The 144179-nt window shown below is 40.3% G+C and overlaps 2 protein-coding genes across 2 annotated transcripts; one reads left to right on the forward strand and one right to left on the reverse strand.

Moving 5' to 3' along the window:
• Positions 1-23467: 23467 nt before the first annotated feature.
• EIF3H (eukaryotic translation initiation factor 3 subunit H) lies at positions 23468-109063 on the reverse strand. The gene is made up of 8 exons (XM_030944236.1): positions 108927-109063; positions 89783-89939; positions 40479-40646; positions 38895-38994; positions 37354-37503; positions 29154-29274; positions 25775-25907; positions 23468-23731 (listed from the first exon to the last, which is right to left on the reverse strand). Exons 1-8 carry the CDS (start codon positions 109044-109046, stop codon positions 23634-23636), a joined length of 1047 nt encoding a protein of 348 aa, XP_030800096.1. The 5' UTR covers positions 109047-109063; the 3' UTR covers positions 23468-23633.
• A 13744-nt stretch (positions 109064-122807) lies between these two features.
• UTP23 (UTP23 small subunit processome component) lies at positions 122808-127017 on the forward strand. The gene is made up of 3 exons (XM_030971530.1): positions 122808-123022; positions 125054-125228; positions 126121-127017. The coding sequence occupies exons 1-3, from the start codon at positions 122835-122837 to the stop codon at positions 126508-126510; spliced, it is 753 nt and encodes a 250-aa protein (XP_030827390.1). The 5' UTR covers positions 122808-122834; the 3' UTR covers positions 126511-127017.
• Positions 127018-144179: the final 17162 nt, after the last annotated feature.

Here is a 144179-nt window from a genome sequence, read left to right on the forward strand (position 1 = left end):
GAGGAATGCCTCATGCCAGAGGGACGGTTCCCCACCACGTAGGCTGAAAGGGATCCTCTGTTTGCTCTGAGCCACAGAGGGCCTATGGCACACAGACACGTAGTCTGGACTGGCTCCAGCAGCCAAGGATATACATGCACACAAATTCATCACACTGTTGTATGAGATTATTTCCTTATGAAAAGCTGGCTCCATTCTGGATGCAGAAATTCCCGTTCAGCTTCCAGACACTGCCACAGGGAGGTCCTGCAGCGCCAACTCAGGCACCCTGACCACCAGAATGGCTATGGGCCATGCCATGCCCAGCGTCCCCCCAGGGCAGTATGTCCATCCCCCTCATTCTCTTCTCCTGACAGCCCTAGCACAGACGACTTTTATTGGAAAAACCACATATGATCCTTGGAGACATATTTGTGTGTGTGTCCCAGTGGATGAAATCCCAGGAGTTCTACGTCTGGGTATTTGCCTCTGGAGGTTCCCCAGGGACTGAATATACATACAGGAGAGCTTAAAGAGTATTTTAATTACAGTCTTTCCTCAGGAAAAACAGTCCATTCAGTGCACAGAGATCCCCAGGGGCAACACCTGAATTGTGACTAAAAGTAGAGTAACCCTCTGGTTACCCCATTATAGCTCCATGGGATGAGCCATTTGAGATAATAGCTGGAGTAACCCACAAACTGTACATCAACCCCCCTCACACTATCCCAATTCTTTGGCTCCTGGGTAATTTAGCCAGTCACTTTCCAGATGCAATTATTCTTCCTCCTTTTAACAAGCCTCCAGGGCAGAGGATGAGAGAGAAGTTGTCACGCTCTCATTCTGCAAAGAAAGTGTACTTCCTCTGCAGAGTGTGAAATACAGTCCAGTGGGGTGAAACCATGAAGAAGCAGAGCATGCCCATGGTACCAGGTAAGAATACTGGCTTTTTTAAAAATATATTTTACTGTCAGTTTCTCCACCACAAAGCATAAATCCTTATGGGATCCCTTTTTTCAGAGTTCCCCTGTTTGCCAGCAGTAAACATCTGAGAGCTGTTTTTATTCCCACAACAGTTTATTGCCATGCAAATACCATAATTTTCAGTCTCTACAAACAGAGAGAGATCGTCATCCACCCAGTTTGTTACTATACTTGCTGGGCAGAAGGATGTAGTAAAAGTCATGATTGCTCTTGATGTCCAAACTGGAATTCCAGTTTTTAACTCTTTCCCTGCCTCTGCAAGCTTCAGGTTATTTCCTCTAATGCCAGCTAGTCAATTTGAACTCTGGTGTGACAATCTGCCCCATCTTCTCCCTGCCATGCTGACCACCTGCAGAGGAAGGAATAGGCACAGAGTTTCTAAGACACAGTGATAACTCATCAGCCTCTGGAAATTGGTACAGCTTCACTGAAGGTGCCAGGCTGAAGATATGCAGCATCAGGGCTTATGGCCTTAATTCCAAAATAATAATTAGTCCATGGCCATGACCCACAGTTGGTCATTTCACTTTTTTCTCTCCCAGGCATATACCCAAGACCCTGTATCATGCAGTGCAGGTCTGCCCAACACCTTCCAGTCTGTCTGTCTGTCTGTGCCTGGACATGAGGAGTGAGCTTGCTTGCCCCAACAAGAAAACATTGCAGGAAGGGACAAGGCCAGCTGGATTTAGGTGGCCTCTCAGGGTGTTATTGGTATAGACAGATCAGCCCCTTTCAGAGAGGACATGCAAGCAAATGTTGTAATTCTGCAACTTCCGGATAACTGATTCCTAATATGGGTGAACAGGAATCAAGAAAAGAGAGCAGGAAGCAACTAGGAGTTAAATGGAAAGAGTAGACAGTATCAGCTGAGTCTCTTTTCTCAGACACATAGCTCAGCTGAGCTCGGAACATCTTGTTTTCTGTAGAAGCAAATGGTGATATCAGAACAAGGATAAGGAATGGGATCTGTATTCATCAATAAAGAGAGGGTAAATTCTGTTGTTAAATCAGGGACACACTGAGCCCTGTCATCACAGTCACTAGGATTATGCATGAGTTTTCAGTCCCTCTACCTGATAATGCTCTTTCTTGCTTTAACAGTTCAGTGTCATGGAGGTGAAAATTGGTCCAAGTAGGATCAGTCCACTTAATTAAGGCTCCTCTAATCTTAATACAATGGTTCTTCTGATTCCTAATATATTCATCATGGAAATGACATGCCTCCAGAGACTTCCAAAATGTCAGTCCTGGCTGTATCCTTAACAAGGGGCTAGAAAGAGCTTCCCAGTCCTAGATCCAGTCATGTAACTCAGCCACAGTCTTCTCTTTCTGTGGTAAGCAAATCTGGGTGTCTTGGAAGGGGACAACCAGTGTCCCCTCTCATCTGGCTGAGGGGAAAACCACGGCTGTGAGTCACCTGCTCTTCCTGCCTAAAATCAGCTCTACAGGGAAATCAGACATTTATTAAGGAGACCCAGATCCCATTAACGAGTCCATCCATCTTTCCTGTCAGTTTGATGCGCCACTTTGTTCCCAGATGAAGGGAGGTGAACATAGCTGTTCCCTTGAAGGTCAAGCTCTGAGTTCAGTCTTGCACCTGAACAGGCAAAGGACACTCCTTGGTGTGATCCTGCAATTATACTGAGACATCTCATCTAAACACGCTTGCACACATTCTTGACATGAAACATTTTCATAAGCACGTACATTCCTTTTATCATTTAAATGCTCTATGTGGCTTGTTTGGGGTTTTTTAAAATCAAATCCTTGTGTAAGGTGTTCGCACTTTTAATCTATTTCTCATTAGAAGTTGTTGGGTTTTTTCCTAGAAGTAGCTTTGCTTTCATTTTTTGAGGGTCTGTTGAGATTTCCTTTTTTAAACTTACAATGAGGATGATATTTTTAACAAGCAGTAATTATAAAACACAATACCTGATAGCTCCACAGACAGGTGGATCACAAGAGAGTGTAACTGGGGGTGGGTAGGAAATTACACCCCTACCATTCACAGATGCCTCTGTTCCTTAGACAGACACTTCTTCTGATCCTTGAGAGCTCTTTAATCTAACAAGCACACAGGGAAGAAAATATACTCTTCTCCATTGAATGTTGTTGACTACAGCTCTGTCAATCAGCACAACATTTCAATTAGGTTTCAGACAGTGGATTTTGACAAAACACTGTCTGTTAGACCAAAGTTGCTGTTTGTACAAGTTGCTAAATGGTGTGATGCATTTTTCATTACTTACCCAGTCCTGAATCAAAGTCTCTATCTTTTTAAAATATATGCTGCAGTTTCACCATAAATTGTTATGTTGGGAGCAGTTTTCATAGTACAAAATCTACGGCTCGCACAACACTAGTCAAAACAGGAGTAAATTCAAAAGCAACTTGGGACCACAAACAGCAGCCATTTTTTGATGAATTTTAATGTTTTTAGGTACCAAAGAAGGATACAAGGCTGCTAAGTCAGTCAGGCATTTCTGAACATGCCTAAGTCTTGAGTAATCTCTAGTGTTTCTGTACCATTTCTATTTCCAGAAATAACCTGTTCAGCTCTATGATGAAAGGCTCACACCCACACAGGAGAGCACAGAGACACCAGTGGCGCCTCAGTCAGAGACAAGAAACCTTGTCCCAGCTCCTCCAAGGCTGTCCCAGGAGAGCATCAGCCCCAGGGGCTAGGAAAGACCCAGCGCCATGAGTCCAGCAGGGCAAATCTCTGGGGTGCTGCATAGGACAGGACTGACAAGAGGGCAGGATTAGGTCATTTGTGCTGTGTTTGTGTATTTCTACCTGCTTGACTCCCTGCTGCTTTCAGGCTGTGCACACAGGTGTGTGTGTGCACTCATCTGCCTACTGGGAGCACGTGCTCAGTGTCACTGCTGGCTGGGCCTGAGCCTGTGGAGCTGCAGCAGCTTCCCCTCTACTACAGAGCTGCTGGTTTTGGCAACTTGTAATATAAATCTTGTGGGTCTTTTCAGGCAAAGCTTGAAATTAAGCATCCATAATTCTAAAATGAACTGTTTCGTGTCAGATTTTAAAAAAAGCATGAGCTGCAATGGTCATTAATAGAAGAACCATGGGAAAAGTAAATAACAATATCAGATCCTCTTAATAAAGCCACAGTATCTCCATTCTCAGCTCCATCTTAAGCTCTTCTGGCAGTGAGAAAGATAGACATGATATCGAAAATGATGGAGGGAAAATCACAAAGCAGGGAAGGGCACATCCTGGGAGGTCTGCAGGCTGTCAGCTCTGTCAGGGCAGAGGACAATTAGATCAATGTAACACACATTTGTAAAAGTGTCCTGACCAAGCAGATCAGCCTTAAAGGACCTGACGCCCTCCCAAGCTGCTGAACCCACTGACCCAGAACAGGGGCAATCAGGGAGGCAGCAGCACAGCCAGCAAGCAAGAAACCTGCAAGGGAAAACACAGCCAAGGCCAGAGCAAATCAGATGATGGTGTTTCTCCTGGTGTCTCCCCTAGACCAACACCAAACACATCCAAGAAGAAGCAGTTATAAAAATATCATTCAAAAAATTAGAAGACAAGGCGGAGGAGAAGGAACAGAGGGAGTTATTGACAACATCATCAGTCCAACAGACAGACACCCACACCACTGCATCCTCCACCAGAAACTGGGTTAGGTCTGTATTTGTTGGGTTGGTTAGTTGGTTGGCTTTCTTGTTTGTCTTGATAATAATATCCTGTGGATTTCTTCTTGTTCACCTTTTGGATTTTCATCCTTGAAGTTGAAAAACTCTCAAGTTTTTCTTCAATAAACTTAGAGCATTACTTAGAAAATTTCCTTCTTCTAATACAAAAAGAAACCCAAGATTCTTCTCTGCTCACAGAAAATGATACTTAAAGAAAATACCAACATCAAGAGCCACACAAGAACATTGCTGCACCATCATTTTTTTCATTCGACTACAGGAAAGAACACATTCCTACCGGACAGGTGAGGAGGGCTCTGCTCTCATCTGCTCCTGTGACAAAAAAAAATCCCAATTGCTCATCTGTGAGGGATGATTTAGTTTTCCTTAGCTATGGAGCAGGTAAGGTACAGAGGTCTCCTCTCTGAGGAGAGTACAGAGGTCCAATGCTGTGTCCACCAACTCTGCTGAAAGTCATGCACTTGGCAGGGCAGAAAGATTTGCTCTTTGAGTAGATTTGCTGTTGCTATTATGAGGAATGGGCTGCAAAGTGCCTGAGGCAAAACAGCAGGATCCCTCTATTTTAAGGAATGTGTGTGTATACACTGAGTATATAAACCAGATCTGACAACCAAAGCAGCAGCAAAATTAAAAGAAAATGAAAAGAATGCTATTTATGACTGAAAAGAAAAATCACTTTAAGATTAGGAACAAGCAAAAGAGAGCCGGCAAACTATATAATCCTGTCACCTTGTCTCTTTTAGTGTTTTGAAACAGCAACAAAAATGGCCATGACATCAATGTTTGAAATGCAGCACATGCCCCAAATGTTTTTTACAGTGGCTGTTCACGAGCAGGGTTAAGCTCTGCTGCAGCACAGCCAGATTCATCACTCAGCCAGTTGCCCACAGAATGGGATGTATGTACTGGAGAGATCAAGTACTACAGACCATCAGCCACTCCTGAAAAAACTGGCCTGGCCAAACAGATCAAAAGCCCAGTTACTAAGTGGTAACCTGCTCACTAATTACCCTTTTAACGCACAGTGATTGATTTATCTTCTCTTTATCCTAATCCTATCATCACTCACCTTTCCTAGGTGGGTACCTTTGGCTCTGTTGCCCTGGGAACTCTGCAGGTGGATGCAGGAAGTGGGACCGTGTCACTGCTGCAGGACCAGCAGATCTCAGCCTGAAGCCAGCAGATCTCAACCTGTGCATTAAATATTGGCACATGACATCTTTTTGAGGCAAGAGCAGCTTTTTGTTAGCATTTTCCCAGACTCTAAATACAGGAATTAAGAGAGGGTAATGAAGTTATGTCAATCAGTCACTTCCCATGCTGTGCCCCAGCCCTGCACTCCCCTGTCGGACACCCAGTGCATCTGTCAGCTCCTCCTCAGGGCAGGTTGGGATTTTGAGTTTAATCTGTGACCACCAACTAACCACTGACCCCAGTGTCCATGGGCTCTCACTGATTTGACACAACAGAAAACAAACATCCCTAGAAAGACCCCACTGCTGGGGTTCAGGGCAGCAGCAGCAGCACACAGTCCTCTGCAGGGCAAAATCATGCTGGCCAGTCTCCTGACAGTTTCATCCATCCCTAGGAAGGAGCTTGGGTTCCCTGTGAAGCAGCAAGCTCAGCAAACCAAGACCACACTGAGCTGGCCTTGAAGTCCAGCTCCTGTGAAACTTTTTCTTTCACTGCCTGGAAGAGAGCATCCAACTTTCAATTTCCTGCCTGCAGCCACTTTGAAGCTGGCCCGTACAACCAAAGTGTATTTTTTAAATGTTGAATTTAAAAATTCCTATATTTAATACAGAAAAATTATTACAGATGCTGAAAGGTTTCTAACGCTTCACCTGAACTGCACACACTGGATGAAACCCTTGGACGCAATGTCTGAATTAACGTAGATCGTTGTAAAGGAATAATTGCTAAATTAAGTCTGTATGAGAAAACCAGTGAAGGTGGATAATTGCAAAACAAGGCATGTAGGACTAGATAGGAACAGAAATTCTACCTCAGCCACCTCTCAATATCAAAGTACTTCAGAGAGAAGTGATTATTTCAGGGAATATATGTAACAGCACATAAATCCTTCATCCATAGTTCCTCTGGTGCAGCCAAGTTCTAAATAGTCATCCAGCTCAGCCCTGCTCCGTGAGGCCCATGGGCAATCCACAATCCAAAAGGCACCAGAAGGTGGTCCGGGAACTGATTGCAGAAAAATAATTAAGGAACCAAACCAAAACACACACACAGCATCCCACGCAGTTGGCAGGCATTTCTGTCAGTGCCTGCCTACAGGCACCACTCACTCCCTGGCTGCTGGTGCTCAGATCAAAAACCTTGTAGGTCCTTTGATTTTAAAAGATTGAGAAACGCTTGTTTAGCTTCTGTGAAATAGGGCAGAGCTCTGACTTGGGCTCCCAAGGTCTGAGTCTTCTCCCACTGAATCAGGAATGTGCCACCTCCTCCCCACTGTTCCTGCATCACACAGAAACTACCAGCAGAATGTTCCCTGGCCAGTAACAAGCAAAGTATGCCTCTCAAATTCATTCCAAAGTCTTACCCTGGTCCCAAGCCCATGGTCCCAACCCTTTGTTAGCAGCATTACTGGGGCAGGACTGCACCCACTGTGCTGGGGTGCTGGGTGGGCAGTGCTACCACTCCAGAAGTGATGTTGTTTCATCTGCCCTTGCAGAACCACCCCACCCATGATCACCCCATCCCAGAAGCATGACAAAAAATGCCTGACCCTGAAGAGCTTACAGGGAAATGGAGTTAAACCATAACCATAGCTACAACTGAGAGATGCAGCTCATCCAGTAGCTAAATAAAAGGTGAAAGGATCCCATTATTCCTAAATTTGCCATCCTGACAAGCACCAAAACTTGAAAAATAATAACATCTAGAAATATTTCCAGGTGTGACAGACTGCAGTTTTCCAGTGAGCAGTTTGCATGACCCTGGAGGAATTATTGGGTATGCATGTTTAGCTGATTGATAGATTTTATTAGTAAAGCAGATTTCTCTGTCACAAAGTCTGCTCCAGTCTCCAACTAGGAATAAGAGAACATTGTTTCTCCCCAATAAAGAAACCAGCATCTTATAACTGCCCAAATTTAAGAAAAATGTAGTTTCAGGGATTTTATTTTTTTAATTACCCTGTATTTAAAGAATTACCAGCAAGCACTCTGTTTCTCTTGTTGGGAGCTAACATCAAAAAATTGCCTGACAATTTTTCTAAGAGCCAAGAAAGTCAGCTAGTAATCATGTGGAGTTGTGTGGCCAAAGGTACATAAACTGGCTTCACATGGGACCAGCAGTAGATCAGATTGCATTGGGAGGGATGAAATAAAAAATCCCAGAAGTCTAGTTTCTTTGGAAACGTACCAAAACTGTCTAACCATACCAACCTGGCACATCGTATGTAAAAAGTGACTATTTCCTAGTACAGTATATGGGGTGTTTTATAGAAGTCAAAAAATCAGAATGGCCTTAGTCTGACATCGTAAACACAATATACTGTAATGTCATTGAGAGACTACTTGTTACCTACTTGTCCCAAGATTAATGCTGAAATTGAGCACACAGATCTACCTACAGTTTCCCTCTGAGCACAGACATGCCTGAAAAATCTCTTTGACATGCAACTTGGAAATAGTTACAATAACTATGTAACAGTAGAAACCACTTCTGTTTAATTCACATATATTATTTACATTGGCCCAGGGAGTTTACAGCACTGGGAAGCAACACTAAGGGAATGACACCTTGTCGTGCAGCAAATCTTCTTCCTATCCGCAGCACAGCTGCCCTCCTTGCTAAGACAGCAGGACTGTGTTTGGAGATACAGGTTATTCCTTCTCCCCCAGTCTCTCCTCACCTGGGGCAGCATGGCAGGGACAGAGCCCACAGCCACCAGAGTAGGGGAGGCAGGTGTGCAGTGAGGCAGCTCTTCAGCTCGGGCTGGCTTATCTGCTGCCATCCAAGAGGTAATTTTTGTGCCCCCTTTTTCAAGACCAGGCCTGCAAAGGCAACTCTGTGTGTAAAGGCTGCAGAAGATTAACAGGTGTCTATGCAGTCAATAAGGTTTTTGTGATGATAACAAATGCAATTCTGCTGTGCTTCAGGTGCAGGTGGAGGTCTGAAAACAGGGAGGGAGTTGTCATTAAAGCCCATGAGCCCAGTCACAAGCTGCAATTCTGAAAGTGACTACATCCTTAATCTATTCATATTTAGCATTTAGATTAGATTATCTCTTTCAACAGGCTGCACTGTGTCTTGGAGTCAGTGCATCATTCTTGCTGATTTAGATATATTGTCTCCAATGTAACTTACAGATCACCAGCAGCCCGGAGGCACGAATCACTTAGATTTCAATAATAAGAAAGAATGGTAATTAAAAGATGTTGCAGAAAAAAATCTAACACGATTTTATGCAAATCAAGGTTTCTTTAAATGCAAACCAATATTTGTTAAGATTATATTCTCAAACATAGCTTGTGAACTCCTAAAGGAAAACACTATGACTTCATCTCTCATCTGAGATGCCAAGACTGCTAGAGCCACAAAATACAAAATGAAACAACAGTTAGATTTGATGGCATTTGTTCTAACTGCAGATACTAATCACTAGGTGTCCATAGGCATTCCGAAAAGACAGCAAAATGGTGAGAAAGCACTAGGAAACCAATATGATCAACCAATTTGTAAACAGCACAGGACCTAAACCTGGAAGTTTCTGCCCACAGCTCCTTCCTGCCAGCTTTCAGCACAACTGATGATTGTCCTTTCAGCACAATCTTTTGTGTAGCTGCATCTAGTGAGGGCAAATCAGTCATGCTTGTAGCAAGAGTGTCTCCCACAGTTAGTGGTTAATAGATGGGTGTGGTGATCCTTTTGGGTCCCTTCCAACCTAGAATATTCTGTGATTCTGAATCTAACAAAGGTGGCCTTCCTTGCAAAATAATGCATGCAATGAAGGGTCTAAATTCTGTTTATGACACTTGCTCCTAAAGTGCCAAGGTATTTCTGAAAATGGGAGTCAGACACAGAGATTTTCATGCTCTCCTTTTTGCCTTGTATGGTTATTAACTTGTAGCAATTAACTCGGCCACGCTCCCGCTGCTGCCTCTCTCCCCAGCGAGCATCAGTGGGTCTCACTCACAGTGTGCTCTCCTCGGTGCATTCCTCAGCTCTACCAGATGTCAGTCCCTTCCCTTCCTTCAGAAGGGCTAAAAGCTCATGCTCAGAAGGTCCACAGCCCTTTCTAGCCTCTCCCTGTCCATCTCAGAAGGTCCGCAGCCCTTTCTAGCCTCTCCATGTCCGTCTTGGTGTTTTTCTCCTTCTTTTGCCATGAAAGGACAGAGCACAGAGGAACTGAATCAAGTACAAGGTTTTTCAAGTTATCTGCTTGCTATTAGGTATCACTGTACAGCACTGAATTATTTATTCCAGCTTCCTAGGCAGGTGTGTGGCAAATTTCCATACCGCTTTAATGGGAATCAGATTGCCAACTTCAAACCCAAATTCTTCATCTGCACCACAGCATGACTGTGAAATGTTGCTGAGCAAGGGCGGGGTGAGCAGCTATGTAGGAACAGACCGCAGCCACAGCTGGGAGAAGTATGTGGGTCTCACTTAATAAAACTTGATAGAAAATATTTGTAGCTATTAAAAAATATCGACAAAGGCACGATACACTTCATGTAACCGACACGATTGTTTCACTGAGATGGACACGAGCTGGATTTCAGAGTTTGATCATCAGTGGGGACTCACTCCACTTTCAGAGCACATGGGAGCACACACACACCTGCTGGGAGACACAGGGGAGGGTGGCACAGCACAGCAAGAGCATTCCTTGCATGCAGACTTACTTGCTTTATTTCCATTTCCAGGTGCAAATTCAGGGTTTTTAGAGCATCACATGCCCAGCATGAGGAGGTAGATCTCATCTACATACAAAAGATATTGGATGAGCTGGGAAAAACGAGGTGGGACCCTCCACTGCAGTGTGATCTCAGTGGAGGTGCCAGGGGGATGTGCACTTCACTGACAGTCTGCATGCACCTGAGCAGGTACCCCTGTGCCTCCTCTGCAGTGGGCAGAGCTCAGGGCACAACCATCCCATCCAAAAGGAGGTGCCTTCATCTGGTTCCCTGGGCATCACACACTTCACAGAGAGGCACCAGAAGACAGGTCCAACACGGGCAGCAGAAGAGAGCTGAGATGAACCACTCTGGGGCAAGTGATACACAAGAGCCTTTGGCAGGTGGTAGCCTCTAGATCAAAGCCAGCTTGTGTGGTCTCATCAAAGGGCAGCAACCAGCAATCCAGGTGGCATGGCAGCCAGGATCTCAGTGGTGTTGCTGGATCTGCTCTGGAAGCAGGTAGTGGGGATGCTCCCTGGGTGGTGGCTCCCAGCAGCGCTTCCCCTGCCAAGCTGATTGCTAAATATTTATCCTACCAACCCACAATCAGGAGAGTTTCGTGAGGAACCATGGGGTGCACTTTCTGCATAGCACAGTACAGACCTAGATGACCAAAAAAAACTCTAACCAAAGAGCAAGAAACACCCTGCCCCACCCCCCAACAAAACCCCCCTCATTTCACAGGGAAACAACGGAATGCCTTTATTTGTTCCCTGACAATGTCAAACACGATTCACAGTCAGATGTTAAAATAAAATGGCCTCATTTTTACTGTCACTGATACATTGTGCTGATTTGGTCAAAAATAAGACCTCTTAAAAATTACAAAAACCTGCACAGCTTCTGGAACAAAAAAACAGATCTGAGCGGAAGAACAAAAAGTTGGTACAAACTGATACTGTCTGAATTTGTTTCTTTTAATAGATAAATGTCTGTGATTATCACAAAAGGGGTAGAGCCAGCAGTTTCACTGAAGAGTCCTTGACTGAAGGGTCCTCATGGTCTCCCTAGGCTTGCACAAATTGAAGGACTGCACTGCTGGCATAGCTGCTCTGCTGTGCCAGCAGGGCACAGAGGGACAATGGGGAAATTATGGTCTCAGTTATGGAAAGGGAGAGGGAAAGCTGTGCCTGGAGACTGGCCATGTTTGCAATGCTGTAGCTTGAAAGTGTGCCAAGGGCAAGCATGCCTTTATCACAGTGGAGCAGACAGAAGCATTCAGCACACCTGAAATTTTAGAGTTTTAATCTGACAATTCCCTAAGGGGGATTCAGTTGCCCAGAGTACCATGCAACCTTGGGTGAAGCACATACTTGGGAGCACATACTTCTATTCTAATTATTCACTTAAATAAGTGAGAAAATAAAATGGAAATGGAAATAAATGTGTAAAGGAGTTCCATTTTGGCCATTGTTTTTAGTCACAACATGGAGTTCAATACTGCTGCTGTCTCATCTGGATCCATCTCCAAATGAGATGTTTCAAATCAGGATAACTACACTTGCAAATTGACTCAGTGAGCTGAGTATTGCAAACAGCGTGCAGCAGTGAAGGGGAAGCTCTGCAATGCCAGTAAAGCTTATTCTGAAAGAGATTCACACAAACAGAAATGGCAGACACTGGACAACAGCAAGATGGTGCTGGGGGATGTGATGGGTTCGGGAACCTTGGCGAAGGCTCTGATTTGCAGACATAAGTGGTGAGGACACATTCCAGTTCTTCAGAATAAAGTGTCATCTGTGAACTAATACCTGAGAAAAAAGTTTCCTGTTCCACCAAGACCATTTTCACTTAGCATTGCCTTACACAGAAACCTACTCTCTCCAGGTCACCAGCATAGTCTCACCACTTGCAGAAGATTGCTCATCACTGGCTTCAATCTGCTCATGTTCATATTTATACCTAGTTTGAGCTGCCTCTAGGCAGAAATCTTCCCATTCAGTAATATAAAAACTCACTTTTGCATCTGCCCTTAATGTGTCCCTCACACATGGGCATTTCCTCAAGTCAGTTGATTTGTTAGGGCAGGTAAATAGCTCTGTGTCTTCCTAATTCCTAGCCTTTCTCATCCCCCACCAAGACATTCCAAAATGATTCCCCCTTTGCTTACCCTCTTAGTGATCATCTTCCTACCTGTGTTTTTGAAACACACCCTGTTTTAGGCTGTCCCAGATCCACTGCCCTCTGACATGCCAGGCTGGACCAAGAACAGGCATTCACTTCCCCCAGTCCTCCCTGTAACCTCAGTGTCCCCCTGCCAAAACCACAACTCTCATACAAATCCAAACCAAAAAACATGGACCTAACATATTCTTAATAGCCCTTACTCTTGTTATACCCCCTTTGGGGAGTTCAGACTTCAATTCATGTCTTTGGCAAACCAGTCATGCTAGGGCAGCCTGTGATGGGCACCCAGCTGGTGAACTACTAGAGGAAAATCTTGGCCTGGAGATGACAAAGCTTTTCATGACCAGTGTGAATAAAATCATTCTTGCTAAAAAAGATTTAGAAGTTCAAAGCAAAGGCTATTAGAATATAACTTATTTTTTTTTTGCTATCCACAATTTGTGATGAATCAGAAAAGACCTTGCTATTCCTGCATATGTCACCCTTCAGTGATGAGCAGGATTTGGGTTGGAAAGACCACAAGAAAGCAGAAGACCAAGGTACTTGCTTGTCAGAAGTGTCTCCTCCTGTTGGACTAGAGCAAACATCTCTGCCCAGCAGCCCACATAGCCCAAAGCATACTCCATCTGCTCACAAACCACCATGCTTTTGTAAATGGTCACACCTGAGCCTGCTTTTGCCACTTGGGGAAATCCATCTTTTTATCCCACTAGTTGTGGACACTTGTCCTTCTCTAAAGTTAGCCCTCTTCAGCTCTGCAAACCCCAGTTCTCCTGGCTTTCCCACCTTCTCTTTTCCCTCTGCCTTTACCTCAGGCCCAGATGCCAGAGCACCTCATTCCCTGATGCACACAGACCCCTTCTCCAGCACGAGCCCAGCACTGCTGCCCCTGCTTTCACTGTGCCCTGCCCTGCCCACCCGCAGGGAAGTATTGAGCAGAGCTTTGCCACCAAAAGCAATGGGAAACTGCACTGAGAAATGGCATGGCCTAGCAGCATCCCCAGCACTCATAATGAGAAACAATGCAGGAGTTGGTGAGGCCTAAAAGATTTTTTTAAATAAATTCTCTGTATCAGGGTCTCACAGGAGGTGGGTCTGGGGTTTTTTTTTGCCATGCTGAGCAATAGAGATGGAGAAAAGTGTGAGTGGTCATCTAAGGGCACAGCACAGAAGTAGTTATGATCTTGAGATGAGAAGACTTCTTTCAAAGGGACAAATAAAGCAATGAATTAAGGCATCCTGGTGGCAAAAGGGCTATTACATGTGAAATAAACAACTTTAATGAGGTTGCAACCCTGGATTTATAGTCCCATCTTCATGTGCAGGACTTCAGGTGCATAACTCCATTAGCACTAATGGGATGTGCACAATTAAAGCCCCACACAACAAGATGAGACTGCTGCTATTAAAATCAGCCATGAACAAGCTTCAAAGAAGTTCTCCCATTTAGCTCAGCAGAGTGATCCAAAAGAGAGCAGCTCGTTTGTAGCTGAGCTGATCACTTTGCAAGGTGCTCAAGTAGGAGCACTTCCTGTGAGTTCTCTGTATGGTGGATGTGAATGGGTTGGATGCTGCTCCTGCCCCTGGACATTTTACATCTCCTCTGCCAGGAACAGGCTTCTGCTCTCCATGAATGGCCAGTGGAAGTGTTGGCTTCAGTCACCATCAGCTCTTGCTTTCAAACTGGGGAGGCACTGGCACAGAGGATATCCTGAAGCCTCCCTCCCTCTCGATTCCTTGGCACATGTCATGGAATGGCAGAGGCTGGGCAGTGGCTCAGCTCACAGACACAGCTCACAGCGTCCCCTGAGGGTCCCAGCCCCAGGCTGGCTGTGCCCAGCACACAGAGAGGGCTCCAGCTAGCTGGGGTACCACAGCCCAGGGACATGACTTACCTCAGGCAGTGATTCATCCCTCTCAGCTACTCCCAAAGACAGCTCTGGGCTGGCCCATGCCCTGGCACAGCAGGTATTTAACTCTGAAAAAAAAAGCCTTAGGGGATTCAAAATCAACATGACACAGCATTGAAGATACTCTATAGATTTTCATGGGGACAAAAAAACTTGACTAACACATACAAAATACAGGACAAAATGGCTCAGTATATTAAATCTGCAAATGTCTCAACTGTTCTCAGGAGCAGAGCACATATTATACACCCCAGTGACAATATGCCACCTGAGACCCTACTTGTTTACCTGCTATTAAATAGTGCCACCAGGCAGCCATCTCCAGCTGGAAAGGGCAGCAGTTTATATTATCAGTTTCTTTAGAAAACAATGCAGATAATACACTCAGAATTGCTTTCTTGCCAGAGAGATGTAAAAGCTATTTAAATCTGAATAATTCCACAGCGTATCTGAAAGTAATGGAATAAGGTGCAGAGGCTGAAGGCAGAACTGCAATGACAAAACATTAAATACCAATATGACTTTCAATATTATATTATGCTCTCCCAAGAGTTGTAATTCTTCAGATATATGAAGCATTCAGAAAAATTGAATTGAACCCTTCATCACACTTTTTTTTTAATACAATATTAAAAATGTAATTTTACCGGAAGCCATGGGGAGCCTTATATTCTTAATACACTTAGAGATTTTTACAAGCTAATGTTAAAACTGACTGAGTTGTCATACACATTCTTGTTCACACTTAACTCTGGTCTGAAAGCTATTCTCTCTAGTTTTGCACTGTAATGCCTATAATCTTATACTCTTAATACGCACAGATTTCAACAGTACAAAGTTTTCACATCACCCCTGAAAAGTCCACGTTCACACAGAATCCAATCATTTCACCATCAGCTTTAGCGGCAGCAGGCTTAAGCCTAGAAGTCTCAAATCATTAAAGAATGAGCAAATTTCCTAGTTAATCTAATTTAGCTAGCACAAGAACATTCTCTACAAGGCCAAGGATATTACTGGCAGCACAAGTAGCCACACTTATGAGGAAGCTACTTAACATTTTCCATTGTAATACTCTGCTTCAGGATAACTTTGAACAATTCAGGCTAAACATTCCTGATGTTAGCTGTCTGACTAATAGGATCTTTTTTGGGAAGCTTTAGCTCAAGGGATTCAGCTATTTCCAAGGCTGAGGTTACAGAAAAGGGGGAAAAAAAGAAAAAGAAAAAAGAGAAGGAAAACTAGAGTTTCATATGAAAAGTTCTGGCACTTCCATAAGGGAAAATGAGAGTTTTGATCTTAAAATTCAAAGAATGACCAAGAATAAAGGCTGACAATAAGTAACATGATGATCAAATTACAGAATTAAGAAACATAAGAAATTAAAATCAGGTGCTAAGAAGAGGGGAGGCAGAACAACCTTGTCTGGCTGGTAGCATTACCAGCCCAGAAGGGTTCATCACATCTATGCAACACGGCTTTGCTGTTCAGCAGGTAGCAAAGCAGCTCATTAACACCTCTCTGCTGTCAGGTACACACAGCAGGTAATTGCAGTGTGCTGCTGCTTTCACTCTCTTGGCTCTCAGAGAGAGTAACTGCGTCTCCAACACAGCCTCAAATACAGCTGGTATGGCAGTCTACACAAATTCATACAATAATTTCTGCTTTACTTGACTTTGGAAATCTGAGCCCTCAAGAGACAGGAAAAACCTGAATTGTCAGTGCAATCTTCATCCTGTTACTCAGTACAACCTTTTAATAGCCTAATCATGTACTATTTTCTCCATAAGATGTAATAATAAGGCAATTACACTTAGATTCTCCAAATGATATCAAGGGCCTGCTGAGCATGGGCTGGATTGAGCACATGAAGTACTTTAAATGCATATGACAGATGACAGCATCTGTCTTAAGGAGCTTACACTCAGAAAATACAAAAGAGAGAATTGCTACTTGTTGTACTGGAGGAATGAAGCACTGGGATTCAAGGACCTTCTCAGGGAGGACCTTTATCTGGATCTATTGTATCCAGTTTAGATGGGATTCCTGTTGGGCTCACGTCTATGTTGCCAGGCAGATGTGAATGAAGAAGCAGCTCATATGTTTCAAATCAAGAACTGCCCTCTACATAAAGAAATTATTTACCCATGTCTATCAACAGCACTACTGACACTCTGGTGCCTAGAGTGGCACATTCACTGCTATGCCCTGGTGGCAGGCAGAGCTTTTGGCTGGTGAGCCACAAGACATGGACAAGCTTCTCTCCAGGAATGGGGGTTTCCTCCTTTGGGATTGCTCAGCCCACGGCCCAGACCCTCTTTCCCCTCCTTCAGTGAGGAATGCCCCTCTGTATTTTGTAGGAGAAAAGTAAAGTTTGGTTGTCCCAAGAGAGGAAGAAGCAGCAGCTGCCTGTGAAGGGGATGAGAAATTTCAGATAGATGCCTGATCTTATTTAAAAGAGATGAAACATACCATATATAAACAAAAGGAGTCTCTTCTAATAATGCTATGATCTAATGAAAGTTCTTATGATTTAAGAAATATTCACACCCACAAATGCTGACTTTTCTGTCAGCATACGTAATTTATAGACAAACACAAACCAGTCACTTTACAACCATAGTAGTAGTTTGGTGTTTGATGCAGAAGCCTCTCATAAATTACCTGATTTCCCTTCTACAGATACATAAAATTAAAATGTCTGGGTATCCCCCCTAAACAGAAGTTTTTCCTTGGAGTGTGGGGGTTAATTAAATGCTCACAGAAGTCTTAACAAAAAATCAATTTGCAAATGGGAGCTCTTCACTTCCCAAGAGTTTGTTTGACTGCACTCCATGTCAGACAGCCCCGGATAGATGCTGGTGGTCCCTGTGAACGCAGATCTGCACAGCCTCCCCTGCACACACTCTGTGCTGTGCACAGCTGGTGGTGTCAGCATTAATGAAGGATGATGTTGAGCTTTTCTGAGGCAGAGCTGACGCAGTCACGCCGTCTCTTAGCTCCTGTGATCCCTCCCAAGCTCCTTGGCCAAGCACAGTTAGACAGAGCAGCGGCTGAGCTGCCAAGGTCCCCAGCAGGCCCGCAGGACACACGGCCACGGGAGCTGGACCAGCACTCGCTCACAAGTGAGAAACTCCTGCAGAGAGAACTGAACATCTGATGTGGCAGTTGTGTGTAGGAGTCATTGTGAACAGCTATTTGTGGTTCAACTAAGAAGACCAAAAAGCCACAAGAAACCAAGCCCGTGATTGCTTGTGCTCACATATATAACTGTAGAAAGTGCTCTACTATGAACTGAAAGGGCTTTTCCCCCTAACAGTACTAGAACCTTAGATGTCTTAGAGCATGACTTCAGGAGTCACGTGAAAAATTAACTTCAATATGACCTTAAAGTCCATATAAAAAAGTTGTTAACATCACTGGAATTCGTAATTGCTAATCATTTTGGAAACTATTTTCTTCATAGCCAGTAACAACAGATTTGCCAGACTTCTGCACAGCAATTAATATGATCATGCCTTTTTTGTTGTTTTTTTTTTCCCCAATGAAAAAATAAATAACTATCTGTGTGGAAATCACACATTTGGTCCAAAACAGAAATTGCTCATGTGTTAAAATTCTCGCAAGACAGACTAGCCTTGATCTACTTACTTCTAAAATAAATAAATTGGTCATTATTAGTCAGTAAATTGGTCATTATTAGTCAGGACTTCCCTTTCAAGCACATTTTTTACCACATCTTGAAAAAGGCAAGTCTATTGCAACTGGGGAGTTCCAGTTATAGAATACGTTTTTCTGCCTTGGATGCAATCTGTGAGCTAATAATTAAATGTGCTAATGCTAAAGAAGCAAAGTGAAAGATTTGGGAACAAAAAAAAAAAACCAATTTAATCAGTTCTGTGACAGAGGAAACCTTATTTAAATGCTTTGTTTCCAAACATCAGGATACACAAGCAAGCAAATACTTCATGTGTTATGAGACCCCTGAAACTTTCAACCAGCTTTCAACTTTCTAACCTGAGGAATATGGCTCTCCATAAGTTTTACTGAGAGATGAGGGATGAAATCACACACTGAGTAATGAAAACATGACATATATAAAACTACATATGTATTGGTCAACTCCAGAAGGGAAAAAAAACCCTGATGTATTCTATGACATTTAAGCAACATCACCCTCAGTAATGGAGAGAGACTGAATAAATTGATCATTCAAACCAGAATGGCAATCCTTGTTACACATATTCTTTTCATCTTATGAAGTTTGGAAGGCTTCAGCTGTGTTTCTGATGGATGAATACATTGCTACTCTTCCTTGTTTATTTTACTGACACTCTAATGCCTTTTAATATCATTGTAAAATGGATCTGGCCATTCTTCCTCACATATAAATGTTTGCTTTAATTGAATAAGACATTAACTTTTCTTTTATTAAGGACTCTTTTGCTTTTCTCTCAGTAAGGAGCCTTTTGCAAAGCTGTTGTTTTTAGACATCCTCCACAGCTCTGCACAGTTCACTACTGTTAAGCACATGATGAGTTGTGTCAACAGCAATCTGTTCTGTCAATAAAAGATCAAAAATAAAACACAAGCCCAACTTTGTATAAACCTCCTTCCAGTAGTAAAGTTGACATGAAAAGCTTCTGAACAAGTCCCTCTGGACTAGTCCAAAGAGCAGCACCACCATCTCCTGAGCAGTGCCAAGCTGAAGTGCAGGGACATGAGAAAGTTGAATTTGGGATCATACCTGACACCTGAGCAACTCAAACCTCCACTATAAACGGAATGTTCAGATCACAAAATTTAAAGTGTCATTCCAATTGCAGACAAAGCTTTCCAGAAGAATTCATGGAAAAGTAAATATAATGACAGAAGGCATGGGTTTTAGAGCAGCATGCTGGTTTTGCTTAAAAATCAACAAGCTGTGGGCAAAATCTGAAGAAAATGAAAAGGCAGTATAAAATTCAAGGGGAGAAATGCACAGGCATGGAAAATCATGAGGGACGTATCTCTCACCCCAGGGCTGTCAATCCAGATGAAAAGCAGTCCTACAGACAGCAATTCAATTCCTCTTGCTGCACACACTGCACTTATTTTGACTGGGATATTATTTGCACCACCAGCTCCTAACAACATCTCAACAGAGCATTCCGAGTCCTTTGGCTGCCAAGTGAGAACCATTAAATAGTGCTTGCTTCTTAAAGATGCCTCAGATTGTCACCCATGATTTGTCATATCAGAGATTTGTCAGAAGGCAAAAAACTGAGCAATACAGACCAACAAGATGAATGCATGGGCACAGAAATTTGCAAAGTATAAAGAGCATAAACACAAAGATGTCAAATGTTCTTTACAAGCGTTATTGGTTGCCAATGCCAATCCCATTGAGCATCCTTGCTAGCACCAAAAAGGACATCTGCAACCTCACTCAGACCTTCTCTACTCTGCCCCTCTGTGCACGTGTTTACATCTGCACAAACACTACCCATTCTTGCATGGCAGCTCCTTATACCCACACTGGTCAGCTCTGCATACATGTCCAGACTTTGACAGGACACGCAGGAGTAGAAATTATGCCTCCTACATGTTTAAGTATTTGGGAGAATATCATGTGGAGCTGAAAAGAAAAAAGGACATGATAATCTGGGAAGAAGAGGGGGAGTACCCTGTGTTTCTTCTATGTGGGCAGTCAGCAGCAGAATGCTTTACAGCCTACATGGAGTCTGGTGCAACTTTGAGAAGACCAGAGAATGGAAACAGTGCATCTTATCATGATGTCAAGGCAAGGTCACATCAAGCATGTTCTGATTACAGAAAAGCTCTCCCATTTAGTTTCATTTTCCTTAAATATTAATGTTAAGGACTAGATTCTGACAACAGCTGCAGCAGTTAACTGTATCTAAAGAATTATTTACTTTTTTAGTTAAACAAATAGAAGGTCCAAAGTTTAGCACCTTTTGCTATGGCCTGTCCTGAGCATAAATGGGGTGCCAGTCCAACAAGACACGTTTCAGACTGTTAGAAATGCTGAGATTAACCTGTTCCACTTTGTCTTGAGCCGAGTAGGAGTATGCACCATCCATTGCTGTGACTACCTCAAATGACCAGAGCATGGAATTTCTGCTCCTTTATGCAATACCAAGCTGCATCCACCCCAGCCTTCACCAGCAAAGCCTTTTTGTCTACACAGGACAAGGGGTCTTGTCTACAGGGAAAGGGGCACCTGTAAGTGGCAGCCATGGCACTGGGACCTGAGCTGAAGCTGTGGTTAAGGGAGGCAGTGCTTCACATCCACATTGGCTCCAATTATCAGTACAATTAGATACTTCATAAGAAGCAGTGGAACAGAGGCAGTAAATCTCACAGCAAAATCTCACCAGCTATACTAGTGAAGATCCTAAGTATTTAACAACTAGAAGAAATGCTGTTGTTCTCCAGCATCAAAACTAAGATAATTGTCCCCTTTTTTTTCCTTTCAAATGTCACATTTGAAAGACTTGCACATGTCAGTTGAAGAGCCTGTAAGATTCACACCAATTAGAGATGGATACCATAGTAACACTTTCTCTTACAAGGATTACAGTTCTGCAGAAATAAAAAATCAATTACAAGCCAGTTATCCCAAACCTGCAGGGTTAGGAGCCTGACAGGAGATGACAGCTTGATGCAGAAGGTGTAACTGTAACCACAGGGCAGGTTTTCCCCTGCATGCACATTTGGTCCCTGTGTGTATCTGTGTTACCTGTAGATATGTAATGGAGAGGGAACCACGGGGCAGAGGCCATGCCTGCTTCTGCAATGGCTTGCTGATCAAAAAGAAGCTCTAACTTCTTCATACACATTTCTCAAAGAAACTATGTCACTACATTCACTAGTATACAGAAAAGCCTTTCACAGACAAGAAAGCAGAAAAAACAGTTAGTGCTACAATAATCCGAAATAGAAAGGACATATCTTGTGGTGAATAAGTTGCTAGCTCACTTACATTACGTAAAGAACAAGTAAAAGCAAAGCTATAGAAATACATAGATAGTGGGGAAAGTCCACACTGAATCCAGTAAGAAGACACAGCCCCATCCCTCTTAATCTCCAGTCTCTACAGATGTTGATTCTCTTTTCTTGATCAACACCTTCAAGTGACTCCACCTCTCTTGCCTCCCAAAGAAGCTTCCTCTGAATTATTTCCACCACGACAGAAGACCAAAGTGTAATTCAGAACAGAACAGTTAAATTATCTCCGAAATCTACTTACACCTCACCTACTTTTGTATCTCATTTCTCTCTCTGACACAGGTCTACGCCTTTAGAAGCTACAAATCTCTACTGAAGTCTTCCTTATTTCTTAATTGACTTTAACTGACATTTAGCACATTTTCAATCTGGCTAAAAAAAAAAAAAATCCACTGAGTGCAGAATATTACTGCCTTCTTTCTCCATTTACACCCTCAATCCTAAAGAACTAATTCAAGACACACAGGTTGTTTTTAATCTGTTCCAAGTATCTGTTTTGCTAACTTTGCAGACCTCCTAGTATGGATAATGTTACTGCTGCTTCCTTCCATACACACACAGAGTCAGTCTTCTATTCCCAGTTATCCAGGAGATCATTTTTTCTCACTCAAATATCGCATCTTAGCCTAATTATCTGCTCCTACTTCTGTTCCCCGGTGGTTATTTTCCCTGGTGCTAAAGAAACTAGAAAAATTAACACAGTTTGAATATTTTTTGTATAGGAAATTAAAATCATGTGGCACTGTAGCAGGATACTTTAGTGATTTCTGATTTCAAAGGAGTTCACTGTATGAAAGCTAACACAAAAAAAAGGTGCCCAAAGTTTCCAAAGTAAAATATCAGTCTGGCAATTTGACAGATATGCGAGGGCTGAACAAAATTTGCATGCGTATCTACATAAATATTGCAATCACTATAGTTTAGATTGGAAAAGAATAAGTACTTAGTCTAACCCCAGGTTTCACACACTTATGACTTTCCAAAATATTCACCTGAATATTCATTCAGACTGAAATATTCCATGCTAGATCCATATTTAGAGGATGTTATTTTAAAAGACTAAACCACACTTCTTCAGCCACTTTAGGCTCTTGGTATTCAAGACACAATGACACGCAAGAACTAAAGAGGAAAAAAAGATGAAATCATAACAGCAAATTGTGTCAGTTGCCATGTACTAAACCTTTAACTTTCTTCTTCAGAAGATAAGTAGAGCAAGTTCAGGAATAAAGACTCATCCACATGAACAGCTCCAGCAGATGCTGCTCTTTTACACCGCTGGCTGCTCCAGCTACTTCTGCACTTTCTGTCATGAACAATTCAGTAGCATCACTGGATTGCACAGAATTGCTTAGGTTGAAAAAGACCTTTAAGATCTCCAAATCCAACCATTAACTGGTTTTCATTCCAGCTTTTGGTTCCAGATTCTGATTTCAACCCAGCTGGTGGCAGCAAGAGGAAATGGGAACACAACAAAATATGGTGGGGACCAGTCTCCACGTCCCACTGGTTTTGTATGTTCTGAATGTAAAGTCTAAGAAACATTTGTGATACAGAAGGACCATTGCACCAGACCGTACAAACAGATTAAAATAAAAATGAGCAACTGCCCCAAGTGTCTAGCACATTGCAGTCGTAATTTCTCAACCAAAACTGGGAAATCTTAAATTTCTTCTCTAAGTCAGTTATACTGAACATTTGTAGTATTTGTTTTTATTTCTGACTCCAAGTTAAATAAAACCTGTATTATTTGCTATGACTAAACATGAATAACTGCCAAACATTTATAAAACCTGAGTGACCACAGAAAATTCCAGTTCAATTCGGCCAACAAGTAAGAAAATACTAAAACATCATTAAAATGTGCCTTTATTTTTCTATTATAAGAGAATTCTACATAAACCAAGTTGACTCTGTTTTACAAGACTTTCCTCCCAATATAATAAATTTTCAAGATGATCATGAACAGTGTAAAGCTGTAAATTACACTTCTTGTTGAGGGCTTCAGCAAAGTGTCTTCAGTTGTTGTAATCCTGGAGAGCCTGAGCCATGAAAAGCTTGCCCAGGTTCTGTGCATTGAACTCCTTAATATTCTGGCAGTAGGTATTAATTTGACCTGTCAAAAGAAAAGAGTAAACCCTTGTCAGTTTTGAAATTCAGAAAGACATCCCAGAACATAGTTTTTCAAAAGCCAAATGTGCATGAATCACTGAGGATTTATAGAGAAGCCACTAACTCTGCTCAACTACTCCACACTTAGGAATTTTATATTTTCAGGATGCCCAAATATGTTTGGGAAGAAGAAGAAACTAAATTAGGAAAACAGGTAAACTGATATGCTCAAAAAACCCCTTAATTTTCCAGCATTACAAACAATTTCTGAAAATACATATGACAATAAAAAGAATAAACAATTATTGCCGCTGGACTGAAAGCTCAATCACATTAATTCTTCAATTTAGCTGCTCTAAAAATTCTACAAGACTGAATTTCAGTTCTGTTCTTATGCTTATGTCTTCTCTATTAAAATATTTGCAAGAAGTATTTTTCAGCAACACATTGAAAATTGTGCCATTCCTCTCTGACATTCTGCTAGCCTTTTTTTCTACCTAATATTTCACTTTATTTCAAAAATCATCAGGGTATGAAGATTTGTCAGTGCTTTACAAATCAAATGTGCCCATCAAAGCATTTTTATACTCTTACAACTACAAGTTATTTCCCTTGTTAGCTACGAATAGCAAAACCTGAAGCCAGTTTAATCAAAATTAAGGCTGTTTAGAAGGCAAATAAATTCTCGATTTAAAGAGAAGTAGAGAACTCTCTATTTGAGAAGTTTTTCAATGCCTCAGAGACAAAGACCTAAGTTTTATTCTTTATCCACAAACTTTACTTCATCTAAGTTGAAGTGGATGCTTTCAATTCTTCCCCTGATTATGGTAAAAGAACAAACAAAGAAAGTGCTTTGGCTGAAAACTGTCTTTTCCTTTAAGTATAACAGCTTTCAATTCCTTCTCTCGTAAGGGGTGATTCATCCTAAGCTTTCACTTTCATAAAAAACACATCTACACATATACACTCTTCAGTTGCATTTATAAGCTCTGCTAGAGCTGAATATTTAAATACTTTAATGCTGCTAGGATTCAGGAACTGCTAGAAACTATAAAAACAATAGGGTTTTCTAAAAGACTCTGTAAGGAGTAATAAATCAAGAATATTCTTTCTTCTAAACACAGCACTTATTATCAGTGTGAAACTATTAAATATTAAAATAATAATCTCTTAGTCACTTCAAAATTCAGGTAATTCAAATCCACTTTTTTTTTAATGCCAAAGCACTCTGATGTACAGAACATTACCAGGATTTTAAATTTTCTCTCAGTACAAAACAAGGTGATAGCTATCTGATCCAGAAAGCCTGTTACAGTTAAACAATTTGCTTTCTCATGACATTTTCCAAACTTATTTTACTTAGCAGGTCCCCTAGGTTACCTGCTCTCTGTTGGCACTGTGAGGTCCCAGGTGTTTTTACCCTTTCAGGAGGCACAGAACAGGCACTGACAGTGGCTATGTCTGCAGCCCACCAGTGAACTGAAGAAACTGGGGGGTGGTATCTCTAGCTGTGCTTTATTCCAATTTATATTTTCTCTCTCCTGGCAGTGCAAGAATATGGGGATAGTTTCCCTAAATCTCTGGCCACACAAAACAAAGAAATTACCTCCATTCTATTTGAAATTAAAAACAAAACCTTCTCAGCTGCTGCAATAACCAGTTTAAACCTATAAATATTATCAATAACTTGGGGCTGCTGTCAGCTGCTCTGAATGAGAAGTTCCAGCCCAAAGAGCTTATTCCTGAGTCTTGTCTGTACAGCTCCTGAACTTCTGGAGCTGAGGGAGGGGCTGGGGCATCAGTGAAGGGGGCAGTTACACCCATTCATGGAGAAAGCCTGCCCTGTGGAGCATTTCTCCATCTCTCCTTTAAAATGTCAAATTTACAATATCAAGGATAGGATGTGGAATGCTACCAAGCTAAAATATCATACCATGATGGCAAAGGTAATGAAAACTTAAAATGCTTTCAAAGGATACAACTGTACTTTTTCCCAAGCAGACATTCTTATGTTAAAAGGCAATTTGAAAGCACTGCTAAACATTACCTGCAATAAGGAGTGACTCCATTCTTGGAGGTGGTTGTGGTGGTTTAAAAAGCTTATTGATGTCCTCCTCAGGAAGAGGGGGCTCTCCTCGGCTTTGACGCTGTATATTTTCTTGCTGACGTCTCTGCTGATACTGAAAATAAAACAACAGAATCAAAATGCAGCAGGACTTACAAAGCCGCAAAAAAAATTTCTTTTCAGATGTTTTCAAGAAACCAGCAAGTATGTTTTAAAAATTACACTTTTTAACGCAATTCAGGTTACTATAAACAATATAATGCAATTCACAATTTATTTCAATTCACTGGCAACAAGGCATTCCCCATCCCACACACTGGCACCTTAAATAAGTGAGATAATGGAGAATCATATAGTACTGAGGTAGTGGGGTTCGGTTCTAAAATTTTTCAAAGATAAACACTGTATTTGATGGAAAGAATAGAGCATGGTTGAGAAAGCCTCTATTGCCCCACACAATAGAGAAAAGCAAGGGTGGAATACGTAGGTATGAGGAGCCACCACCTCAGATAGTTGCACAAACCAAAAATTCTCCATTTTATGTAAGTTAAAGGTTAAAACAATATTAATGTGAAAGGGGAAGAGAACTTGATTAAATAAGGTATTTTAAGCCAAAAAATATTAACTCCAAACTGAGAACAAAGTGGTGGCTGAAACCAAGCACAATGGTTCATTTCTCCATTAGTATGCTAGAATAGCAGCTTGTAAAAGTTTTTCTGCTGTATATATATAAAAAAAGTTTGTTTTCCATACTTCTCTTTGCCACAGAGATTACTCAAACTTTATAAAAGTTGAGACAAACGTTTCTGCAGCTATCAGATAAACATTTGTTCTCGCAAAGCTCATAAATTCAGGAACTATGTGAGATTTCATACTGTATGTGGCAGTGAGGATTTAGTTACAAAGTTTGTCTTCAAAATCTTCACATTCAACACAAGGAAAAAATCTTTAAGAGACAAAGAGTACAGAGTGTTTTCTGTTGCTTACTTAAATGTATCTGTGATCCAATGAGTTTGAAAACAGTTCTTACTTGGTGGCACAATCAAATGAAGTAATTTTTTTCCAGTAGTAGTGACAAATACATGTTTTTGGACAATGTTAAAAATAAAATCTGAAATGCCCATATTTGTATGTGAATTGCATGCAGTTTCTTCTTTCTTTGCATTACCCCATTCACTTCTCAGCAGTCTGCCTATTATTCTTTATTGAAATGGCTTGCTCTTAATCACAATTGCTCCATTCTAGAAATGAAGTTACGACCACTAAGTATGCTGCAATGAGCCACTACTGAAGCAGCTATAGTTAGTAAAGAAATTAGTGAGACACCATGGAACCTACTTTGCTCTGCTTTTCAAAATAAATAGATCCCCTTGTTGTTAACAAAAACCTTTGAAGTAGATGCCATCATTCTATTCAAATTAGGCAGTAAGGGAAAAAAAATTCTGAAGATAACATGCATGAAGCTTTTATGTCCTTGGGAATTCCATAGCCAGGATAGACCATTGATCATGTGCTGCTTCCCTAAAATATTCCCTGTCCAAGCTACACTTATGTGGATAAAAGCAATTTTGATTTTAAAACAGTCAGTGATGAAGTCTTTTACATGAACAACAGGTGCTCTTTTTAGTAATCACTTACTGTGTGTGGCAATACCAACAATATTTTATCTTAAAAGTGATCTGGCCCATTTTCAGTTGGCCAATATTGAATCTTGTCATATCTCTGTCTGCTAGATAAAAGAGCTCAAATTTATTCATCATACAGGTATCTCTTGAGTAAGCAAGTAACTTGTTAACATTTCATATTATGTGAATTCTGTTCACCTAAATCTTCTCTCCAGGCTTTCAAATAATTCTCATGGTGATTTTTTCTAATTTACCACCATCCTCCTACAGTCAGACAGAACATTGTTTTCTCTGTGCAGCAAGAGCAAAGGAAGTAATACTGTCTTCAAATACCAGAATAGTTAAGGTTACAAGGGACCTCTGGAGGTCACCTTGTCCAACCCTTCTGCTCAAGCAGGGTCACCTAGTGTTGCTCTTCATACTCAATCTCTAATCAATGGATTTTAATTATAATTCTCCAATGTTTTGAATTTTAAAGAGGCCCTTTGGCACCAGGAATTGAAAGTCAGCATCACTCAATCAGCATCACTATTTATTGATACTAAATATGACTCAAATGTCCTTTTCAATCAGAGAACAGTCCAACTTCTTCACAGTCCACTGGACTATGCTTTATTTCTAGATGCATGACTACATGTGATTGTACTAAGACACAGTTTGGTTTGGAGCAAAACTTGTAGTTTCACCCCTTTCATTTACTGAATCTCTTATTCCTGTATCCATGGTGTATTTACAAATTATTTTGGTTTATCCTAAATCGCTAAAAACATGTAAAATAGCAAAGAAAGCTAAATCCATACGCTATGTCACTAGAAGTGAATTCATTTGGTAATTGCCCAATGACTAACCCATTTTATAAATTTTTCTTGTGGTGGGTTTGTGCGGCAAGATTTTGGTAGCAGGGGGACTACAGAGGTGGATTCTGTGAAAAGCTGCCCGAAGCTGCCCCCATGTCCAATATGGCAAACAGCAGCTGGCTCAGGACCCAGCACTGGTGAAGGCCAAGCCCAACAGTGACAGTGACAGTGACAGCACCTCTGGGATAAAACATTTCAGATGGGGGAAAAATGCCAGCCAAGAGAGAGGAATGAGAGTATGTGAGAGAAACAGCCCTGGAGACACCATGATCAGCGAGGAAGGAGATTCCTCTGCAGCCTGTGGTGCAGAACATGGTGAAACAGCTGTGCCCTTGCAGCCCATGGAGCAGGGGAGGAATGTGAGGGGACCTCTCCCTGAGGAGGAAGGAGCAGCAGAGATGTATGATGAACTGACAACAGCCTCTCATCCCTGGCCCCCTCCATTACTGAGGGGAAGAAGGAGAGAACATTGGGACTGAAGCTGAACCCAAAAAAGGGATGGGTGAAGGGAAGGTGTTTTAAGATTTGGGTTCATTTCTCATCACCCTACTCTGATTTGATTGATAATAAACTAAATTAATTATCCTAAGTCAAGCCTATTTTGCCTGAGATGGTAATTGGTGAGTGACTTCGCCCTGCCCTTAGATCAATCCATGAGACTTCTGCATTCTTTTTCTCATGCCCAGCTGAGGAGAGGAGTGATAAACTGGCTTTCTGGGGCATTTGGTACCCAGCCAGGGTCAACCCACCACACTGCTTAACAGGTGTATTTTTGAAAGATCTTGCTTAGATCCCAATTCATCTGTCTTGGATAACACAAGACAAACTATATTTTGTGGGAAAAAAAATCTCTCATTTAAGTTTCTCCATGTTACCAACCTGATGTTTCTGCTGCTGCTGCTTGCTTACGTTCCTCAGGTAGGTATTGTATTTAACAATGTCTTGGCTCATCTCATCCACTCTGTCCATCAGCAGCTGCAAGCTCTTTCCAAGGTGATTACTGAAAAAGGAGAAGCATTCATGAAAGATTATATTTACTACCAAAAAAATTTAAAATTAAAAATTCATTCTGTCTCTTGACTAGTATTTCTGCACTAATAGAACCATTTCCAAATTTTAAGTTCCTGATTATCTTTGATCATATATTTATTTGATGACACTTTACACGGCATCTCGTCCTCTAGCATCTTTGCCTCACTGCAAATACCAAGTTCAAGTGTTTTGGTCTTTCCAGGAACCTCCCACTAATGAAAAAACAATGCCTTGTGTGAATTTACAGTTATTAGAGATGCAGGTCATACATCTAAAAAAAAAAGTCTGATACTTTTGTGACATGCAACCCAAGCAACATTCCAGGAGATGTGCTCAAAATGTTTGGTTTCAAATTACTTTTTAAAATTCACTACCTGAATTTTGTTTTGCACAAATATTTAATTATCTCTCTGTTAAATATTATTCTGAGTAAGAACAGTTAAATATTCTTCAGAACTCCATCTCATTAACCGTGCCTGGAAGTTCAGCAGACATGGTTTGATCCTAGCTGTTGAGAGGGAGTCTGTGTCCTGTCCAGCCAGCTCCACATTCCATACCATAGGCAACATGGAAGCAGCAGGCTGGGCGTGTCCAGCTATGTGATCTCCTGCCTTGGCCAGACAAATGCAGTCTGTTAAACAACTTTTATTGTTACCATTTTTAGCAATGCATTCAGTATTTTGCAGGAATGTTCAACTTAAGGTATACCTTCCAAGTGAAAGTTTTGGAAGTTTTTAGATTGGTGCCCATGGAGACATCCTCCTAAATTGTGTTTACAGGGTAGAGCAGTAAAAGAAGGACACTTTCTGCTCTCTATTGATCCCTTTGATCAGAAGCTGTTTTGTTGGCTCTGTTGTCCTACTTGGCTGATGACCAACAACTCAAAACTCCATCTTTCTCTTCCTCAACTGAAATCTAATAATCATGAGAGTTTCTTTCCAATTTAAAGTTTGGTGCACTTCAATGTCAGAATCCCACCCTTCAATCACTGTTTCACCATGCTATCTGAGATCCTCTCTTCTTTCACAATGCTTTCCTATCATCCTACAGCCTATGGACTGGAAAAACTCTAACTAGAAGACAAGACATGAAGCCAAAACGGAATCACACATGTAATACTGTGCACATCCCTAAGTGTAAATTATTTCCAGAATCCATAGAACTCATAGCTGGAGACAGAAGCTGATCATGCACTTAGGAATACCTGCAGAGAACAGAGCAGGAGACACCCTTATCTCTGAGAGCAAGGACAGCTTTTTCACTCACTGGGCTGCTCACTGAACAAAGGTCTGCATCAGGAACTTCAGACCACAATTTATTTACAAGCCAGAGTTAAATCGCACTTGCGTACAGAGGCAGATGGTGTCGAGGATTTCAGCTCCACGGCAGCAAGAGAGGCGCCACTATAATAATTATTTTTAAACTTCTTGGGGTTTTTTTGGTTGAGCATTTCAAGCACATGATATTTAGAACTGTGGAATATTGCCATGGCCAGGAGTGTGTGTTTTCAGTTTTTTACAGAGTTTATATTGTATGGAGTTAGCATTAGAACTGGATATTATCAGAAATGCCTGTATAGGTACACACTAATAGCTTTGTAAGGTACATGCACAACAGAAATACAGAACTATTTTACAGGTAGTGTCCCTGAGAAATATAGCTGGTTACAAAGAATGATTTTATGTGAATCTCTTTGGGACCAGCTTAGTACAACAGAGCACAGAAACAGAGAGTTATTGTCAGAAGTTGCAGTAACACAGTGTTTGCTCTCATTGCCAGGGCAACAAAAAACAGATAACTTAAACAGATGTGAACTGAGACACGAAGTGATAAGTATGCTGCAAATACAGAACCAGCATTTCCCTCAGTTCTCATGTGGCTGATACCTTTTTTGCTCCATCTCTTAAAAAAACAGAAAGACAAATAGGAAGCAGTTTGTAAATATATATATGTATGATCTCTAAGGAAGTTTTGTTCAGCTGAAGTTTATTCTGCTGATACTTTGGAAGTTAGGTCACATTGCTCCAGCCCATAACACTTATCATACACTTAATTTGCTCAGAGGGTGCTTTAGGCACCTCCATACATTGTGCATTCCCTACAGCAGATCTCAAAGATCACACTGCCAGGTACCTAAATGCCCTCTATGCATCAATACAATAAAAAAAAAGTTTAAGTATATATCTATATCTATATATATTTTAAAAAGTGGTGCCTGTAAGTGCTGCTTGCATCCTTATCTAGACTCACTTCCCTACAGGGCTCTGTGACAGTCAAGTGTAGACAATGCAGAGCTCAGCACTTGCATTTGTTGTTGTTCTGGGGGATCAGTAATAAAGAAACTGCTATTTCAATGGCTGCATTTCAGTCAGCAGATTCAGCAAAAGAGTCAATTAAATTGAGTTTACATTTAAATTAGTGAGTAATGCAGACCAACAGGAACAGACCTATAAAGCAAAACAGCTGGTGCTGAGAAACCAATGGCCATGATACATGTGTTTGGGGGGGTTCTTATCACTGCTTCTGACATGGTCCAGTGATCTGCAAGTGGCTGAGGCACAGTAATTATCCTCCCAAAGCCTCTTTTCAGTTTAGTTTCATTTGAAACAAATCAGGTCTGAGATCACACAGTGGTGATGACCTGAAGGCACTCCTGAATTGAGCTATAAGAAAGCTCCACCTTAAGATAGCACCAGGAGACCACCACTCCTCTGGGTACAGTGAATCTTCATGGAAGAAAACTATCAGCTTTCATCACAAAGTCCCCCCTCTCACATGGGCAGTGTGTTCTTTTTTGTGAAGAAATATAGGTAAGAGGGGAAAAATTAAAAATCAGAAAAAGTACCTGCCATGTGGATTCTTACACATCTAAAGAAGAATAATCTAATGTGAGAACACTCGTTCACCACAACTGTTACCAGAATCGTGGACCTGTAAGGAGTGACCCATAGAACTTCTGGAAATTTATAATTTGAGACTTATTTGTGTAGCTTAGATAGCATAATCAAAAATTCCCCAAAATTACTAACACATACAAACTGCCAAAGGGAAATTGTCAAAGCGTCTTTACATCATAAAGCACACTAGAAACTATAGTCTGGAAAGCAGTTTCTTGAACTGTGCATTTTTTCTGTAACAGTCTTATATGTGACAGGATGTAACTGTTCACCCACAATGGCAGATACAAGACCAGGTCATTGACACATGAGATTCCTTGTTTAACAGATTCCTTGTTTAACAATTATCAAATACAAGTGTCAATTAATTCTGAGGGTGAAAAGCAGACACCTGTGAGCAGAGTAGCCTAATCTGCAGATAACACTGATGGTCTTTCCTGTCTTATTCTTCCTGCTGGTGAGCCCTGCAGTTGGCAGTGATGGAATCCAGCACCCACAGAAGGAGAAAGCAACAATGATGCATTAACCAAACTCACAGATCACTCACTGCACAAGGGCATCCTTGTAGGATACAGATCTGGCTAAGAGACCTGAATGTAAGCCTTGCTCTTCCCAAAGGAGTGAGTGCTCATACCACCAAAGCCTCCCTTTGCAGATATATTTTAAGGAGAGCAAAGGTCCAGTTCACTGTTGCCAGCAAAGGCAGTTTGAGAGGTTCCACCACCAGCATCTCCCTGCCTCTCCCTTTGCCCACAGCTTACAGCACTCTGAGCTGTATGGATTCAGCTGTTTGCGTGGGCACACTTCAAACTCCTTCAGTGAAACAGTCTACCGCAAATGCAAAAACACCCCCTGTTGGGGTTTCTATTTTTTGGGGGGAGGCAGAGGGGAAGGCTGGAAGGGAGGAGTGGCAGTCTGACTTTTTCCATCAGACTATGCCACAAAAGCTATTTGTACAGCCATATTCTGAAACAGATGAGGAAATAAAAATCTTTGAGGGTGGGAGGGATGTAGAGATGAAATGGGGGTAGTGGGGAGAAACAAGACAAACAGCTGGGACTGGAACCTCAAACTGGCTCTGCTTCTGTAGCATTCATAATGGGGAACTACACATGAAGCCCATATTTACTTCAGCATCTTTAATCAGAAAAGGACTCCAGACACACTTGCTAAAGGTCTGAAACATCCAAAATGAAGCTTCAAGTCAGACACCCAAATTTCAAAGAGAAGCAGCAATTCCCATGGCTCCCAGTGCCCGTGTGCTGCTCACTCCTTTGCCTGTGTCCAGGCACAGCTCCCAGGCTCAGCTGGCACAGCCCGTGGGCCCATGCTGCCCCACGAGCCGGCGGCCCTGCTTCTCTGAGAGCCGGGTCACGGTGCTGCACCCAGGCACCAAATTTTGGGCTATAACAATCCTGAAGCTGGAGATGTGCAAAAAAGACAGCCCCCTAAACCTGCCTACTATTGCCATAACTGGACCTCCTCACTTATTTAATTTTATTTTGCTTGTACCATGGCTAAGAAAGATGAGAGCAAGGGACAGCAAGAAGAAGCGCTGGAAAATGCTGTATCTGCTGCTCATTTTTTCCACTTTCCACCACTCCACTGAGGCGCCCTCTCAGCCACTGCTTTTTGGGAAAGGTGCCATCCTGTACAGAATTTTCCTCCTGGTGGGAACAGCTTTTGGTGGATTAGAGAAGTACTACTGGGCAAAGCACATCTTTTTGATTAAAAATGTGTAAGGTACATTCCCACCGCTTAGCAGAACTTGTTTACATCTCAGCATTTCAGCCTGAGTTCAACCTGTGTTGTTTAAGAGGATTTTGTTTGAACATAGATATGTAAGTCAAGAGTCTTGAGTTCCATTCTGTTTTCTATTCTGACTTTGATGTGTACCTTTGGGCAACACATTTACTCTCTCTGTGTCAGGTTCCCCCACCTGCAAATTAGAGATTTTCATAATTATCTTAATAATCCGTTAAGCACATTGAGAGTTTTGAATAAGCAGTGCAATGTGTAAAGGTTAATATTGTTTTTTAAAAGCCAAAGCAACCCTTATGTTACTTCTGCAAAAATACTGCATCTGATGTTTGAAAAATATAACTGCCAAGTAGATGTTAGTGCAGTAAATGTTCAGCACATGTTTGCTTCTACTGACGCACATTATTAGAAAAATTGCTTGAGACAAATTGAGATATTATAGAACAACCCTATTATGAAGTTAGACCACAAAAAAGCTTTTTTTAATTTAAACTAGATCATCAATAGAATAAGGAAGAGATGGATGAGAATGAGAAAGTTGGTTGTAATTATTTCCCTGCAGATCTGGAACATTATCTGACAGGATTTTAATTCTTGAGTCTCTATCAAAAGACTGGCAGTACTCCAAGGTCTTCAAGACATTTTGGTCCTTAAGGGTAGCAGGATAACTGTTTGAGTAAAAGGCCTTTACTTGCTATTACTTGCTAACCTTGTGCTAGTCTGCCTTCAACCTCTTTGCCTAGAGTACTTGAGTCAATTCATATTTCACAAGAGATACACAACTTTATGTCCAAAAAAGTAAATTACTATATACAATTATCACAAATATACTTCAAATGGAGAAAGATACTAAGGTGTAAGCAAAGTGCCTCAAATAGGTAGAGCTTTAAACTCAGACAAGGTGGGTGGCTGAACATGTGAAAATCTTGATGAAGCAAACTCTCCAGAAGAGAGGAACTATGGGTAAATAATTTTATTGCCAAAGCCATTGCTTCAGAGAGTACAGAAGTTCAGGGATGCTCCCAAGGAGCCAAAAAGGCCCACCAAAAGCCCAACAAATGCAAGAAATAAAGAAATAAAGAAATAAAACAACAGCAAAAACCCAAACAAAAATAAAAACAAATAAACAAACAACAATATCACAAACCCCAAACAAACAAAAACCAAAACAAAAAAACACAATTAAACAAAACAAACTAAGACAAAAAACCAAAAAACAAGGCCAAACCCAAAAAGTAGCTTTGAAGTTACTGTCAACAACAGCAAAGTTAAGTGAGGAAGATATGCACCAAAATTAAAAGTTGTTATCTGAAATGTTTTAGCCTAAACTGCTGAAAATAAGGAAATGTGCAAATAAAACTGCAAAATAGTGGAGCTTTGAACTCTCTACTTCAAGTAATATATGCTTTGACAGAGTAACCTTCATAGCTGAATTCAAGTAAAAACTAGCTAAATATTTCAGCAGGCAGTACAAGTCACCTAACCTTGAATAAACAAGCATTAAAATGCTTTAATTTGCCACCTGCATTGCCAGTTATACCAATATATGATATCACTGAATGTAACCTGCCTGGTAACTAGAAGTAGCTATCAAATATTAAACAAAGGACACATACAAAAACCTCCAAACAACTGCTGGAGTAATTCTCAAAACTTTCCTTCAAACCAAACTAAGCACCTTACGTTCCTCAATGAGACCAGGTGAACTTCAAAAATCTGACAGGAAAGTCTGGTTTTAATTTTGGGCTGGTACTTTTCTTGTTCACCTCTCATTCCCTTTACTGGTATGAAGATGAAAACAAAAGCCTGTCTTGCACCAGACATTTAACACCAGAACAGAAAGTAATTTGTACATTTCTTATCTTTTATCTTGAGTCAGGAAAGTGGCACAGAACAGTTACTACATAAGACCTAAAGCTGTGATTTGTGATCTGTTCAAATTACTTTCCATTTCCAGAATTGTATTGTGTCACTAGCAGCAGCCCTTACTAGATCCAGGGTGTCAGGTAGTCTCAGACCTTTACACAGGAGGAAACCCAAAGAATCAACTGAGGGCAATGGTGCCGGGCCACCTGGGAACCTTCTGTATCCTCAGCATGGTCATTCCTCATTTTCACCACAAAGTGATTGAGCTCACAAGGAATCAAACCATTGTCATCTCCTACATCCAGTCCTCACCCTCTCCTCAAATGGGAAAAGCTTTGTGATCTTTGACCATGGAAAGAAAATGACTTACAGAACACCTGCAGAGTAAACACACAAAGTATCTCAGCAAGAATTCTTCACTTCATTAATTCCAATGTGCAAAGTAACAACTTTACTGGACAGAATTACTGACTAAGTATTACTGGTGGCATTCGTGAATACCCCAGCAGAGTTCAACCCCATACCCATTCCCTCTTGATCACTTCTCTAAAAGCTAACAGATCCCTCTGAACATCCACATAAGCTCAAGCAAAGAAAGTGGAAAATTTCTGCTAACTTAGGCAACACAGGGACCACTAGAAATACATATCCATTAACTTCAGCCTTACATGATGGGGGAGGGAAGGGGACCAGGAGAAAAAAGGAAAAAGAAAAAAGGCCACTAGGATCAGAATCTCAATGCCAAAGTGAAGTGTTTTACCCCAACAACCTATTCATGAATACAACCTAGCTTCTACATGCAACAAGATACTGTATTATTTTGTGTATCTTGTTATTTTGGTCAGACCAATAATAATTCAACTGTATTGTGCTGTGTAAGATTTAAATACCGCCAAATTTTTGATCATACTGCTAGAAATCATGCCTACTTTATTATCAAAAGTGGATTTTCAGGGCAAAGTACTTCAAGAAGGAAAAGTTATTCCTAGACAAAGTTATGAGGTCATTTTAGAAACTCCGGAAACAATTTCCAACATCATGAATGCTGTCTGTCATGACAATCAGTGGCATTTTTGCCAGCTTATCAGAGCCTTTATTAATTTATTCTCAAATTCATCCTGCTACTGAAGCAAAAGAAATGCAATTTCTTTTTTATTAAAATAACTTATGTAATTACTAACAGAATATTTTAAACCCCCTATTTTTTTATAGATCAATTTGCCTGAAATTTCTGAGTGCCCATATTTTCTTGAAAAAACACACTCTTCTGAAACATTTATACATTTCAAGCACTGCAAGTATATGAGGATAAGAGACTGAATTTAGTCCTTGAATCTAATGCTACAGTTTTACCATGCTGTTTTTCCTTCAGCAAAAGAACATGAAGTGTAAAGTGTTAACCCCATTAAAAGTCAAGGCAAAGCTTCCATGGACTGTAATGAGACTGGGATTTCACCCAAGGTTTTAAACTGTGGTTTGGGAAAGCAAATAAAAGTACATCCATTATTGTAACAAGTACTTACCTGCTAGCCAGACTGAGCAACTCATGTCTATCGGCTACTGCGGATTTCTTTTCCAGTTCCCACAACATCACATTGATCAGGTATGAATTCTTAATTACAATAGGCACCTCTTCAAACATGTTTTCATATGCAATATTTGCTTTTTTCAAGCTGTGAAAAAAGTTACAGAATATTTACTAATATAAACAGTATTTCTCTTATTCTCTTTGTTGAATTGTTGCTCCAACAAACAACAGTTCTGTAAAAATTTTTGATTTTCATACTTCCAAAATTAAACAAGAGTCAAATTTTGTTAAGAAAGCATTTGCATGGCAAAACCTCATGTTTACAAAATCTAGGAAAAGCTGCTCTAGGAGAAATTCTCAGAAGACAAGCAGCTGCCTTGCTTGTTAATAGATTACCTACGTGAAAAAGCCTCCAGCAAGAGACTGTACTGACAGGATTAACTCTGCCCCTTCCAAAATATTTTACTGGTTTTCCTGCCATCAGCGTTTCTTGAACAGAACAGTTACTTACCACATGATGCTAAAATACCTTTAAATATCATAACTACTACCATGAAGAACAATTTTCCCAATACCTGAATAAGTAAAATTTTTACTGACCAAAACCACAGATTCACAAAATATTGTGTTTTGGAATAATTCAATTCTGTGGTGAATATTAAAACATAAATTTTTAGTGTGTATTTTTTTACAACATACACATAAAAAACTATTGCTGTTGCTTTATAATAAAGTAAATAAAATAGACAGTAATATTTTTCATAAAATATGGATATAAAAGCATGATTTAGAAGTCTCTAAGGAAATAGAGCCTTAACTTCTTTATATTCATACTGGATTTTGGAACAAAAACTTTTGCTTTTTGCCTCCACCCCCCCTTTTTTTTGACTGATCACAGATTTATTTGCTCATCATTACAGATGAAGACACCAAGCAATGAAATTAATACATTTTTCCTCAACAGAGTGATTTTAAGAAGTTGTTTGTCTGTTTGCTATTGAACACCAAGCAGTCGGAGGCAAAGGTTGCTAAGGCCTACATCTGTAACAAGTAGCTAATCTTGTGAAACAAAGTAATTATCCCACTTTACTCCAGAAGATGGTGTCCACATGGGGAGTTAATTTAGAACAAATACACTGGGACAACTCTTCCAGAATACCTGTTCTATTTTAATTATGGGGGGGAAAAACGAGCTTAAAGACAGATCAGCTATTTCCCTCCCTCCATTTATTTTTTTTTTCTGTTTTCGGCTCTGCTCCCACATACAGCTATCTACCCCATGGTCCTTACAGCACACCCTCTGACTAGCCCCAAACCCAATTTGGGTGCCCTCACTTCTGGAAATGCCCAGCCAGCCTCTCACACCTCCTCAGCCCACTGTGCCACTGCACGACTGTCACAGCCCATACAGGTCCTTTTCCCCAGCACACACTGCTACATGAGATTTTAAAATACAGCATTCCATAACCCCAGGTACCTTTCTGTGTCCAATAACTCAGCAAACCCTATGATAAAATGTTATTTGAAGTTACTTACGCTTCTGGAGAGAAGTCTTTTTCCTTGCAAACTTCCATCAATTTGGGAGTCAGCCTATATGCCTTCAGTGACAAAGACCCTTGGGCAGTCTTAATGGGATCTATTATTAAAAATGGAAGGAAGCCTATTATTACCAAACCCAGACTGCCTTTTTCTTTTTAAATATCTGAATGACACAAACAGGAGGAAATTTACTAAGTAGTCCTAGTGAAAAAAAAAAACAACAAACACAGAAAAGACACCATAGCAGAGGCAGTCCTATTGCATTGCTATGTAAAATACAACCAACAGTATAAAATGATGCCAAGTAGTAAACTTAGCTTGGAGAACTTGGGGGGAATCTTGATCCATTCTACTCGTATTATTTCCCCATTAAAGGTCCAATTCACATTTCCTTTTTTTTGTATGAATTATCCACAGAACTTATGTAAGAGTGACCTTATTTAAATAAAGATTCTTCCTTCCAGTCATTCTGCAGTAAATTAAAATATTCATTAAACAGCATTTTATATGAAAAAAAATAGTTTTAGAGTAGCAATAAGCTAATTCAGACCAAGCTGTCATGCCACTTTGTGCATGACAATGTAACTGGTACACACAAAGATTCATTTTGCCTTGAATTTAAGCGGAAATTTTCTAAACAAACTGTTACATTCCTTGGACAAAGAAGCTTAACACTTGCAGCATGATAACAGCTGAAGCATGCCAACACAAGAATAAAAGCTGTGTTAACATTCATGTTGTCTGAAACTTAACACAGTAAAACTTTTAGCAATCGGTGATAAAATGAAAACCAAAATAGACTGAAACAAGTGGAAAATTCATCAAGGTCTGATGATGCAATGTTTCCAGCCAATATAAGTATACTTTAACAACTTGTTCTTTACTGTAATCCAATTGTTAACATACTGAAACAATTTTGGGGCAGCTCATAAGATTGATCGTATTCATTAGTATTTTTTCTGACAGATACTCAGGACGTTACATTTACTTCTCAGCTGGAAACTATATGCAAGTCTGCCAGATATGGCAAACTGTGAGTGTTTGGGGAGGGGGAGGCTATAAAGCTGTTAAATTGCCTACGGTTCTGATACAGCACAGAACATCTGGTCTGGAGAGCTTGAGGAAACACCATTAAATAGGCAGAAAAGAAAAAAATCTTTGTGCTAAGAAACAGTCCAGGTTTTGTACGCTTCTGTCAGAGGTATTAAAAAAACTTGGCAATTCGTGTGATGATTGGTCAGTCACGTACAGAGCCAGACACGCTAGCAAGCGGGGTTTGTTAGACATCTGGTCGGGTTCCACTAGCCCCTTCCACGAGGGAGGGGAGATGAAGGAATAAAAATGAAGCAGCTACTCCAGCATTCCAAAACGTACACATCAGGGCTCTGATAGCAAGAAAAATAAACAGAAAGAAGGAAACCCTGTCTAGACTTAGCTGCTGCTGAGGCTGCCGTAGACACAGGGTTGGTATTTACTCGAAAAGGCCTGCCAGGCTACTCTTACAGGCAAAAGACAGAATACAAAAATAGTAGTAATAATATTAAGAGGGGAAAAGAGTAATAAAGGAAACCTCATACTAACCGTAAATGAGAACTACAGACTCCTCAATTGCATGCTGGTAACTGAACTGGGAGTCCAGGAGGGCACGGGTGACAAAAGAGCCATAGTATGTGGACTGGTACCAGCCAACGTGAAGATGATCAATGTTTACGTGGCGCAGGCTTCGCATCATTTCCATCTGGTATTGGACTGGATTAAATAAAAGGCGTGTTAAAAAAGTAAACTTGCACAATCGGTACTATTTAAAGAGAAAACTTGATATTAAATGAGTCAATTGTATTTTATTTTCATTTTTGCAACTGCCTAGAAATTTGTTTACTCACTGGACTGTCTTCATTAAAACCCAGAGTTTCCTCAGAGAATGAGAGTAAAACCAGCCTGAGTAAGCAGACTTTTTTCAGCTGCAGTTAATTGCTAAAGTGATCAACAAACTGTTACACGTCATTTACAGTGTGCATTACCTTCCACATTCATAAAAAAAAATCTGATACTGGGTTTCATTAAGCAGTAACATTTTACCATTTAGTAACAAAGACTTATTGTGATTTAAGTTGCAATACTGTCTGGATTTAGGTAACTTTTGGAATCAAAAGGAGAATTATTTAATATACGAATATATGAAATTGATTATAAACTGTGTCTTTTTCACAACATAGAACTACATTTTCAGTATGAGAGCTTGGGAAACCAGCTATAGCTGTTAGATACTTTTGATTGCATTTTATTTCCAATTTTCAACACTGTTTCTTCTCTTTAGGTGTATATAAATGCAAAGGATGCATGCATGTACATATTGTTGTTTATAATACACATAGATCTAAATACAGCAAGTTACCTTAAACAGTAAGAGAACATATTTTTTGTAAGGCTTTTTACACCAGCAGCTGTAATGTTTCCTTGTACCAACACAAAAATTCTATTTCTATTAAATGCTTCATTCAAACAATCACCTTCATGGAACAGAGTTCTGTTCAGGAATATTTAACATAATCCCATCAAACAGAACAACACGCTTTATCACTTGTCAGACCTTTTAAACAGATAGACGATGTGACTGCTGGTTAAATTTAAGGAAAGAGAAATCAGTGTGATTATCAGATGAACCAACATTCGGAGTCAACTCACAGGAAATCAAATGCAAGAACACAACACAATCCTTAAATTTTGTCTGCAGCTGCAAGAATTACAAAGATAACACACACACACACACACACCCCCATGCGTTCATTTTTGGTAATTTTTTTCAAGGCTTCTTGTACCGATGCAAATATGATATTCATTATAAAAGAGAGAAACACAAATTAATCAGCTGCAGAATGTGCTACATTTTCAGACCCTACTTCATATCCTTTCAAAAGGGGAAAAAAATTCACACATATTATTTAAAGATACGAGGAGACATTCTTCAAGACTGGACAAATATTTTTCCAACTTATCACTCATCCTTGCAGCACAAACTACATTCTGCAGTCTTCTTAAATTGCCTTTTCATTAAACTGCCATATCTGACTGACTGTTGTATTGAAGTAACCTACATACACTTACAGAAACCCTTGCAGATTTCTTCTTATCAGTACATGCTGGTGATTGCTTTCTGTACCATAGTATCTTAACAGGAATTACTTGAAATTTGTGTTTCATCCAGAGCACCATGATAATCCAGCATCCCACAACCAACACAGGAAAACCATCTGGGCTCTATTCTAACACAGCCAGTGAAGGAGAGGCCTGCTTGATGTGGGTGTCTCTAAACCAAGGCAAATCTGGAGATGCTTCTACACTCTTCAGGGCAGCCTGCACAACTGATCAAACAGCAATTTCCAAGTGAGAATGAAAACCTTTCCCCTTGCCAGACCTAAGCAAGCTCATTGTGCTATTCCCAGAAACAGAGGCCAGGCTGAACAAAGCTGCTTACCCAGAGCCCAGTGCTTTTGTATCTCAGTGTTTAGCTCAAAAGCAAAGATCTAGTTTGTCAAAGAGGTTCAGTCCTTTAACTTTAAAAGTTTTTGTGGACTTTTTTGAGGTGAAGATGGTAAGTTTCTAAATTTTATAATTAAAACAAGAACACAGACCTCCCCAAAACAAACTAAAAGACTCCTCATGTAAGCATGATTTTGAATTGAAAAAGCATATCCAGTTATTAAGTGTAGCTAGAATAAACTCTTTTGGTTAAAATAAACTTTTCAAAGGTATATCTGTATAGAAAGCAAGAATGACTTGTTTCTCATATGACTTGCTACAACATGCTAAAAAATGAAATTATATTTAGATCCTTTACAGCCAAATGAAATCATTAAGAGGAAAAATTAGGAAGGATTTTCAAAAGCAGCTGAAACAGATAAAGGATTTTGTGATTATTAAATTTAATTAAATTAAATGTGGACTTTCAAATAACTGAGCTAGACTTCTTGCAGTGGCAATTCTCTTGTAATGTTGGACACTCTCAAAGTAGAGGTTGTCATGTAATGATGGGGAAAAGATACTTAGACATAGATTCCTATGAAATCATGTGGTTGATACATCCAGACAATTTCCACCTTGAGAAGTGTAATATTCAAGAGCAGGAAAACATCCAGATCTTTTACCAACTTGAATAAAGGCATATCATGCTCTCAAAAGTGTTCCTCTGAGAGCTAACTGGTAACCAAGTTCCAGGAACAAGTTCTTTTCTTAAACACAGTACACCCAGCTACATGTAAGAGATGTAACGCGATGCAAGAGATGCTATCCAGAAGAAAAAGGACTCACTGAAAACCATCCAGATTTCATGTCAGCAATTCCTCCTCTCATGACTGTTAGCAGTTAGATGATAATGAAGGCAATAGTGGAAAAAATGTCAAAGAACCAATAAAGCATCAATAGCTAACATCTTTGCCTTGGGAAAACAACTGCAGAAATTAAAACATGATGCAGTCCCCACCAGGGAGAAATGGAAACTCTTTTAACCAAACATATATATTTTATAACATGTATTAGTAGCTAGATAGCTCCAACAAGCTGCCAACTTGCACAAATGGGTAACAGCCCCCAAGCTGCTTTTGTTGATACCGTTACCACTGTTTCTTTACATCCTTTGCCCAATCTACAGAATGTCATTTTTTTACCTAGAAACTTAGCACAGACTGGGCAAGAGTTCCCTCTCTCCTTCTATTTATTACTCAATCTGCTAGCATTTGGGTCAGCTGTGCACTTTTTCAAGGCACAGTCCCTCCCAAGCCACTCTGCAAAGCTGACACTGAAAGAGCCTCTTAGACTAAGAGCACCCAGAACTGAGGTGAGCAAAGAAAAGGGCAGGGGAGGAGCCAGACCAGGATGCTGCCTCCTTCTCTCTCACAGTTAGACAGTGTACCTACATTTTAAAACAAACTATTTGTTCAGGGGTGTCCTTACGATGAGGAAAGGCAACAGCCACGCCTGCACTTCCCAGCAGTGCTGCTTGCACTGAGAACGTGCAAACTCTGTCTCCTGAGCTGCCAACGCTCTCCTGAGCACCTTTCGGAGATTCTTAGATTTTAAAAGTTTTTTAAAAGATCCTCACTCTTCTTATTATTAAAAAACACCACCTCCTTCCTCTAAAAGGGCAATTTTTTGTTAGTTTGCAACCAAATGGGTGGGGGGAGGGAATTAAGGAAGCTAGAAAGCATTACTATAATTTGTCTAAAGCAAACAAAGTGCAAAACTATACAATATGGGGTTTTGTTTGAAAATGACTGACTTGTGTGGATTTGTATTACCAAAATGCCTTGACTGAAATACCTTGACAGTAAACCCTATTACAGTAGTTTATTTGTTTTCATAAATACTGTAAAAGATTTTTAAAAATAATGGAATAACAAAGACATTTTCCTCTTCTAGGAGGTACTGCCAATATTAGAAACTTTATCTGGGCTTTAACATATAGGAGATATATACCCCACCTTACCAACAAAAATCCCTCAAAAAAAAACCAAACCAAACAAAAAAAAACCACAACCAAAAAAAAAAAAAAATACATAATATATCAGATACAAGACGAAGAATTGAACCCTGATGCAATGGCCCATTCAACACTGGGACAATTCAGCCATGTCTTCTATACCTTAAAATATCTGGTCAGTAATTTCACTATTTGAAAACCTAATTTCAGAATAAGTCAAATCAGCTGAAGCATTAGAAAAAAGGTCCATCATTACTCTAAAATGCAAACAAATCTAAAAGCCTAGATTCAAAAACAACCAGCAAATGATGCAAGTTTACTTATTACTGAATTGTTTCTTTACCAAGAAAAATTCATTAGAATTCATCTCTCGTGGGATCACATATGCATGTTGCTGACTTAAATAATGATTGTTATCATCAGAGGAGACGCATTTCAGCCTGGCCACATTCAGACTATCAGTAGCTATTGTGACACGTGGGTGATCAATAGTGGCCTGGAGGCAGTATATTTGATGACACCTCACTGACTCAAGGCCTTAATTTCTAAAAGATAATTTAAGTTGATACACCTTAAGAAATTTAAGAGCCGAAATCCACATGCCTCCTAAAAAGCCACACCCCATTGAAATGGCAGGACTCTGTACCAGTGTTAGGTGCCATAGACTTACTGGTTTTATGCTGCTCATCACCAAGCTTGCTGAAGTTGGCCCTGTGCAAAAGAAGTAACAACCAACTCTAAGCTACAAACCACTAACATTTGTGTAGTGGTTCTGCCACTTCAGTCTGCCACTCACAATGCAGTGCTTGCCTCAACCTGCCTTTCCCAAATTTGTCCTTTAAGTGTGCTCAAAGAGCAGACGTTGCATGTGCCTTCAGGAGGGCAGGTCACTGGTTCAAGAACAAAGAGGACCTTTACTGCTCCCTCACCTTCTACAGCCTCCTCACAAAGACACTCTCAAGGAGAATGAATCTGAGCATGAATATTGTTTCCTCAAAGAATGCTGAGCACCCAGAAGGCAGATGAAGTAAAACTACCTAAAATTTACTCAAGATTATGTATACTGTCCAAGGTACACAAAAGTCCATCAGAAGAGACAGCATCCAGTTTCTGTGCCAACACTTCTCTGAATTTAACTAGCAACACGAACATAGCAAATTTTGGTTAATCTGGTCAAAATATACTGAAAAACAACCAAAATATTCCTTTTATAGCACCACTATTAATGTGGGTTGTATTTTTAATGCAATAATTTATCTGTTTTGAAGTGCTACCATGTGGTAGCATGCGTACTGAACAAGTGCTATACACTTCGCAGCACAAAAAAATTTGGGTTTTTCTATACATATTAACTTTGCCAAACCACATGTATGCTTCAGACAGTATCTTCAATGACTAAACCAAGTTAGCAGATGCTAGTTCAAGGAACCAGCGTATGCATTTGAAAAGAAGGAAAATTGATTTATTTAATTTAGCACAGAGAATTATGGAGACAACAGATTAATTCATTTCCCTCCACACACACAATCTCAATTAATTGTCTAAAAAACTATGAATCACAATAACTGCATCTATTGATAACAATTCCAATTGCGAAGATACAAAAAAAAGGAATGCTACAACCAAGTTGTTATGGTTAAAAAATACAACTAAAAAGAATGAGAAAAGAGAAACCAGAATTCAGAATTAATTCCAGCAAAGGCAATGTTTCATTTGAAAAAGCCTTTAGATTGTCAAAATATATTTCTCTGTCCAAAGTGTGCAACACATATGCATACAAATATTTACAGATTTTTATCTATATCCAACCACCTCACACATATACATTTCTCCCAAGACAAATGCACCAGCTCAGTAACTCAACAATTCCCCTATTCATGGAGAAAAAAAATTAAAAGTAAATATTGCCTTCCTCAATAATATTAATTTCCTCCTCTGAAATATCAAGTCATGGTTACAAAACAGTGCTCTATTTTATGCACTTTTGCTATACAGGGCTGGAAGCACCTGACCTCGTCTAAACTTGGAAGTTAAGCAGACCAGGGTCTGTAGGTAGCTGGATGGGGAAAAAAAATCATGTGAAAATAGGCAAAAGTCCAAGAGTCATAGTCATAAGAGCACAAAACAAAAAGCAAGTCAAAAGACTTAATTCAACCCTATTTTAATTGCTAAACTGAAGAATGAAAAAAAGGGTAGAACATATCTGGCCAAATCACAGAATCACTATCACTAGGTTGGAAGAGACCTTCAAGATCACGAAGTCCAACCCAGCCCTAACACCTCAACTAAACCCTGGCACCAAGTCCCACATCCAGTCTTTTTTTAAACACATCCAGGAATGGGGACTCCATCACCTCCCCGGCAGACCATTCCAGTACTTTATCACCCTTTCTGTAAAAAACATTTTCCTAATATCCAATCTATATTTCCCTTGGTGCAGCTTGAGACTGTGTCCTCTTGTTCTGTCAGTTGCTGCCTGGAGAAAGAGGCCAACCCCCAGCTGACCACAACCACCTTTCAGGGAGTTGTAGAGAGTGATAAGGTCACCCCTGAGTCTCCTCTTCTGCAGGCTGAACAATCCCAGCCCCCTCAGTCACAAGTCACAGGGCTGGGGTTCCAAGCCTCTCACCAGCCTTTTTTTTTTTTATCTTTGAGGAATTTTGTGTTCTAATGAGTTAGCAACAGAGGAAGAAAAACTGAACATTCACAAATCTGCATTTTCTGCAAAGGCTATGAGATAAATTGGCTACAAATCTTTAGGAATCCCCTCCATCTATACCACCAACACTACTGCTCTAGTAAAAGCCAACCTCTTCTGAGTGAATGCTTATTACAGCAACTGAGGCTTTGCTAGTACCTTCATGTTTTTCTAACACAAAAAGTCCTTGCTTTTATGAGAAAGAATGAGAGAAACAGAAGAGGAAAGACTCTTTAGTACCAATTCATTATGTACACTTAGTAAACTCATTCATTTTTAACTGCGATCACAACCCAATGTTAGTTTTATGACAGCACTGTGTGATATTAATTGTGCTCAGCAGAATAAAGTACAGGACACCCAGAGGAGATATCACAATCAGTAGGTGAACAGTGAAAAGTAACACAACGTAATAAAAATAAAACCCCACATTTGGAGTGCTTCTGTCGGGAGATACTTACCCAAGTGTAAGCATGTACCTCCAGAGTGCTATCTGTTACCAGCTTAGCCAGAAGTTGCCAGAGCACAGTCTGCAGCAGAGCTGATGACCACAGCTTCGATATTAGGGACAGGGAGAACTGTCCTGGGATCAGGGACACCCCAGCACAGCCAGCAGCGGCTGCCCGTGACTACCTTGCTACTTTACAGAGGAGGCTCCAAGCCAAAGGCCAGCACAAGGACAGCTGACAGCTCCTGACCAAGTAGGGCAAGGTAGTTAAGGGCAGCTCTGTCACCGGTGGGAATAAAGGATGAGGAGAAGTTTTGAGAGCAAATAAGTAAAACAAGGGGATGGGGAGCACGGGGACGTGCGTGACAGGACAAGGGGAAAGCAGAAAATGGAAGCACACCACTTCCTGCACATGTGCTGGCACTCACCCAGGGGTTTCTGACAGTGGGTTTGGGACTCTGGTCTAAGCACACAACCAATGAATTCGGAGGCAATCAAAGCCATCAACCTATTACAGCATTTTATTAACACATGAGCAAACACTCAGATAAGCCTTTGGACAAGCTAAATCTCACTGACCACACAATTCTCTACACAATTCAAGACAATGGAAACTTGTCCTGTTTTTAAATAAGGACATTCTCAAGACTCAAGATGACTCTAAATATCATGGGTAGGACTGTCATGGTAACTTGTGAAATTGTCTTCTAATGCATGCAACATTATTCCAAAGGATAAAAGCATTATAATACTATCTCAGAAATATTACAAGCACTGAGTTTTCAAAAAGCATTTTTAATTCAGAAATTCACTACAAACTAGCATCTTGAAATAAAGTTAAAATCAAGCAATATAATTCAACTATTTTGTTGGCAATGATTGTGAAGAAATGGTCAAAAGAAAAAGCAACATATTTGAAGGCTTTCTCCCATATCTTTGGAGTATTTTTTCACATTTATCTAGAAAGATCCATCTTCACAGCATCTTACAAACACTCGCCAATTAATCCCCCATCTCCTCTTATAGGGCAGGTAAATATTATTTTTGTCCAAGCACCCATTTGGCTTACTACACTATTATTTCTGCATTGATTGAAGACAAATTTGATATGAGATCAAAATCTTTATCCAAAAAAAAAGTTTCAGTCAGCCTACATTGTCACGACAGCAGTAAATTGTACTACTAAAAATGCCATCTGTTCAGCCTAAAGCTTGCTTTCCTTGTAAGAAGGCAGGAAGATGATATCTCATTTCCTAATAAGCATCACATGCCTAATGAAAGCATCAACTGTTTTCTATTAGGAGTGTATTCCCATGGACTTCAGCACCTTGAAGCATTTACTTACACCAATTTTGTCCAGTGTCATTCTAGCTGCTAACATGCAAAGTAGGATTAAAGGCATGAAAAGGAATTAGCATGGTCAAAAAACAACTCTGTGTTACAGTAACCTCATATCTAACAAAGCACATCCTTTAAAAAAAGTGTTTTTAAAGTTTCCTAAGATATCTTTAACTTTGTTTAACAACCATTGATTTTAGCTTGTTTATTCTAGTGAGGATACATTAACAGGTAAAAGCTCTCTCTTTAAAAAATATCAACATATTCTTTACAACATATCTACCTTAATGCTCTAAGTTACAAAGCAATTAAGCACACAATAACACAAAAATGTGTGGTGAAACTAATTCCTTTCCTACATAAATGTCAATCAGATTAATGTATTTTTTATGAAATTTTGTATTACATAAATACTCGAGGTTATTCAATTACCTGGAAAATTTTGGAAATGTTTAAAGATTAATGAATTACACAGTCACTTTTACTTTAATATAACACAGATTTTCATATTCAACAAATTTGAAAGCAGAACAGGAACAGACTGAAATGGAAACAACTCAAAAATCACTGCATTTTGAAAATCAGTAATTTCATACAGCATGCATCACAAGAAAGTCAGTCTCATTTAGTTAATAACTTTTCAGTAAGTGAAGAAAAATGCTGACTTCACATAAGGAGTTTTGGGCCTTTTAAATTCCTCATCTCCCCTGAAAACACAGAAAAAACATTTTTCTTCTTTGTAAAGCTTCAAAGTTTGGGTATTTTCTACCAATCACTGTTTGCACTGCTGAAATTCAAAGGGCAGGGGGGAGTGGAGGGACATCTTCCACAGCTTATTAAAAGTCAAAACACCTATCTTGTGTTACCAGATACAATGAAGCAAGTGGTTTTCTGATGGTTTGGTATTAAATATGCACAAGTCTGCTTTCAAGAATTTCTCACATTGTTCTTAAGTTTCAAGCTCATAAAACACGCTCTGAGCACTGAAGCACACACAGCCCCCATACAGCAATTTTCCTGAATTGTCTTTATAGCAATTCATTGCTACTGCCTATTTTTTCAGCTGAAGTTACACCAGCTGTTTTTCTGTGACCTCCATCAGCCCATCAGGTAGGGATAACACTACTAAACACTTAGCAGTGAGAATCAGTGAAGTTCCAATTTTTGGCAAAACAAAAGAACATGGTAGCCATCCCCGTAAACTCATCCTTTGAATCAAAATTACAAAGCTATTTTATTAAAAATAAAAAGATGATTGTATCCTCAGCATTGTCCTTACTGCTTCTTCTGCTGGGGGCCTATGTGCAGGACAGGATTTCCCCATGCACCAGGAAGGCCTGAAGCCGTCAGCATCTATTGCTCCTTTCAGGATGGCAGAAGGACCCCACACAACCCCCAAAATTCAACTAGCTTTACAAAGTCTACCAGTTTTGTCTAGCCCAGATGCTGTTAACTTGCTGAGCTATGAAATGCCACATTAACTTCTTTCTCTTCAGTAAGAACAGCACTGAACTATCACCCCTCATTTAACACAGCAACTAGGAGCTTTGTCTAATACCTAGATGAGCACAATGTCACAAGAACACTTCAGCACACCTCTTACAACATTCTTAGAGCCCCACTTCCATCTCCAAGGAACACATCCCATCGAGCAGTCCAGGACACAGCCTGAGACATCCCATCTGACCAGCTCAGAGAGCAATGACTAAGCTGAAAGCTCTAACAAAGGGCAGCTTCACTTGGATCTCTGCTGTAGGACCATCTACAAGTGCTCCTCGTGGCTGTCAGCCAGGTCTTCAAGCCATCAGCAACACTTTAATTCACAGGAGGTACAAGTAAGTCAGAATTCAAGCCAAGCCCTACCCAGCAGACAGATGACAGAGTATCTCTTCACTACAAGATCCAGGGTCAGACATTTGCTTTGCCAAGCATTGACTTCCAGATAAAATGAGTCAAATCCTCTTGCTTGCAATCCCTGCCACAACAGAAATCTTTGCCCTTGTTTAGCTTGCAGGCAGATTAGAGTGACAGGTTCCCTTCTGGTTTAGTTCCTGAGCTAATGATTGCCACTACACAACAGACACACATATTTAACACCACTTCTTATCACTAGGCAACTCTTCAAAAGAGAGGGAAAACTCAGCTTTTTTTATCCGAACTCTAACACAAAAAATTCTTAACATGCAGGCTTACAAAAGGGTAAGTAAACAACCCATTCACCTAAAGATTTCTCCAGATGAAGTGCCAGGTTTGCATTGCACATGTGGAGGCCACGGATCCATACAGAGATGATGCCCAGTGAGAGCCAGAACTGAGTATATCAGACAACTCCATTTTTTGAGGGGCACATCTTACACTAGTATTTTATTGTAGCATGATGGCTACCAAGAGCTGTTTGCAATTTTCTTCAGGATAGTTTTAAGTTTGTGAAATAATATGAAGGAAACTGATTTTAGATGGGCTCAAAAGTAGAAGACACTGATCAACATTTTCTAGGGAGCTTGAGGAAAAATATTCAATTTTGGAGGAAGAATAAGACTACTAGTTGCAAACCTTGTGAAAGCATTTGCCCAGAAGACTCTTAAATTACTGCAATTAGATCACAAGACATTTTCTGCTTTTTTATTAAGTCTTCCCTGCCAACCAACAGTCACAACACAGTTATTTTGGAAGCTGTTGGCTGCACCAAGAAACAACAGATTAAATCAAATCTCATAGAGGTAGTCCCTTCCTGCATGTGAAAATCACCCTTCTTTGTTCCCTAAATATTACATATAATATACTGTGTGCATTTCAACATGACAGGTGATAGCATTAGAAGGATATTGGAGATGCAAGAAGTTATACAGTGGCCATGTATGCTAGCAGGCAGCAAGAGCTTGCAGTGAGACATGACACTGACTGAAAATTCATCATCCAGAACTGATGGCATCCAAATTTTCAATGTATCTCATCCCATACAGCTAAGCAATGTTGTTAGAAAAAAGCCAGTGTTATGCCTTATTAGGTAAAACCTTGTTTTTATGCCAATTCCAAAACAGTAATGTTCAAGAACATCACTAATACATTGTACAGTTTCCTTAGATGACTACTACCACAGCATCTATCAATTAATTAGCGTGTGCAACATTTAATTAGCGAAAGAGTATTACAGTATTAAGGTTTTACAAGTGTTACAGTTTCAGGCATAGCAGCACAGACTTCTAAATAACTTCAAAATGATGCTTTAAAACAGGGTTAGCAAGTCACAGCGCAGGTGCCATGGAAAGCCAGCAGGTACAGTTTTGAAAGGCTCAGTGGCAGCTACCATGCCACTTTACCACAAGAACCACCACAGTTAGGGAGACACACACCAGATCTGGTTTAACACATAGGAATCTACTGCAGCACCTAAACAACAACGGGTCAGTTTTCAGAGGCTTTCTACGTGGATGTAAAAAAATAAAACCTGGTACACCAGAATGGCATTTCAACTGGTCAAGACAGATCCAGACCCAGTTAGCGCACAATGCATTAACTGCATTAACATTATCCAAATCCCCACACTATTTCTATACCACACTTCCAACCTTGTCCTAACAACCAGCATAGTTAGCTGCTACATGTCCCATTTTCTTCCCAAGGAAATCAGATGCATCATCATCACTTACTGCCTCCTTTATTTTCAGTCACACGTGTGCACATATGTACACATACATACACACATATGTGAGGGGGTGGAAGAAGGGGGAGAGAGGAAAGAATACATACATACACACAACATATACATATATACATCCCATATGTAAACAGATATATAAACCATTAATCAAGGTGTACTTCCCATAGTAAATGTTAAAGCACATGACCATGCTTTTAAATACACAAGAAAAAGTAAGGTAAAGGCAACTTCTCAACAACAAACAAGACACAGAAGGCTGACAGCGTTTGTTTCCAGTATTACAAAGTTCATCCCAATCCTTACCCCTACTCCAAAAAATTTCAGCTTATAATTTCTCACCACTGCCCAGATAATAACATCATGGTTAGGGAAAATCAGGCCAAGGTAACTCAGAACAGAAATCCTCATTTCACTGAGCATTACTCCTGCAGTAAGGAACTACAACACTGCACAGCATCTACTGAATGGTATGTATCATCGTTGGTAGTGCTCAGTGGAGTTTCTACAGCCCGAGCTAACACCAGTAATGCCTGCATCAGTATCACTTCTACTTCTTCAATGTATCCTCAAAGAAACAATGAATTCAGGCCAGATTCAGGAAGTCCATTCCATAGCCCAGAAAGAGGAACAATAAAACCAGGAGTGGTTAGATACCTGAGGTAAAAGATAATCATGCCTCTGCAGTAGCAGCCTTTGGCACACCGCAATTTGAGATTGTGCACTATGTTCAAATGCAAAGATACTAAATAATTTAAACAAAACTAAAACCCACAACAGTTTGAGAATATTTAATTTAGAAAATAAAGCTCATGGCTTTTAAATCAAGCTACACAAGACAGAGCCAGGATGAATTCCTCCTCTTTCTAGGGCTTGTAACATCATATGGCAGGATTTTGCAAGCCAAAGCTAATATTTCAGCAACATAGCACTTGCAACTTTTATATCTAAGTGTGGCTTGTTCTTTTAAATTAGCCAAGAACTGAATTCACACCCTGTTTGAACAGGCAGAAAAAATGCTCTCTGCCAAGAAGGAAGTTATAAACTTAAAGAAGGTTTTTTACATTGGAAACAAGCAGGGAAGCAGAGGGGCAGATTCACTGCAATCAATTCTTTAATGAGTAAGAGAAAAAGCACAGTACATCAGAGCTGGAGGCAGTAGGCTGTGGTTCCACTGCTTGCTCAGCTGAAGGACTCCCTGATGGGGGCTGGACAAGTCAATTCTTTCCACTCCCACTTTTCTCTGAAGACTACAAACCCTTGGGACAGCACTCACCATTTATTCTGAGCAAAGCCTCGAAGCAAAACAGTTTCATTTGAGGAAGAGATGAATCATCAAATCACTTGGTGGTACCTATTTTTCACTAACTGCCAAAATGCCATTGTAACAACATTGTATTTACAAACTTAAATTATAGTTGGAGGGGGGAAAACAGAATACAACAAGATTAATACTATCCAAACACACTTCAGAAAAAAGCCACAAAGATGATGAGCCATGCAGGGCTGTGAGCAGCAGCACTAAGCCCATCTGGATGCCAGTCACTCTTTGTGTGCCCAAGGGATTGATACTGGGTCCAATACTCTTCAGTCATCTTCATTAATGACCTGGATGATGGGACAGAGTGCACCCTCAGCTAGTTTGCCATGATGAAAACCAGAAGGAGGTTTGTGCTGACTTCCAGAGTGACTTAAACAAGCTGGAAAAAAGTTCAGCAAAGGCAAATGCAATGTCCTGCTCCTGGGGAGGAAGAACCCCAGGCACCAGCACATGATGGGCAGAGTAGGTGGAAAAAAACTCAGTAGAAAATGCAACTGGGGCTCCTGGATGGACATTCGCTTGAGCCATCAATGGAGACCCTTGCCATCAATGGAGCCATCAATGGACAGGCTGGGAGTTCTTGGGCATTAGGCAAAGCCTTCCCAGCAGGTTGAGGGGGGTGATCCTTCCCCTCTGCTCAGCCCTGACAAGACTCATCTGGGGTGCTGTGTCCAGTGCTGGGCTCCTGGACCTACTGCAAAGAGCTCAGGGACAGGCACAGAGATGACTGGGACTGGGGCATCTGTCATTCAAGGAGAGGCCGAGAGAGCTGCAGAAGGGAGAGGGATCTTACCCATGTGCGCGAAGATTTTGGAAATTCAACTTCAATATATGACAAAATAGCTTATTTGTTTGTTTGCTTTCAAACTCTGAAGAAGGGCAAACTTCCCAGCAGCTGTCAAGAGAAGTTGTAGAGCCTCCAGCCTTGGAGACAATTAAAACTCGTGTGTACAACCTGTTCTAGCTCTGCTGCTTTGAGCAGGAAGATTGAACCAGAGACTTCCAGACATTCCTTCCAAGCTCAGCAATTCAATGATTCTCTGACTGGAAAAGATGTTTTAGTAAGTTAGAATACAGTAAAGAAAAATAACAAAAAGAAATGTCAAACATTAATTTCAGTCACATAGAACTTTTTTTTAAGGGGCCAAAATCACAAAATTTTGCTAATTGCTAAAATAAAAGTAACACAATATAAGTAAACCAAGTTTGCCCTGAATAAAATATAGGTTTCTAGAAACAACTATAGTGTGAAATCTCATTGAAGGAGATTTTCTGTGTTTCAAAAGCATTTATTTTCATTCTGCATTCATCTTTTTGTTAGTTATTGAAAACGTTAAAAGCAATTATACAGAGGACTATATAATTCTCAAAGGATTCAGCCTAAATACTTTTTCAAATGCAAACAAGACACCAGTCACAATAGGTGCAAAATCTTTGGTTAACAGCAACAGACTATATTTATTTTAGACACTCTCACTAAATGTCAAAAATGTAACAGAAATTGTTTCAAAAAATTAACATGGGTAAGCCAGTCTGAAAATATTTTGTTACACAAACTGTGCTTAGATTTGCATCTGCAGTTCAATATGGTAAGCAAATACAAAAATACAGAACTGTCAAAGGACAAAAAGGAAACAAAGCCAAGGACTGAATAACACTGAACTGCAATGTCAAGAGGACTTGAAAATAAAGGCCTGGAGAATTCATTTTGTTCAACAGAGAAACATCGCAGAAAGAAACGCAAATTAAAAAGCATTTTAGTACATTGACAATGATGTCCTATTTTTAAAGTTGCATTTAAATTTTTTAAAAATAGTGTTGCAGCCATCAAGAGCATACTCAGTAAATTCTCTTTAATATCAATATAACCAGAATTAATCTAGATGGCCTGCTGAAGACTCCTTCTCTGCAAGATATTACAAAGAATGCTATTTCCTGAAGTATTTCACCGAAAAAACGAAAAACTTCCATTTGCCACAGTTAGTTACACATTTATACCACAAAACAGTTCAAAATAATACAAGTTTAATGAGTGGAACAGTGGCAACTTTGAGGTACCTGTTAAGGTAAGAATAACCTCTGTATTCAGTAAGAATAACCTCAATTTATGCTCACCTAATTATTTTAAATTTCTCAATGTATTTTATTTTTATGTATAACAATCACAGTATCAGGTCCCAGCAGGGAATCTGCAAACTTTGTAAGAAGTTTATTCTGCCTTAGATGAAAGATGTTTATATCATTCTCAAGAGTCTCTAAACAACTACTTAAAAACGTGCAATTTGTGTTTTAAACACCTTCTCCATATTTTATCATTTGAATATACTCAAGGGGACTGGAAAAAAAATCCTTCTTTCTGTGGGAAGACTGAGTCAGCGATGCTTATTAGAGAGCCTTAATGTATCCACACAGACACAAAGTGTGTGTATATGCACAGAGCCTTAGCCATAAAACACCAACCAAATCATGTTGATTGGTAGCATAACAGTTTTTTCACTGCCCAGTACATTCAGCTGCTGATTAGCTAAGAGTCTAACACAGTTTTTTTTACAATTAATCTTTCTTCAATTCTTACACATAAGGAGTTCAGGAGTCTTGAAACCATGTCCCACTCCATTAGCAAGTGGAAGATTCCACACAAAAAAAATGTCCTTGCCAAAGTCCTGAGAGTTAGAAACACTCAAGAAACTGGCAATTGCACCTACTGAAACTTCTCTGCAGGAGAGCTGAATTCACAATGGTTTCACAAATCCAGATCTCTACCTCAGACTCAGCATGACCCAGTCCATGGTGATCCATCCCACTTTTGCAATGGACAACCACTCCTGCAGAGAGATTTCCAGGCAACTGGCAAAATGAGCTGTATGATCACCACAACACAACTGAAACTTTGCCCTTTCCATTGTTGTCCTTTAAAGGAGAAGGAGGCCAGGGTCTCCTCCTCTCTCACCAAAAGGCCAAAGGTGAACGAGGTCTATTCTCACAGCCTCCTCTCTTAGGCATTACTTCAGAAGCATGAGGAGGATCAGGAATACTACCCTGGACTTAAAGACATGTAATTAGCTTTTAAAACAGATCTCCAAATTCCCTGATGTGTCATCACATTATTAAACATGCCTGATGAACAAAATTCACTAAACACAGATAAACATTTCACTTGCTATCCTCTACAATTTTCCCTGGCAAGACTTTCCATGACATGGGTCTGCTACACTTATTTTTTGTTCACAGACACCAGACACACATCAGCTTTTGGACAATGCTTTAACTCAAATATGGCAAGGGTGGCACATGGTTTGAGCACAGGAGTAGCTGAGGGTGGCAGAAGCTGAATTTCTGATACCCCATTCTGCACAGAGGTGAAGGCCTTTGTGCAAAGACAAAACCAGTGAGCCATACAAGTGGCCCACTTACTCAAAGATGAAATTAAAAGATTAATTTCCTTCAAGAAATATCAACTGCATCAGCCCAAGGGATCTCTCCTTGAGATTCACAATTATTACTGAAATTACTGAGGCTTCTTCATCCAAAAGACTACTTTATGCTGTGAACAATCTCTAGCAGTAAATATGTAAGATATCAAATCACGTGAACTATTAATAAATATAGAAGTAGACAATAGGCTTACATAAACATACAAAATCTGCTCTGTTTAGTGTTACATTATCTTTACAAGCAAGCTTAGTCTAAGACTGGATCATTATACAAATGGAAATTATAAAATATCTCACTGAAATACAATCTAAAAGAAAAATATATTTAATATGAGACATTACAATGGTTCTTCAAGTTATAAAAGGTTTCCTTTATCTCCAAATATTCATAACATGTTTAAAATATATTCTGAATTTTATTTCTCACAGTGTTTGATATAAAAAACAAACCAGAAGGTTGCCCTAAAGATAAATGAAACATCTGGTGGAACATGTAATAAGCTTCAGGCTCACATCTGCTACTGAAGTTAGTATTCCCGCACCATAGCTACAAGCTCTGTGCAAAGCTCTACAAGAATAACTGAGAACAGGGAGGATTATAGGGAACACATTCCTCAATCTAAATTGATATTTCCTCTTCCATCTGAATCAACATTATGCTTCCATATGTATGCATTAATGCCCAGCACCAACCCTCAGTGGAAAATAATTTCTAAAAGTAAAGTTATCTCAATTAAAACCTATCCTATTATTTTATATCATAAGTGGTTTTAAGCAGTTTTAAACATATGAAACCATTTATCTAGGCATATTTATATACATAAATATATATAGCTAAAACTGGCTATGTGCATATATATATATACTTTCACTAGTTTTAGAGTGCAAGCAAACTTACAGTTAATTCATCCATATATCATTACATTTGACAAAACTTATTGGCAAAATAACAAAGAGTAGACAGTAGACAGCATAGTTACTGCAATTATATAGAAGTGAAGCCCCAAGTATTTTCAAGCAGTAACTGATAAAACTGAATGTAAGATATTTCCTAAGGAACAAACTACGTGCAACTCACATTCCTGTTTCTATAAGGAGACTGCTCAATATTTATCTTTTTTACCCATTCACTCCTAAACTTTCAATTACTTCCATAAACAATGACAGCAAAATGTTTACATTTAATGCCAACAGAAATTGCTTTATATTTGTGACATTTTAAAAAGACCCTTTTGTGCCATGGAGAGTTTAGAAAAAGGCAGATATCTGCACAGCAGGGAAAAAACGCACTTACATTCTGCAACAGCTGTGAAAGATCAGTCCACCAGGGAAACCAAAATCAACGGCAAACTAGGAAGTGTTTAGGAAATAAAATGTTTCCATCACCTCATACTATCATTCACTTCCATTAGTACTGACGAAAGAGAGACCGGATTTTATACAGTGTTATAAATGGTAGGAACATTACAGGCAGTGGAAACAGAACTGATCACTAAACATTGTTTGGTGACCAACAAAATTGGTCACTAAACAATTCTAACATCAAACCTGGGACAAAAAAGCATAAATACCCAGTGAGCATCTGGTTAGTCAGAAGATGAAGAAGTAATATCCACATCGAAACTTATTTATCTTGGATAAAAATTTCATAGTAGAACTGAAAGTGATTAAGATGCTCAATCAGAGGAACATGGAAACTTTTTCAAAAAATACATTACATGGTAACACAAACTGTGCTGCAGAAAACTCCCTCAGTACAGGGCCCTTTTCTCACAATTAAATTTGCAAAAAGGCAATTATTATAATAATATAATAAAAAAGTTTTATATATATTTAATGCAAGACATGGCAGAAAACCATGGAAGAGATAAATGTCATGTGATCACCTAGGGAACAGAAATTAAGGACTGGCCACAGAAAACGTGATCAGGCCAGCAGTGTCATGATATAAATCATGCACAATACCACGAATCTATCATGCAGAAACAGAATTGTAACAACAAGTGCACGAAATTATTAGGTGCTACTTGTGTCCTGCTCCTTGACACCCTGTAGAAAAGGGATGAAAGGCTGCAGGAGAAGAATGGACAAAGAAGGACAGCTTCTGACACAAGGAGAACCAAGGCATGGAGGGGGCACTTGCATTTGTTCAGATTTAAGAAAAAACAAGCAAGCCCCAGCTTCTCTTCAAAATAACTGCTGCAAATAATCCACCTTGCAATGTAACTTTGGAATGCTCTGAAGACAAGGGTGATGCAAAAGCTTTTCAGAACTCAAAGCAGCTGTAGGGGCAAAACCCACCCCATATTCCCAAAAAATCCAAACCAACACAAAGAACCAAAATGTCAATCTGATGCAATCGTTATCCATTTACACTGCCTTGTACATAGAGTAAAGCAGTTTGGATGAATCTCAAGTATCGTCTAAATGCTCAAGTAACCTGTCTGTCTTTGTGAGCTCAAATTTAGTTCTTCCCTTAATAAGAGGCATGGCAGCTGCTTAGCTTTTTTACAGAATTTGACAAGTCTACAGCGGTGAAACAGGTAATACTTTGTTCAGGCTTATTTCAGAATTACTGTATCTGATATTATCTGCATATTTAGCAGAGAATAAAATAAGTCACCACAATAATTTTTACAGCTCTTGGCAATTTCATGATAAAATAAACTCTCTGCTGTGTTAACAGACAACAAAGTAAATAAGCTAGCAACAAAAATCAGACTGTTTCATGTCACACTCACTCCTTTACCCTCAACTGCTGCTGAAATGGGTGGTCCATACCCAATCCTCCTCTTCCTCCAGCTACATGAGCTTCATCAATTTGCTGGATTCAGTCTCCAGTAGATCAATAAGCTGATCTGACTCACTCTGTGGCCATGCAAGCCCTGGATCCTGCACAAGGCAGGAGGCAGGACCAGGCAGCCAAATGCACAGAGGGACAGTCGGGATGGCTCCCATCCTCAGCTGGTAGATTAAATCACATGTATTATAAAAGTTCAACTGCAGAGTACAAATCACTCCTTCTAGAATGAACAGTGCTGTAACTAGAAATACCCAATCAATTTTTCTTTCCTATTCATCATTTAAAAAAAACTGTCCTAAAAATATCAAAGAAGGGATAAATTACATGTTACAGTTAATTCACCATTCTTGAAGCCATCCAAATTAATCGATACACTGTTGCTTTCAGGCCACAATACAAATGTCTTGGGTAGGTAAGGGCTGCTTTGCCAGGGGTGCTTAAATTACAAAATTTAACAGCCAAGAACATATTTAAATTAAACTCTACCTATAAAGGTCTTCCTATAGCAATGATCATTTGCTTCAGAAACTGCAGAGCAATGAAATGGTCTGCTCCCAGCAATAAGTGCCCTAAGAAGAGCTATAACAGATTAGGAAAAACATCAGCAAGACACTTAAATAAGATTTAAATAATTTAAAGTCATCCAGAACTTACAGAATTGATCAGATAATACATATGTACTTTGTTTCTTACATTTGAGAAACTGAAAAAATATTGTAAAACTAAAAGCAAGGGCTCTGTGTCATTAACTGGAAACTTTAATTCACTGAATTTACAGTGTGAAGGATAAATACATAGTCAAAGTGCCTTACACACCAACACAAGATTTATGCAGCAAATGATTAAAAAGGAGTGTCAGAATTCCAAAACACAAATCTTCTCTTAACAAAAAAACAAAACCAACCACAGAACCCTTCACTTCTGTGTGGAAAGCTGTCTAAAGAGTTAGTGCTTGTTTTGTCATCAAAAACAGGCATTTGAGAGGGCATTGTGTATCAATACAAAAAGTATTCTAATGATTAAAGATCCAATCCAGTTTGAGACAGAAAAACATGCAGTAGAAAAGTGCATTAATAGTCAAGGTCTTCAGAGGCTGCTGGTGTTAGAATTACTGATTTGAGATTTTTACATAACATTAAGTTAGGAAATAGGTTCTGAAAATTCTATTGCCAAGCAGAGTTGCAGGACTTGAAGACGTTGATATATCTTGCTTTAAGTCATTCTGCAGTCTTCTCTCTATCCTGAAGTGTGTGCAAATCACTATCCCCATCCATACATACAGATCTCTGGTGCTATTGGCAAGTAGGAGTAAGATCAAGTTATGCAGAGGAAATAATGGTACATACTGTATTTCAATCTATGACCAATTGACTACATGAAATAAGTTAAGACAGGAACCATCAAAGAAAGTGTCTTCCTCTCTGCATAATGCTATGCAGACAAGATGAATCACAAAAAAATATTATTTAAATTTCAACTCTGAAAAAGGAAGGGGAGGAAGACAAAAAAGGAAGACAAGGAAGGGAGGGAAAGGAAAAAGGAAAACGGAAAAAGGAAAACAGAAAAAGGAAAAGGAAGAAAAAGGAAGAAAAAGAAAAATAAAGAAACCAGAAATTTCTATTCTTGGTAGACTGGGAAAATAGCAGAATACCTAAAAGGTTTGAGGCATATATTTAATTTTACAGTAAATGCAGGATCAAGTCCCGGAATTAAGTTTGATCCTTCAGGCTGGATCACAACAGCATGTTCCCACAGCACCAGTTAACACCTCCATACCCTTTACTAGGCAGTGACATTCCTGGGTATCTTTGTCTTCAATGAAAGCCACTTCACCAGCTCAGGCTTTATACAACCCACTGAATCACCTTTTACCCATTTCACAAAACCTCTCAACTTCCTCTCTGAGTAGGACAGATGATAAAAACTAGCCAGTGTATTTCCTTCTTATTATTTCCAGCTGTCTTTTTTCCTTAGCTTGAGGTTCCCCACAGCTCATTTTCTTTTCAATCCAAGCAAGCTTCAGGTTGCATAGAAAATCCCACCTTGAAACACATCTGCTCTTTTTGATGCATAAAGCTCACTAAATGTACTGCTTACAGTCAAAATGTGGGGATCCTCTCAAGTTGTCTCCTAGACACATTCTTAAAAGAAGTCAATTGCAACTTAAAACACAGCCATTCCTATGTACAGGATCCACAAAGCAACAAATAAACAATCCAGTCTCTTGGTATCTTTTTGTTTAAAAATAATTATAATTGGCCTTCCTTTAGCTTTGACCAGTATACCGATAATTTCTTCCTGTCAATTCACAAAGCTAATACAGATAGCTCTCCAATTCAACTGCTTTAATACATTAATAAAGAAGGCTGGAGGGGAAAGGAAAAGCTGTTGTTGCTACAACAAATATAAGTTTATCTCTCTACTTTTAAGCTTTTGTCTAGCTTTCCATTTTCTGCATGTAAATACTCCCTCAATACTAAAGGTTCATTTCCATTTTCCCATTCTCACACTTCCCATCACCTTTTGGCATTATTTCAGCTACATTTTTTACAAAAAGCACAAACACTGCCGACTTTGCTTATGAAGAGTTGTCCAAAACCAGCTGCAAATCATTCTCACTTTTCTTTGAGGAACCACTCCTCTGTCAGGATGCTCAAGAAAGCTTGATAAAAATCTATTATTTTATCAGGTCTATTTTATAATCCCAACACTCAACTTGCTAACACTTCCAAGCAAGGGAACATGGCAGTTGGTGCATTACACAAATGCAACATGACCACATTTGAGTTTACAGGTACCTTGACAGAAATAAGCAAATGTACAGAACCCCTCTGGGGCCACTATTCTAGAGCTGGTTTTACCTGCTACACCATCAAATGGATGCTGCAAGCAAGGAGGAGACTTTGCTAGGAACTGAAGAACCCATTTACACTTTCTGAGTCACTTAAATAAAATTTATGGGAAAAGACTGAGTTCCATGAAAAATTAGTGAGTAGCTTACAAAGTACTCTAAAAATCCTCTGAGATATGCAACTTCGAGGAACATAAAAACCCAGCAGAGAAAACATGCTTGTGTTTTAACAGAGACAGTTCATTAAAGTGAATACTTGAAAGGCTGAGGTACTGTAAAAATCAAAACACCAGAATGATTTTTAGAAAACTGTTTCAGCATATACTTAAAAACAAAACCAAAACAAAACAAACAAAACACTCAGGGATACAGGCCCCTCCATCTCACCAGAACACTGCATGCAATTACCATTTAAAATGTGCTCAAACAAAGAACTCATGAGACGTTTTGCAAAAAATCAGACTGCATCAGCTAAAGCACAGCAAAAACTTGATTAAAAGCATGACCCTTATTGTAAACGAAATGTGTTACCCTTGAAGTTTATACATTGAAAGTAGTTCTGTGTCTAGTAAAATGGAAGATATCTCACCTTATCATCTCTTTACTTGCATATTTCTGTGAGAGTGTAACAGAGTACTGCCTTATAAACTTGGAATGAAAAACTATCATCTCCTCCAGTAAATACTTTCAACATTTAACAGGTTGAAACATTTAACATATTTGGGTTTTACCATTTGTTGCTTAATTCTGATCACTGTTGTGCTTTTTTTATGGCCAGATCACAGGTACCTTCTCATGCTAGGGTGAAATGTCAATTGAGATTTCCCCTGCCACCAAATTTGCTACTCTCTGAGAGAGAGAGCGTAAATTTACAATTTTATAAACACAAAGTAAGCCTGAGAAAATTTGTTTCAATAGAATAAATCCAGCCTTTGAAATATTGTTCAGGGACATTCCCAAGTTTCTACCCCACCCTTCCTCCACCTTTGTAAACTGCTCCCTTTGTCTGCAATAGCCCCACACTTCCACAGCAACTACCAAGAAACTAAAAAAATCAGAAGAAACAAAAAAATCTGCATGTTACCCTCATGTTATTTAAAACAGCCAAAAAAGGCGTCTGAAAAATGGTAGATTCCTTGTGCCTGTAATGTTAGGTGCTAAGTGGAACTAGATGATGGTCAACTCAATTTGTCATTGTCTTTTCCCTCAACTATGTGAGACTAGTGGAATTTTCAGAACCAAGTAAGTAGCTGGCTTAATCTAAAGAAATGCTTAAAAATCCTGCTTTAATCTGCCCATTGCATGGAACAGTGAAGTTACCAGACCTCATCTTTTGTGGAATTGTATAAAAAAGTAACTGAAAATCTGTTTGGCTTGTTTGAATTTTTTTCCCATTGGTAATAATTGACTTATACAAATTAGACAGGAAAAAAATTAGGAGCCATTAATTAATTATACTTAGAAAAACAACACGTTAAAATATTTCTAAAGATTTTACTTTTTCCAGTAAGAACCACAAGATTTATTTATCTTGGAATGACTTACAATCCATTTTTGTCTAGCTGGTTATAATATTGTGCAGTCTTCTAATAGATGTGAAGTATCCTTTTTTCAATAACAAATTACACAATCTACTAGCAAGTCAGCGATTTCTCTTTCTTTTTCAACTACCATGAAGGCCATCCAGCTATAGTAATTTACTGAAATATATTTTCTTTTTACTCCTAAAGAAAACAATATACCTATGATAAGCAGCAGACAGAGCAGACCTCAAATACTGTGACTCTTGTAACTGTTCAGGTCTTCTTCCCCACTTGGTTTTACAATGACACATTTTAAAAAGCTCAAGGAAAATTTTTAGAAGGAATGTTTCTGTTGGGGAGGAAGGAGAGCACTATTTACATGCCCAGTTTTCAGATAAATTATGTTTAAAATAAAATCTAGCCTGAAACATCAGAATACTAGTAAGCATGGTGTGCCAAAAACATATACTACCATCTGACAGCACCTCAAACAGATTCCAGTCATTAACTTCATATGTGTCCTGAAGTGACAATATTCTGTATAAACAGCTCACTTTGCTTAAGAAAATAAACTTGTTTTCTTGAGTATGTTTGAAGCAAACATCTTTCCTGGTATGCAGACAGATCACCTTCCAGAATATCTACAGAGCACACTAAGTTTTTGTAATATGTCTTTTATATGTGGTTTTTGTGAAATACAGTCTACCATGATGGAATACACAATGATAAAGTAATTCTAGCAATTTTTTAAAAGCATACAAAGCATGTTCCTCTGACAAAAAGGGAGCAGAGTGATACGGTTTGGCCCTCCACATGAAGATCTACCTAAAGCTCAAGCAATTATACATTTCATATCCAGTTCCTTCATTTTTAGAAAAGGAAAGCCATAGTTTCATATGTAGAGGATTAGTCCAATGAAGCCTGGGGAAAGGAAAAGCTTCAAAATCTTCTTTGAACAGAAGACATAAACTGAAAGTAGAAATTACTATTAGAAAAGAAAACACCACATGTTCTAGAACAGATGCCCATATTTTCATTTTGTAGTGTTTTGTAGTGTTATCAGATTAGGTGGCACAAGGCAAAGATTACTATCCTCTTTTCATACCAAACACTGCTTATTACCAATTTATGGTGAAATACATTCTTTGCTGTCACATGTTCAGCAATTGTGTGCCTGAGAGTCACAGAAAAGCCTACATGAAACACATATCTGCATTTCTGGCATGACTAAAGGAACATATATTAGGTTTCCATATGGAAGTTCTCTCTTAGGTTAACAGCAGGAGTTATTTTAAAAAATTACACATTTCCCTCAGTGTCAAAAACTTGCAGGCCTCAGGGTCTCTTGTGGAGGTAAAATAATCACTTAGCACACAGTTCATCAAATTTCTCAAACGCTGGTTTTTATGCATTGAATCAAATCCTTTTATTTTTACAATGCAGAAAATAAATTTACCCATTTTAGCCTTATCTTTACAGAAAGAGACTATACTAAAAAAAACACCCTGCCTTTTAACATCTACTTCCCATCACCACTTCACTCCCAGTAACACAGAATTACAATTCCCACTACAGTAAATATACTCTTTCTTCATGTACAAATTCTCTTCTCTCTCCTTCCACTCTTAGCCAATTTAATGCCCATCTATCTTTCCACTGTCCCTGCTTCTTAAGCTTTGCCTGCTTACTCATGCAACTCTCACTGACTAAATACAAAACTAGTAAATTACCATCTTACAAAAGTGGTACACTACTATCTTCTGCATTTCTCACTGATATGTTTTTTGCCAATCCTTCTTTGCCTATTTACCTCTGGAGACTATGGCTAATTCATCTGATCTTTTTCTCAAAAAACATGATAAAGACACTTCTTTCCCCGGTTAAAACTGTAAGTAAACATTATCTTGTAGTCCATTTACTACTTAAATTTAGTAACCCACTTGGCTTGTTCAAGTCCCAGGATGTAACTGGCATATCTCTACCCTCACCAGAATGGACCTATAATACTATTTCACTGTTATGATATAAATTAATTACTACATAGTTTCCACTACACAGAATCTCATGACATCCATTACATTTGTAAAAAATACTTATTATCAACAAATATAAGGACACCTTTTACACAGCAAAGTTTCTTAAATAATGAAAATGTATTCATTTTTAAAATGTAAAATTAATAAAATGTAATCTTCAAATCAATATTGACCTGCAGTGAGATTACTAGCGTTTTACTCTTCTTGGGAGTAACGTCTAATTAACTTGCACTAAGAGTAGTCAATTCAATTTAAAAAATAAAAATAAATCTCTTCCTTCGGGGCGGAATCATTAAATGCTAAAAACTCCATTTCCAGCCCACTGTGAAGTGAAACAGTAAATAGGTGTTTCAAATAGGTCAGCTGGATTATTTTCTGTAAAGACAATAACACTGCATGTAAGAGCTATGTTTTCTTGGGCATTATTATTTTACAAACTGTTTTGTAGAAGAGGCAAACAAAATAAATGTATCTTTCAATGAAACATCAAGCTTTTAAAAGAAGTCTCTTCATATTTCTGGAGTCTTCTGCATATCTTAAAAATAATTGTGTAAAGCAACCAGGAGGCCCTACTACTTAGCAGGATGCCAATTTAAAAGAAGGAAACAACATGTTCCTTTGCCAGATTCCAAATCAACTTGATGTCCAGGCCAGGAACAAAGAACCACCATGCTCTGAGATAATAATTTAATAAAATTTGTGGCATCCGAAGTAGCAATCTTTACCTCAGCATGATATTCACAGGCATCAAATTTAATAAAATGGCCCCAATAAAAGTTAATCAAAAGTGTTTAAATGTATTGGCAATAAAATAAATTTTATGGCAGCAGAGTCAGTTCTCTTCTGTGTGTCAAATGAACTGAGCACTTAAAACGGGTGATGCATCAATACCATTTCAACAATGAAAAATGCACACATGTCCGGGAGGAGAGAAACTCCAGGCAGGAAGAGCACAGAAATTAGTAAAACACCCATAACACCATGTATTTTGTACTACACAGAAGAGAAAAACAACCAAAGGAGTTTGCTTTTCTTCAGCATGATCATAACTTTACCCAGGTTACAGCAACAGGTAATGTCTGCTCTTTCATTAAACAGGCAAATGCAGAACAAGTACCCAACACTAGAACAGTCACCATCAGAAGGTTTGCGGTTATTCTTACAAGAGATGAATTCTGCTCCACTCCCCACCACGCCAGTTTGAACACTCACCAGTATGAACCTCTGGAAGTTGTAACACACAAATTGTGACCCTAATTAACTTTCTTAGAGCTGGATGATGAATTGGAATGAGTTGGTTAATGTTACCTGTGTGCATACAATACAGCAGTTTGACAGAATCGTTTTCCACAGCAGGGGGACGAGGTGATCTTTAAGGTCCTTTCCAACCCAGGCCATTCTGTGACTCTAAAATTTTTACAAACAGCATCAGCAACTGCACTTGGCTCAAAACCTCTCAACTTGTCATTTGAACTTAAAACTGCTAAATTCTTTTCATCGGCAACAAGCAACAGGACAAGAGGAAATGGCCTCAAGCTGTGTCTCAGAAGGTTCAGGTCTGACATCAAGATGAATTTCTTCACTGAAAGGGTAGTCAGGCATTGGAAAAGGCTTCTCAGGAGAGTGGCAGAGTCACCATCACCAGAAGGGTTCAAGGATTGCCTGGACATGGCACTACAGGCTATGGTGTTCAGTAAAAGGCTGAACTCAATCATCTTGGAAGTCTTTTCCAACCTTAAAGATTTTAAGTTTTCTGCCTGGAAACCATCCATTACCCTTCTCATCACAGAAATCACCTTGTGCCACCTAAAAAGTTTCTAAGATTGTCTTCTGTAACAAAGACAAGCTTTGTACATCTGTTTGTTTCAAAATATTTTTCTTTAAGAAACTAGTTAAATAATGTTCAGCCCTAGTCACTCTTATTTTAAGGAAGAAATACTGGATGGCCTTCCTAAATGAGATGCAGATCAGAAATAAAAGACAAACCGCAGGTTTGGGGTAAAAAAAAGTAAGTAAAAAAATTTCACCTATCTTGAATACTTCACTTTATGATTTTGCCTTGCAGCATGAGATGCACGGTGGCATATTAAGAAGTAGAAAAAAATCATCCTGTGAGGCAAAGCAGCTGAAATGAAAGATTAAAACCAATTACCAGTTCTGTCAAGTCCACAGTACTTTACCAGAAAATACTGTTTACTTTTTTCTTTTTCCTCTACAAAGCTGAGGTCAAAAAATGTGTTCTACTTACTGAGCACATGATTATGATTATATTTTTCTCACTACCTTTGACTCTTCAGTGTCTTAAAACCAAAAGGAAGTCACTATTAATAACTGGTACATGTAATACAGAAATCATGTTTCATGATGTGGGGAGGTATGTAAGCTGTGTCCATTTTTATCCTTGTGTACTTTAAATCAGCATATATATTGTCATAGTTCAAAAAAAATTCTGAAGTACACCTCTACCTTAAGAATTACTACTTTGAGTCACCTTCCTGAAGATAGCTTTTCACATACACTACTACAAAGGATGCAGCCTGTAGCACTCTTTCCCCAAAACAGAAATTTCATTTTGATATGCCTCTTTAACCAATGACTTGAGGTATCCTTTCCCAGGACATACTTAACTTCCATGTACTCCTCCTAATCTGGATGGACAAGCAGGAATTTTACACTGACATGGTTAAAACAATTAAAAAAATCTCTGCTTATTTTATGCGTAACATGAAAAAAAAGATGAATAGGAAAAAACTAAGCAGAAGTTTACTCTGGGTAACAGAGAGGTGTGTCCATACACTAAAAGGGAAATGCAATTTTATTTAATGCTCATAAATTCTAACAGAGACAAAGCCATGCCTTCATGGGAGCATTGTTAGTTACTTTTTAGTTCACCCAGAATTGCCCAGCCACCACGAGGACAATACATATTTAGCTTCAAGCATGGCAACTCAGGCAGTACAGGATTACTAGCTCAAGATTTCTTTAAGTGACAAGAACAAAAGGAAACATACGAAGAATGTATTTTGACACCTGTATTTTGAGAAGAGTGGGAAGAAAGCCAAGACTCAACTATTTCCATGGTAATACTCTGCTCTTCAGCTTTTAAAAGAGACAGACAATTTGCATTGCTCTAACTTGGTTAAAAGAACTTTATTTCCCTTTTCAACAGCTGTCACCTCTAAGACCACAGTTCAAAGAACCACAGGAAAAAAAGCACAGGGAAGGAGCTCACACAACTGAAGAGCTGGAGGAACAAAAAGAGCTAGAATCAATTACTGTCTTTTGTGTAGGGAAATTAAGTGTTGTGATGCTAGACATCACAAAATTAGCATGAGATGAACTTCAAGTATTTCTGCCACAACTACCCAGGCATCCCAAGGAAGTTTTTTCAATTCTTCTATGCATCAGCTTCTTTAACCGTAAACTAGTGATAGTTTTTACCTCACAGAGAGGTTATGAGGCAATTAACTGATCATAAAGCACGCCAAGATCGTCAAATGAAAGGTGCTATGCAAGTGCAGGGTATTAATCTCACACTCCAGGTACAAATCATTCTCTTATCCCACCTTTTACCTAGTGTTGGCAGCTTTACAACCATTAAAACTCTCTACTACACACACTGGCTCGATTCCCTGCAGCAGACATCTTAGACACAGTGCACTTTTGTGGTTCAGCTACCTACACTTTCCTATATAAAACAAGGCATTTGGTTCAAGGCATCTGCAGCTTCAGGTAGACTGCCCAAACACCCAGCCTGCAAGCTGGACACAGACTGTGTTTTTGGCTGCAGTACTACAAGATCCATGAAACTTCTGTCAGCTGCATGTAATGTGTGGTGCTAGATACCATCTAATGAGCATAAAAGCTGTGAAGTAGAAGCAGCAAAAGGACCACCGGCCACCCTTGCAAATTTAACTCTTAATTGCATATTTTTCAAAACCTGCATTGGTTCTATTACCAGTTTAAATGCTTACACTTCATGCATCATAATGTTATTTAAATAATATATTAGATGGAGACTTCCTTCTAAATTAATAACACAATTTTAATTTTTGAACAGACAGTAACATAGTAACATAAACACTGGAAAATTTACACTCAGGATCACTGGTGATACAGATCCAGCAGAGGTAGCATAAAGGACAGTGCAGCAAAGAGATAGTGCTTTTATCAGCCTGGTCTGCAGGTCAGAAGATCAAGCAGAAAAAAGGTTTCCAAGCAGGAAGTGCAGGGGAAAAAGAGCAGCAGTGCAAGCAAGGGCAGTTCTGTTCTATGTTAACAGGACAAGCTGGGGGAAGGAAAGAAAAAGATCAAGGCAAGAGACAAGAGAACTATAAATCAAATGTAACCCTAATGCCATAATCTGGAAAGGGACTGGGAGAGACTTTATAAAAGGGAGACTTCCTAAAAAGAGGTGACAGTAAAAATTGATTTGTCATAGAGTGATATTCCATACAAAAAGATGGAATAAGACACCAAATGCTTCAGAAAGCTAAAGAAAATACAGCATTTGCAAGGTTCCAGATAGGACAGAAGAGCAGTTTCGGAGTCTGCACGTGTGGATGACATGATGACAACAAAGCCATTTCAAAGATAGCCTGGGACGCAATGAAGGAAATGCAAAACAAACCATAATGATGATCAAAGTTACACAGCACTGGCTAAATCCACTTTAGTCCTGCATTCACTATAGCTTCAAGTTATGATTTACTAGCATAAACAAAGTCTTTTTTTTTTCCTTCCACAGCTCAGAAGTGCTTTGGAGTTCCCCAAGCCTGAAAGCTACGTCCCTTTCCACTATTTTCTTCCAAGTCTCTTTTGAGTAATTTTCCCTTCTCACAGAGCCAACAGCAATAGCATTTTATAGATGTTCAGTGTGCTAGACACCTCTCTTCTACACAGAGACAGAAAAAAGCACACATATACCTTTACACGAGTTCTGACAAGAGAAAAGCATTTTGGGAAGAAAAATATCAACAGGACTTCTAAACAGTTAATACTTTTTAAATTAAAATTTTAAATTAAAAAACTACTGATGTAACTGATGTTTAAAAACACCTGATCAAGTATGTTCTTCGTGTCATGCGATATTAATTCTGTACCTACATTAAAAAAAAGCGGGGGGCCAGAGTGGTCTTAAGTTGTAAGAGTTTGAATGCATATATATGAAAAAAACATATTTAGCATTAGTAAATAAATTTTATGAAACTTGTAGTTATTCATCCATGTCTACAATTCTTTTATCACTTTTAGCCACAACTTGATAAAAACTGAGTTTTGGCCACACAAATTCTCTCCTTACAGAAGCAATCAGCATCTCTGTATTCCTCTCATGTGCTTCCAGTGGGCATGCACCTTCCTTTTTTACCTTATTTGCAACAGAAGATCCCTGCTCAGCCAAGCCGGCCTTCTGCCTCCCCTGCCTGACTCCCAACATTTCAGAATTGCCTGCTCCTGTGCCCTTAGGAAGTGATGTTTAAAATGTGACCAGCAGCGATGGACCCCAGCATTTGCAAAAACATTTTCCCAGGGGACTTTACTCACTAATTCCCTGAGCAGCCTGGAGTCTGCTCTCCTCATGTCCAGAGCTGGGGTCTTGCTGGCACTTTTCTTCCCGTCAACAGAGATTTTAAACTTTATCACTTTGTTGTCAATGTGGCCAAGACAGCCACCAATTTTGACTTTGCTCATGAGATCCACTCTGCTCACAAGCAACAAATCAAGGAGGGAACCTCTCCCTGCCAGCTCCCATAGGACCTTTTCCAAAGCTGTCATCCAGGTTTTTTTAGGAATCCTCTGGTGCAGGTTGTACCAGCTGTGTGATGCTCCCAGTTAATTTCTGGCAAGTTAAAGCCCTCCATAAGGACAAGGGTAGTTGACTTGGAAGTGTCTCTTAGTTCCTCAAAGAATAAATTCATCAGCATCATTGTCCTGGCTGGGAGGTCTACAGCAGACTCCTACAATGCATTATTTGTCTGCCCCTTGATTCTCCCACAGAGACTCTCAATTGTGCCATTGCCAACTGCGAGCTCCATACATTTGAACATTTCTATTACATACAATGACAACCCATAGCCTCTTCTGCCCTGCCTGTCCCTCCTGAAGAGCCTGTAAGCATGCAACAGGGCACTCCAGACACAGGACTCATTCCACCAGGTTTCACTCATACCAGTAATGTCACATTTCTGGGACTGGGACAAAGCCTGAAGCTCCTCTTGTTTGTTCCTCACGTAGAAACATTTTGAGTGTGGTAGATTGTATCCAATACCTGGTAAAGCAGATTGGGGGATTCACTAGTACGCCCTTCCTCAAGTTTTGGCACACGGTCCCATCACTCATCACTGGTGAGCCTTGTTTGTTCCTTTCTCCCTTCCAAGCTAGTTTAAAGCTCTAACAATGAGCCCCATTAGCTCCTGTCCTAGAGCTCTTTTTCCCCTTTGAGACAGATGAATCCTGTCAGGTGTTAGACTGGGTGTTGAGTATACCATCCTGCAGTCAAAAATCACAACGTTTCTCCACTGACACCAACACCAGAGCCATAACTTGACCTGATGGACCTCCTTATTCCTATTAATATTATTCCTTGTTACCAGAAGGCTCAAGGAAATCACTACCCACACTGCTGATCCTTCCACCAATCTCCCCAGGGCCCTGAAGTCTCTTTTGATTGCCCTCAGACACCTGTTATTTCATCACCACCAGCTTGAACAACCAAAGTGGACAGTAATCAGAGGGCTTTACTAAACTGGAGAGTTCTTCAGTAATGTCCCTTACCTGAGCCCCTGGGAGACAGCAGACTTCCCTGGGAGTGGGGTCCACTCTGCATATTGGGCCCTTTGTATCCCTTAGAAAGGAGTCTCCTATTGCAACTACCCCACTTCTCCAGTTAACAGAGGAGGTCGTGATACAGAGTAGAGGCGGCATTGCTTTAGGAGGCCCCACTATCCCAGAAAGACCTTCACCCACCTCATCAGCTGTCTGGCTTTCTAGTTCCAGAGCCTCACACCTTTGCAGAAGGTGCCAGTCCTACTTGTCAAATTCCAAGGAGGCACCTTCCTCCTGCTATGTGCAGTGACCTGCTTCCAGCCTTCTTTGTGAACAGACCCTTGACTAACAGTCCTTTGACTAATTAATTATCCTGCAGGGCTCTGAATCCACCTGCTTCTCCTCTGCAATGGACGTTTAAGACTCTCCAGCGTCTGAGACCGTGGTGTCTCTGAAAAGAACCGGTCAATCTCCTGCTCCTTGGCTGAAATACCATGTACCCTATCCACTTCCTCCCGTAGCTCCTTCACCTGGCGACACAGCTCTTAAACCACAGCACACCTTCTACAAAAGAACTGTTGGCTCCAGCCTCAGGGAGCGGTATCAGGCACTTCTGGGAACCTGTGACCTAGAGAGCTGCAGTAACAGTAACTATAACTGTTAGTGGTAATCTTCAAAAACACAGAGATAGGCCTTTACCTGAGCCAAAGATCTCCAATACGTTACAAGGAAATAAAACCAAAAAAGTCTACTTGAGCTGAAGGCCCAGAACATTAGCAACGCCTTTCCTAAAAATGGCCTATCCAAAAATGTGCTCTTAGAAGTGACAATGACTATTTTTATCCAAATTTACAATAAACAAAAAAATTTATCAATGTATTTCCATATTTAAAACACACATATTTGGCTGAAAGCCTTACAAGTATGTTGGAAGCAACTTAATGAGTTAATGGGGAATGGAAGAGCACATTAATATTATGCTTTAACACTTGAAAATAAAAATTGACCACTAACATTTGCTTCCTTCTGCCATTACCTTTTTAACCTTAAGAAGAGCACCACATTTGAGACCTGATCCAGACAGAAATAAACCCATTGATGAGAGATAACTGAAAGTCCCTTAAACACACAGGCTAGGTCCAGATAAGCCCAGGCAGTGACCATCTGCCCCCATTTATATGGCACTTCCCAGTTCACATCTGTACAAGCAAGGGCTCGGCTACAGGTCTGGCTGGAGCGCAGCTGGGTGAAGCAGAGCAGGACCAGGAACACACCAGCTGGGCACCAGGAGGAGTGACGGGACCTCAGCCCACCAAGGCAGTCCAGCATCTCCTGTGGACACACATTTAGAGGCTCACTTAAGCTTTGAAAGCAAGTAAAAGCATAGTGACACAAGGATGAGAACTTCTGAAGCAAGGAAAAGTGAAATAGGCAGGAAGGTTACAGAGTGCATGAGCATGGCCTGAAAATACAGACCTACTGCCATTTCAACTAAGATTGTAGCACTTCCTTGAATGCAAAAAAGTCAGCGGTAAAAGTTATTAAAAAATTTAGCTTAATCATTAAACGTTATTTGTTCTGAAAGAGAAAATGTGGACTAATGAAACAGTTACTTGCACATATTTAATGAATTTTAATATTAACACTACAGTTATAATATATCAAGAAAAAAATAGATTTTCCAATAATAAATATATATGTAACTTCAACTTTTGTATGCAATTTGAAAACAGAAAAAAGAAAAAACACCACAATAAGACACTTAAAATTGGGGAGGATTTGCCCTATTTCCCCCAAATTTGCCCTATTTCCTACTAAAATTACCTGTTCTTATTTTATAAAGTAGCAGATCTTAAAAGACATTTGGGCATTACTCCATGTTTACCATGTTCACATCAACTACTTTCCTTTATGTTAAAAAGGAAAAACCAGCAACATCTACAACTGAGTAAAATGACAAACAATTAAAAGTAAAATATTATTTCTTCTTTATACTATTCTGACAAACTTAAACTACATCAGTTGAGATGTTTTCATGCAAATGTTGGGTTTCCATTTCATAACTGTACATATTTCCAATTAAATCAAACCACCTTCACATCGGCCCCTGCACAAATGAAGACTTCCACATACAGGAGGGTGTATGGAAAATATTACTTAACTAGTTGACCAAATTACAGTAGTTGAAATGCATCAGTTTCAGTAATTTAAAAGTCTCTTTCAAATTCAGGATAAATAGGATATCAAAATCATAGGGACAGAGCTAAAAGTCATCTGATAGCCGTTTCCTCCCATTACGCACTGTTTGCAGCAAACATCTGGCTAACGTATCCCTCACAACCTCCCCAGACTTCCACCCAACCTGCCCTACTGTACCACTACTCTTAAGGGGTTTCTCCTCATGACTCACCCTAATACAAGTTGAACCTTCTGCTTCTTCTTGCAACCACCCTGGATGCAGGAAAAAATATCGGATAAACCCATTTTTCTTTAGAGAGATTTCATCAAATGTCCCTTCAGCCTCTCTACACTGAAGAAAGCAAAAGCACACAACAGAATCAATCCCAATTAAGAACTCCTGTCACCATTACTGTAAAACACTAGCTGTTACACAGCTGTAATACTAAAAAGGGGGGGAAGGCAGGGGAGAGGGCATTTTCAGCAGCAGGTAACTCGGCAAGAAAAGCAGTGTCGTTCGAGGCTCAATAATATGCTCAAGTATCCACGACCAAACCAATACCCAGACACCACCAAACAAGCAGCTCTCCTACCTCTGCCAATCAGCAAAGCCTCAAAGAGATAACCTACACAACTTCTATATGGTGATGGCTTTATTTCATAGCTGCAGAACTGTATCAAAACTTTATCAATAGAAACAATAAAAACAGATCCTTCCCCTATTCAAGTTATTAAGATGGATCAGATTTTATTAATTGGTTAGCAAGTATGAGCAGGATCAGAGGCTGGACCAAAGTGCTCCTTCTTTCATGTTAAAATGCCACTGAAATGCAAGAAGAGAAAGCAAAGGGAAATCTTAAGGAGCGTGTCTGCATTGTGCAAAGGGCTGCGCTGGGAACCCAAGGCTGGACCAGAAGTGCATTGCAGAGCTGTGCACCAGGCCTACAGTCGTGCATACCTCCTTGTGACACCAGGTCCTAAGGGACACAGCTGCACCAAACCAACACACACGTGGCCTTACTGACATCTACCCTGATCCCTCCATCCAAGATGACAGCACTCATTCCCTGTAAACTCCTCTGTCTACTGCCAGCAAGCCTGAGTTATTACCACGAAATGATGCGTCCCACATCTCCTGAAAGTCATCTACTGCTCTTTCAGATTACAAGTCTTGTTTAAACAGGTGCCTTTGTTCCGTGGTTGACACATTGAACTAGCATCTCTCCCATACCAGTTTCCCATTTGAGTACTGTCTTGATTTTTGCAATTCCTCTTTGTATTGTGTCAGATTAAAATCAAAATCACAGTGATGACAAGGAACATTGATGTTGTAAACAGACACCTCTCTAAATAAAGTTGTGATCAAAGCATCGAGTAGCCCAATAAAACCCAGGTGGCTCTAGCTTATCATATGCCATATTCATTATTTAAAGTGTCCCATTTAATAGATTTCCAGGTGTCAACAAAAGGTTTGTGCCAGTTCTTTCGTTTTTGGCTCTGTTTATATATCTGGTGCCTTTTGATTAGAAGGTCTAATATTAAAAAATAGAAAAGTTTAAAAATACCTATTTTAAAATCAGGCATTTCACCACAGTTGGCAAAACCACAGAAACCAGTGTGTCTTTGTATTATTCACCATCTACATAAAGCATAGCTAATTACAGAGGAATACCAAATGACTCATGTCTACCATAGTTTTCTGTGGGCCAATATGTTTATCCAAAAAAGTCCAAAAAATTTAAAAATTTAATGTCAACTTCACGAGATTTAATCTGGAAGTTTCATGTAAAAACACAGTCAAAATTTTTACCTACTTATGGAAGTCATAACCTTTAAAATTACTATAAGCTCTGACAGCAAGCAGATAAAGAGGAAAAAAAAGCTGATTAGACATTTATTCTTCATTTAACTTTGTGCTTTATGTGTTCGAACACATCAATTAATTTTTCACTTGAAACATCCTTACAAGAAAAATGCCTTGGAAGATTTGGTCAAGTATCATACAATGGAGCACTGTGAATAGCAGGAACCTTTTGCAAATGTCATTTTAAAATAAGTAAAACCAAGAGCTCAAATTTCTACATTTGAGGATAGAGGGGTATTTTGTTTTTAATTCTACATCATTGCATCAAAGTAGAATTTTACAAGGCACTTCCTCATCCCTCACCCTGTCATTCATCATTTCAAGTAGTGTCTTGCTTCCACTCCAAGCGCATGTTATTTTCTGACCCACTATTTCAAATTCTTTTCAAACAAAAGAGACAAAATTTTTGCATGGAAGTAAGGTTTAGAGGTCTAATCTTTCTAAATTGCTATGGTATTTCACCTTCCAAACCCCCACTTGCCTTTCAGCTATAACTGAAATTTCAGTTTCCAAATTAACCAGGTACAGATGCCAACAATATTCCACTGAAAGCCATTAAGAACTGGACACCTAAACTCCTGTACTGTTTCTAAAATGTTTGAGCAAGTATGTGTTTGTATAATGTTCAGGACACCCAGAGCCAGCTGACGCCTCTGGGCATGAGCACAGTAAAGCATAAATCAGGTCACGCTTCCTAGTTTGAGAGCTACACAGCTTTCAGGGTGGAAGCACTAACCTCATTCCAATTTACATCTAAACATTTCTTACTCCCACTCCTTATTCCATCTCCTCAGCATTCCTCATATCTTCAACACTTAGTGCCTATTGGAAACCATCACTGCCTCCAAGTCCAGTAAACTGACCAATCCCAAACCCATCCTCAACTGTCCTTTCCTCTAGTCTTCCACCAGTAATGCAACACCAAATGAATCTGACAGTGAAATGATCTAAAAAGAAAGCACATGGCAGAATGAAACTAAATATAAAAAATACATACATACATATATATGTATATATGTGTGTATATGTATTTATATATATATGCTTGCAGGCAGACATTTCATTAACATTTTTTAGTTTTGCAATTTTTTCTATTTCTGAGGAGAATCATAATATTTGGTCTAGTTCCTGAACAGTTGGTGTTGCACTCTTATCTCTCTTACACATGATGGGAGGTACGGAACTAGACAGCAACATACCAAGTCTAGAAAACCATTCTAGGTAGAACTGAAAAAAAAAAATATCCTGCCCCTGTATCTTTGGTTACTCCTGGTAGGACTGAGGACAATGTTTCTCAGCTACAAGAACCACTAGGCTCAGGGGACGAAGACCTTCAGAATTTCCTGAGTATACAAAGACCTCCATTTTTACAAGTGCCTGCTGTTCCACGGTGTGAGAAAGTCTTTCAGGCTCAGTGTGTATCAGGAGTGGCACCCAGTGTCCAAACTGCATCCTTACAACAGCGTCTCCAGTTCTCTCCTCAGTCTCTCCTTGTTCCTTTCTCCCAGGCTGCAGTTACAGAAAATCAGCAGTTCTCTGCTTAAACTGTACATATACTCTAAGCTAAGTAGTGTACACACACTTTTTGCCAAACTGTTTAAATCAACTGTGCACACATGAATGAAATTTTTAACTATTCAATGTGGACAAGAACTATTAAGTCCCGTAAAATCTTTCAATTAAGCCACAGAGATACAGATTTAAACTCTGAATGAAATCAACATTTGTGTAGACTATGGTCTTTTAACTATACTCAACAACTGACTTCACAGTCCCAGGCTGATTTATTCTCGATCATTGGCACTGCTTTAATAGTCCACACCAGTCTTCCTAAACACATTTTGTTAGAACAGAAGTAAAAATCACTAAAAGAATTAGAAAAAAACCCCAAAACAACAAAGCCCCAACAAACAATTTTCCTGTTTTGCAGCTATGCAGGATTTTATAGACCATCTACCGTGCTTGGCAAAAACAACTCAGTAAAAATGAGACTAACAAATCTAGAAAATAAAATTGTTTTGTTCTTCCCAAAACTGATCAGAGGGATAACACTTAATTTTAAACAAGATTCAACACCGAGAGTAAGTTATAAAGAAAGCTTCTCCCAAATTGCTGCAAAAGCTACAATTTCTAGCTTTTTTTTTTCTTTCATTATCACAGAGTAGCAGAAAACAGATCAAGATAAAACACTTTATTATTATAACAATTATCCTAAAGCATTAAACAGCTATTATTCTATCAGTAGGTAAGAGCACAGTATGGAACAGTGGAGCAATGCAAATTGGTAAAAATTAAAAGAAAAAAAAGTAGGAAAAGAAAAAAAAACCTATTTCCATCTACAGTCAAATTGCAAACACCCCTTTAAATAGTTTTGCCAAACTTCACCTGGTCAGTTTTCCTTTTTCACTAATATCAAAACCTAACCCCCACCATAACATCTCTCCCCTCAAACAGTGAAGCCCAGCACTCTTTGCCTCACGTGTGCAAGCTGCAAGAACATTACATGCACCTCTTCAGGAGTCAAATGCCTTGCAGCTAAGTGAAATTCTGAGTTGATTAAAACCTGAAAGATTAGATCTCAGCTCTACTGCAAATATCTCTAAAGAAGCTTTTGTTTCTCAACCAAAGACACAAAACTGGCACAATTTAACAGTTTATTGAGAACTTCAAAATCATGATGTTCACAGTCTGCAGTTCCTCCCTGACCCCTCCGATTTCTCTGCTGCATAAAAGAGCACTACAAAATCTGCAATAAAGCCCACATGGATCAGGTTTTTACATATAAATACATATACACACACAGATACTGAACAGCGTGTTCAAATCCTTGAATTACTTCCCTGGTAAGATTTATTTTGTTTCAACGAGACTTCTACTTGCAAAAACACGCACACATTGCACAGCAAATACATCTCTTGTTAGGTGCCTAATATGGCCAGGGAAACCATTTTGATTATTCTGTGCCCGCTTATGCATTGTCCTACAAAACAATAAGATAGAACAGCAAGAAACTAGCAATTAAGGGAGTCTAAATGCACATCGGGAATCACTAAAATCCACGCTAGCCAAGTCAGGAACAATATGACTGATGAATAGCCCATATTATATTAGGATTGTTAGCAAGTGTTAGAAAATTATCCTTAGCAGATGTCCCTTATGACCTATATATATCACACAAAGAATATGCCTGTCTCGTTTTCTAAAAAAGTTTCAAGAAATCTTTCCATTTTTATTTCTGAGTAGAACTCCACATGTCTGCATGCTGGCTATAAATATGTAGAGAGGATTTATCACACTAGCTTACAAAAACATGTAAGTATTTTACTGTAAACAACCTATTTTCACATATATTTTTCTACTGCATGAATTTACACTGTACTGAGGCATGTAACCCAATAAATGAAATCAAACTGTGTATTCAGCACAGTGAAACAAAAGGCAAGATACGTACTACTACTGCAACTTATCAACCCACACACCACAAACCAAAACAGAGTGAATTTCTTCAGTCAGATGGGTGAGAGCCGTATCTGCAATAAAAACATTTTGTGGATGCAGTCAACAAGGAATTATATAAATTTAAGTTACTGTACACTATTACATGTGCAACTATGCACACCCTGCTCATCTTTACTAGAGCTTTAAAGTAGTTTTTACTTTCTTAGATTTTGCTGATATTAAGATTCTATACAGTGGATTACCTTCAAACTACAGAGATAAGCAAGATATGCTCAGTTTGAGCTTTCTCAGTTTCTCCATATATTTTTGACTGCACCACTGGATTTCACAATATGTATTAATCATAAACAACTAATGCTAAAATAAAGATACAAACATAAACTTTACTAAGATTTTTCTATTTTCTATCAAAGACTAGTATTTTTAAAACATCTTAAAGTTCTATAATTTTTTATGAAAAAAATTCTTATATCTCTAACTTCGCTGCTGCAGTGGGTTTCCTGCCAGCAGAATGGATTTTGAGCCTGTTCCTCAACTACTTAATTCCAAATTCAGTCCTGAACCTTGGGCCAGCTTCTTGTCTCTGCCTTTCCATCAAAAAAATAAATGTGAACACTATGAACAAAAGAGGTGCAACTTAGCTTTCATGTGTACTGTATCTTGAGTATGGAACATTTTCTTAGAGAATAATGCCACATAATTTTTCCACATTATGCAGTTGATACGTCCATAGAATATTATTGAGCAAGAAATAAGAATGAAAATGATTTTTCATCATTTACTACTACTACTATTTATTTCAATCAGTTTCTATTACCTCTCACACAGATGTATTGATTTGAACTGCTTTGCAATAGAACTACAGGCATTTCCTTAATTTTAGCTTTCAGAAAAAAAAATAGGGGATCTGCTCATTTTGCTGTGCTTGCCTTTATTACAGCTTTCTTTGGGAAAGGAAATGGCTAAATACTTGCATTAGCAAAAAAGGAAAGGAGGGGGAATGGAAAGAGGTAATAAGAAGGTGTTGAAAGAACTCTCTCTTCCTCTTGGTCCAGTCCCACTGGGAAAAGAACAGATGAGCACAGAGTCCAAGTGTATGGCCAAGGCTGAGGGGAACCACAAGGTCCACAAATAATTGGTCCCTTAAGAAAGGACATGCTGCAGACCCAAGCAAGACATGCAAAAAGCACAGAGAGTGAGATCGAGGCAGTCCTACTGAAACAGCCATTCCTGTACCACATTGTCCAAGATCAAGGAATAATCATCAAGGATGAAGAAGCTGAAAGTTTTTAGCAGAACTGACAATGTTTTCACTACAACTGACAGTGTCTTCACTACACTGGGCTTCCTTCTGGATGAAGCTTTAGTTCCTCCAAACAGAGAGGCAGACACAACAGCTAATATTAAGTATGTGTGTGTGTATATATATATACACATACACACACATGCACTTTCATTATTTAATTGGTTATCTGCTTCTGTGCTCTTCTATGTCTTTAGTCAGTGCTGAGCTGATTACATTAGCACCAAAAAAATTAAATTCAGAATATCTCATTTGTAATATTTTACCAAAACTGAAGGTAAAAGAAACTGGGCTTTCATACTGCTAACCATATAAAAAATTAATGAGTTTCTGCAAGTCTTACAAAATTATATTAAATATCCATATAACAAATTAAATTATTGTATATCATGATTATAAATAAAAAATACAGCTAAGATAGAACACAAGCTACAAAGTAAAAACTGGCTTCAAGATGAAATCTTCCATATAACGAAATGTTTAAATAGTTGAGTTGGATACAATCTCCCAGCTCATTTTAATGCTGCTGAAAATCAGTTATATACATCTGACTACCTATCTCTTAAAACAGATGCTTTTCTAACTTCATTTTCAGGTTAAGTAAGCGAATATTCTTAAACACAATTTTAAGTAAAGTACAGCATGGAAGTTTATTAAGTATGATAATAATATCCCTGCAATTGCGAATTATGGAGAAAAAAAAATCAAGCAACCGACAACAGATTTTAGGCTAGGTTTATCTGTCTAATATTGCTCAAGGAAAAATGCCATTAAATATGTTTTCTTTAAAAAACAAAAAGCTAAGAGCTAGTAGAACATTTTGCATTTTAAATCAAATTACACTAACTTATTTTGCAGCAAAATTTCAATGGAAACTGATTTAAATAAAACTTTAATATGCGTGGTACTTTAAAGAGCAAAATAATTTCTCTATTTTGATATAAAATTAGATGTTGAACAAAAGGATTAACCTACCACTTTAGAGTATTGCCCCTACAGTAAAAATCAACTTGAAAATCCAAAAATGCAGTAAACAAAGCATTTCAGGCAGTTTGTGCAATACTGTCAGAAGAGGAATAGCTGATGTGCAATTTTTAAGTCTGCACAGTACAGTAGTGCAAATCCCTTTAGATAAACCAAGGAGCTCCATCACAATTGCTGTCTCCTCTTTCTTAGTTAGCGTGGTAGAATTGGGAAGCAAAGAAGCAATCCCGCAGAACAAGCAAGCTCCATCCTGCTTTTAGGATACACACATGGAAGTCTGGATCAAATTCTCCACATCTACACTGACCCTTAGAGCACACAGCACATTTAGGCCGATTTAAGAACCGAAAAAACACCGAGTCAGGATGGTCAATGCACTTTCTAACATATTTTCTGAATTCGTTTGTGTAACAGATTACAGACACCGTGCCCGAGAAGGCACCGTGCGCCCTGCGCTGCCGCACGCCCCGGGACACCCGGCCGGGAGGGCGGCGCGGGCTGGGCCGAGCGCTGGCCACGGGCGCCCTCTGCCGGCGGCTCCCGGCCACGGGGAGACGCACGGACATGGGGGGGACACACGGACACGGGGCGGGGACACACGGACACGGTGGGGGAACACACGGACACGGGGGGGGACACACGAGGGGCCATGGCGGGGACACCCGGACAATTCACTTGCCTCGGGCACAAGCAGTAGAAGCAGCGTTTCTTAGCACTTGTGATTACAAAAGCATCCTCCGGCATACACTGCCGCCTCTGATAGAGACAAGCACACTTCAGCCCGCGCCCTGTGAAGTGGCCTTTAACTGGGATTCCTTCTTTCTTACTTATTGAAGATAAAAACCTCCAGTCGTTACAGGTAAGTCTGCACAGTATGAAAACTTAGGCAAAACATTTAACAGGCTGCATGCCTGCTACTCCACTTAACCATCACAATTACACAAACCATGTGAATATTAGCTTCCTTCCAGGAAACAAATCAAGGAATTGCACTAGGGACAAGTAAAGTACAAAATAATTCAGGTATGATTAGCAGTTTCATTAAAGAACCTTGAAGATGTCATACATCTTATTAAATGACAATTAATTTTGTCCATCATTATATTGCAATATCAGTTCTGGCAAACCATAAAAAAATATTGAAGATCAGATGACATTATTTTGAGTGCTTAACAACTGACCATCCACCCTTTGTCATAATCCTCTGAATTCCTTATATAAATTAAACCTTATTGAGCCTATGGACTATTTCACATATTCATTATACCAAATGATAAAGAAAGAAACAAAAGCAAACAAACAAGCATAAAATTCTATATCCTTTTTTACACAGAGAACGAAGTGTAACTTCATAAATGCATGGACAAACCTGACAGGCTTTCACCAGCACTCAGTAATTGAAAAGTCAACATTTACACAGTATGGCTTTCTTCCTAAATTACAACAGGCCTTACAAAAAACACAGATGAGGAATTTACATAAACGACTACAACTGGAACCAGAACCAAGCCTGTGATTAGGGAGCTTTTGGGTTATCTGTTCCTGCCCTTAGTGAAATAAAACTCAAATATCATCATGTAACCTGATTTCTTCATTTCATAAACATTCAATTTTCTTAAAGTAAACAACAAAAGACATGAGCTACAACTGTTATATCTAAAGAGAATAAACCTATACAAACAAAAGAAAGAAGAAGAAAAAAACAGCTAGTATCTGTCTATTCAGAACATAGTTACAGTCATTGCATGTTCAAGGTCTGTCACACAATACAAGAGAAATACAAGATGATAAATACATTGATAAAACCTTTCATTTAAAATGGGAATAAAACAAGAAAAACTGACTAAATCTAACCTGGACAGAAGCCTTTACAGAAAACAGATGAACCAACACTGCTGGGAGGGCAGTGATTTAATGATACCAGGACTTCTCCAGCAATGGTAACAAAAGAAATCAACCCTCACAGAGTCCATTTGGACCCTATTGCAACAAGGCTTATGAAAGGTCTAGAAAATATGTCTTAAGAGAACAGCTGATGGAGCTGTGTTTGTTCAGTCTTGAGTAGAGGAGGCTCGGGAGGGACCTCACTGCTCTCTACAACCATCTGAAAGGAGGGTGCAATGAGGTGGAGGCCAGTCTATTCTGCTTTGCCTGCAGTGGGGACCAGAGGAAACGGCCTTAAAGTGAGACAGGGAAGATGCAGATTAGGTATTAGAATTTCTTTTTCCAGTGTTGGGGTAGTCAGGCATTGGAATAGGTTGCCCAGGGAGGTGGCAGATTCACCAGCCCTGGAACTATTTAAGGGGTATCTGGATCTGGTCCTGGGTGATGTGGTTCAGGGGTTACAGTGATAGTACTGGGCAACAGTTGAACGTGGTAATCTTCTCGTTTTCTTCCAGCCTTGATGATCCTGTGGTTCTACCTGAAGCCCTCTGCTTCTGCAAGGACCACACGTCACACGTGAGTGAACGGGCAGCACTGCAGGTAAGGCTCAGCAGCTCAAATTGCTGCTGCCCCTGGCCAAGTAAAACCCTGAATAAGCACTTTTTATGAGCTATGACAACTCTGTCCACATGAAACTGCACCCATCTGAAGCTGAAAAAATGGTGGGTTTGTGGAAATGTCATACTATGTTATTTCTAGTTGTTACTGAATGATTACACAACTAAATACAACCAAAAGCACAGAAAACCAGAGGTAATTGAATATTTAATCATCTAGCTAATTCTAACCTGAAAACAGAAATTAATCTTCCTAAGTAACAAAGCCAAAAATCATGTTGGGGGATAGGGGGAGAAGGCATCAGCTTTCCTTCTGGAGCATTTCAGAGGGAGTCTAATAAAAGAAGAAAAGGTTACAACCATATAGAACTTATTTTGATATATAATTATATAACTGTCTCAAAGTTCCAATTGGCATATTTACCACAGGACCTGGTTTATCATCTTAGCTCTGTAACTAAGTTACTAAAATACATCAGACTGAAATAAATCTGTTTCAAAGCAATGTCTCACAACATCTATAATGAGTGACAAGAGGTATGCTTCATTTTTGACTGTTGTATTTCCAAGAAGGGAATATAAATTTCCTTTAAATTGGGAGAAAAGCTACTCAGTGAAAAGGACTGAAGATAAAGTCAATAAAGTGCAAAGGATTGAACTTAACATGTTGCTTAGAAATATATAGACATGAAAAGTACCTTTATTTATCAGGAAGAACATAGAGAAAATAAGGTTTTCAGTAAACCTTAACTGAAAGACAGCAAAACTATGCTCAGACAAAGGCTCGGAAGTGCCCTAAAGTGAAAGCACTTCTCATAAAACTACCCTCAGTAAGACAAGCTGGAATACTACAACTTTTCACTGAAGTACCTAAGCCAAAAATCCTTACAGCAGAAATCTGATTTTCCCTAAACTAGAGTTGAATCTGTGGGGTGGAGGATGTGGGGAAGGGGAGACAGGGGGCACAGGAATAGGGGTTGTACGTGTAAATCACTGAAGGCATCCTTATGAAGTTTAAGATCAGTGCTTTGAAAAATAAAGCCAATGCCTATGAGGATTTAAGTGCACCAGCAATAAGGAAACACAATTATGTGAAAAGCAAATGCCAAACCAAAAGCCCAAAGTGCAGCCCTAAAATACTGAACATTCACATTGAAGCATCTTTTGCTGAGGACTCAACAACAATTCTGCAATTTTCCTCTATTAGCTCACACATCATCAACTAAACTTCACCTACAGATTTCTAACAGAGGGCTGGGTTGAACCCTCTCACCCCCACTAAAAATCTCATGCTGTAGCAGACCAGTCTAAGTGTTTAAGACTTCCCTGACAGGAAATCTTACCAAAAAAATTGCACTTTGTAAAAAGAATCATAGGAAGACAACACTTCAGGGGAAACTTTCTATGATGCAAAACACCTGCAGATTCATACATGGTGGACAGTCTGCCCACATTTGAAATAAGAATTACCTGAAAAAACCTCTCTCTGTTTTCTGTAGTTTCAGAAATAGTCCAATTCAAACTGCATTAAAAATGTTCTTGCAGTAAAAGTTCAGATATGGGGTTTTTTTAAAAAATAATTTTTGAAGTAATTCTGTAACAGCAAATAGTCAAAATTTGATATTATCTCAAGCATTAGAAGCAAGAGACAAAATGGCACCATAACAAATGCATAACTAAGCATATTTAAAGGAATGGTTGCTGTAAGCAAGTTTAAATACATCTTTATCAAACTGATTCTTAAATGTGATGCATACCTATTTCAAGTTCAATTTAAGGATATTTTCTTAGCACCCTCAAAAATGTGTTTTGTATTAGGTTTGCACAGCTTAAAAGAGGAAAACATTCACATAAATGTGTCTTGCCAATTACCCAACAGTTTATTTGCTCAAATATCACCCTCCTGTACAAAAGCTCAAATTCTCTTAGCAACAGTCACCTCGAGACCACTAAGGCCTACACTAAGGCAGCAGATGATGCAACATCATCCTGACAAAAGAGCACAACATTAAGTATTATTCTGTGTGACAGCAGCACTGAAGTGCCAAGGCCTTTGTATTTTCCCCCCATATCTGTGGGCCTGAATTTGTGCAAATATATAAAGCCAGGTAGAGTATTGAAGTAACACACAAGTCGTAGGGGGAAGGAGGTGTCTTGTTTTCTTTGGTTTTTAGCATCCTCAATTTTAGTATTCTGGCACATAAGATTTCAAGTAGATTTCTCTACTTGAATTATCTGCATCTAGAAGAAAAAGAATCTTTTGAAAATCTGGCAGGACGCTTGCATAGGGAAACACAGCTCCAGGAAAAACAAACGGGGCATTTATAAAACATTGTTTTTCACACTGGCATGACAGAAGACAACTCCGATGAGTCTAAAAAGATACCAAAGGCTCAAGCAAGCAACCCCAACAGCCATTCTGTTTAGGTTTTCATCTTCCCTAGGCTCTACTACATAGGTTAAAGAGCCCAACAGGCCCCTAGTAAAGGGAATGCAGAATGAACACGAGCACTTTGCATTTTCTAAGTGATTCAGTCATTTTAACTGCATTTCACTGAGAAGAATACAGAGGCAACATCTCTGCGATCCATGTAGTACAGGCTAGGGAAGATGGAAACCCATAGGAAATTCTCCTGAATTAGCTTACAGGGTTTAGCACAGGCAAGCTCCCCAGCCTGGCTGCAGATTCCCCACCACTGCCAGAGGCAGCATCAGCCTCACTGCCACAGGCTCACTCCCCTCTCTGGCCAGTTTGCTCTGCTTTCTGTGCCACAGCATCGGAACAGAAAGCTGAAAAGTTAAAGGGTCCAGGTGAGGGAAACTTTGCCTTTGGACCTTACTTAATGTTAGGATTATTGCCTACTTGCTAAAAAAGGAAAGACTTGCACCAAAAATCACTTTCCTGGAAGGAAGTTTCTCCCACAGAGAGTTGAACCCTGCATACCAGATCACAGGCTTACAGCTCATCATGGGAGCCATCCTATAGTGAGCTGAATCCATCTCTGACACTGAGAAATTCGTTTCAATACTTGCTCTCCTATCAGCTACATGGAAATAATTCAGCCATTTTCTACAGAAAAAAATGAAGCATGGGGTCCAATTAAGAATTTTGATTACTTCAATCCTTTGAAGAGTTCCAGAAGAGAAAGAGCCTAGAAAGAGCTAAAATATTTCTTAGGCTTTAGTAAAATATAGTTCTGACTCAAGCACCATGTATTGTAGGACAATTAAGATTCCATTTTGTTTTTGCACTCTTATTTTCTTTGACCTAACTGTATAATCCCACAAAGGAGACAATTAACAGCAACGAAACCTTACCAAGCTGCAAAGAATTCTTAAAATTATCTCTGCTATAAAAGCAGAGTCCAAGATTCTTTCAAGATAAAATATGAATTTAATAATACCTAATCTCATTATAAGCAAGAAAAAGCAGTTTATATGTACAGATTAAGTGATCTTGCTCAAACTGAGTTATCAAAACAGAAGCAACTGCAACTACTTTGACTATATTGCTTCTTTAGTTACTCTTGAAGTTAAACTGACTCTTTACGCCCCAATAAAGTTTCTCTAATATTATCCTTAAATACACACACGCATACGTATAATATCAAGATTAGAACTGTAAGCCTTTTAAGTTTGCTTTATAAATTTGATGTCATTCTGTGCCAAGCCAATCATACTAACTTACAGTGTCACTAACATCACTAGGACCAGCAAAAAACAGAGACAGACAGAAACCACCCATACTACATTCTAGCTCACTTAGAAAGCAAAATGATCATCCAGACTTCAAGTTAGCCAAAGCCTCTCAAAACTCACAAAGCTCTGCTCTCCAGATTTCCAATGAGTACTTAATGCATACAATTAAATCCACAGAGAGGCAATCTATGTGCCAAGCTACATCCAGATGTGTATGTATGCACACACGTACACACAGCCATTTCCATAAAAAGCTTTAAAGTGATTATGAATTACAGACAGGAAACTAATGTAACTTCCTGTGTGGAGTCTCATCCTAAAATAAATGTCCATATCATACAGTATTCATCCCCTATAACTTCCCTTATACAGACAAGCCTTAACTTGGATATTCAGGACAGCACTCCAATTAACCCATTGACACCTCAAGCCAGAGTAAAAAATCTGAGTACATACAAGCTTCTGCTCACTGTGAGGGAAAAAAGGCCTTTATAGCCCATAGAGATCTTATTTTCAGTCAAAGTTTTACAAAATTGTAACTATTACCTTCATCAAAGTCTGCATCATCCTCTGTATGTTGAGGGAAAGGGAAGCAATTTGTGATTTCCAGTCTGTCATCCACCACAAGACCCAGCAGCACGCCTTGGACTACTTCATTCCCCTGTCCTTCTTCTTGGTAATGTTTAATGATCTTTAACACAACCTAGAACATAAAACAATAAAATCATAACATGCAATGCATTATTTTTGTCCTCAAACCTATGTATCTGGAATTTTAAATTTGTTGCATGGTTTAGAGCTGCAAACCAAGTGAGCTTAAGCACCAGCAATTTTAATACAAGTTGAAGAGCAGACAGCCATCCTAGTATTACAGGGAAAAAACAAGACTATTAAATAAACCATCAAAATGCAGTTCTAAACCAATTTTCTGAAACACCATTCTAAAATGAAATATTGATCCTTTTTACTTTAGCTTGTTGCTTTAACTGTGAGCTTTTAAGAGTATCTTGCAGGTCCAATAAGCCCCCTCTTGGGGGACACAGTGCACAAAGAACTAACAAAACATCTTAAAAAACTATGCAGAAACTGGTAAGAGTTTTTAAAAGGTGCAGATCCCATCAAATTTCAATTGAATTAATCTTCTAAAGTACATCTCACTGAAGTTTTTATTTACTTCAGATGATAGTTCAAGTTATATAACGTGAATGGCATGTCATAGGGTATTTAAAGAAAATCAATGATAAAAGAAAAAAAAATGCACAAATTACTCGTAATATTTTTAACAACTTAATTTCCACTTCCTTCCTTAAATCTGAATTCTACAATGAATAATTCTCATGAGATGATACTGTAAATTGGAACAGTATGAACAAAACCACTCAAAAATAGTCAGTCATTTGCTAGCAACACTTCATACTTGAATAACATTTTATACTTGACAAGAACTACAGTAAGGTAAGACACTAACCACAAACCTTGACTTGAAAGAACTTATGCTTTCTCCAGCGTAAGAGGTTTATTCTACTAAACCCTAATCCATCCATTCAAAATCCAACAGAAAATGTCTGATGATTATTGTTTTCATTAAAGCAATTACTACTTTAACATCTGCTGGCAAACAAACTAGTTTAGTAGATTTCAGTCAACTGCCCTTAGAACAGGCTTTGTACAAGTACTGGCTTTTAGAGAACATTCTACAGGGCAGGGGGGGAAAAAAAGGAAGTTATGCTCATACTTACACATCAGGAACATATATTTGTCCCTAGCTTTCTGCTTTGTTGATTAGCAGATGTCACTCTTTGTAAAACACCATTAATGTACTGAAGTACCATAATACAGATTAAATGAAAGAAAAAGGAGAGCAGAATAGAAGATATTTGCAAATACACTGCCTTCTTGGGCTAAAATGGGAAAACAAGCTTCATACTTGGAGCCAGGGCAGAGACGGTAAAACCGAAAAGAAATACCCATTTCCAACTAAGTTGGATTTCAGTATCAAACTGGACTAACACCCACTGACTCCTTGTTTATTTACAGTATCACTCATTTGTGCTTCCTCTTTAATCTAGATATACTTCCATTGAAGCTTCTCAATCATCGATAGAAAACAACATTTCACTCCAATACTCATTCACATCTGTCACTCAAATCCTTTGCAGCCACACCTTTTTATGCAATTTGCTAAAACAGGTATACAGAGCAGAGACACAAAGAGATACTTTGGTTATATACATTTTATTTCATGGGAAAACAGTAAGGAAATTAGGACCAGTGGGCAGTGAAGCAGTATTTAACAGTGATGGAAACAATACACCAACCAACCACCAGTTTGAGATCACCTAGACATAGCAGATGAATGTACCAGAGTCAGCACATAAATAATATTCAGCTTGCATTTACTGTAAAGCTAAGGTTTATCATACATTTGCCATAAGCCCTGTCTTCCACAGCCATGGCATCCCTAACTACGCTGCCAGAATACAGCACAGAGTGTACTCAGTTGTCTACAACTATTCTCAGTGTCTTTACAGTTTTGGAAGCTTCACCTTTTCCAGTATTTTTCTCGTTTTCGCTTGAGCTCTCTATGCACACTGATTGTCCCTGTTAAAGGGAGTATTATTTGCCTGTTTAACTTCTTTCCAGGAGCATTTGTGATACAATGCCAATTTGCTGCAGCGTTTCTGATGATAACTGCTCAAAGAAAGCAGTCACAAATGAAACAAGCATGGGCTGCCACAGAGTATCAATGATTTTTCAGAGGAAGAAAACCAGGAGTTCAAAGCTCTTAAATGTTAACCAAATACCCCAATACACAATGAAGTTATTACACAAGCCTGCACTTTTCAATCTCCAGCCTGAAGACCAGAGCAGACATTATCCAGGGAGACACAGACCCCAGGGATTTAAGCCTACCTGCAACCTCGCTTTCCAACAGAGTCTGAGAAAGGGAGCAGAGAAGTTCATGAACTCAATACTCCAAATTTCACAACCATTAGGACACTGCAGAAGTTTGTGTTTATGACTGCACTGGAAAATACATTAGCTACCGAAATCACTTATAAAAAGATGCATCCAATGACACAGGATTTTTGTTTTCATTTTGTTCTTTGTTCTGGACAGTTTTATTTGGCATTTAAGACACCAGTCTTTTGTACAGCAGACTCTTCAGCTCAGATTGAAAAACCTGCCACCAAAACACTACCATATGACCAAGCAGGAAATGTGCTCTGAAACTTGTGTTTCAGTACTAAAAACAGACCTGCAGGTGTAAAGCAGAACTATTTCTCTAGTAATAACATCAGCTACAACACTAAAAATGTAATTTCCATTTGTTTGCTAGTCTCGATACGGCAGGAAGAGCTGACCACTATGCAAGCACCAATGCCATAACATTTCAATACTTCATACTGAATGAACCACATATACTCAAGAAAAATGAGCACTAAGTTGTATCTAGACATTTCCTAAAAGAAAAATATGTAATGTTTGTGAAGCATGGGAACAGAATCAGAGTAGTTATACTGGTCTGAAAATAAATGTAGTAAGTGTTAATATAAATAATGCAAGTAATGCAGCATATTGAAAAGTATCAGTTTTTCCAAATAACACTTTAAAAAAATCCCAAAGAAATCTAAATGAACACCAGTATAAGCATCTTTCAGTCAATGCTGATTCACCTTCCAAACACCATTTATAATTCCCATCCAATTATTCCCCTAATAGGAGATATTGCTACTTTGTACAAGCTATAACTGTTTTTAAATACCCACAGACCCTTCACTACTATGCCATAGCTACACAAAATTAACAGTATCCAAACCAAACCATTTCAACTGCTGCTGTTACTAATGTAATTCAGCTGGCCAGCGGGAAATGTTATGTTTCTAAGGAGAAAATGTATCAAATAACAAAAAAGCCCTCAGATTTCTAAACTCTAATACCCTGAACACAAGTCAATAATCATATGCAGTATGATTTAGTAAATCAGCATGTAAGAAGTATTCAGGTACATAATGACTCTTTAGAAAATATACAAGTAATTCCTAAATAAAACTCAAGAGTCCCGCAGCCTTGTAAATTTATCGTTCAAAACACCAAAGTAATTTAATCATTTGGAGTAGCCACTTGTCAGATTTTAATGACCATTAATCCTCAATTAAAAAAAAAAAACCAACTTTGCAATTCTGCAGTGCTTATAATCTCCAAATCTTCAAAGCACTGCTCAAACATGAAGAATAAAGTTAAATTTTAAAAAATGTAAAAGCCATTCTGAAACTATTAAGAACATCAAAGATACATATTTTAACTGCATACTGCCAAATTTTAAATTGGGCTACATCCCAACATCATAGTTGCTAATTTCAAAAGTTTGTACTTCACTACAGAAATACATGTAACAGGAACCCACAGCTGAAGTATCATGAGCCTTTGGGGGAAAATTCTGTGAAGACCCCACTGTAGGGTCATGAATATACCAAGATGCACATTTCTGCATTTATCTAAAGAGAAACAACAGCAAATCAAAGCACTGAGGATTCATGCACAGCAGTGTTCCAGAGAGCTGAATGTCACCACATTGAAACCAGATTGCCAGTACCTGTGCCATGCCTCGCACATGTGAAATCAAACAAGAGAGAGTTTCCGTTAGCCCAATTAATACATGATATAGCACATTGATCTACAGTCTTAAATTAAGTATTTACATCTTTTTAAATGCTTAACATTTTTCTGCCACCCAAGAAAGCTTTGTGGTCACAACCACTAGCATCAACTGTCAGCATCTGGGGAAGAGGATGGGGAGAGCGTCTAAATAACTCTGGGTGACGTAGCCGGTGTCAGCACTGACGTGGGAGTGCCACAACGCTCACATCCTCTCAGTGCTTAGCACCACTGACACTGTGACCAACAGTTAGCTTGGCAAAAGGGTCTCCAAAGCTGTGACTGCTAATAATGTGTGATACACTTTGCATACATCCATATCACACATGTAGCCTTCTCCATACAAACCCTTAAAACTCAAACCATGAACTTTTATATATCAGTGTTTTAGTATGAGCCATTTTACTTAAACTCCTAGCATAAACCAGATTCAAGAGAGAACTGATAATGCAGCTTTGTAAATGGACAGATCACAATGTTAGTGATTACTAACAGTGACTCAGGCAATGTTAACCTCAGAGTTGCCTGGAATCAACATCATCTTGATACACATAAATGGTGTGTGTATGTATGGCATATATGCCACCTCTGGATAAAGAGTTGAACTGTTTAGCAATTAATATCCACATGAAGACATACCACATTTTACTCTAATTTAGTGGCCATGTCTCCTTCTCCTGGTAGCCCTACACCAAAAGCAAATCTACAACTGCTGGTGTGCTGAAACAGCCAATTAGCTATGCAAAAATGAAATTTAATTAAACGTTCTGAAATACCCAAGTAAGCATGGAATGGCTTTGTTTTTAAACAAAGACTTGGAAAAAAATACAAAAAACCTAGATATCATGAAACATGAGCAATGTTAACATTTTAATAGCTCCAGATGAGGTTTTTACACACTACAGATAAGTGCTTATCCTACAGTTACAAAAGACAAGTTCTGAAAGCTGACCAAAAAAACTTGCCTTGAGCTGATTTGTCTCCTGGCTACAGCACCATTTGATAAGACAATAACAGAGACTCTCAACTTTCCTGCCAGGAGAAAAGGAACTCTTAAGTAAATTAAAGATATTACTGCAACGATTAACATTAAGAGAACATATGTCTGATACACATGACGCACTCTTCCAGATGATTAAGGAGACAGATGTTTATAGACACACATTGAAAATTCCACCTTAATCAGTGCAGTGCACAGAAATGGGTTCTAGAAAGCACTGTGACAGGTAATATGTCAGAACTACAGACTCAACAGGTAGATACCCTGGTCTCAGAGCTGTTACATATGAACTTTCGTGGCACACGACTCACCACCGCATAAAGTCATGGCATGAGTCCAACACCAAGCTGAGTTGCATGGCTGACAGTCCTGAAGGACAGAATGCCATCCAGAGGGACCTGGACGAGCTCAAGAAGTAGGCCAGGAGGAACTGCATGAGATTTTGTAAGAGCAAGGGCAGGGTGCTGCACCTGGGTCAGAGCAACCCACAGTAGCAGCACAGGCTGGGAGATGAACGCATGGAGAACAGCCCTGCCCAGCAGGACTTGGGGTGCCGCTGGATGTGAGGCTGGACATGAGCTGGCAATGGGCACCCCCAGGCCAAACAGGTCCTGGGCTGCATCCAAGGCAGAGTGGGCAGAAGGTCGAGCAGGTGACTCTGTCCCTTCTGCTCCAGTCTCATGAGATCCCACCTGCAGTGCTGTGTCCAGCTCTGGACTCCCCAGCGCAGGAAGGCCAAGACCTCTTGGAGTGAATCCAGAGGAAGCCCCCAAGCTGATCAGATCCTATAAGGATAGGTTCCTCCTATGAGGAAAAGCTGAGAGATTTGGGCTTGTACACCCTAAAAAAAAAAGACCTTGGGCTGACCTGACTGTGGCCTTCCAGCACCTGCAGGGAGCCTACAAGGATAATGGAGAGGATTTACAAGAGCATGCTGTGACAGGACAAGGGAGAATGACTTCAAACTTAAAGAGAGTGGTTCTAAATCAGATATTAGAAAAAATCCTTAACTGTGAGGATGGTGAGGCACTGGCACAGGTTGCCCAGACAAGCAGTGGATGCCCCATCCCTGAAGGTGTTCAAGGCCAGGTTGGATGGAGCTCTGAGCAACCTGGTCTTGTGAAAGGTTTCCCTGCCCATGACAGGGGGGCTGTGTGACAGTGGTCACAGGGGTTCTTGGATGAGGGAAGAGACGAGAATGTTGGCTCCATGTTCAGAAGGCTTGATTTATTATTTTATGATATATATATTACATTATAACTGTACTAAAAAGAAATAGAAGGAAAAGTTTCCTCAGAAGCTAGCTAAGCTAAGAATAGAAAAGAAAGAATGCTAACAAAAGCAGCTGGCTCGGATAGAGAGAGAGAGCCAGCTCTGCCGTGACTGGTCACTGAATCAAACATCCACACGAGACCAATCACGGATCCACCTGTTGCATTCCACAGCAGCAGATAACCATTGTTTACATTTTGTTTCTGAGGCCTCAGCTTCTCAGAAGGAAAAATCCTAAAGAAAAGGATTTTCACAAAAGATGTCTGCGACATGGCTGGAACTAGATGATTCTTAAGGTCCTTTCCAACCCAAACCATTGCATGAAATTAAAGATTAGAGGCGAAACTGAACTTTGCATGTTATACTAATCTCAATAAATATGACAATTTCTACTGATAAACACTGAATTCACTTAAATGCATATTCCAGCTTATTTGCAGAGATCTTTGAATTTTTCTAGATTCTCTTATTGAACAGGACTGCATTTTTGACCATTCCTGACATGATGGACGTCTAGACATATTTTCTTTTCTTATTCATACTTAACTTTAGAATAAAAGTTCTTAAAGCTCTAAGACAAATTTTATCTCAGAAGAAGAAAAAAATTTTAAAAATAATTTTCTATGAAGACCTTCAACATCTTAAAGTAATTATTTTGGCAGATATCTTCAGTTCTAACTATGTTTGGTGGCCCAAAAAAAAGCTTAATTCCCTGAGAAGTAATCAAAAGCTACTTAAGCTAAACATTCTGTTGAAAAACCTAAGGCCAAGACTGAGTGGACTTAAAAGCAAGGTAACTTCAGAAGAATGTAGTTCTGAAGAACAACTTCAGAAATAACAAGCCTTAGCCCTCACTGTTCTATCTAGTAAGTGTAGCAGTCATCCTTTGGACAGAAGGCCTCAAACGCCCCGCAATAATTTACCTTTATCTTGACTTGCTAGAGTCAAAACAGTAACATTTATGAAGTCTTTATAAATACAGTTCTTGGAATAGTAAGCTTACATTTTATGTCACTCAACACCTAATTCAAAACCAGATGTTAAAATCTTATTTCTGAACTTGACAAAAATTGGGGGTTTAAAACAATAATAGGAGCATAACAGAACGATGCATGCAATTTCATACCATCTCAATTGGGTGCAAATAACAAAATATCCTTTTGACATGAGCAGAGGTTTCTTGGAGCTGAGCCTAAATTCACCAGCAATGAAGAATGTGCACTGATCTCAGGTGGGCCTCAAGCAATATATTTTCACACTGAAATTATAAATTATAGGAGTCTGTCAACTTTGACTCATGTAGGTGCTCAGCACCAAACCATTCTGGAAATCCATGTTAAATTGAACAGAAAATTTTCCATCTTGAACCATGGGGGGATGATGCTACATGCTTCTGTACTATATTAATATTTTTGAGTATTAGGAAGCACATGAGAAGCATCCAAAGCTTTTTGTTCCCTGAGTGTCTTATGACATCACTGAGTACCATAATACTTGCTTAGCTTGTAAACCTCGAGACTTCAAATTATTTAACTGCAAGAGGGAATATCAGTAACCTTTCTGCTCCACAATATCTACATGAGGCTAAAGAAAACTACCCAAATCATAACAGATTATTGATGTAACAAGTCTTTTCTGTCACTTCTGCTTGGTTTAGGAACCATTTCCACCTGTAATTATAGGAATCTAGATGGTTTTCCAGACTACCTCTTGCTTATAGCCATCTCACTTTTCTTCAGCATTTGGTCAGGGTTTCTTTCCAACAGGACAAAGAAAGTGATGATATCCATATACAGCAATAAGCCAGATATAACATGCCTTGTCACTTTATTTCAGTAAGTGGCTGACTCAAAGCACAATTTTTAGTTAGTGACTGGCCAAGAGGCATTTTATCATTCTTCCTGAACATCAACTGCTTATGTGCACTGTTTGGAGCATGGCTGAAAAAGCTGTACCTTGCTTATCCTGAAGCTGAGTCTAGAAAAAATAGACATTCTGTTAGTTTTTCACTTTCTGAACACTCTTGCATAGATTATGTGTAGCTCAGCAGCATGAACACAAACTGCAAGCAAAGCTTCAACCACCACTGAAATACCCCACAGAAAACACTTTAAATGTACCTGCTATTTCAGTTGCTTTATTTCTCTTTTGAAGAAGAATTACTTCCAAACTTCTGTGACTCGAGAGCTCTAGAATTTCCCTAATAGCAGGAGGGAAAACCATTCTAACAAGAAGGGGGCCTCCCTACAGCAACACAGCACCCCACTTCCAGTCAGGGTGGTTGTTCCCACAGTGCAAGCCCAGATTCCTACAGACACTGCCAAGTGATTGACACACAGGATATTCACTCACTGGAAGCAAGCTCAGCTGCTGCAAACATGGGTTAGCTGTTCCCTCATTCTATTACTGGGACACTTTCAAAGTCACAAAGATTTTTTAAAAAATCATAACCTACAAATAAAGCTACTTCAAATTACAAAAATCACTGATTTCAGGTAAAACCAGACACAGAACATGAAACATTTCTCAGTACCTAGAACTAAAACTGGTTAATATCCAAAATATAAAATGGAATAGACAAACTGAGACAAGACTCCACAGGTAGGTGGAGTTCAGACTGAAGAACTGAAATAGTACAGACACCAAGCCTGTTTCTGCAAAAGTTCAACATTAGAAGGGAAGATTACTGGGTTTTGGCTAGAGGCGTGTTGGGTTTTCATAGGCTGTGGTTTTCCTTGACTCTGCCAGGAATTTACATTCATCAGCTAATGTCTTGTAGGTACTATGAACTATCTGTTTAAGTCATTTATTTACTCATGTCCAAGTGAGCTGCTTGTGCTTGCAAAAGGAAGTAGTTAAACACAAACTGCAGCACATCAAAGGAAAAACTAATTAAATAGTGGAGAAAAGCAAAGGTTATTAAAACAGAAAAATACTGAATGTTAATCAAGGTGTGTGTTACCAAATAGACCAATCTCTTCTTCATTTTTGTCCCACTACATTTGAGTTTTACAGTAGTTCAGGCTAACAACCATCTCCAGGGTTAATCACAAGCCATTAGCACACTTTAATATTGCCTGAATGAAAGTAAAAATGCAGCATTACACGTGCATTGAAACTCCCCATTGCTGTGCTCACACGCTGGTAAAACACAGTTCTCTGCAATGCAAAGTTTCATAACACATTTCACAGCACATGGATTCATGCACATTCCCATGGAAACCATCAAGGCCACGGGCACTGCACAATCATTTCCTTACAGAAACACTTCCATAGGACAGCCCCGGACCTCATGGTGCAAGGACAGGGCATTAGACGTTATTAGCACACTGACAGGAGGCAGAGATAGGGATGGGATGAGATTAGCATGCAAAATTCTGCTGGTTGCAAGAGAGATGGAGCATTTCCCCAGGACTATTTAGTATATTATTTCTTCTATTTCCCGAATCTCACTGAACGAAACACTTTTGAAAACATTCAGTATTTCAGGCAGTTTTTGCAAATTGCCAATACAATTCATACTTATTATTCTTAATGAATTCAATATCTAGCCATCATTTCAAGAATGAAAGCTAAGGAATTTACTCCTTCAGAGCACAGCATATGGAAATTGTATACAAGTGGTATAGAAGGCACAGTTTCAACATTTTCTGCTCAAAACACCAGAACTTTGCATTTATCCTTCAACACACAGTTGATTAAATGTTCTGTGTATTAGTGAATCACCAGTGTTCACATTCATGGGGCACAAGGAGTGTACTGCAATATAAGGTTTTCTTCAGCATCAACTTCTAGCAGCTTCCTACAAAAAGATTTAAAGAGGACAGCCTATTCTTTAATCAATTGTGCCAGACTGCTACCATTTTGAAGTTGAAGAAAAACTGCAGGACAGTTACTCTTACCTATTTGCCCTTCAAAAATTAGCAAAGTAAGGCAGACCTAGATGGGGATGAGGGAGTAGGAGTTCATCTGAGACTACTGATCTTTTCCAAAAAACATACCCTGCACAACGAAACTGGAATATGCTATTTAAGGGTGTGTCTTTAAAGCATGACTTCCATATGCATTCAACAGATGCTTCCAAGTAACCAGTAAATCCCTACTGGAATGACTTCCATATCGTTTTAATAATTTATAACTTTTTGCATAACGATTTTTTCCACATTGAAACACTCAGCCTTTCTGGCAAACACTTGGTTATGTGCTAAGGGGCTGCAACAGAGACAGATCCTCCTAGTAACAGCTAGTGCAATCCAGAGAACCAAACTTGCATGGAGTCTCAGTTTTCCTGCTGACTTAAAAGTAGAAAATTGAGGGGGAAAAAAAAGCCCAAACCATGAACGTCAGTTATTGCTTCAGCTTTCCCATCTTTCAGACAGAGATTTGCCTTTGTATCATCATCTGAACACTGCCACATGAAAATCACTTCCAGCAGAGTTCCATTTCTAATAACAGCTACTGTGACAAAGAGATTAAAAACGACCATTCTAAATTTTATCACCGAGAGTGCCAATGGAGAAGACAGTATGGCTTTCAAATTGCTTCCAAGGAGTGATGACAGCTGCAGTAAATATCCTACGTCTCATCTAAAGTTTAAAAAGCTTTAAAACAGCTATTTTTTTTTGCATTGATAATAATGTAATAGTAAAAAAACCCAAGATCTAAGTGCTCAAAACTCAGCCCTACATTGAAGAAGCGTTTTGTCAGACTCCATACTTTCCTCAGGTATGCACAAAAAAAACCCCAAATAATAATAAGTGATTTACACCTCCACATTCCTAAACACCAAAGAACTTGCTAAACAGGAAGGGGTATGAACACTGCTTCTTGCACAGATATGGGCTCCAAGGAACAGGAAGGATGTGCAGCAAACACACTGCAAAGCAGGATACAACATGTGAGCAGAACAAAGGCAAAGACCAACAAGACTGACATGCTCAAAGCAACATCCATATACTCTTTCCAGAAAAAACCCCAAATATTTACAAAAGAGAATTAGCCTGTTATTGCATGCACAAAGCAAAATTCAGGCATATCTTCAAACTCCAGTGAGTAAATAAGCCTGTCTATTAACTTTAAAATTTGATAAAGCCAAAAGAAATTAATAGAATGCTCATCTGAAATAAATATCCATACACAAGTCATTCAAAAATATTCCCACACTTATGCTGAAGTAACTTTGTGTATGCACATTAAAAAGACATTATCAAAGTTAAGCTCTATTGTCTTGGTTTTAGATTACTGAATAATCATACAAAATACTAACAACAATATTTATTATATGAGTCTATTTTTTTTCCATTTGGTACATTAACAATTAATTTACTTTCCATTAAGCTGATATGATTTTGCTATGTGGTAACATAATTAAACTGTTATACACTGTTGGTAAAGCCAGTATCACATCTCTCAATCTTAATGCTGCTGGAAGATAAAAAAAATATGAAAGAAAAGTATGCTCAAATCTATACCATCACTGAGAAGGTATTTTGAGCTTGTGTGTAAATATGGAAAAACAACATCCAAAAGGAACCATATCCAAAAAATATCTGTGGCAAAGAAAGATTAATGATAAAATACTATAGCAACAATAAATTGAAGATACACGATCCTTTTTCAAAGATTAGGGGACCAAAAAAAAAAGTTTGCTCCTCTTCCTACAAGGCCTCTCATATAGTCTATAAGATTTATTTAAAAGGTGGAAGAAAAAGTCTAAAGACTAAATAGGGTCTGGGAGGTGTTCATTTCATACACACCACCAAGGGCCTTTCAGTATCTGTACCTGCTGGGTCTCTCCCTGGGGCCTGCAGTTCTGTGTACAGTTCTCTCATCCACACCACACTGAACATCAGCTGCAAAGCTCTAATTTTTTTACAATAAACTGAAAACCAAAGGAGAACATTTAACAATGTTCAGTGTGCAAGCAGACATAATGCACTGATTGCACTCAGCAACAAAACCATCACTGGTCACCTCCCAACACACAGAGTCACAGCTAACACCAACCAGCACAAAAGGTAATGATTATTACCTGCTGCATTTCAGATGTAACATTTTAATCACTAAAAGGTAGGAATTTATTTGAAAGATATCTGGTGGAAATACTCTTGTCCTCAGTATCAACACAAACAAACAGGAACCACAAGAGCACGATCTCCTGTTTTCACAGGAGCTAAGAATTCACAATTACTATGCCAGAGACCAGTTTGATATTCACATAAGAGGGCCAAAAACCAGAGAATTTTAACTGCTAGTGACAGCAGTGTAGAGGGCAACACATTATTCCTCCCCGCATGCAGCAAAAGAAAGGCCTGTTTTGAACTAAGATTTTCCTCTTGAAGTCTTGAAGTGTAACACTGCTCAACACATTTAAAGCACCTCCACATTCAGAGTAACTCCTTTTGTCAGCACACAAGTTTCATGGCATGAAGCGATACCAGATGTTCCAGTTCTAAATGCCTCACTAGGGTACACTTACCATGACACTTAGGAGATGCTGAGTGCACCACTGCACTCTTACAAATCATTTAAAGTTTGTGCTCTGCTAGCACATATCCACTCCTATCCACTGACAAAAGACACTGAAATTTGCATTCTCAGAACATCATGATGTGGGTACTTTACCCACTGCAGTTCAAGAAATTTCACTAAGCCTGAAAATTGTTCTATTCCAAGGAGGCTCTTGCCCTTTCAACTTACCAGCACACATTAATGCTTTCTCTTCTGAATTTAAGCACAGATTATATGTCAGAAGTTCCCTTCTGGGTTAGATTCGTGCAACTCATTGTTAATACATGAAGATTAATAGAATATAAAACAAAGCTCGTCTGTCTTCTCCATTGTTCAAGGTATCCATGAATACATCAAGCCAGTATTCAATCCACACACCAACTCAGAGCCAGCATAATGTCATCTAACTCTTTAGGGAAACAGGTCAAGGAAAAGTCAACAAGATTAAACTTCAAATTAAAATTCCATTTTAACTCCTTTGGAAGAAACACAAAATACAATACCGCCTGAAGGATGTTATATCCTAAAATACTCCTCTACAGCTCTGCAATGTCAGAAACACTACAAATGACAGCAGGCAGAACCCATCACTGTGCATTCTTGCAAAGTCTTAGAAAGGCTAAAGAAGGAAAAAAAGAAACACAAGAAATGCTAGGGAAAGCACAATATTCACAATTCAAGAAATACCAGAGATTTCAGCCAGTTCAATACAGGCTTCACCAGTATGACAAAATTAAAAAATTTACTATGGAAATTGATTCCTTTCTTTCCATAGTGTCAAAAGTCGTAATTTTAAAAAGTCCTTACACAAACATTTACAAGAAAAGTCTTAGAAATTGATTTTCAGTAATCATGGTACCTTATTTCATTTACTGTGGTCAAACATATCATTCTGAAGGGCTCCTCCCTACAAACAGCTGAGGATAACAGTCCAATGTATCCAACCCCTTCACGGCAAAAATGGATGGTAATTAAAAAAAAGGCACAAGTGTGACGGTGTTCACAGGGGTCTTAGGATGAGGGAAGAGACAAGACTCTGACTCCATGTTTCAGAAGACTTGATTTATTATTTTATGATATATATTATACTAAAACTATACTAAAAGAATAGAAGAAAGGATTTCATCAGAAGGCTAGCTAAGAATAGAAAAGAAAGAATGATAACAAAAGCTTGTGTCTCAGACAGGGTCTGAGCCAGCTGGGCTGTGATTGGCCATTAATTAGAAACATCCACATGAGACCAATCACAGATTCACCTGTTGTATTCCACAGCAGCAGATAACCATTGTTTACATTTTGTTCCTGAGGCCTCTCAGCTTCTCAGAAGAAAAAATCCTAAGGAAAGGATTTTTCATAAAATGTATCTGTGACACACAAGCAACTTAAATATCACAATTGTGAACAGAGCAACTACTGAAAAAGAATTCAATTATTATGTGAGAGGTTTTTTAAATGTGTAGACTCATATTCTTATCTGTGTTATTGTAAATAAGTAAATAAATCCTCTATATATACTTACCATAGATAAGAATACAAAGCACTAGGCACACCACAGCATCACCAAATCAGGGATGATGTAATGAAGCTTGAAGTAACAATCTTTGATTAAATCACTTGTATCTGACACAAGAGAATGTGGCACTATAGCCCCATTGTTGATGGTGGTGCACACATGCAGACAAGGCCTACAACTTCTAACCATCCTCATGACATATTTATGTTTGGGCCAATGTATGTTTGTATTTACTCCAAACAAACTTGCAAAGATATCTTAACGTATAGTGGCAATTTGTTATTAGTATTAAGGGTTTTGCACATCAGCAGTTATGAAAATATAAGAACAGAAGCCTACAGGCACTTTAACTTTTGCTACTTCCTACAATATGTGAAAATTGTGTGCAATGGACATATGCGTAAAAAGAAATCATATGCAGTGGCTGAGTAAAAAAGGAACCATCATTCCCACTAGTGAAATGATAAAAGCAATGCACATATTAATGCTTTAGCATGAGCTAAGGATCTAGTTATATTACTTTGCAAGAGCCATGTATAAGCAAACCTTTTTCAGTCAGCTAACACTGTTCTTCAGAACCATTTCTGGGTGTGTAATTTTTTGAACGTGTAAATAAATGCAAGGGTAAGATTTAAAAAGAAATTTTGGAGCTTAAGAATTTAGTTAGATGAATTTAGGTAATTTTACCTTCTTTCCTAGAATAACCTCATGCAGAAGACTTGCAGAGAATGAAACACCTTCCCAGTAAAAACACAGTCCCTTGTAACTACTCTGAAGGTGATTAAATGAAAAGTGATTAATAATAACACTTATCTGGCCTAGCAGCACACTTGCCTTGCTAAGAGTTCCCCATCTCCCATCCCACAGCTGCTATTTTCCAGAAGAGTTTCCATATATCCATCACCTACACATTAGTGGTCTGACACAACCCACAATCCACCACATGGAGTATCTGGTTTTGGATATTAGTTCAATTTCTGAATGACACAGACTTTGACGCTCATCATGTAAAAATGCTACTTACTTACCCTACCAGATCTTATGCCTTTGAATGATACACCAATTCACTTCTGCCTTCACAGTTTTCTCTGTTGCCTGATATCACTACTAAAATCAACAGAAATGCATAAATATGCCAAGGATGTCCTCCATAGGTGCAATTTTAGACAGTGTAGTAGGGTTAGAAGTTTTACTAGGGAAGCATTTTAGAGAAGTCTCCAAGACTTGACAGAAATCTAGAATCTTCTGTTAACCTAAAAATCATTCAAAGGAATAATTTTTTCTTATGTCCTAAAATACATCAGCTTATAGTTTGAAATGTATTGCACCTTACTGAAAGAAAATACTATAATATCAGTGAACCAAATCTGATTATGAAATTTTAGCAGCTGAATTACCAAATATTTGGTTCCCATTGAAAAATTTCTAGAATAGAACAAACCAGAGTCCATCAACACCTCTTGCAAAAAGAAAGGGGTAAGCAAATTACAGCATTTCTGTACAATTATTTCTGACAGCTTGCAATAATCACAGAATCAGAGAACTGTTTAAGCTGAAAAGATCTCTAAGATCATCAAGTGTCACCATCACCCCAACCCCACCCCACCGTATTCACCATGAAACCACGTATAAGTGCCATATCTACATGTATTTTCAAACACTTTTGAGGAATGGTGATTCCACCACCCTGGGCTGCCTGTTACAATATTTAACCACCCTTTCAGTAAAGAAATTTTTCCTAATATCCAATTTAGACCTCCCCTGTACCAACCGGAGGCCATTTCCTCAGGTTGGTAGAGGGACTGTCCTATCACTGGTTACCTTGGAGAAGAGACCAACCCCACCTGGCTGCAGCCTCCTTTCAGGGAGCTGTAGGGAGGGACAAGATCTCCCCTGGGCCTCCTTTTCTCCAGGCTAAACACCCCCAGCTCCCCCAGCTGCTCCTCATCTGAGTTATGTTCCAGCCCCTTCCCCAGACATGCTCCAGGCCCTCAAAGACTTCCTTGTAGCAAAGAGCCCAAAACTGAACATGGGATTTGAGGTGCAGCCTCACCAGTGCTGTGTCCAGGGGGACAGTCATGCCCCTGGTCCTCCTGGCCACACCACTCCTGCCCCAGGCCAGGATGCCATTGCTCCTTCTGGACACCTGGGCACACACTGCTCATGTCTGGTTGCTGTCAACCAGCACCCCCAGGCTCTTTCCCACCAGTCACCCTTTCCCAAGCCTGTGCACTGCTGTAAACAAAAGCCCTCTCTGGGCTCTTTGACTGGAGAAAACATGATGGAATATCCATTCAGATTTCAACAACAGGAAGCAAAGATAACAGGATATCATACATAGCACTTAATCTGATCATTTTGTCAGGATGGTCAAAAACAAATACGTGAATTCTTACATCTCACCTCAAAGAAAAAGCGCATTTTATAATGTGCTTCTGGAGGCTAATTTTTTACCTTGCTTCTTCTAATTTCTTACAAAAACCAGACCACCTATACTGGAATCCATTTTCAATCTAACTTTATTTATTAAGAAATTGAACAGATTAAAATCAGATTTTAAAAAGAGGCCCGAGAAGCAGACACTGCTGCACCATTACATATTAAGGTAACATCCTGACATTCAGAACTTCTTTTCATTACAAATACTGGAGGTTTTTTACTTTATTATTCCTCTGAAACACCAAGCTTTCTAAACATACTTCCACATTCTCACATAGAGAGACAACTGATGCATCTTCTATTTTGCACTCATAGACTCCAAAGCAACACCTAAACATGCCTTTGCTTTCAAAGCAGCCCCACTTGAAGGGTTAATTGTGACACTACCAGGAGATGGGACACCACTGAAGAGAAAGAGATCACCAACGCCCCAGATGCCCACCTGAATTCAGAACTCTTGGCACGTTATCACCCTGGCCATCATCACAATGACTGATGAAGTGCTGCTACTTTGTGAGAGCAGACAAGACATTTAAACCAGTGAGGTATCAGGAACACTTCAGAAGAATTTCAGTAAGATATTATAACAGAATTCACATTGTTTGCATAGCAAGCAAATTTATGCCAACATTTCTCTCCATCACAAATGTCACAGAAGTTTATGAACCTGTGCCAATGTCCTGAGAACACTTTCTTTGTCTAGGAGACATCTTCAGGAGGTGGAAAGTTGAAAGTTTTTATAGTTTTCAGTAAATCACCTCCCTCTGTACTGACTCCATGTGAGAGGCACCACTGTGCTGGACCAGAAGAAAACACAAGGAGAAGGAAAAAAAAGCATGAAATAAAAAAAAAATTAAAAACAAACAAACAAACAAAAAATCATAAGCATTTGCTGGACTGTCAGAAGCAGAGCATCAGGTCACAGCTGATCTGAATCAACAGCAGCTCACAAAGCAGATTATATGCCTGATAGAGAACAACCAGGAGCAAAATAAATCAAATTTACCAGTTGTTATCAAAGTGTATGGCACCAGCCTGCAGGAGCAGCCTGCTATCCACTGCTGGCTTTTTTGGAACATTTCACAACTGGTCAGTTTTCACCACTCCTTGAAAATGCTTCATGCACCAAAGCCACAGGCACACAGACAGCTGGACAGAACAGAGCAGAAAAAATGTGATTCAAATTTCCTCTTTCACAAGACCTACTACACACAAATAAATTATTTGTTGTCTTCCCAAATATTTACTACACTGTATACCTCCAGGATAAGAGCTGAGGACTACCACTAAAAGTGCCAAGCAGGCATCAAAGCTTGTCTCAAAACTATGAACTTGTTTTTCATAACCAGGGTACCCACTCTCTCCTTCACAGTCCAGCTGCACAGTGCTCTGGTGACACTAGGCAAAGGTGATGAATTAAAAAACAACGTTTCTATCATTAAAAAGTAACTTTTTCTCCTTGTGTCACTAACAGTATTCCCAACACCCTAAGGCCTAAACCAACACAAAAAGAACCAGCAGCAAAGCCAAGAACCAACTTTAGCAGATGCTCCTTCCACTTTAGGCCTGCACGGATTGTCTGTATTAGGATGGCTCTGCTCTCTGCTAAGCCCCTTCACCCCATCAGTTTAATTTATTTCTCACTAAGCAAAGGCAGGAGGTCCTGGCAGCCCTGACAGAGAAGGCAAAAAGCACAAAGGGTGAGGGAAAATTCACTGTGCTTCTCAGCTCTTACATCTGTGGCATTTTCCATGTATCTGGTACGAGTGCGAGGTATGAAAGCAGCAAACAGCAACTCCGGGCACAGGGGCGGCAGAACTGAACGGTGGAGTGGGACATTTAAGGACAAATCACTCTGCGCGGGCCCGGCCTGTGCTGACACACCAGGGACGAGCACGGGGAAGCCGGGCGGGGAAGCCGGGCAGGGGCAGGAAGCCGGGCAGGGGCAGGGGAGGGAAGCCGGGCAGGGGCAGGAAGCCGGGCAGGGGCAGGGGAGGGAAGCCGGGCAGGGGCAGGACGGGGGAGGGAAGCCGGGCAGGGGAGAGAAGCCGGGCAGGGGCAGGGGAGGGAGGAAGCCGGGCAGGGGCAGGGGAGGGAAGCCGGGCAGGGGCAGGAAGCCGGGCAGAAGTAAGAAGCCGAGCAGGGGTGGGAAGCCGTTCCTGCCCCTCGAGAAGCGCCACTCCCGGCAGGACACGAGGCTCCGCCGCGGCGCCGCCCCACGCACGGGCCCCGCCGGCGGCTCCACGCGGCCACCCCGCCCGCCCCCCACCCGCGGAGGCCCCGGGCCCTCTGCTCACCAGCCCGTCGATCTGCACTTGTTTGACGGCCGAGTCTCCCGCGGCGGCGGCTTTGCCTTTGCCCTTGGAGGCGCCGAAGCCGCCGCCGGCAGCACCCGAGCCTTCCTTGCGCGACGCCATGGCTGCCCCGCACGGCCGGAAAGGGAAACGCGCCGCACCGGAAGCGGCGGCGCGGCCGGGGCGCTGCGCGGCCAAACGGCCCCGGGCGGGAACGCGGAGCGGCGAGCGCGGGGTCCGGTATGGCGGCGGTGCCGGCTCAGGGCTGCGGCAGGGCGTGCCCGCAGAGACTGGGCCTGGGGCCTTGTGCAAGCTCATCCGGCATGCGACAGCCCAGACAGCCTTCCCTGCCGGCTTTCCTCTCCGCAGAATCATTTACCTTGGAAAAAACCGCCAAGATCATCGAGTCCAACCTATGAGCAAACACCAGCCTGTCCCCTACACCATGGCACTGAGTGCCATGTCCAGGAGTCCTTGAACGCTTCCATCGAGGCCGACTCCACTCCCTGGGCAGCCCATTCCAGTGGTTAATCGCCCTTTCTGGGAAGAAATTCTTCCTGATGCCCAACCCAAACCTCCCCTGGTACCGCTTGAGGCAATGTCCTCTGTTCCTGTCATCCTGTCGCTACTTACCTGGGACATGAGGCCAACCTCGGTAGCCACATTTCTCCTCACAGAGAAAAGCAAAGCAATCTTCCCAAGAATATTTCTGGGATTCACATGCTCTGAACCTCAGAGAATGATCATAACAATTCTTATCTCATTTGCCATGCCTGTGTTATGACAAAGTAGAATGCAATATGGAGATTGTTTACCCAAAGCGATGGTGTTTTGTTTCCTTGGCCTGTCAGGACCAAGTGTGTGTGTCGGGACTGTCGGCTGACAGTCACGAGATTCTGTGCAGTTGGGGTGCAGAGTGGAGTGCTTGGCAGATTCAGTTTAGATTTAAGGTAATATGGTCTAATATAATATAGAATAATGTAGTGTAATAAAGTAATTAATTAGCCTTCTGATAAGATGGAGTCCTCCTCATCATTTCTCCCTGCCACGGGGGTCAACCTGTTTTGATAGATCCATCTGGCTACAACCTTCTTTGGTTTCAAAATGTGGAATATGTAAAAAAAAATTTTAAGAAAGGATATTCTTTGACATTTGTTCTTTGTATACCTTCAAGCCTAATCAACAAAAAAGGAGATTTAATCTTTGAATTAGATAGCAACTAACAAGGGCTAAGTGATGTCCAGGCATTAGAAAGAAAAAATACTTGTTGCCTTGTTAAGGTTTAGTGCTGGATATTCTTCAGTGATCTCAGACCTAGGGGGAGGTTAATAAAGAGCTTGGGAAGAAGGATGTGCCACTGGCAGTGGACACAAAGAATGTGGAATTTATGGGCCACAAGGACATTTGGCAGGGGCCACAAGATAAGGAAGAAACTAATAAGGACAACTCAGCAACTATGCTGCATCAGCTCCCATGGGGTAAAAAGTAATTCCAGCAGTGGAAATCATGACTCAAGAAAGCCACCAACTCAAAGGACGAGAAGGACTTAGCATGCAAACTAATTAACATGGGAAGCAAGAGGATCATTAACCAATAGAAGATAGAACACTAATTAATAGGAGGACTAAGTAACTTCTAATGAATGAACATTAATGCCTTTACTAAAATGTATAAATAGTATAAATAGTGTATAAAAGTTTTGGTAGTCATTGTGCTGGCTTTGTGGATTTGCCACCCAGCACCCTTTTCTGCATAGAACTGTAAATAAATCAAATACCTGAACTCTGTGTGGATTGGCCTCTTGCACACTGGGTGAAAGAACCTGTTTGGGCAACACTTTCAGGGAGATGTAGAGAGCAATAAGGTCCCCCTTGAGCCTCCTTTTCCCCAGGCCAAACACCCCCAGCTCTCCCAGCTGCTCTTCATCAGCCCTGTGTTCCAGACCTTTCCTCAGCTCCATTGCTCATCTCTGGACTCGCTCCAGCCCCTCAATGTCCTTCTTGTAGTGAGGGGCCTAAAACTGAGCTCAGGGTTTGAGGTGTGGCCTCACCAGTGCTGAGGGGAGGGGAAGGGTCACTGTCCTGGTCCAGCTGCCAGCCGGCCCCTGGCAGACCATTTCTGGCAGTCCAGGAAGCTCCATCTGTGCATTTCTGTGGCCACCTTGGGCAGCTCTGATGCCACAGGGACCTGAATTCCCAGCCCTGGGCTGCAGTGAGGGCTCCCCAGCATGGTTGAGGAGACTCTGGTCTTGAGGGGGATTTACACCTAATAAACCAGCAAATGTTGAGGGACATGTACTTCTAAGAGATTTGAAAGCTTTGTGTATGATTTTACAAAAAACAAACTGCTGCAGAGTGATGTGAATCTCTGTCCTGAGCATGAATAACGAGGCATCACTGCAAACTCTTAACATTACACAAATCCCTGAACTATCAACTTCTCATGCAGTTCTCAGGTATGAGTTTGTTTTGCATTAAGGCAGTTGGTTTTGCTGCTCTATTTTGTCTGAGGTAGGGGGTTTTTTGTGTGTTTTCTTTTTTAATTTAATTTCAAACTCTACTCTTCAAATACAACGCACTGTGAAAGGCAGCCCTACCAAACCCCCCAAATCTGTTCAGACACTTTGCCAAATATGTCACTTCATAAAAATTTATCTTTTCAACAATGTAGTTAACAGTCATTTCTAATTAAGGGTGAGGAACATATTTATCAACACCAATATTAAAATGTATGTGTATTTGCCTGCAGCCACAGACCCAACATTTGCCTGTTCCTATAAAACAATTCTAACATCACTTAGAATAGTCCCCGTCAGTTACTTGCACTGGTGCTGGAACAAATTCAAGCAAAGAATCCAGTATAATAATCATCCCAGGAAGGCAAAATGTATCCTAAATGCCACTGATATCACTGACTAGAGCTGCATTGACCCTAGCAAGAAATCTGGACACCCAGCTCTGCTAAGGACACCTTGTGATAGATGTCTAAAGGAGGGTATGATGAATCTCACTTCACAGTTTCCATTGGGAAAATAATTCTTAAATGGAGATTGAAGGGGAAGTTCACAATGGCAGCATCACTGAGGTAGATGAGCCTTGTGCCCCAAAGAGACTGAAGTGCATGTGCAGTGGCATTAGGGGGTTTTTCTACAAGCAGTTTGTAGAGAGGCTGATGCAATAACAACCTTGAGCTTCAGGGCAGTGTGCTGTGGCCAGCGAGCTCAGCCATCATGACAATCTGAAAATTTTGAAAATTTGCAAAGTTGAAAATTTGAGTCCTGCCCTTCGGTTTCCATGACTGAAGGCTGCACTCCCACTGGCATTGCCTTTTGAAGTTTCTCTAGAGAATGAAGTTGTTTAATTCAATATTATTATTTCACTTAGCTGTTATATTAACATGAACATCCAGTTTTAACTCACAATATAATAGAGTCAGAGAATCATTGAATATGCTGAGTTGGAAGGGACCCATCAGGATCACTGAGTGCAGCTCTGGCTGCACAGGACATCCCCAAGACTCACACCATGTGTTTGAGTGTGTTGTCCCAATGCCTCTTGAGCTCTGTCAGGTTTCATGCCATGACCACTTCCCTGAGGGGATGTTCCAGTGCCCAACCACCCTCTGGGTGAAGAACCTTTTCCTGATATCCAACCTAAGCCTCCCCTGACTCAGCTTCATGCTGTTTCCTCATGTGCTGTCACTGGTCATGAGGGTGAAGAGATATGTACCTACCCCTCCACTTCCCCCTGAGGAAGCTGTAAACTGTGATGAGGTCTCTCCTCAGTGTTTTCCAGGCTGAGCAGACCAAGTGACCTCAGCTGCTCCTCGTACAGCATCTCCTCAAGGCCCTGCATCACCCTGGTTGTCCTCCTTTGGATGCTCTTTAATGGTTTAATATCTTTTTTATCTTGTGGTGACCAAAACTGCCCCCAGCTCTCAAGGTGAGGCTGCCCAGAGCAGAGCAGAGCAGAGCAGAGCAGAGCAGGACAATCCCCTCCCTTGCCCAGCTGGTGATGCTGTCCTTGATGCCCCCAGGACAGGGTTGGCCTTCTTGGCTGCCAGGGCACTGCTGGCTCATGTTCCACTTGCCATGGACCAGGACCCTCAGGTCCCCTTCCATGGCTCTGCTCTCCAGCCTCTCATTCTCCTGTCTATATACAGCCAGGGTTGCCCTGTCCTGGGTGCAGAATCTGGCACTTGCCCTTGTTAAACTAAATCTGGTCAAATTGTTTTTAATTAAAGAAAACAAAGAGTAGGAAGCAGTACTGTGGTAATACAGTGATTTTCGACTCCCATCCATGGACTGCTGGAGATGTGTGGAATACTTCAAAGATGTTGTTGAAGGGTATTTAAATAGGAGAATATACTTTCTGAAATGCACAGTGCTTTACCACTGGCAAATTCTTAAGGATCTGAAAAAGAATGAAATCTCCTGAGATAATACAAATGTAATAGTGATATATTATCCTGGCCTATGAAATTTCTGAACAGAAAGTCAATGTAATAAAACAACAACAACAACAACAAACCAAACAACAAACAAAATCAAATGAAACAAAACAACAACAACAACAACAACAACAACAACAACAACAAAATGCAAACCCAAAAAAACCCCACCAAAAAACCCCAACAAGTAGCTACAGCATGAAACATCACCATGTTCAGAGATATTGCTGTGGGCACCCAAAATACCCCTATTCAAGGGACTGGCATAGGGCTCACTACTTAATGCACTGCCAGAATAATTGAGTCAATTTTGTTAATTATTATTAACATGAAAAATGAAAAACAAATATCAACTTTCTACCTTACAAAACTCACTAAATCACTGGGGGCAAGAGGTCATAAAAAATTTCACCATTGAAAATTACGAATTCTTGAAAAGGAGGCCACAAAAAGGATGTCAGTGTGTAGAATTTAGAAACGTTGCCCAAGCTACTCAGGAAAACCACAAAACAGAAGACTTTCATCACAAAATACTTTAGAAAATTCAAGTAGTGCATAATCTCCATTAATCATTTTTAAATTATACTCTTAAATCAAAAGACAGCTGGAACCAACCAAAAACCCTTTAATTCCCCAGTCCTGTTTAAGTTAAAACCTTGGTGAAACTGAGATGTGTCATATCCCCCAAAGCACCTATGCACCATATCAGGGCTATGAGCAGAACTAGAGTTGCTAAATAGAAATTATCTGATTAGGGTTCAAAGATATAATCCCTTCCAAATCATCAGACTGACTTTACCTTAAGGGCTAAACCAACTGAGTTTCATTTGTGTATGCTGCAGGCTACAACCATGCACCAGAGATGGGCTAGCCTGCAATGACTTGTTACCACTTGGTAAATAGGTCATGTCTGAATTCTGTGTTTTTCTTCCCTGCCCTCTCAGCAATTCCAAGTATTTCTAAGCATAATGAATACTTTAATTTCATTATCACAAAGTGTAGAGGAATAGGGAAGAATCACTTAGGGTACACGTAGCAGTCTGTACTTGCACTGAGACATAACAACACCCAAATAAAGACTTGCACAAATAACTAGAGTTGCCTAAAACAACATTAATTATGCTAAAAAATAAATAATTGCTTCCAGTAAAATAATCTCCAAAACTAGGTGGCAAAACTAACAGAGACTTAAAATCACCTTGTAATGTCTTGCAGTTTACAGAAGTTTCAAGTTCAGAAAATCTTGGTATTCTGAGAGAGGTGATGTATTCAGGCTCAAGCTTTCAAACGTGGGGAAACACATGTGAAAGGCATGAAAGGCATGTGGCACATCTCTATATGAATACATTGGTGGCCTTTTTCAGTGTGCCACAAAGGGAATGAGCTCTTACACTGCCTCAGCAGGCCAGTGCACTGCTCACAAATGAAGAAAGAATCCAACACCTTTTCCATGTAAAGCAAGGCTTGTATTTGGGAGGAGTGTAGTGATTTTAAGGCTGTACTTAATCCTCATGTTCAAGTATAAAGCTATTCTACAATAATTCTATGCTTGGCATGGCTTCTGCTCCTTTTGAAATCCCTTTCTTATTTACCTTTTGATAGGAGTTCTCCTTTACATGCCACTCTCACATCCCTTTGGGAGAGTGAAAATCCTAATGACAAGAGGTCCCTCTGTGTATCTGTCAGGATATCTGTGGTGGGTTAACCCTGGCCAACAGCCAAACACCTACTCAGTTCTCATCTCTCCAGCATGGGGGGAGAACAGAACGATGGCAAGAAGACCTGTGAGTAACATTTCCAAAGCCATGGAACAGACAAGATCTCTTAAATGCTCATTCTTTTCTTACTTCTGTTTCCCCCCAAAAAAGAGGGAACCCTCAGGGACCCTCATGTCTCACCAGCAGATGAAGTTTAGCCAGTACAGAACCTGTAACTGCAGTTATGTTCAGCAGCACTGTCTGCCACATGCAGGGCAATTCCAAATTCCAGCCCCAGTCTCAGGAAGCAGCCTGGTGTACAAGCCTTGTGAAATTCAGGAGTTTCAGTTATTTGTGTCGTGCTGACCACAGCAATTTAAGACTCAAAGAAATAAAATATCCCCAGGCATACCAACCCATGTTAAGGTAAGTTCCCCCTGATAAATGAGGCAGCACTCCATTCCAAATTTGTTCAGATATCACTGATCACCAGCTGCAACTCACTGAAGTCAGGACCTTTGCATACTTATTTCTACAGCATCTACAGCATTCTGTTTCACTGATAAATAATCACCCTCTGAAGTGTCAGGTATTCATCTAATGTTTACTACTTTCCACAGAGGAGCTCAATGGGAAAATTTAAGATCAGGCTACATAAATGCATGGGCATTTTGTGCAGAAGGATTTTTAATTACTATTATTTCTCAAGAGGCTAGTTGAGATTTTAGAAGTTAATGATACCAATGCTCAGATCTATTCCACTTTTTTTTTTTTCTAATTTTCTTCAAGACAATCAAAGTGAAGGAATTGGTTTTATTGTTATTGTTTGGGGTTTTTTAATTTGAAGTAGGAAATGGAAAGTAATAAGGTGTAGGAGAGAGAGAAAAATGGTAAAAGTGGGAGCTGCAAGAGCATAGTAACCCCCAGGGACAAACATCAAATCCAATAAGGAACTACGGGACTAGAATATAAACTTGGAAAATTCAATTTCTTTTCTGTAAGAATGGAGGTTTCAGAGGCCATGGAAGATTTCAGCCATGCTGTTACACAGGCAACCTTTTAGCAGTTACTGAACTAGAAGTATAAGCATTGTATTTAAAAAAATGGGCAGTAGCATAATAAGGTATTCCTGCATGTGAAGGAAATATTAAAAAATATAAGCTCTTTCCTTGGGAAAGTCTGGGGGTTTTCCACCACTCAACCTTTTTTCCTCTGCTTTTTTCAATAGATGTTTTCCAAGAAGTTTTTTTAGTTACCTTCTATTCTTACTTTTATGTTTCAAGTGTTTATAGCTATTTTTTATTATTAATGGATCATTTATTACTGAATCTCAAACTCACTAGCATACAGCTAAGAGGAACAAAAAAATGACAAAGGAATTAACAATAAAATTGCCTAATTGAAAATGCATTTGATAAAACAAACTCAGACATTTTGAGTGCTAATTTTAGCCTGTAAAACAATGACAAGGTATTTCACATAGTTACTGTATGTTTCTAAGCAGAGCTAAACTCTTTTCTAGAGTATCAAGTTAGAAAATTATGTAAGTGTAGGGAGCATGTATGATTTATTACCATACTATAAAAATTCTACTTCTCTGTTCCCAGCAAACTGATTTCTCCCTGAAATCAATGAAAAGGTGAAAAGATACATATGGTATCTCAGGCAACCAAAGTGAGTTCTCTGGCACAAATCAGAATTTTGGCCATAAGTTAATTTCTTGTTGGAGAATTCTTCTCACATAATTTCTCTTTTGATGTCAATTTGTTCAGCCTTTTCTTCATAATCAGTTAATTAATCAATCAAGTAATTGACCCTTCTAATTCTTGATGACACACAAGCCCTACCATGATGAATATAACAACCTTCTCTAAGGAGAACAAGAACTGAGGAAATGGAAGTGAGCATACCAAAAATCAAAAATGTTTTATGTCTTCTGAGCTTCCTGTCATCTCCAAGGTAAGACTATGTAGGTGTTTAAGAGATCTAAAATGGACTTATATTTACTTTGTATCAGAAATAATAAAAGGGGGAGAGGGATGTTCTGCTCAAAATGAAGGCACAATAGGAGATGAGGTTTAAAGCATCACTCTGTTATTCCCCTCCACCTACCCTTCATATCAGGTGTAGGACACTCAGGGTTTGGCAAGGTATCTTCTTGTCTCCTGTGTTCTTCGCAATTCACAAACTGAAGTTACAATTCCAGGCATGGACACTCCATTAAGACTTCTATTTTCCTACATTATGGCACTTTTACATCCTTCAAGGGCTTCTACCAGTGAGTACAGAGGGAGCAGTACTGCAGAATGTCACACGTGGTGCAGAATGGCAGCTAACTGGTGCAGATCTTGAGGAATAGTGCAGGGAGGGAAGGCTGCTCCAAAACAATGTCCTTGTGTGTCCTTACAGGAGTATGAAACCATTTGTTTAACATGTACATCATAAAGAGCTGCATCAACCAAAAATGCTGCATAAACTAAATGATGTGCATCAGAGATGTGTATCTACTCAGAAAGTTTAGTTATATTGGATAAGATCTGATTCTGTTCTGATCTTTCATGTGAATTTAGCTCAAGGTCAAAAAAGACAGGAAAGCTGGTTTAACATTTCAGAAACTGTCAAGAATCCCACTGGTTATTTTCATTTTGGTAATTTCTTTCAGCTCTAGTAAGAAAGGTAAAGTTGCCTGCAAAATCTTTGGTCTCCAGAGCATTCTCAAAATATATGCTACTATAAGCAGTCACTTAAAACCTGCACTGGTATTCTCTGTATTTTATTTCCTACCCTTGTGAAACTAAATATGCTGATCTCTACATTAAATGTGTGCTTCCTGTGATACACAATTTAAAAGATAGGTAATGTGGGACATACAGTGATGGGCCATTATGGTATTTAAGCCAGAAAAAAATTTCTAGCTATGGTAATGGTACAGCCAGAAAAGCAGAAAGCTTTGTCATACACAACATTCTCATCTGCTGAAATCATACTAACCCATGAAGGAAAAACAGAACTTATCACAGCCATGGTTATTATAAATCCATATACTGCATTCCCATGAAATATCAGAAAAATAGGCGCTGTAAAAGAAGAATGCACATGATAAAGACTAAAATTCAAAAGCTAAATACCAGCCTCAAGGTAATGAAAGGTGGGGCCAGCAATGAATAATATACATTCTGACAGATACAATTTAGCAGTAAATGAACGTGAATCTTCTTCTATGGCCTATACATACCTCAGAAAAATTAATAACAAATATACCTCAGAAAGTATTTTCAGATACCTTCCAACAATGATTTATGGGCTGTGTTTATTACAGTTTTGTTTATTTTTAAATGTTGAAATTGAAAACCTTATCCTTTTTTTGTTTCGTAAATCAGTTAATTTCTCATATTTAAGCATGGTGCTAAGACTTACTGCAGATAACCACTCAGCACATTTGCCCAAAGCAACACATTCAGATTAAAAAGGTCTGACACAGGACAACTTTGGGAGAATCAGAAGCTATTTTCTCAACAGGCTACAAGCATTTAACAAGTGCCAGCTATTAGGGGAAATCCTTGTTACTAGGCCTACATCAAAGCTCCTTTGATAAAGAACAGCTTTCACTTCAAGTAATCCATGTCACAGCAATTTTGTTATTTAATTCTACTACTGCATTACCTAGCACTCAAAACCAGAGCTGAACTCATTTATGCCAAGAGATAGTCTGCTCTGCAGAGGGCTAATTTTCTGCTGGAGCACATTTTGTGTGCAGTGTGGCTGGTGAAGCCCAACTTCCTGTGATGTCTGGTTTTCATCTCTGCACAGGCTTGGGAAGTTCAGCATGAACATCTCCTCCCACTTTGGATACAGAGAAAGGTCGTCTTCTTCAGTGACACCTTTTTTCATAAATACTGTCTATTTACCTTCAAGGTATTGATATTATTGATAAAGACACAGGAACTGTTTTGTCAGATCAGAACTGTGCCCAGAAACCTGTATTGTGTCTGGCAGCAAACAAGGACTTGTATTTCAGAAAAAATAAGTTCCCCATTTCAAATTCTGTTTCCTGTCTTTGGACAAAGCAAGTCACATTAATAAAGGTAATGTTAAAACAACCTCCATGTTCCTTCTCAGGCTCACTTCCACAATGGCACTGCTGGTAGGCAGCCTACTGAAGATGCAAGTGGTTTGTTAGTGCTTCAATAAAATGCTCACTTAAAAAAAAAGACAAAAACCAAAACCAAACCCCCCAAAACACTAGAACACTCAAAACCTCAAACTCAGAGTCTTTTGGTGGTGCAGCCAGATAATTGATGAAACTTCTTAATAAAATACAAGGACTAGAAATCTCTAAAACATAACTTTCCCCTGAGCTTTATGACAAGTTTTGCTGCGCTACTGACAGTCTTTGTAAGGGTATGTGGAATGCAAAAGCATCTGTTCATTGCATTTGTTCAGTACAAAAGAAGAGAAGAGGGCAAGTGATCTATGAAACACACACAGGTGCACAAAATTTGCTGAGTAAGTAGCTGGTAACGAAGACAAGAGTGGGAAGCAGAAGCTTGGAGGCCATTAAAGGAGCTGCCCAGGAAGATACCTTGAAGAGGGTTTGTCTGGGCTTTGTCTCTGGTAAGAATAGGAAAACCTGATTATCCATGTGTACTACAAGATATTTGAGGGGGTGTATAGCACTGTGCAAAATTTCTTATGGTGTAGGAGCAGGAGTCTGCAAAATTTTCTATGGGATGTTTACAGAACTGGCCAAAGGCAGGGAAAGGGAGGATCTAGGAAGACTCACGGGAAAATGAGATGTAAAGGGACTCATATGTGAGCTGGCAGCATTCAGTGCATTTGTCTTACTGAGCTCTCTGCCTGACCACAGTAACTAGTCCTATCTTTTTATGAAGCTTGTTTCTAACTTTTCTTTTACACCTAAATATGCAACTAACTCACCATTTGCACCTCTTCCTGCCCAAGTGAATTTAATCCTGTGGATGTGTAATCTGCTATCAGATTTGAACTGGACTAGGCAGTGAGCAGGAGACACACATCCATGCCTGGGAGGGCCAGGGTCCAGGCATGGGCACGGGATGGACCGAGGGGCCATGGGGATTTGTGAATGAGGGGGTTCTGGTGAGTACAGGGTGTGAGGGTGTGTGAGGATCACCTGGGCATTTCAGTCCTGCTCAGCTGGACAGGGGGAGCAGCACTTCACTCCCTGAATGTGCATCATGTGTCATTTCTGGCAGAGTTCTGTGTGCCGTGCTAGTCTGACTGGCTGGCTCTGTTAGTGCCCTCTGTGTGTGCCACGCTTGTCCAGGACCCTTGGGAGCAGAAGAATCCTGCTGGGTCCAGAGATTGTACATGGATGGACTTCAGCTGCCAGAAGCAACAAACCCCAGGTACCAGAGAAGTCTGGATTCAACACCTCTCATAAGATTCCTAGGCTTACTTTTTAAAAAAATCCACTTTACAGATGGCTCATGGGAATAGTAAAAGATTTGAACTTGAAAGGAATATGGTGAATTTTAGTTTATGAAAAATACTGTCAAAATATGAAAGAAAATGCTGAAAGAACTGTACATCTCTGCTATAGTAGTCTTATAGACCTTATTTTTAATATTTTAAATTTATTAAAATTAATTTTTAAGATAATTGCATACATATGAAACAGTTGTACTGAAAGTAGTTTATCATCCAATTAATGTCATTTTCTGAGGAATAAGAAGGAGAAATCTGTGCTGTGTTTTGCCTGCAAGCCAGCCTTCTGAACATATTCCACATATACCAACTACATTACAACTTGTCTGTGATGATACTATTTACCAGGAGAACAGTATCTCATCACAATGGTATTTAACACCCTACTCTGGATTATATCTTACTTTGCACTTCGTTCAAAAAGTAGTTCAAGCTCTTATTTCCTTTTTTTAAAATTTTTATCTCCATTCTGTAATAGCTGCAATAGCAGGTGTTCTCACTGGAGATTCCTCATCCTAAGGTAAGGTGTGGAAAGTGTTCTTATCATGGAATAAGTGCCTGTCTTTGGGCAGTTACTTAGTTGTTATCACACACACAGAGAACACAAAAACAAACAAGCAAAAACCTACTTGAAGAAAAAATAATTTCTCCAGTAAGGTTTTACTTTGGAGTCTTGCTGAGTGTTTTTGTCTAACATCTTAAATAATTAAACTGTGCAGTTAGATAGGAAAACTGAATCATCATGGCATTATGGAAACACATCAGCTACAGGACTGAAGTTTAATGAAGACTTTTGTATATAGGACTATGTCTAATAATGAATTCAACATGTCACTTAGCTCATAACAAGGCATATATCCATGTATGTGCATGATACTCAGGAGTATACACAACTGTCCCCTGAAGACAGCTGGAAAGAAGGATTTAATGGCAGAAAAATACTGTCAACACCACAATTGGATCCCTGGAAAATATTCTTAATCCCCTGTTCTTTGCACTTTTCATCCTAAGTGCTTTAAAATACTTTTCCATGTAAACATTTGAATTTCTAGAATAGTAATCAAATCCTTTATTTTTAACTTGGAAGCACTTATTTTCCATGTCTATGCTAGCAAAAAGGCCAATATGACAGCTGAGTATTTACTTAAATGATCTTAGAGCAGCCTGATTACAACAAACTGGCAGGTGCTTGCCATGGTTTTGCTTGCAGTACAGTTGTCCCAGGCAGAAAGATATCTCCTGTGGAACCTGCATTGCAAGACAGATGTCTCCAATTATCATTTTCATGGTGTTAAGGTATCACATCTTCTTGTCTGCCTAAAACAGGGGCATTAAGTTTGATTTCTTAATGCCAGATGTCTGGTGTGTTCATGTTTTGCGTTGGACAGGGAGGAGTTTGTGCACTTTTTCAATGACAGCTGTGTCCCCAGATTGCTGTGCATTTAATTGTCTTGGAAAAAAAATTAAAATGTAGAATATGTGCTTTTCAACTTCGGTTTTGTGCACATTGAACTTAAGACTGATGTAGCCAATACAGGCAAACAACATAAATGGGCACTGACTAAGCCTTCCTAAGTATTCCTAAGCCTTCCAGGTAACAAGAGTCAGGATGAGAGGATGTAGTGTTAAGCTGTGCCAGGAGAAGTTTAGATTGGCCATTAGGTGAAATTGCATAACACAAAGGGCGACTAGACATTTGGACTGCCCAGGGAGGCGGTGGAATCACCATCTCTGGAGATGCTGGAGACTGAACAGGGCACTCAGTGCCATGGTCTGGTTGACAAAGTGGTGCTGGATCCTGAGTTGGACAAGATGACCTCAGAGGGGTTTTCCAACCGAATGGATTCTGTGATTCTGTATGCTGAGATGTGATTAAACTGCAGTCTCTGCGACAGCACCTGTAATTTTATCAGTACAGTGAACTAGCAAAAAATAAAAATAAAATTCGGCATTTCTTATCTTAGCAAACGGCAGGAGCCAGCACAGCACCGCAGAACAAGGGGCAATGAACCAACCCTGAGGTTACCCGTGTGCAGGGCGGGACCCTCCGGGGACGGGACAGCTGCCCCGGCCGCTCCCGGCTCTCGGGGGAAGATTTCGGCACGGCCCGGCCGGTCCCGGCTCTCCGGGCGCTGCCCCGGCTGGTCCCGGCCCTCGGGGGAAGATTTCGGCACGGCCCAGCCGGTCCCGGCTCTCCGGGCGCTGCCCCGGCCGGCCCCGGTTCTCCCGGGAGGCCCCGCCCGGGCCTGGCGCAGCTTCCGGGGCAGCCGCGGCCGTTCCGGGCGGCGGCGCGGGCGCCATGGGGGTGACGAGACAGAAGCACGCGAAGAAGATCATGGGCTTCTACAAGCACAACTTCCAGTTCCGCGAGCCCTTCCAGGTGCTGCTGGATGGCACCTTCTGCCAGGCCGCGCTTCGCAACAAGATCCAGATCCGGGAGCAGCTGCCCGGGTACCTGGGCGGCGCCGCGCAGCTCTGCACCACGCGGTACGGCGGGGAGCAAAGGTGCCCCGGGCGCAGAGGGGGGCTGAGGGTGACCTGCGGGAGGCTGGGAGCATCCTCGGACCCAGCTGCCGTTCCGAAAGCGGCACGGACTGCGGGGCCAGCGGTAACCCCGCTGTGTGAGGGAGGGCCGGGTGGGTCTCTTCCCCCCACACCCAGCGTCTGCTTGGTGGGGTGGTAACAACGGGGGCAAGCGGAGATCTGGGCCTGGAGGGAGCTCCTGCCCGGCCGGAGCTGCAGCCTGCCTGTGCTGGGTTGTTTCCGAAGCTGCTGTTCGCAAGGGAGGACAAGGATGAGCTAGACAAAGATATGGTAGTAAAACATGCGCACTACATACTGAAGTTGCCTCCAAGTTGCCTTTGTTATGACTTGATTAGGTATATTGTGTATATTAAAATACAAAAGTACAGTTACATTGTATATTTGCAATAACAGAATAGCCAACTGCCCTCTATGGAGGCATGTAGTGAAAGTACCAGGAACAGGTATACCCTGGGCTCGAAGAACACACTGAACCTTCTTGCACAGTGTATGGAACTGGCCTGCACTTCTATAAAGTATTGAGTCATGTCATTAGCTGTGGAAGGTTTGGGAATTGCAGTGATCCAAACTTTTCCTGTCTTGTTGAAACATCACCTGCTTCTTTTGTCAGCAGTATCTGTTGATCATTTTGACCAGCTTCCACTGAGGCCAGCTGAATGTTTGCTGTCAGAATACTGAGCTGCTGAGACAGCACCTCAATTTTATGAAAAGAGCCTCGCAGGGGAAATGAGCTGGCTTGCTGTGACCCCAGGTGGGGTCTCACTAGTGTGAAGTAGGGGGGAGAGTCCCCTGCCTCACCTTGCTGCCTGCACTGCTTTTGATGAAGCCCAGGACACAGCTAGCTTTCACACTGCTGGCTCATGTTTTGCTTCTCGTCCACCAACACACCTCCCTGGTCACTCTTGTCAGGGCTGCTCTCAGTCCATTCTCTTCCATCTCAATCCATTCGTGCTTGGGTTGCACTGACCCATATACAGGACCTTGCACTTGGCATTGTTGAACTTTATAAGGATTACACAAGCCCATCTGAAGCCTCTCCAGGCCCCTCTGGATGGCATTCCTTCCCTCCAGAGTGTCAACAGCACCACACAGCTCAGTGTCTATGGCTGACTTGCTGAGGGTGCACTGGATCCCACTGTCCATGTCACTGACAAAGATGCCAAATGTCCCAATACCAACCCCTAAGGAACAACACTTGTCACTGGTCTCCACTTGGACATTATGCAGTTTACTGCAATTCTTCAATGCAACCCTCCAGTCAATCCATATCCACCCAGTGATACATCTGTCAAATCCATGCCTCCAGTGTAAAGACAAGGAGGTTGTGTGGAACAGTGTGCAGAGCTTTGCATAAGTCCAGTTGGGTGACATCTGTTGCCCTTCTTTATCCATCAGCACTGTAACTCTGACACAGAAGGCCGTCAGATTTTTCATGATTTCCCCTTAGTGAAGCCATGTTGGCCTTGTTTTCCTCACACCTTATGTACTTTTGAGGAGAAAAGTATAACGCTCCATAATCTTGCCAGGCACAGAGATGAGACTGACTGGCCTGTTGTTCCCCAGATCTTTTATTTCCATTTTTAAAATAAATTACATTTTCAAGTTTTATAATAAGTTAATTTTAAAATAAATTAAATTTTTAAAATAATTCTATTTGTTAGGTAGTATTTCATATGCTCGGTGGTATTCAAGCATAAATTTAAGGACTCAGCATTGTTGCTGATGTGAATTATTTTTAAATCACTGAATATATCTTAATTTTATTACTGGTTAATCATGTTTACAGCCAAGGAAACCTTGCTGATGTCTTCAGATGGGCTATTGCTTTCAGAGTTCTGGGTGCCATTTACAAATCACAGAGCCTGAACAACTGGGCGTTGCTCATTCCTCAGTAACTCACATCAGCCTTTTGCTGTTGTAAAAAATATGAGGGGCTTTTTTTGTTTAAAAATTATTGTCTCTTTTGGTTTTCAGATGTGTCATAAAAGAACTTGAATCACTGGGGAAAGCACTGTATGGAGCAAAATTAATTGCCCAGAGATTTCAAGTTCGAAACTGTTCTCACCATAAGAATCCTGTGAGTGGTTCAACCTGTTTACTTTCCATGATTGAAGATGGCAACCCTCATCACTTCTTTATTGCCACACAGGTAAAAGCTCATGGGAAATGTAGCTCCATTTCTTTTGAAGTGATGTTTTGATACCTAAGGATAAGGAAGCCTACAGTAACTTTGATTATGAGGTTTTTAAATAGTTGGTGGGAATTAATCATGTAAAGCATTACTCGCTCTTTAATGTATTTCCTAATTACAAAGCAGGGAATCTTTTCTCCTACTTGAACAACTAGGGTTTTTTTATTTTGTAATGATATTGCTTACTTTAGGTGAAAGAGTATGAAAACATACTGACTACCTATTGACATGTAAAAAACAACTCATGAATGTTAATTTGCATATTGCTTGTGTGTGCATCCCCTTACCTGAACTGCTTTGCACAGTAGCCTGAAAAATGAAATTAAATGTTAACATCCATATAACTTCAATTTTAAGACATTTTGAACTAAAGAATAAATAACTATGCAAATAAAATAGGCTTTTTTTTCCTTGAGTTTGTTATTGGGCCTGCATGTATAAATGATACACAATACATATAAAAGAGTTAAAAGAGTTTATAGTAAAATTCTTTATAGTTATGTAAGTTACAGGAGTTAAAAAATTATTTATTACAGAAAAAATAATGTTACTTCTTGTGGTGTGGTGGTCTGCATACAAGTGAATTGGGACTTTTTCCTGAAAAAATGTATGTATGCATCTACATGCAGGAAAAAGGAAAATGTTGGTAAATTTTGCATCAGAAGAACAGCTAATCAGGAGAGAAAATGAAATTTAGTTGCTCTGCAGGGCCATGTATATCTGCTAGATTAAGTTTCTTATCTTTTTCATAATGTAATTTATCTTCATAGTTTTGTATTAAAAGTAGGTGCATTTGAATTGCAAATACCATTTCATCTGAAAATATTGACTAAAGTGTTTAATCTTGCAGGACCAGGAATTATCAAACAAAGTGAAAAGGAAGCCTGGCATTCCTCTCCTCTTTATTATTCAGAACACTATGGTGCTAGACAAACCTTCTCTTAAATCTCTGGCATTTGTTCAAAAGTTGCAGACAAATCAGCTTGTTCCAGAGTACCAAAAACAAAGTATTGTGGAGCTTAAAGAAAAAGAAGGACTAGTAAAGCAAGAAGGTGAAAAGAGAAGAAAGCGCAAAAGGGCAGGAGGCCCCAATCCTCTCAGCTGTCTGAAGAAGAAAAAGAAGAAAACACAGGAGGGTCAGGAGCCTTCTGCTGAAAAGAAGAAAAGAAGAAAAAGAAAACGAAATAGAGTTTCGAAAGCAGAAGCCATGCAGTCAGTGCAGAAGAATGAAGGAGAATAAACCTATCTTTGTAGACAACACAGAACTTGAACATTGTTTGAACTTTGAAAAAAAAAAGATAGATTAATATGCAGTCATATGACATTGAGTTGTTAATATTAAAATTTATTTTTATGAGATGGTACTGCTTATTACTGTATCCCAGTATTTGCAGGTTATTATCCTAATAATTTATTCTGTTATTTACTATTGGGTTTGTGACAAAATATTTAGGAACCCTCATATTTCATTATTCTCTCCAGCATCATGGCTTGTGTTAAAATTCCCATGCTATGTAGCAGTTTTTTAGAAATGCTTCTTGGCCTCAATACGGATTTCAGTGGGATATTAGACTTCTTTCTAAATTGAAGTTGCTAATCTTAATAAAACTAGTTTTTACAGGTGGCCTGTTAGAGATTATGAAACTGACCTAATACAACACAATAGATTATTTATCTCTGTTTGAATACAAAAGTTAACTCTTGCAAAGAGACCTCATGCCCTCAAAAGCCCTGTCCAGCTTAAATTTCCCTGTGAGTACCATTTGAACCAGTACTTCTCTTGGTGTTGATCTTTATTTATTAAGAAAATCACAGAGGCTGTGCAAGTGTGTTGTTATTCCTGACATTATAAGGGCATCTCCAGTCTTGTCTATTTCACCTGCAGTTTACTATTTTTTTTAATAGGAAAAGTGCAACTTAAATTGCTGAATCAAAGCACTGGTAGTACCTAATGGCATCACAGTGTAGCAGAGCTGTGCAGGACTCCTGGAATACAAACAGCTGAGGGCGATGGGACTCGGGCCCTGATGACTGTTCTGCTGTTCTGCTGTAAGGTTAGGAACAGATCAGAACTGGGTTGGAGGAGAGTTGTGGTTTAACCCCAGCTGGTAACTCAGCCCCATGCAGCCATGCACTCAGCTTCCCCTGCATTGGGATGGAGAGAATCAGAAGGGTGAAGTGAGAGAACTTGTGGGTTAAGATAAGGACAGTTTAATAAGGAAAGTAAAAAAAGCATGCAAAACACAAGCAAAGCAAAACACAAGCAGTGCAAAAAAAAGGAATTTCTTCACAGCTTCCCATGGCCAGGCAGGTGTTCAGCTACCCCCAGGAAAGCAGAGATCCATCAGGTGTGATGGTGACTTGGGAAGACAAACACCACTCCAAATGTCCTCTCACCTTCCAGCTTTATATGCTGAGCTTGATGCCATATGCTATGGAATACATTGGGTCAGTTGGAATCAGCTGCCCTGCCTGTGTCCTCTCCCAGCTTCTTGTGTCCCCCCTGCCTACTTGCTGGTGAGGGGAGAAGCAGAAAATGCCTTGACCCTGTGTAAGCACTGCTCAGCAATAACGAAAACACCTCGACACTTAAGCACAAATGCAAAAACACAGCTACTGTGAAGAAAAGTAACTACCCCAGCCTAAAGCAGCACAAGGACACAATTTCTAAAATGGTTTCAAGTACATGATTTTCATGAATAGCTATTGCTTCCTATGCCTCCTTAAATGTTTGGTGGCATTAGAGTCTGAAGTGAGTGACCAAAATGACAATAGAGAGACATGTGGCATAGCACATGCTGTAGCATCAGTGTGCTCTCACAGTGTTCCAGTCATCTCTTCCCAGATTTTTAACTTTTCTCAATGCATTTCTTCTTAACTGAGATGTTCTTAAAAGGAAAGCTTTCTGCTTCTTGACCTACATGGGTTTAAGCTGTGTGTTCTAGACAATTCCTTAGCCTGTGTATCATGCATTTGCAAAGCAGTTCTCATGCGCTGTCTGCACAGGTTCTTGAATGTCTGGAGCACATAGCGATCATTTATAACGCTTTCTGTTGGCTTTTCAAATTATATAGACAGTTGTTTCACAGAGTTTAAGAAACCAGCTCGAGTGATGGGAGTTGGCCAGTCTTAGCAGACTCTGCAGAGTCACATCTGTCCAGCACAGGAGATGCATGGTGTGTGTGCTCTGTGCTCATGGCACAGGACACTGCTGCAGCCCCAGCCCAGGCCTTCCTCACAACACAGCTGCTAGAAGCAGGCTGTGCCTGCATTGTTCTGTTTGAGACCATAAGCATCTTTGGAACAGACTGTGAGAGACAGAAGCAGGGCAGAAGGGTGTTATAGTCAAGATGAAAGCTTTAATTGAAATTTAAAACAGTCATGCTCATCGTGATGTTGTTCTCACACTGATTGCTGAAGTGAGTCCTGAGGAGAAATTGAGTAACTCCTAGAAATACCTTAATGCAGCATATTTGTTTGACACTTTTCTCAAGCTGTCATAGTCCCTATACCTTCACTTCTTTGGGCACAGTCCCATATTAATGTCATTTTGCTTCCCATTCCTCCATAAATATTGCTTATATTTCTTCCTCCTCCTGCAACCCACCCACAGATATCACTGCTGTAAGTAAAACTTGGAGCACAGTTGGTTCGCCATCAAAATCTCATTCTGAGTCAAAAGTATATTAAAACCCAGTCAATTTACTAAAAATATTGTTTTTTAAAATAGAGCAGAAAGCACCCTAATTATTTACAGCAGTCCATCTCAGTGTCATTGAAACACAAAGCTTAAATTCACCTTTTTTTAAAGACTGTGAACAGACACAAACATAATTTCTGCAAAAAGAAAAGAAAATATTTTAAAAGTCCTCTAATGATTCCCACCTTAAGGAATTTAAAACAGCATTTTTCTATCTTCCCTTAGCATTTGAACACAAACTGACTCATGGTGCTGCCATTGGGAAGACCTGGAATACAAAGGGAATGAGGTCTTAAGAGAAAAACTGTAAAATTTATCTGCCGCATACGTGCAACTCTCCTCCTGCATGGTAAGTAATTTGTGAGATTTGGGTGAGAGCTCCCACCCAGGCAACAAGCACAGGCAATCAGTGGTTTGAAATGTGAAAGAGAAGCCCACCTAGTTTCCAAGTGAAGCAAGTCCAGCTGACTGGCTGTGTTCATGCGGCTAAGTCAGTACCCCGGGAGCAGCCGCTCACACGGAGCCCCGGGGGCAGGGCGGGCTCTGCCGGGCTGGGCTCTCGCAGCTCACAGCGCTGCGGTTGCCGGCTCAGCCGTCCCTGCGGGTGCTCTCGGGCCGCGCTGCCTCTGCCTGCCAGGTCTAGCTGGCCAGGACTGTGAACCTTGGCAAGTCCCTCTAGGAATTCAGCAGTGTGAATCTCTAGGAGCATCCCTAGGCCTGTGAGAAACACCACTGTGGGAGCACCCACAGAGCAAACTTTGCTGTCATAGGTGTTCACTCCATGTACTGCCCAAAAAGCCACTGCCTTATTTATCAATAAAAAGGCAGGAGTTGTGGCCACAACTCTGCTATAGACAGGGTTCCCAATATAACTTTCTCATGAAGTTTAGGATTGTTTTGCTCTAGGGTGTTGGAGAGACTGCTTTCAGTTTTGAAATTACAGAAACCAGAGGTAAATCAAAAGGAGCTTGACCAAAAGCTTCTTTGGGGCTGTCGATTTCCTCTTTTCTCAGACAGTATAAAAATATACGCCAAATCCTAGGCAGCAGCTCACTAAGTCTTTTTCTTCTTTAAAAAGACAGGGAAATAACCAGTGTTATACAATACAATGTATGCTACATGTGCAGAGTAATAGAGGAAGAAAACAATAATACATCAGGCACAGTCTGCAGGGCATTAATGTTGAATTTAGGATGGAGTCTCATCTACAAGCAGCAGAAGATATTTACCTAGACTACCTGCCAATTCAATTGGCTGGATTTATATGTTAGTGTGATCCAGTAGTGTACAATAAATCACTCTCTGGGCATCTGTTAATGACACTAAATAGATGAGTTAATTAGAAGTTTCTGGAACCTGGGATGTTTATGAATCATTAAAGTAAATATGAATATGGTATGACTTGAGGAATAAATACATTCTGGTGGTGAAAGGAAAATAGGATGTCCAGATCAGTCCTGCTCATTTGTTTTCAGCTACACTGATACAGTGTGAATGACTTCTCCATCAGCTTTATAGTGCTCCTGGAGTTTCTTGAACATGTTCTGTCAGATACAAGATGAAGAACATCGGAACAATACCATTATTTATATTCACTGCATCTTTCATATAGAAGTTTCACAAACAGCTACTGTATATTTCATACCTCTGTGTGGGCGTAATATCTCACACAGGGAGCAGCCAGAGATACGGGAATGAACAAATAAGAGCCCCAGCAGGTGTTATCATTTACAATTTAAGGGAGAAAAATTGCAGTGTTCCGAGAGAGAATGACAGAAAGCAAAAGTTTTTGTACCCAGAGAGTCAGAAGTGAGAGAGAGACTGCACCTTGTGATTTAGGAATGGCCTAACTAATGCCGGGAAAGGGGCTTGTGATGTATTTCTGGTAATTATTATGTCTGTGCACTCCAAGCCCCAGATTTGTCTCAGAGAGCTCAGCTGTCTGCGCACAGAGGCAGTCATTTTGTAAAAGTTGCTACAGCTTGTTATAGAAGAGACAGGCTAGGCTCCCTCGGGGGAACTTTGTTTTCTGATTTCTTCTCCTGTGGTTGAGAGGGAGAGCATGCAGCTGTGCTTTGTATATGGATACAGGGAAACAATGAAGCTGTTAACAAGGGTCCAATTAAAAACAACCCAGAGCCAAGAGCTGGAAGAAAGAAAAAAGACAATATATTAGTCACTGAGATTTAAAGAAACCAAGGAAGAGAGAAAAAAAATATATGAGGGTTTCACGGTGTTAACTGGAGGAAAGAATTGGTCAGCAGTGAAAGGTGAACCAGAAATGGCTCAGCAGTCAAGGAGAATAGGGAACACAATAATAAACCATAAACAAGTTTTTAAAAAATCTTTCTAATTACCTTAAGAAAACCTCATTACCCTTTGTGGCTCAGTTTCTGCCTTTTCAAAACAGCAAGCTGAACTGACTAAACTGCTCACAGATCCTGTGCTGATGGCCCAAGAAGTCCTGCAGAATGTCAGTCTCATGCCACCAAACCCTTTGTGTCTTTATGGTTTTTCAATATCACTTTGAGCACTGCAGGTTAGCAGCCAAATCATTCTGCTGTAGAGTTTGCCTGACCTTGCACGTGGCTCACTGCCCAGTATGCAGATATTACATCCAGGAGCAACCCTACTCATTCCATTACTGATAGGGTTAATTGCTCCTGAGGGTACTCGCAGCAATACTCTCGAATAGCCAGCCAGCAGTTCTGGCATGGTATGGGTTCCTTTTGAAGTCCAATCTCCTTCCAAGAACTCAGTAGGGGACCTCAAAAGTTTCTTGTTGCAGACTTGACTTACAGTTGATCCAGAATGATCTTGTTGCCATATTAATTCCTCTGGGGCCAAAGATGCTACTGATCTGACTCTTCAGGGTGGATACTCTTTCAGACTGTCTTGGAGAAACACAGGAAATTTTTCACTTTGTGAATTGGCACCATCTTTGACAGCCAGGTTTTCAGAAAAAAACACTTTTCTGGAATTCCTGGCTCCCCCTTTCAACCCTGATCTCTCTTTCAGCTCTGAAAAATACAAGCAGGGCTGTTCTGGGATGGTCCAAAAATCTGTCTCAGCTAGCATCATGCCTCCAGTAGTGGCTGAATGTTGTTCTCAGGAGTAGAATGAAAACTGACAAAACATCTTCTTGGTGCTTCCCCAAATAACTTTCCAACTTTCTGACAATTTATTAGGGAGTTCCTGACCCAAGAAAAATATTTTGTTTTTAACAGCGGACAATGATTTTCTGTTTCACTAATTTGTTCAATCTCTCCTTGAAACCATGTAAACTTTAAACCTCTAATTTTCTGTGGCAAGAAGTTGCATAACTTGAACACGTCTTATGAAAAATACTTTCATGTGCCAATTAAGAATCTATCTGTTGCCTACCAGCTGGCCCTTATAATGGGTAAAAGTTTAAGGAGTCATTCCTTAGTCATCCTTCCCATGCCACTTGTGCCTGAATAGAATCTGTGATATTTCCCCTCATTCATCTCTTTTCCAAGCTGAAGTATCTTCTGCATCACAAACAGCAGTACCTAAAAGAAAAGCAGATTTCAGCTTAGTCAGGCACACTTGAGAAAACCACAGTCTCTGCCTTCAGATGGATGTTCTCCAAGGAAGAGTGTGGACAGGAAGAGTCTTGTGAGAAAAGGTGAAGGACAGGAACTCTGCATTCAGCTCTTTGTTTGTCACAGACTCCATGGGCGCTTGAGCCGAATGCCAGAATGCCACTGCCCTTGAACATGTCTGGGCTTCTTGCCCATGGAATGACAGTGCATGCACTTCCCTGAGCTCCCAAGCTCTCCAGAGACTGGCATTCACAACTCAGCTGGCTACTGGGCTTATACTGTTCTGAGAGCCCACTCTTCACCTAATACACAATAAATCCTAAATATAACTCAGTGGCACACTAGGCTTAGGATTGTATCCCTGTACCCTAAAATTAAGATGTAAATGATAATTTGAATAAGGAAGAATCATAGAACAGCCCAGGTTGGAAGGGACCTTGAAGATCATTTGGTACAACCTTTCACAGAACAGGGAGCCTAAATGAGATTATCTAGCTCCCTGTTCAATGACGTCTGAAAAATCTCCAGGGATGGGGACTTCACCCCATCCCTGGGGAGGTTGTTTCACTAAATGATTGCTCTTTGTGTAAAAAATGTCTATTTTTCTATTGATATGAAACCTCTGCCAGTGCCACTTGTTGCCCTTGCAGCCTCCATGTGGATCTTTGTGAAGATGCAGTGTCCTCTTGTAGTCACCCTTTAAACACATTAATGAGCTCTCTCTAAGCCTCCTCCAGGGAAAAAAGTCCTAACTCCTTCAGTCTTCCCTCACAGAGCAGGTTCTGCAGCCCTCTGATAATCTTCATGACCCCTCTTTGGACCCTCTCCAGTCTGCTTACATCTTTCTTGAATTGCAGGGGCCAGAACAAGACACATTACTCCAAGTGCAGCCTGACGAGCACTGAGGGGGATGGTGAAGTCCCTACCACTGCAAGTTAAGCCCCTGCAGATGCAGCCTGGGATCCAATTTATCTTTGTGGCTGCAGCCACACACTGCTGACTCGTGGTCAGCTTGTCATCCACCCCCAGGTCCCTTTCAGTGATGCTGCTCCCCAAGCACAGATCCTGGCCTGTTCTGGGCTCTTTGGTTATGTTGTCCCAGGTGCAGGACCTTGCACTTGTTTAACTTCATCCAGTTCTTGCTCTCCTGCTCTCCCCGACTGCCCAGGGCTCTCTGAGATGTCTCTCCTTTCTGACGTGTCCCCCTCACCATCTAGTCTGGTGTCATCAGTAAACGTGTTGAGGCTGCTTTCAGTCCCAGTATTCAGATCATTTATGAAGATGTTCAGCACCATGGGGCCCAGTGCTGATCCTTGGGGGATCCACCCCTGATTTCTATGACTTTTCAATTATTATAAACAGTGGCCTTGCACTGAGAAGTAGCAAATCTCCCTGCCATGTTCAGCAATGGTCCCCTGTCTTACCTGTGATTCTGCTTATTGGTCATGTCTCTGAATACCCATTTCTTGTTGTTCTTGACATCTCTGGCTAATTTCAGCTCTAGCCAAGCCTTAGCTTTCTTGACTGCCTCTTTGCATGCCCTGCCATGCTCCTCGTAGTCCTGAAAGGCTTCGTGGCTGCATGTCCATAGTCAGAATCTTCCCCCAAGTCCCATGTTTGTATTTTTATCCCATTTGTAGGCCTTGCCTCTCAGTATCCTTAATGACTTTTCAGAATGTAAGTTGCCTGCTTATATTAGATTTTTTAAAATTAATTAAACTGGATATAAAATAAAAAGAGTTCTGCATCATCATTAGAATGCCCACAGAACTGCAGTGTTTCTTTTTTCTTTGTGTATCTTTATTGTTGCCCTAAACACAAACAGCACCGCTGGTGTTAAGTTTGAGTCAGAGATAAATTTGCACGACGATTGGTGCTATCAGAACCCAGGCAGGCCTGCCAAGCTTCTGAGAAGATAGTAAAATTAAAATCGGGATATGGCATTCATACAAATCACTGCGTTATGCTAGACAGTGGAATTTTATTCTATGTATTTGGCCTTTTGTGATTTCTGGGGGACTTGTCTTCAAGTCTGTATTTACTTCTTAATGATAGTGAGAACTAGAACATTGTTATTACATATGCTTGACAATATAAAAATGGTAGGCAATTAGCTTCAGTTATGTAGAGTATCTGAGGGCTGTTTAATTTATTAGATTTTTACTTGGTCTCTGTGTAATGGACTAGGAAAAGGTAAGAAATAAGGCTGTGTAATTAATCTGAAAAAACTCTTTGCTTCCTCCCCTCACTCCTTCCTTTTCAACTAATGAGATTTTTAATTATTATTTTTTAAGGTTGTTGTTGCTGTTGTTGTTATTTATAGCTTATTTAATTATGTGCTTTAGAATAATTTTTGGTGGGCACTTGCCAGTTTACAAATATTCACTGCCCACTACCTGATGGTGTCAACAAACACGCCATCTGTTCACTTGTGCCTTCCAGAACTCTCTGAAGTAGCTAGCTGACTCAAGCTGCAGGTGGTAGGATTGCTCAAAATACATAATTACCAAACTTCTAAGTAACAAAACTTTTTTATGTATACTTTTATAAAATCACACTTGATTTTAAGGCTTTCTCAACTACCCTCCAGGTACACACAAGCTTACCTCCACCACAAACATATCTGATGGCATTATGCTGAAGAAGAAAGCTGATGCCCTGATTTCACATTTTTTTCTGAAGGATTTCTCAGCATGGTTTTTTCCCAGGCCAAAACTGTGTATCCCAGTCCCTGGACACATTTCTCTTGACATCGTGCTCACCTGGCTAGTGATAAGCACCACTTTTTTTGTACATTTGAGTGTGTCCCATCTTGGGTCATCCTTCTACCAGACTGTGGATGGGAGACTGGATCTCAGTGCTGGGACCCTTATGGAGGACAGTGCTTGACGCTTGGCTGTTCTGCGCCTGCTGTGCCCTTCCCTTTAGTTACTAATGAACTAATCCCTGTTAGAACATGTTCAAAACAGAAATCTCAGCAGGTTACAATAATAATAATAATAACAATATTCTATCAAAAGGGAAAATAAAGCAATATTCTTGATAGTGGATATCTCTACAGGCTTTTACTTGAATCCTCTGAAACTGTTATTTCTGCGACTGAAGATTAATTTCTGGGCCATTATCAAATGTAACCCTTGAGGAATTAATTGCATATGTATCTCATATTGAAGTCCTATTTATATGATCAAGCAATCTGGAACAGATAAGCCCCTTCTTGGGAAACCTCTGCTGCTTGACAATATTTGCCTTTGCCTCAGACAGGTTATGCCCCCCGGGACCCCTGGAGCTCACTAAAGCACCATTTGTAATGCAGCGTGACAAATCCCGGAGCCAGGGCGATAATCTCTGCAAACTCTGTACAAACAGTCCCCGTGCCTCAGCAAAAGTGATTAATGGGCTCTGCGGAATCAGCATACGGCCCTCTGCATTAATTACTTGTGAAGGACGCCAACTGGGGAGCCGGAGGGCTGCGCAGGATGTGGGGAGGCCGCGGGCGGGCCCCGCTCCGCTGTGCTGGGGAAGGGGAGCGGGGCAGCCTGTGCCCTGGGGGCGGCTCAGCCCTGGGGTCCCGCGGCCCCGCTCCGCTGTGCTGGGGAAGGGGAGCGGGGCAGCCTGTGCCCTGGGGGCGGCTCAGCCCTGGGGTCCCGCGGCCCCGCTCCGCTGTGCTGGGGAAGGGGAGCGGGGCAGCCTGTGCCCTGGGGGCGGCTCAGCCCTGGGGTCCCGCGGCCCCGCTCCGCTGTGCTGGGGAAGGGGAGCGGGGCAGCCCGAGCTCCAAGGGCTGCTCAGGGCCAGGGGTCCCAAGGCTCCGCTCCGCTGTGCTGGGGAAGGGGAAGGGGAGCGGAGCAGCCCGGGCTCCAGGGGCGGCTCAGGACGAGGCTGGGATCCCGGGGCTCCGCTCCGCTGTGCGGCGGAAAGGGAAGGGGAGCGGGGCAGCCCGGGCTCACCGGGCCCCAGGGGCGGCTCAGGGCCAGGCTGGGGTCCCGGGGCCTCGCTCCGCAGACAGTGGGGGCGGCTTGGCCTGGGTAGGCCCGAGGCGGGCACTGAACCGCAGCTCTGCTCCACACACACTTCTGTGCCCTGCTCACACTGCTGGGTGCTGTGGATGAGAGAGAACCTCTGCCGAGCCCGGCTTCGGAATGAGCTCAGGGAGAGCAGCCGAGGGACCGGGGCTGGAGGGGATGTGGTCCTTCAGGAGTGGCCGCGGTTTGCGATTTTCCGTCTCTCTCTGCCGTAACTGCTGTGATTTAAAATGCACAGGCCCTTTGTAAATTATTGCAGCTCTGCTGCAACGACTGAAACTGTGCCAGTTTATCTCCGGGGAAGATCTAAGCCTAAACGTTTTACAGAGAAAGAAAAGATGAGGAGAGAAGCATGTATTTATCTTTCCAGTATGTTCACTGGGCTTCATCCAAGGGGAAAACTTCTACATCTTGTCTCAAGTCCTTCAAATCCCAGCTAGGGGATTCTGGTTAGAGACCCCCACAGAAAAGTCTTCTTAATGAATTTACCATGCATTTTTTTCCAATTCATTAAAAATATGTCAAATCCAGTGAAGTGCACTAACCTGCCTGTATGTTTTTCCCTTCTCCCACAGAAGTCTGACAATAATACCATGGCCTACCCAGCCCTCTGGAGCTATTCAGTTGTGGCACAGCCCTGGCTGCCCTGCCAGATGTGATGAGTTTGTACCCAGCTGGCTGAACCCTCAGTCCTTACACCCTAACAGTGATTTTAGCAGGAGGAAATAATTTGGTTATACTGACTGTTTGGTATATACCCTGTATACCCTAGAGGACTTCACTGCACTTGGACATGAGCAATACTGGTAGTACTACATCAGGGGAGAGCCACTCTGACCAGGATTTGGCCCTCCATCCTGTAATAGCCTGTGCTGATGAACATGGGAGGCAAACCTTTCCTGACCCTATGTTATACACAAGAAAACAAAAGCAGAAATATATTTTCCACTTTACATGTGAGGGATAAGAATTACAGCATTTTGGTTTCCTTATCTTCTGTTGATCATAATATCCTAATCCATTCTTAAAGAGTGTGTTGATCTGACAGTCACCCTCCCAACTGAAGCAATACACGAAAAAGGACAAACATAGGAAAAGATACCTACAGGGACACTGTGCACAGTAGCATGCTTGAGTAACAGAGGGATTTGAAACATGGGTAAACAAATATGACAATTTTATGTTTTCTCAAAGCAGCCACCACCCATCAGGTGTAATTTGGCATTACACCTGATTTCTGAAGGAAGTCATCTGAGTGAGAGCTAGAAACTCAAAAGCTTACAAATCAGACGTGAAGATAGTGCTAAAAATCCTGCCAGGAAGTATTTCTAAAAATGTATCTCTCCAGATTTTACCAGTGAAGCCTGAATCAAATCTCCACCAGGAAAAATTCACTGTTTTCGTTGCATTACTCTGTATTGACAAGAAAGTGCATGAAATGTTTGGAAAATAGCAGGGCATCTAGCTTTACAGAGTATAGCCTCCCGAAATTGCCTGGATAAAGACAGGGCAGCAAGTCACAGACACAACAAGGAAGCTTAGGTCTCTCTTCTGAGAAATAAGACAGCTTGAGTTTTAAAGAGGCTTTAAATAAAACAAGCAATAAAACAAAGTCTTTATTTCAAATTGTTCTGAAGTTTTGCCACTGAACTTTGGCTCATCAGTGGGCACAGAGGGCAGGGACAGCAGGTCCATGTAGGGGCACTTAGTCCAGGTCTGGAGGGAGGATGTTGTGTGACATCCATGTGAGTGGCTTTCTATGTGCCACAAATAACTAGATGGACATTTTGTACTGGAATAGCAAATTCAGACTCATGGATATAATCAAGGAAAATGTCTTTAATCACAGGTAATTTTTCCACTTCCAAAGCCACTCAGCTGGGAGGATGTTGTGTGACATCCATGTGAGTGGCTTTCTATGTGCCACAAATAACTAGATGGACATTTTGTACTGGAATAGCAAATTCAGACTCATGGATATAATCAAGGAAAATGTCTTTAATCACAGGTAATTTTTCCACTTCCAAAGCCACTCAGCTGGAATAATTGCTACAGGACATGTTAGCTCTGTGCTGGAATAGCCTTTCTACAAGGCAGATGGATCATGAGAGCAGCACCTGGCTGCTTGGGAAGAAGTGCTTGGGGAGGGGAAAGAGCAGATAGCCTGGGGGCAGTGGGTCTTCTTAGTAACATTTATTTTGCAACTTATGGAAGGAGTCTTTTTTCATCTTTGGGAAGTTTATAGCTTTTGTGGTACTTGGAGAGAGCAGTTAACCCAAAACCACTGGCAGCAGCTCAGCATGAAGAGGCCATGTTAAAGAGGGACCTCTGAGAACTCTCTAGATCAGATTTCCTCAAAGTGAAACAGGATGGGATTGCAATGTCTCCTTGGCATGGCCCTGAAACCAAAATGATTCTTCACTGACTAAATAGTTTCATGAGTTGGTTAGACTACAGCCTGCAACCAGAGATGGAAAGGAAGCTGCCTTTTCCTTGAATTCTGCTCCTTTTTCTCATGAGAACTGAAAACAGGACTAACATAAAGCAATTCCTTTCACTTCCAACCTGCAGTTTGATTATTCACTGCATTAATTTACCAATTCCATGATTCGAACCCATTGGTTTATTGATTTAGTCTTAATAGGAACACTGATGCAATCATGAGATTGTTCAGTTTTTAATTAACTTTGAAAAATTGTAGCAGATTTACCCTTGCTGCCTTATAAATGAACTCCCTTGCTTATTCTTTTCAATAAGACCCATTTCAATAAAATCCACTATGCTGGTTTATTGTGTCAGGCAGCTCCAGGCAACTAGCAATAGGACAAGAGGACATAGGCTGCATCAGAGAAGGTTTAGGTTGGACGTTAGGAAGAAGTTCTTCACAGAAGGGTGATTGGGCATTGGAATGGGCTGCCTAGGGAGTGGTGGAGTCACCATCCCAGGAGGTTGTTTAAGAAAAGACTGGATGTGCTGCTCAGTGCCATGGTGTAGTTGACAAGATGATGTTTGGTCATAGGTTGAACTTGATGAGGTCTCAAAGGTTTTTTCCGAGCTAGATGAATCTGTGATTGTGTGATTCCATGGATCAGAAATGCACATATAGAAGTGTCCACTGGACTCTTCCTTCAGATTAGGATGAATCCATCCTATCCATAGAAAGCAGGAAAAGCACAGAAGGCAGCATGGAAAACAAAGCTGAGTAGAGGAAAATGACCTTTTTTTCCTCATACCATTTATTTTGCCGTAACATACTATTCAATCTCATAATGATTTCTCACTTAATGACTGACAGGTAGAAAAGGTTCAGAAATATGACTTAGGCATGGACAATGACTTAGACATGGTGTCTCACTGGTAAATGAATTTCCAGGTGTCAGACTACTCAGTAGGGTGACTTTAAATAATGGGTTATTTGTACAGTCTACTCTGCCCTCTGTCACATTTGATAAGGAAATAGTCCACTTACTTTATTGAGATTTCAACTGCAAGCCTCTGCAGAGAGTAATCATATATTCTTAGGGCATTTTCCATCCCAGCTATCTGATGCTATTATTGAACTTCGCAATTTGTTGCCCATGTTTTTTGTAGCATGATTGTACCTTTTTTTTCTTTCTCAGCACTCTTTCTGTTCGCTGTTGCTCACTGAAATCTCCAAGACTGGTGCCCCAGTACAAAGTAAGGCTGCACAGTCCAGACTTATTATCTTAGAGAGGAAGCTCCTGTACTTACTACGTGCACTCTCAGAAAAAATCTGGTTTTCTCTTTTGATTCCCAGGCCCTACAGGTATCATATTTACATCTGGTACTCTTTTTTATTTGAACCAGAGCCAAAACAACTAACCACAGGCTGAATATTTGTACTTGTAGATGATAAGCCCTATGAGCTGGTTCTCCAATGTGATTTTCTGAATGAAAAAATGCATAAAAAGAAGGGGGATAAAGGGTCTATTATTGGTCTAGAAAAAGTAGGATGTCCCTATATGAAGAGATTGGTAGAAAGGAATCAGAAATTAAGGGAATGTTGATGCATCTCAATTTCAGTCTCCAAAGCTACAAACAAGGAAATTAACCACATTTCAATGACCTGTAGAAGAAACTGGGGTATTGACTACTATGTGCTTGAAGCTGATCTAATGAAATCATTCCAAGAGATGTGAGCAAACAGCTGGAAGAGGGAAAGTGACAGTGAAAAGATCCTGGGATAAATTGCTCATCAAAGTAACAGCAGCTGCAGAAATATGTTAAATTTGTTCAAGTTTCAACAAGAATAGACAACTGCTGACCACTGTGGTGCAAAGGAAAAGGCGGCTGCCAAGAGGTTATTAGTCAAAGGTTGTTAGCTGTGAAACATCCACAGCATCAACAAAGCAGATCCTCTCTTCTCAGTATTTCTCACTGGGACTTTTGCCACTTCTGGGGACTTGTGGAATGGAGGAAAACCAGTGACTGGAGGTTTTGCTGATCTGCACATTCACACAGAAGGGACCCTCAACTGTTAACAAGGCTGCTCCAAGCAAGACCCTGCTGGTCCTGTTGTCACAGCTGAGATGCACTGGGGAACTTCTGAGACCTGCCCAGGACTGCTGGTTCAGCAGATGGTGGGGAAGTGTCATGGTTTAACCCTAGCTGGCAGCTCAGCCCTACACAGCCACTCAATCACCCCCGGTGGGATGGTGGAAAGAACAGGAAGTGTTCAAGTGAGAAATCTTGTGTGGACTGAGACAAATACTGTTTAATAGGTAAAGCAAAACTGTGCACATGAGCAGAGCAAAACAAGGAGTTGATTCAAGCCTTCCAATGGGCAGGTGGGTGTTCAGATATTCCCAGGAAGGCAGGGCTCCATCCCACATAACAGTGACTTGACAAATGCCACCCCTCTGGATGTTCCCTCCTTCCTTCTTTTTCCCACAGCTTTATATGCTGATGGTGACATCATATGTTACAGAATATTGCTTTGGTCAGTTGGGGTCAGCTGTCCCAGCTTTGTCCCCTCCCAAATTCTTGTGCAACCCCTTGCCTTCTTGCTGAGTTTTGTTTTCCTGTCTTTGATGTGTTACTGTAATGTCATCAATAATTAAGCTAATTTTTGATGCAAAATACACCCCTACTAATGGAAATATTTCATTTATCATCATTATCATGCTTTTTTCAGTTTTCAAACTTATGCTGCTGAGAGAGCTCCAAGGTAATCCTATGTATCTTGAGAGTGGGAAAGAGAAAACAGAAAGGCCAAAGCAAGGTGCTTGCTCACCCACTCATCCCTCCACAAATCCTTGCTTTTCCTGATAAAGTACTTTACAAAGTAATACTTTAAACCAAAAAGATTAAGCTTTTAAAATGAAGGAAGCAGCTGAATCACAGCTTGGTGGGCAGTGGGTGAACAGTAACTGGGAAAAAAAGCCTGTTTAATATCACACACAATACAGGATATTGTAGGAGACACTTGCATATTTTACATATTGTACAATTGACCACCAACAGCCTATTCACATATACACACAAGTAAATTAGATGATACTTAATTTTCTCTATCTCTCACAGAAGAGTAAGAGGCTGGGTCAACTCACTCAGAAGGAACATGATTCTTAAGAGTACCCAGAGCTTCAGTTCAAAGCTCAGATCAATAAAGTATTTCTGTGCCCTAGAATAAAGACTTGTAAATATGTACTTGCCACCTTATTCTCTTTGTAGTATAACCAGGGGGTATGTCTCAACAAGTGATAATTGGAAAACACCACATGTGAGAAATCACCTTCCTTCAGAAAGGAGACAGCCAAAAATAGAACTGAGCAGATCACAGCCCTGGGCACTCCAGGATCTTTCCACATGAATGAGAGTGAGTGAAAATGAAATGGCAGAATCAGAGCTGATGACAGCCTGTCTGTCTGCTAGATGTGACCTGAAAATGGATTTTATAACATTTTCATCTACTATCAGAATTCAGGCTGCATATCTTTGCTACCTGCACACACACATTTTAGAGGGAAATGGGTGGCTCTTCTTCTGGCTGTGCCTTTTAGCAGGCATGAGATATCCCCAAACCCTTTGGCTTTATCTTTAGTATCTGCTATGCATCTTTCTGTGCCAAGCACTCCCATTTCACATTGAGCAAATAATTTTAGAAGTAATGAAACTGCCATTTCCATCAGACATGAATGCTGTGCTAGCCCTGGCTTGCTGCTGGAAAGCAGAGTCCACTGTGCAGGTTGGAGCTTGGCTGGAAGAGGTGGACGCAGTGGGTTTCAAGAAAGCTGAGGGGTTTTAAGAGCAGGAGACCAAACCCAGTGTCTGTTTGGTTTGGTACCCACCTTTCAACAAGCACCAGAACTGGATGAGTGCAGGTTTGGGTTGAACAAAATATGTCAGGAATCTGAGAGTCTTCTTCCAGGAATGTGTCTGGACATCAGACTGACCACTACACAGGCATCTGTACATCAGGGTAATTTATTTCAGCATCAAGAGCATTTTTGTTTTGCTTCTGATAGTGTGAGGAGAATCATCAGAGAGGCACCAGAGACCTCCACCATACCCGGCTTACCTGCATATCTGGATGGAAGTATAGTCCAAGGAAGCTGCAGTTGGTCTAATGTTATTTTAAAGAATGAACAAACATCTCATCCAATCTCCTGCTCTTTGACAGCAGCCACATCTGTTTGTCACTGGAGTTTTTCAATGTACCTGCTGAGCAGGACAGCCTGACTAGAAGAAATCTGCGGTGCAGGGTTGGAGGACAGGATTCTGTTACAGCACTTGCCCAACTCACCTGCCTTCACCACACCAATCACCTTGAGAGGAGGGTGACCATGGAGATTTCAACTGGACATGGAGACAATAGGCAGACAGCAGCTACAATAGGACAACAAAACAGGAGAATAAAATAACAAACCAGTGGACAGTGCTGAACCAGGATATTCACCCAGCAGCCAGTCTCTTCAGAGAGCAAGTGGCTTCTGATTGCAACAGGCAATTTGTTCTGTCCTTTCTAAACCCTGAGCTACCACTGTTTTTTTTCTATCTTACTCAACATGCAAAAAATCAAGGGACGGTCTTCCTTCTCTGTACTGGGGGTTTAATTATAATTTGGAATTTGTAGTTCTTGGTAGGTTTGTTTTCCTGGGGAAAGAGATCTCCTTCTGTGCTCCTTTCTCCAGTAGTGGTCATGGTGTGGGTGGTGGGTCAGATGAGGAGGTCCCTGCTTTGACTCCCTCCTCCTCTGACAGCTAAAGCAAAATGGCAGCACATGAGTATTAGAAAGGCAGGAGGTCAAAGCTGCACATTAAATTTATCACCAGGCTGTTATTTTTATATAGTTGGGTCATCCATCACAGGGATGTTTTCTCTAAATGAGTGAAGAGTGTGGCAGGCTGCCCTTACAGTTAAGGGCACATACAGAAGTAACACCTTGTCCTCATTTTTGCCAGAAATCTCCAAGTATGCCAAGAAAAGAAGGAGATGTTTTTCTGACTCCACTTACTGTAGCTCCCTCTGTTTTATAATAACCCTGCATTGAAGGTGGATTTGATTCATTGCACGTCATTTATCAGGTTTGCAGTGATACAAGGAAGCCATCCCTTTAGGGATGGGAAGTTCTGATACTCAGAGAAATAAAAGTTAATAT

Source organism: Camarhynchus parvulus, chromosome 2, assembly GCF_901933205.1.
Source record: "Camarhynchus parvulus chromosome 2, STF_HiC, whole genome shotgun sequence".
Classification (NCBI taxonomy): Eukaryota; Metazoa; Chordata; class Aves; order Passeriformes; family Thraupidae; genus Camarhynchus; species Camarhynchus parvulus.

Bases quoted from the DNA above. Each gene is read 5' to 3' on its own strand.
- EIF3H (XM_030944236.1), bottom strand. From the start codon at position 109,046: ATGGCGTCGCGCAAGGAAGGCTCGGGTGCTGCCGGCGGCGGCTTCGGC. The intron at 89,940-108,926 runs GTGAGCAGAGGG...TTTATGTTCTAG, and splicing joins AAGTGCAGATCGACGGGCTG to GTTGTGTTAAAGATCATTAA. The intron at 25,908-29,153 runs GTTGGTAACATG...TTTTATTTTCAG, and splicing joins AGCAGCAGCAGAAACATCAG to TATCAGCAGAGACGTCAGCA.
- UTP23 (XM_030971530.1), top strand. From the start codon at position 122,835: ATGGGGGTGACGAGACAGAAGCACGCGAAGAAGATCATGGGCTTCTAC. The intron at 123,023-125,053 runs GTACGGCGGGGA...TTTGGTTTTCAG, and splicing joins GCGCAGCTCTGCACCACGCG to ATGTGTCATAAAAGAACTTG. The intron at 125,229-126,120 runs GTAAAAGCTCAT...TTAATCTTGCAG, and splicing joins ACTTCTTTATTGCCACACAG to GACCAGGAATTATCAAACAA.